Below are 123,695 nucleotides of genomic sequence, written 5' to 3'. Positions count from 1 at the left end.
ATATAAATTCAAAGCTAAATTAAAAATTCAAGAATTTTTAAAATTATGATTGGACCACGATATTAAATAAAGCATCTTAATGATGCTATTGAGATTGAAATTACCATATTAGCATGTCTAGAAAATACCCTTATTAGCCAATAAAAAAAAACCCATCTTCGGATTTTAGAAATTCCGGGGGTGGTGATTGGAAAGTCAATTTTCACCATGCTTGAATGGGAGAATCATGAGATGCTTGTAAACGTGGGCTCTCTTATGTTATTTTATGTATATTTTGACCCTCTCTTTCTTCACAAGCATGAGCTTGTAATTGTAGAGATCTAAAGGTTAGGTTTAGTTGCAAAGAATTAGTAGAACATTTGGTAGTGCGTAAATAACCCTATCCAACCAGAGCAAAAGCATGTTTTAGATTTAAGATTACTAAGGTGTTTGAAAACTGAATGTTTTTTAAAGTAATTTTTATTTAAAAATATATTAATATAATAATTTTTTAATTTTTAAAAATTATTCTTAATATTAATACATCAAAATAATCTAAAAATACTATAAAATATTAATTTAAAAAAATAAAAAAAATATTTAATTTTTTTAAAAAATATTTTTAAAATATAAAAACAAAACTGTAGACGGTATGGGATGGTCAAATGTCAGGGATTGAGTCTGGTACATGGGCTGTCATTCGCAGAATATTTGGTGGGTGGCTAAGGGGTTCTGAGGCGGAATTAACGAGTACTTTGATTAGTAGAAGTGGGTACAATATCATTTTCCTGCTTCTGCGTAAGGTTCCATATGAATATGTTTGGCTACGCATTAGAGTTTGCGTTTTGTCAAAAACGCACGAAACAAACGTTTGATTAACAAAAACAAAATGATTTATTGTGGATGGTCCCACCATAAATTGCATGCGAAACGCAAGCAGATGAAAAGTAGAAAAATACTGCTTTCTTGCGCGGCTCTCAATTCAGAGGTTGGTACACTATTCAGTGAATAGTGTAGCATGATACACTGTTCAATGAACAGTATATCATGTGTCTACTGTTCAGTGAACAGTGGAGGCATACTCCACTGTTCACTGAACAGTGGAGCATGTGAACAGTGCAAGAATTGCACTGTTCACGTGAATTTTATTTTATTTTATTTTTCAGTATGTTAATTTTTTAAAAAAAAAACACTAGTATAAAGTGAATTAACCTGATAATATTTTATCTACACTCAAAAAATTATGAAAATTGTAGTTCTTATCAGATGAATTTTGTATGTAATGACATTATAAATAGTTTAATGGAATAATAAAAAGTATTTTTTATAAAGTATTTTTTATTTCATGATGTAATAGGAGTAATTAATTCTACAATATTTAAATTTAAAACCATTAATATTAATATATATTTTTAAATTATTTTATAACCTCAATTTCAAAAGCATTCTTAACCAAACACATTATTTTTTCAAACCAACCTCAACTAAAAGTACTTTTTATAAAAACAACTTTTTTTAAACCACAACCACAACAGCTATCGCAATACCAAACACACTCAATATCTCACTGGACTTGGCGGAGTTGTTTGGAATTATTATAATAGTTGTTTTTGCTATGTGAGGTTTATTTGAAAATATATTAATATATATATATATATATATATTTTAAAAAAATTATTTTTTGATATTAACATATTAAAATGATAAAACATAAAAAAATATTTCTAAGCAAGATAAATAAATAAATTTTCATGAAATATCATTTGAAATGCAATTCCAAACCACCCCGGAATATCACTGCTCTCTAAATCTGATTTAAGAGAGTTGTTTGAGAATATGATAACAGTTGATTTTCAAAATGATTTTTGCTCGGAAATGTATCAAGATTTTGTTTTTTTTCATTGTTTTAAAATTATTTTTGATATCAGCACATCAAAACGATCAAAAAACATAAAAAAATTATGTTTAAGCAAAAAAATTAAATTTCTTCAAACGCTATTTGAAACGCAATTCCAAACGGCATCGAAGTACCTTTTCTCTCTTCATATGATTAATGGGGTATTTGAGAGTGTAATAGCAGTTGCTTTTCAAAGTGTTTTTCGCTCGAAAATGCATCAAAATAATATTTTTTATTTTAAAAAAATTATTTTTAATATCATCACATCAAAACAATCAAAAAAAAAATTTAATTTTTTTTTAAGAAAATACAATTTTTTAATTTTTTTAGAAACGCTGTTTGGAACGCAATTCCAAACGACCCTAAGAATGTGTTGTTTTGCGGTTAAAAAACGCTTCTGAAAATAAAAAAAAAAATTGCTTCAAATTAATTTTTATGTTTTTGAATCATTTTAATATGTCAATGTGAAAAATAAATTTTTAAAAATAATATTATTTTAATATATTTTCAAATAAAAAATACTTTACAAAATAATGCCTCTACCATCTCAAACAATGCCTAATTCTTTCTTTAAACAAGCCTGGGATATCACATGGAGAAAGATGGGAAATTAATTAATTCATTAAACCAAGAAAGATGTGCAAAACTATAATTTACTGAATTTATCAGTGCATTTGGGAGTGCATAAATAACTCCTATCCAACCAAAGCAAAAACATGTTTTAGATTTAAGGTTAAGGTTGTATGGCATGGTCAAATGTCAGGGATAGAGTCTGGTACATGGCATGTCAGTCGCAGAATATTTGGTGGATGACTAAGGGGTTTTGAGTCAGAATAAACGGACACTTTGATTAGTAGAAGTCGGTAAAACATCATTTTCCTGCTTCTGTTCATTTATTTTGTTTGCGCAAGCTTCATCATAACTGGACTTGACAGAGGTTTTGGAAGTATGATAGTTGTTTTGTAGGGTTTAAAAATATATTAGAATAATATTTTTTAATATTAATATATTAAAATAATTTTAAATAAGATAAATAAATAAATTTTTATGAAACGCTGTTTGGAATGTAATTTCAAGCAATGTTAAAATATCATTGCTCTCTGAATCTGATCAAGGGAATGTTTAGAAGTATGATAACGCTTGCTTTTTAAAGTTTTTTTTGTTCGAAAATACATTAAAATATTGTTTTTAAAACATTATTTTTGACATCAGCATATTAAAACGATTCGAAAATATAAAAGAAATATTTTTTTAAGCAAAAAAATTAAATTTCTTCAAACGCTTTTTGGAACGCAATTCCAGATGACACCGAAGTACCTTTGCTCTTTGAATCTAGGGTGTTTGAGAGTGTGATAGCGGTTGTTTTTCAAAGTGTTATTCGTTTGAAAATGCATCAAAATAATATTTTTTATTTTAAAAAAAATATTTTAAATACCAGCACATCAAAACGATAAAAAAAACATAATTTTAAGCAAAAATAATTTTTAAAATTTTTTAAAAACATCGTTTAGAACGCAATTCCAAATAACCTCTAAGAATGTGTTTGTTTTTTAAGTCAAAAGGCCTTCAACAAAATTTTTTTAAAAAATTACATTAAATTATTTTTTTTATGTTTTTTTTTCATTTTAATAAGTAAATATCAAAAATAATTTTTAAAAAAAAACCATTATTAGAATCTTACTATGCCTATATGCCTAATTCTTTAAACAAGCCTGGGAAATCACACGGAGAAAGATGAGAAATTAATTAATTCATTTAACCAAGAAAGATGTGCAAAACTGTAATTTACTGAATTTATCAGTGCGCAGTACACATTCACATGGATCCTAACTCATACCGATCTATTTTCAAATGGTTCCTTTCTAAAATACAACAAATAGCTGTACCGATGAAGAAAAGTCTAATTTAATCCAAGAGTGCATTTTCATAATATTGCTTAATTTCATCGAGACAAGCTCTAAGACTTTCGGATAAAAAACATATATACATGAAAATGTACTCTTTACTTTTATAAAGTATAAAAATTTCTCAACATAATATTGGTTGTTTTTTTAAATATTTTTTATTTAAAAATATATTTTTTATTTCTTAAAATTTAATTTTTATATCAACATATTAAAATATCTGAAAATATATAAAAAAAATATTGAAACAAAGAAAAAAACTTAAATTCTTTTAAAAACACTTTTAAAACATCTATCCCAGGTAATTGAAAGAATTAAAATAACAATATAGTAACTTGGTCGTATTAGGTTTCCATAAAGGGCCTGGCATCCGGCAGGAATGCACGATATCCTTGGCGGCGAACTTGGTCTTATTGACCCGTCATGGTAATGGATGCTCGAAGAAGCGCACATATTCAAATCTAATGACAACGACGACGACGACCACCGTCGTTTTACTTCCACGCAATCCATTACAGAAAACATCTTATAATTTGCAGCATATCATTGTTTTTTAATCAGCAGACAGGACAAAAATCGAAGTTCGTAGAAAAAACAAAAATACTAATACAGATCAAGGAAATGAATTGAATTGAAGGACATGGTGACAAGCGTTATAACTCAAGTATAATATAAGAGGGCAGAAGCTAGAGATGTGGCAAGGGCCTCTTACGACTTTTGGATGACATGGACACCACTACATATTACATAAAAGGATAGGGTTAAATTTTTTTTTTAATATAAAAAATATTTAAATATTACTAATATTTTTTTAATAAAATTTTTTTGAAACCGTATAAGAGTTAGCTTGATTGATTTTGTAGGTTTAAAAACAACTCAGATGACTCATAAAAACGTAATTTGACTTAGAAAAGAATTCAAGATAATATTTTTTTTAATATTAAGATAACAACATATTGGATTGACTTATGTTAACATGAGTTAACATGTCAAATCCATTACCTGAGTTATGAGACTATGATAACCATATAGAAAGTAAATAAAAACAAATTATGAAGTCTAATTCATAATCAACTCAATATTGAAGTATGAAATTGAAAAAAAATCAATTAAAAGAGAACCTAAAAAGACAATCTGATTCACAAGATCGAGATAACCTTAAAGAAAACAAATCGAAACAAATAACAAAATTTAATTTTCAATCAACCCAATATTAAAAAATAAGATTAAAAAAAGAACATGAAAACGACATGAGTCAATTCGTCAACCCCATGGTCCAGGTCCTAACTTCACATAAAGAAAATTAAAAAAAAATTGACTTGATTTAACCCAAGTTAACTTGTCAAATCCGCGACTCTAGTAATGAGACTGAGATAACCTCATAAAAAGCAAAATAAAAATTTATAAAACTCAATTCTCAATCGACCTTGTCAGACTCAATGTTGAATGATGAAATTCGTAAAAAAAATTAAATTAAAAATGACACAAAAAATGAGCAGAGTCAAATCGGTTTAACTCGTTAAGTATTATTCATGGGTTATGAAGCCGACATAACCTAATAAAAAACAAATCAAAATAAATTATGAAACTCAATTCTCAATCAAACACAATTTTAATTGATGAAATTGAGGAAAAAATCAATTAAAAAAAGAAAAAAAAATTGAGTGAATTGAGTTAAACTGTCAAACCTGTGAATCGGGTTATGAGATGAGGCGAACCTAGTAAAAAACAAATATAATGTTGAATGACCTGTGTCTTGACTCATGAGACCGATATAACCTTTTAGAAGAAAAAAAACAACCTGATTCAACTCAGGTTAAAATACCAAAACTCGCGAACTTGATTATGAGACCAAGATATTCCCATAAAAAGTAAATCAAAACATATTATGAAGCTCAATTCCCAACTAATCCAATATTGAATGATAAAATTGAAAAAAAATCAATTAAAAAATAGAGATAAAAAACAACCCGAGTCAACCCGGGTTAACCCGTTATGCATTATTCCTGGGTAATGAGACAGAAATAATCTAACACAAAGCAAAGAAAACAAATCATAAAACCTAATTCTTAATCATTCCGATATTAAAAGATAAAATTAAAAAAAGAATAATTAAAAAGAACAAATCAACCGGATTAACCTGCAATTCATATCATAAAAGGAGTTAGATAACCCAATAAAAAACAAACATAATATTAAAAATTAAAATTAAAAAAATAAGAAATTTCTAGTTGATTTTTTTTATTATTAATGATTGTCTGTATAAATGGCCAACAGAGAAATATATGGTTAGACAATAAACTGAAGTAGTTTTAGAAAAAAACAAAAATAAACAACCTGATTCAACCCTGGTTAAAATACCGAAACTCACGAACCTGATTATGAGACCAAGATATCCCCATAAAAAGTAAATCAAAACATATTATGAAACTCAATTCCCAACCAATCTAATATTGAATGATAAAATTAAAAAAAATTCAATTAAAAAAGAGAGACAAAAAAAAAAAAAAACTAGAATCAACCCGGTTAACCCGTTATGTATTATTCCCAGGTAATAATACCAAAATAATATAATATAAAGCAGATAAAACAAATTATAAAACCTAATTCTCAATCATTCCGATATTAAAAAATAAAATTAAAAAAATAATAATTAAAAAGAATAAATCAACCGGATTAACCAGCAATCCGTATCATAAAAGGAGTTAGATAACTTGATAAAAAACAAATATAATATTAAAAAATAAAATTAAAAAAATAAAAGCATTGGTCGAAAAAGAAATCAAAGTAAATTTTTTTGTCAATAAATAAGTAATTTCTCGTTCATTTTTTTTTATTGTTAATGATTGTCTGTATAAATGGCCAACAGAGAAATATATGATTAGACAATAAGCTGAAGTAGATTTGGTTGACAAAATATAAAGATAATAGTGATAGATAACATAGAGAAAAGGGATGGCGATGAAAATGTCAATCTTGCGTGTGTGCGTGCCACAACCTGTGGCGTTCAACTGGACAGCTTGTCCACTCCTGCCTGCATTTCACTCGTTTTTGACCTTGTTAACGTTATCCAGGAGTCATGTCGGCTGTCGGTGACATTGTCTTTCCTTTTCCAATCTCTCTCGCTGATGAACTGGCATTTGCTCCCTCAATAACAAATAATAGTTGTAATCCGGGCATGTTTTGGACAAAAGGGACCCAGGCCCAAAAATATCGAGCCCAGGATGAATGCTCCCCCAGTCTTCCTACTTGCCTAATTGTTTGTGCATTATTGTTCGTGAAGCTTCACTTAGAAGAAAAAATAAAAAAAACCAACAATAGTGTGATCATCTAGCAAACATAGCAAATAGATGGTGGATTAATGCTTTATAAACGCTAGCAGTGGCTTGAAAACTGTTAATAAAGAGGTAGATTTTACATCCTTGAGGTCTTCGAATGGCTGATTATTAGTTACTGTACATCTTCAAACAACAATATAGTCCCTCATAGTCAAGAATACAGAGCAAATAACACTATATTAGTTTATAGAGCCACGCTTTCTAACAAAAAAAAAAAACTTTAAATGTAAAAAAATATCTATACCATGAGGAATTTTTTAATATTATTATTAAATTTAAAAACTTTAAAAGTAAAAAATATTTAAAAAATACGTCAATTTTAAAATATTTTGACCAAGTTTAAAATTAAATTAAGTAGGTGTATGAGTCTGAAAATAGCTTTAATGACCGGTAAAAAACATGATTTAGTTACAAAAATATCAAGATTATCTTTTTTTTTATTTATAATGAGACATCAACAAAATGGATTGACTTGAGCTTCATGACTTAACCCTTTAAATTTGTGAACCGGGTGATGGATTCCATTGAGTTTAAGAGCTTTGTTTTTTTAAAATGATTTTTTACTTCATTATACAATAACAAAAATAAATGTTTGTAAAATTAAGTACAAATCAAATATCAGGATGTTTATTTGAGACTCTGATAACCTTATAAAAAAATAAATCAAAACTATTTATAAAAATGAATTTAAAATTAACTAAATATTAAAGAATAAAATTTAAAAAAATAATAAAAATAAAAAAAGAGAGAGAGAGAGGGAAAATGAAAAAAAAAATTAATTAGTCAGAGTACCCACGTTGTGGACCATAACAAAAGTTTTTTTTTTTAACGTTATAAAGGATCATTTCAACACATTTTTCAGCATAAAAAAATTTAATTGTAAATTGAGAGGTTAATTGTATATTTAATAAAATAAATTAAAAATTATATGCAATAATAAATATTAAAAAAATTATTATTAACACTAACTAAAAACTGAATCAAAAAATTAAGAGATAAATATATATTAATATATTTAATCTCGTGTTGTGGAGAGCTCTTTAATTTTTTTATTTAATTATATGATAATAAAATTATTTTTTTGTAAGAAAAATAATAATTTAAACAAAATAAATTTATAGTATAATTTTTTCTTTTCTTATTAATATATTGTTTTAACAAAAAATATTATTTTTTAAGGTACGTTGTTTATTCAATACGAGATGATATGCTCGCGCGCTGCCGCGAGCTTATAAAACAAATGCACTTGACAGTGTTATAATTGTGAACCGGCGCTAGATAAGTAATAGAAACTAAAAGTATGATGGAGCAAATATTTCATGACGGAAAAAAAAGTTGTGCTCGTGATCAAAAACTTAGAGACTGAACAAAATGATTTGTAGCAATCAACAGTGTTTTGTGAGGAAAGATACAGTGCTTTCGCCACATGATTTAACTTTTCTGTTAATAAAAAGAAAAAAAAATTACAAAGCTAAATTCTCTACCAACTTAATATTTTTTTAAAAAACCAACAAAGATAATTTTGGAAGGAAAAAACCCATGAGAAAAAATGTTGTAGCAATTGACAATGTTTTGTGAGGAAAACTATAGTGTTTTCCCCAATAAAATAAAATAAAAAACAATTTACAGAAATATTGTAGCAATCCATAGTGTTTTGTGAGAAAAACTACAACGCTTTCCTCATATGATTTAGCTTTATTGTAATTATAATTCTTAACTAACCCAATATTAAAAAAAAAAATCGACAAAGATAATTTTAGAAAAAAATCATATGGAAAAACACTGCAACAATTTACAGTACTGTTTTAAAGAAAAAAAATTACAAAGCTAAATTCTTAATCAGCTCAATATTAAAAACAAAATTGACAGAGATAATTTTAAAAAAAAAATAACAAAACGAACACCAAAAAAGGGAAAAAAATCATGTTGGAAACACTGTAGCAATTCACAGTGTTTTGTGATGAAAGCTACAGTGCTTCCCCACATGATTTTGCCTTATTTGTAACGACTTGTAATTGTAACTCTCAAACAACTCAATATTAAAAAAAATAAAATTGACAAAGATAATTTGAAAAAAATTATAAGAAAAAAAATCATGCGGAGAGATACTATAGCAATCCACAATGTTTTGTGAGGAAAGCTACAGTACTTTCCCCACATTATTAAGCTTTATTACAAAGTTAAATTCTAACCAACTCAATATTAAAAAAAAATCAAATCGACGAAGATAATTTTGGAAAAAAATATTACAAAAAAAAAACACAAAAGAAACTGGAAAAAAACCTTGTGAGGAAAAACTGTATTAATCCATAGTGTTCTGTGAGGAAAAACTTGTATTTACTTGTAATTGCAATTTTTAACCAGCTTAATATTTAAAAAATAAAATTGACAAAGATAATTTTAGGGAAAAACATAACAAAAACAGAAAAAAACCATGTGGGAAAAAACACTGTAGCAATCAATAGTAATTTCGAGGAAAGTTACAGTGCTTTCCTCACATATTGTAACTGTAAATTTTAACCAGCTCAATATTAAAAAATAAAATAAAAGAAGATAATTTCGGAGAAAATCATAAAAAAAAACAATGCGGAGAAACACTGTAGCAATCAACAATGTTTTAAAGAAAAAATATTACAAAACTAAATTCTCAATCAGCTCAATATTAAAAAACAATCGACAAATATAATTTTGAAAAATAAAAAAATAAAATAGAAAAACTATATGGGAAAACACCGCAACAATCCATAGTATTTTAAAGAAAAAAAATTACAAAGTGAAATTTTTAACCAGGTTAATATTTAAAAAGTAAAATCAACAAAAATAATTTTGTAAAAAAAAATAAATGCAAAAAAAAATAAAAATAGAAAAGTTGAAAAAAAAAGTAATTTTGAAAAAAAAAAGAAAGGGAAAAGTTGAAAAAAAATGCAAAAGAAGAAGAAGGAAAAATGCACTGTTGATTACTGTTGTAATTCACGGTGCTTTTGGATGTAAAGAAACAAGGATTTCCCCACACCTTTTAGAGTATTGTTAATAATAAGCTAAAAGTAATTGGAATAAATAGTAAATTTGTTTTTTTGAACAATTTGAAAAAAAAAACTATTAAAGGGTTGAGGCCGATGGATTTGGGGGGTCCTGCTTGACTTGGCTGATCTAAAGTGTGATTTTCGTACCCTGCAGATTATTATTTTTCAAGAAATATTGAAAACAAAAAACGAAAGTGATATCAAAATGCCCTTCAATTAACTACAAGTATTCATATTGCTATCTGGCTACTATCATCAAAGAGGCGAGGTAGCAGTAGCCACACTTTTCAGTTTCAAGTGCTGTCGCTTTTTAATTTCAACCACCAACGTAAGATTATTCCTTTGCACAGTTGTACCAGGTTGCTGCCTGAATCTTACAAGTGCTAGAATGTTGCGTGGAGTTGCAAAAAGAAATTGAGTGCGTATAAGCAAACTCTGCTGGACGTCCTGCTAATGTTTGTTAACCCAAAAGGACAAAGTTGATTGCTAACAGCCGTAATTTGACGTAGTTCTTTCCAAAACGAGAAAGCAAGAATTGCATGTTGAAATCTCTGTTTGCATCGCCATATCTCCATTTTTTTTAATCAAGAAATATATAGGATAAGAATGTCATGGAAAACATCCTGTATCATGCCAAGATTATTAAATTATACGCCAAGAAACTATCACATGCATGTAACAGAGAACTTCAGCTGTGAAAACCCAAGAGTAGTTATTGCATTGCCAACAATCAAAAGTAAAATTTTCTATTAGAAACTGACATGGTTATCCATCTGGGCAACTTGATCTTATCATGATGATAATGGTTTCAGTTCTGGAAATTGAGAATAGCCCATGGCCTGAACTGTGCATTCTGCCTTCTATTCTATCTTCAGCCTGTATTAGAAAAAGATTCTTCAATATGGGTGGACAGTTGAAGGGTTGAGGCCCAGAATTGGCATGTCGCTAAATGAGAAACGAGTCACAAAGACAAGTGTTACCATGAGGTCTCAACGGCATTTGGTTATTGTTTTTTTTTTTGCTTCGGTGCCCATTCCATGGTTGCACTCGTGGGCCGTGACGTGACTTAGCCTTCATTTATATCCAAAAATGTCATCAAGTGAAAAGGTATAAATACGGTGAGAGATTCTAATCAGATCATATCCACTGTGTCAGTTTGTTTCAAGTGATAGACATGATCTCTACCATCTTTACCAAACCATCATTAATAGAGTTTTTGTTCTCTTCTTTAATTCTCCTAAGTACTCCATCTTGAACACCTACCAAAACACTCAATCTTGAATCTTGAATGTCCACCAAAAAGATAGGAGGGACTGTATTCATGGCGGCTGCGACTAGTACTGCTACAAAATTTGAAAACAACACCGATGATCAAGAGAAGAGTGAAGAAAGCATTACCAACTATCTGATAGTGAGGCCAGAAAAGGGAGGAATGTTGGACTTGTTGAGGTACTTGGCATGGGCCGACATAGGAAGTGGTGTGAGATTCTTAGAGAGCTCAGAAGAGGGAATTATGGGTGAGGAGGCAGCTGATCATAGGTGGATTATATTGGTGTCTATTATTGCTCGGAAGATCATCTCCTTATTTGGCAAGCCCTTGGAGTACACTGGTTTTGTGGTTGATTTCTTTCTCAATCTCTTGTTTCAGAATGGTGGCATCATGGGCTTATTTCTCAACTTTCTCCAAGGTATATCGCCAATCCTGCCTATACTCTTCGATTAATTCCCTTTCTTTCTGTTTCTATTTTGAATAAGATACATGCTTGTATATGTCTGTACTGATTACAGTAGCTAGAATTGGTGCTTGATTTCCTTTACATGTATAATATGGTTTCAGAAAGACTTGCAATGTTCTTGCTTGGTTATGAAAGATAAACAGCCTAGGTTCATGTCTGGCAGTTTATACATCAGTTTATAATGGCAAGTTTTGGATTTGTTGGTGGATGTATCGAAAAACCATCTTTTAAGGAACTGACTTAAATTGTCTTACTGGTAACGTGTAGACTTTGTTATGGTTACAGTACTACTGGTCTATTAAAAAGGTTATTCTGATTATCATGGAAATGCAGGAAAGGTGGTGACACCGCAGAGAGACACCGAGACTTTTATAAGTAGCATCGGGCATTTGGATGGGCGAATAGACCTATACAGAGCTGAAAACTTGCTGGAACAAATAGATCATTCGGTTTCCGCAGAGAAAACAATCACAGAAGAAATAGGGAACCGCGCTCATATGGACCTCTGTATCATGGCATCCAAATTAGCTTATGAGAACGCTAAAGTTGTTCGAAGTATTGTTGTTCATCACTGGAAGGCAAGCAACCCTAACTTCTGCGTCTCCCTCAATTTTTCTGCTTGTTTTTCTTGCATTCAATTAATTTCATTGAATGATGTAATTTTGATTGACTGGTAACATATGTATTTCTGATAGCAACTAATATAATAATATGAACTTCTGACAAAACAACAGATGCATTTTGTGGACTTCTACAACTGCTGGAATGGTAAGCATGCAACAAATTTTGGATAGAGTTGTATTAAGTGGAAGATTTCGAACTTTCCAACCTTTCTCTCATTGTCTATAAAATAGTATTCCTGTACTTGGTTATCAGCAAATAATTACTTTGATCTTCTGATCAAGTGTTTGGTGCTTTTCCCTCTTTTTCTTGGTTAATGATGCCTTGATAGATTTTCAAAAGGAATTTTCCACTCAAGTGTTCATTCTTTGTGACAAGCCCAAGGATGCAAACTTAATATTGATCAGCTTTCGGGGCACGGAACCTTTTGACTCTTATGATTGGGATACTGATTTTGATTACTCTTGGTATGAGATTCCAAAACTGGGAAAAGTCCACATGGGATTCTTAGAAGCATTAGGTTTGGGCAACAGAGATGATACTACCACCTTCCAATATCTCCTTCAGATGAAGAACACAAATTTCAATCACGATTATGAAGGTTCTGGATCACTATTATCAAATACTGATTCTGACATGGAACAAAATGAATTGGACCGTTCTTCTGATTCTGACAGAGCCACTGCAGTAGGTCATAAGAAGTTCCCGCCAGAAATGGTGAAGAAGACTGCATACTATACAGTGAGAAAGAAGCTCAAGAGCTTACTCGTGGAGCACAAGAATGCGAAATTTATAGTCACTGGGCATAGCTTAGGTGGTGCACTTGCTATTTTGTTCCCATCTGTGTTGGTGCTGCACCAACAGATGGATGTCATGAAAAGGTTGCTTGGGGTTTACACATTTGGGCAGCCAAGGATTGGGAACCGGCAGCTAGCAAAGTTCATGGAAGCCCATTTGGAGTATCCTGTTCCTAAATACTTCAGGGTGGTTTACAGCTATGATCTTGTCCCTAGATTGCCTTACGATGACAAAACCTTCTTGTATAAACATTTCGGAGTGTGCCTTTATTATAACAGCCTCTATATTGAACAAGTACGTACATTCTGCCTCCAATTGATCTTTTTCTTACTATCTGCGTAAAATGCTGCGCTTTTTCTTCATTGAAATGTTCCCTTTTAAAGAATATGAAACATCTCAACCCTTTGCCAATTCTGAGGCATCTGTCTCTGCTCCTTCTCACAATTCTAATGGCAGAAAGGAAGAAGTCATCTGATTGAATCGGAGTGCACTTTTTATTTGTTATGCTGTAGAAATACTGGTACTTCTAATCCATTACGAAATTTTTAACGAAAAATAAACCACTTCCACTACACATGTGATCATTGTTATCTTAAAACGGCTTTCTAATCTTTTTTTTTCTTAGTAAGTGGTTCCTGATGATTTTGTTTCTTCCTTTTGGTTTGCATATTTGAAGAAAGTGGATGAGGAGCCAGACCCCAACCTCTATGGGTTGAGAAATGTTATTTCGGCACATCTGAATGCTATATGGGAGTTAATAAGAAGTTTCATAATCGGCTACACCCACGGGCGAGAGTACAAAGAAAGTTGGTTCATGGTGTTGGTCAGGATAATGGGACTGGCTCTCCCTGGGATTGCTGCACATTGCCCCACAGATTATGTTAACTCGGTAAGACTGGGAAAAGAGCGAGTTGTTCAAATGTCTTCTTTCTGATAGGCTTCTGTTGCAAATAATGTTGGTGGTGGTGCCAAGATGAAATGCTTGCTTTATCATGGATAGAATGTCTAGTTGTCTACATTATTTCTTACGCTTTTGGGTTCTGGTTTCCATTTTGATGTCAAAGCACCTTTCTTTCATGCCCTTTGGATTATGTAGTACTTACCAGTGTCTGTCTGTCCAAAATATTTGAGTTTCTATTGCAGAAAAAAATTGCGCTGTTCAGTTTATATTCCTGGGTTTGTAATGCCTGTCAGGCAGAGGATCTAATTGTGAAATTTTTGATAAACTGGGATGAAATCTGCTAAGTAGTAGCTTGCCAATTTGCTAGGTATCTTTTTGCTGTGGGGGTATTAGGTTGTATAGGTTTTGTGCCTGTGATTGGTTTCGTGTCATTCCTTTGACTAAAATTTTGTGTTTCTATAAGAACTAGGGCTGAGCATTTTCGGTTCGGTTCGGTTTTGGACCAAAATAAACAACCAAATCAAAATTGTTTTTTAAAAGTTTTTGAACCGAATTGAACCGAAAACCGATTCAAACCGATTAATTTCGGTTCGGTTCGGTTCTGTTTTTTTCCCTTCCAAACCAATCAGTTCGGTTCGCTAGCTTGGAAATCTAGGAAATGATGCAATTTCTGTACAAGTCAAAACAGAGGTTTGCTTTTAGCAATCCAATTCTTATCAAGAATCTATACAAGCCAAAACAGAGGTTTGAATCCTTATCAAGAATATGTACAAGATAAAACAGGGGTTTGCTTTTAGCAACCCAATTCTTATCAAGAACATGTACATCAGCCATGGCATAACCTTTTGCATGTAGAGGACTGCCTCGTTTTTTTGTTGTTGTTGCATGAAAGCTTCAATAGCAACTGAAGAAGCTCCCTATGAGTGAGTCATAGCTAGTGTGTTCGAGTTCGATGAAGAAGAAGAAAAAGTGGAGGAGTCGTCTGTGAGGTTTATCGAGTAGGTGTTTGTGTGTGTGCCTGTATGAGGGGGGCTTGTTGGTTAAGATCTAGAGAAGGAGAGAATTGAGAGATGCAGGGAGCAAAGGGAGGGGAGAGATACAGAGAGCAGCGACTGGTTTTGTATTTAGGAATGCTACTTTAGGTTTAGGGTTAAAAAACATCCTATTAATTTATACTTGTTTTTTTTTTAAGTGTTGGCCTGGTTGAACCGGTTCAGTTTGATTCGGTTCAATCAATTTCAGATTTTGGAAACCGAAACCGAACTGAACCAGAATTTTTTTGTGATTTTTTAATCGGTTAACTCGGTTTTTTTTTTTCGGTTTGGTTTTTTCAGTTATTTTGTTTTTGTTTTTTCAGTTTAATCAGTTTATCAGTTTTTTTGCTCACCCCTAATAAGAACTCGTTGGAATGTCTGTAGCCTAACTCCAGTGAAACCCTCATTTTCTCATAGCATGCAGTCTTTGAAGCTTAATGAAGTCGCTGTGATAATGCAGCTAGTGCCATCAAGCTTATTGGCTCATAATATGCAAGTACCTGCAACTGGAGTGTTTTTTACTATATTGCGAAGAATCCACCTTCATACCATCTATTCAATATTCATAATTCCTGAATCAAATAATGTGAAAATTCCACTCTGTCGAGTAGCTTTTATTACTGTAAACTGCTTAAATATGACAGTAAAAACTCTGCAAACAAATACAAGAATTCCCAAACCTCAACACAAATAGCGTGTCAAAAGAATCGCAATACATACTAGGAAATGGCATCAGTTACTCTCTGAAGATACCTTCTTAAGATGTGCTCTGGACAAAAACATCTGGAGATTATATCTTGTAGGAGTTACAGGTGCGTTCTGAACGACTCCTATAACAAATGTCAATTCCTCTAGCAGATCATGCTCCACAGTAGTTATGTGAGCAACTTCTGTCAAGTTTTCTTCACAGGAAAATTGAAAGATACATTGTTTATATCATGTCTTCAAACCGTATGAGCTGTTTGAATTAAATTTAAGTCCAGATTTTTGAGCCTGACTACCGATTCTACATGTCCTCTCAAGGTGTGGATCTCCCCCAGTCTGCAAAGTTCAAAAGTTATTCAGCAAGTTCATTCAACTTAAAAGTATATTAGCTTTTGGGAATGAAATTTGGACATGAATATCACCGAAGGCATAAATTGGTAGCTGCAAGCTAAGATATATACACTTAGCATGTAACTGGGAGACAAATATTGCTTGAAACTGACCAAAGCTCAAGGTAATCATGCAATAGGTCTCAACAAGAAGCGATTAAAGTCTAAAAGAGTACCTAGCTATTTCTGCACGCCGTCTGGCCTGTTCGGCAATCAAAGTTGATCTCCTGCCATTGAAATCTTGGTCTGTTGCCATCAACCCTTGTAGACTCCTCTGGGAAAGTATCCACTTAGCTTCCCTATCTTCCTTTCCATAATCTTTCTTTGTAGAAAAAGCAGTCTGTTGAAAAAAAAAAAGAACAGAAAGAAAAAAAGCGTATAGAGACATTTCAAGCCATGGCACATTCCTTAAGCGATGAATGACAAAACCCAACTTCACTAACCTTTCTATCAAATAAGAGATTCCATGCTTCTCCACTCAAGGCATAACGAATTGTGAACTTGATAATATCCAGTGGTACGTAGAAGACCAAACTATACAACCATATGACACCAGCCCATCCCCATCCAATGCCTCTAATATAAGCAAAGCTAATATGTGCATAGACAGCAATTATAGTGGCCACCTAAACATCAAGAAACGACAGTCAGAAATGTATTATAACTCCAACAGGTCTCATTTTGTTCCGAAGTGAAGTTTGTGAAAGAACACATAAGAATTTGGCCCAAATGGCCAATATCAATTAAAAAATTAAGGCTCTGGTTAGGCATTTTCAAACAGGATTTCCTGAATGTTGAATATGCGAGAATGATTGAAAGATAGAGCCCATTTAGGAGCTTTCCTTGGGTACAAGCTTACCAGTTGAGCCACCACAAATGCACACATCAAGAGAATTCCAGGCCTCTCAAGGAACGACCAACTTTGACTACGCGTAACAAATATTAAAGCCTGGCTGATGATGCTGACTTGTAGATACACGGCCGAAGAGACTTCCTCAGTGTTGCTGGAGATAGACCTCACATGGAAGTGTGTCTGCACACAGACATGATTAATAGCCACCAATATCAATATGGGGAAAACACAGCCAATATTCACCACAAAATGTCACTATATTAAAACCAGCACAAAGGAACTACCATATGTCTGATACCTCGAAGAAATTTGTATCGATCACAATCCAGTAAAACAGGACAGTGACCAAAGCAAGATATGTGCCGATGACAATGCCTGTCGCAAATATCTCTTCAAGCTTCCAACTGTCAGGCCTTGGAGATGGCTTAACTCGATCTTGCGAGATAGTCATTATGGTCCCTAAAATAAAATAGCACAATAACCTTCTTAAATATCATGCAAAGCTGTTTATAATGCTATCCTTCTGTTACAAGAATCCTTCTTTCATAATTTCTGTATAATACGTATGCATGCTTCAGGATACTGTTACATTATAGTTAATCAGATAATGCAGTGTCCTCATCAATCCATTTGGTAAACAAGTTCTGTGTTTGAAATAAACTTCTTATGCCAGAGAGAGGCACTGTGGATGACAACTACAGAAGACGCTGCTTCCGAATCCATTTATTTCCCGCAGTCATTTGCATAGAGCTAGCACTGCAAACTGGGTTTGGAAATATTCTTTCCGTACTCTATTGTATTTTTATTTTAGTCTGTTTTGTGTCTGAACACCAATCAATACCATTTAGTTCACTCTGTTATCAGATTTTTAGAAAAAATGTAAAGGATCAGTAAGTCACCCAGAGGGAAGAAAAGAAATAGGAAAAGCTTTTATGTTTTGATATACATTACCATCATTGAGTATTGCTATTATCAGAACCATGAAAGGTGGGAAGTCATATTCCCATATCAAAGCTAGAAGCGCAAAACCAAGCTGCAAAGCAATTGAATTTAAAACATTAACTGAAAACTGAAGCAAAATGCAAGAGCTTTTAAGGCAGATGTTCAGGAAATTGAACAGTGGCTAAACAAGTACAAAAAAATCCAGCTTACCACAATCCTAATGGTTATGGAGACGGCATATATCTGCAAATGCATGCAGGATAATCAGTTTTCTCATTAAATTAATTCAGAAGCAAGACATGAAAGAAACACAACTGGTAACGTTAAAAAACACGATAAGCTATTGCATCGGCAATCCTACAGACTCTATGATGTACTTTGCATGCTTATTTATATTGGCCAACAAAAATTACTTCCACTCAGATTTATCTCCTGCTTTAAAATAATTATCTAGTGATCTTGTATAATTAAAACAGTGACTGGTTCATTCAATTCGATTCATAAATGTACCCTGCATCTGTGGCTAGCATTTTTCTTTTCTACATTAAATAAGACTATAGATCAAAGTAAAACAAAAGTAGGACAGTAAAAATGACATATTTAGAAGAAAGGATTGACACTAAACTGTATAGTTCTTCATTCTTTGGAATATAGCTCTGCTAGTTAAGACAGCACTGATAATCACACTTAGACCAGGCTCGGTCAAGACAATATCAGAAGCACTTCTCGCAGCATCTGTAGAATCTGCCACTGCTATTCCAATATCTGCTTTCTTCAAAGCAGGTGCATCATTCACACCATCTCCAGTCATTCCAACCACATGCTTCTTTTCTTGTAAAATTTTAACAATTTCGTATTTGTGCTCTGGAAGTTGCATAGCAATCAGAAAAAAGAAATCAGATGTAAGAATTGCATCAAAGTTTACGAACATAAATGCATACATAAAAGTAAAAAGTCACAAGTAGTCAGCATTAACTTCTTTGAAATAATAATAATAAAAAAAGATGATGAGTTAAATACCTGGAAATACACCAGCAAAGCCATCTGCCTTTTCAATGAGCTCGTCGACAGGAAGAGCTTCATTTTCATCCCTGTCCCGTCCTAACAGTGTTGAAGAGGGGTACATGTTCGTTCCCATGCCAAGTCGTCTTCCTGTCTCCTTTGCAATTGCCAGTTGATCACCTTCATTAGCATATTTACAAATTAGTTTTCTTCAACATTTCTGCAAAAGCCACTCATTGGGGCATCAAGATGCATTGGTTGTCTAAATTGTGTGGACAGCCGTAATGAAGTATTGGTGATAAATTGATACGCTTGATTGTAATTGAAAGAAATTAAACATACTGAAAATCCGATCCAATGTAATGACAACAGCCACATTTTTTTTTTTAATAGGATCATTTCAAGACATCATGCTCCCAGTCTCTCAGAAGAAGAAAAATTCTGTTCAAGTTTTCACAGATATGAACATTCTTACCCAAACTAGCAAAGTACTCATTGTATACAAGCTCTTAAATATCACAAGAAATTTGCATGTACCTGTAATCATCTTGACATTAACTCCAAGGTTTAGTGCTCTGCGGATGGTCTCAGCACTATCATGCCTAGGAGGATCAAACAAGGGCAACAACCCACAAAACGTCCAAGGACCTCCAGGACTTTCCCTAGTTTTTTCAGGAACTTCCTGCATCAGAAAGGGGTATGTTTATGATGAATGAGAATTCAAGGGCATCACAAAGTGTAATTTGCTAGAAATACTTCGTTCTCAATGAGACAAATCATTTTCATGAAATTATATATCATTATCTTTATCATAGAACAACCAGTTTCTTGATATATATGGTATGTAAAAGGTCAATACATACACCAAACATCAATGAGAAAAGAGAGAGATGCAATCTGTGTACCTGAAATGCAACTCCAAGTGATCGCAAGCCTCTTTCGGCAAATTTTTCAATGATGGCATGCACTTTTCCAGAGATCTCGTCCTTCTCTTTGCTCATATTTAGAATCTGAAATTATAGAAAATACGAAACAGTTTCATGCTCTGCTACAAAATACGTGAAAGCTAAATTGTTTTTTATACATGAACTAAGAAATGATTTTTTATCAATAAAAAACTAATTTTCCAAATCAACTTATACTTCTAGGTCTGTTAGTTTAATCATAAAGTCAAGAGGCAGCCAGAGTTTCTCGCAACTCAGAACGCAATAATGAAATTTGTGAAGGGTGAGTATAGAGATAGCTGAAAGTTGATATTCAATAAGGAGAGCGATAAATGTATTTTTTTAACAATGTTATCGAAGGCCACAACTAAATTTTGTAGACAACAGACATTAAAGAATATCAAATTGGAAATGGGATATTATCGATCATTGCAACCTCAAACTTGATTCAGTTTAGCAGTTTAGAAATCTTATAGCAATTTTGAAATTGAACATATTGAAGGCGATACCTGCTCAGGAGCTCCTTTGCTAGCTCGATACCAATTACCATCAGAATCAATGTATGTAATTGCAGTACGTTTGTCCACCGGATTGAAGGGTAAAAAATGCACTTCTCTGATGTTTTCACGTGCCTGCAGACAGAAAGGTAAAATCATTCTTTTTCACACACACATATATATAGTCAAACAGAAGAATCCTGAGCTAATAGTTATCCAGTCTCTACCTCCTTTGGATCAGCAAGCATGTTAACTATGGCTGCATCAATAGCATCCTGATTCTCCAATCTGGATGCTCTGGCTGCAAGCAAGACAATCATATCTTTGTCCATATCTTTGTTGAAAACCTGCAGAAGATAAAAGTCCTTTTGTTAGGCTTGTCTAGATAAATGAAGCATATAAAAGCCCGATTGTGTTCAATATTTGAGACTGATAAATCCAGTACAGAAGATGTATCACTTCAACAGGTGAGAATAATAGGAGCATTATATTCCTGCGATGTAGAAGAAATAGATGTAGCTCCCTGGAAATAAAAATAAGCTTTCTGTACCTCGATAAGGTTTCGATCAACTGTCAGGCGATTGAGGGTAAGAGTTCCAGTTTTGTCACTGCAGAGGACATCCATTCCTGCCATTTCTTCTATCGCTGTCATCCTCTTTGTAATGGCACCCTTAACAAATGAAGGTGAAAACGAGTCATATGATGATGAAGTTCATCATTTGGGCTGGACGAGTTTCTTACTGTCTGAATTACTCTATGATATCTTAAAGACATCTGAAATCATTTGACAACGACTGAGCTATATATAAGATTACTGTCATAATGTACATTTGTTTTTTTTTTTTAAGATTCGCACCTGTTGAGATAGCCGATGAGAACCAATTGCTAGTGTGACAGACAAGACTGTTGGCATAGCTATTGGTATTCCTCCGATTAAGAGAACCAGAAGGTTGTTGATTCCATCCCTGTATGAACGGTGCTGTACTGGGAACATGATAATGATTTCAAGAATCATTCCAACAGCTATAGAGCAAATGCAGAAGTTCCCAATGGCGGTAAGGACCTGCCACAGACATTTTAACCATGTCATATTATAATTAATGTCTCACGGCCTGCAATTTTAATTAATGCTGCTCAGAATTTATGAAAATTATATGATGATACTTCGGAACTCTCAGAACTTGTCAACTTGCAATCACCTGGTCCTGGACTTATTTGACATGTTCCAATATGTGCTCCTTTCCTCATCATTTGACATATTTTCAAATATGCAACTGTTTCCAGTTGCAATTTCTATCCATGAAGTTCAAATTAAATGCCAGAGAATTTAAGCAGAACTAGTTATTTTTGCACATGCCTTGCGTTGTTTTTCTTTTTGAAGACAATAAAATTCAATGAAACTTGTATATAACATAATATTAAGTTATGTATATTTCAATATTTTTATACCAATTGTTTTTTTTTTCTCTCTTGAATATATCATCCTTACCTTCTGGAAATGTCCAACGACTTCAGTGGAGTCAACTAGATGTGCTGCTTTTCCAAAGAAACTGTTTACTCCTGTCGCAATAACCACAGCTTCAATTTCACCTTGCTTACATGTTGAGCCAGAATAAACTTCATCGCCTGTTCTCTTGGTAACAGGAAGAGATTCTCCAGTAAGAGCTGACTGCACAAACAGATTCTTCCTATGATTCCATAAATCTTGTGCTCATGTTTATTTAACTGTAACATAAAATCACCTGACAAAAGGTAAATTAGCTAAGAGATAATATAAAGCTGTAAGAAGCACTTGCCTGGTCAATTTTTAATGAATCTCCTTCGAGTAATCTAGAATCCGCAGGGATGATATCCCCAAGCTTAATGCTAACTATATCTCCTGGCACCAAAATAGCAGCATCTTGCTCTTTCCACTGCCCATCTCTCAGGACCTGCATCAACATGTGGTGATTACTGATTAGAGCAACAATTCAGGCACTCGAAAGAAACCTGACAGATAGGCAAAATTGTTGATTAACATCAAAACCTCCATCATCAAGATGGTGTTCACAACTGAATCCATGTTTTGAGGATTATGTCTGAACAAACTTAGTGCAAGATAACGTTGATTTCATCATAATACCTAGAATTCTAAAAAAATAGCATGTGAAAGAGAACTAACTTAAACAAAGATGTTGATCACTCATTTCAAATACATTTGTATCCGTTATATTAAGCGGAAGGGCATGGCTCAAGGGATATATACCTTCGTTTTGGGAGCTAAACGAGCCATAAGAGCGGATGCAGCATTCCCAGCATTGTTCTCCTCTATAAAACTAATTGTTGAATTGATTATCAACAGGCAAATAATCCCTACAAAATCCTGCCAGTCAGGACCTTGCCCCTGAAATATCATTTCCGACAATGGAGTTATAAAGCGGAAAAACACCATCAGAATCTGTTGCAAACAGAACCCAGAAAAAGAGCTGGAAAAGAAAACCATACTAAATTAATAATGGAATCAAAGTTGAACTACTCACTCCACCATTAGCAAGGGCAATTGCCATTATTGCTGCCGCTTCCATAACCCATGACAGAGGATTCCACATAAAACCAAGGAATTTCAAAAACTTATTTTCCTGCGAAGTAGCAATTGAGATTCTATGAATTGAAGTTTACATTCGTTTCTTCTTGAATTTTAAATCATCTTTCCAGTTAAGGTGATTTATGGTAAAAATTGAGTTTTCTAATTGCATCAAAAACTAATGGAAATGGAATTAGTGGTTACTGGCTTCTCTTCAAGTTTGTTTGGACCAAAAATCATCAATCTGGCTTCAGCATCTTCAGACGAGAGTCCTCTGTGTGATGTTCTCAGTTGCTCAAAGACCTCCTCTAGTGGCAAACGCTCCTGTCAAATAAACAGTTTTGAAAATGTTTAGTACTAGGAAATGCGTATTCCAAAAAGTGGCATTTCTGCAGAACTTACCAAGTCAATCCCCTCTCGGTTGAAGCTCTCGGGATTCAACAGTGGTTTCTCCAGATCCTCAGCCATGATTCAGGCCTCACAACCTGGAAATTACAACAGATTTTTCACATAATCATCAATATGGACTTTCTGTAACCTAAAGCATCATAAATGGTGCTACATCACAGCCATGGATACTACTTGCCTACTCCATTGAAATATATAACTAGCAAAAGTAAAGTTCAACTTGACCATTTTAGTTGCATGAAAACACACATGTATGAATCTGCAGAATGACATGCTTGCAAGAGATTCGATTATAAACCCTATCTATGTACATTGATGTTGAATAGAATGTATCCAAATCGAAGCATACAATTCAGTTTCAGCTGAACAAGTCCAGTCAACAAGTCGGGCTCAACACTGAGATGTTTCAATGTTTTCCCCTTCCAGCATTTACACCTGGGCGAAGTTCTAAGAGCCACGAAAGCAAACAACCCGATCCTTGAAGTTGAAAGGATATTTCTTGATCTGTGATGTACTAATTACTTGGTATTTCAAAATCCGCAGAAACTATAAATAGTAATAGTCATAATATCAAAACCAGTAGTACCTACCATAGGTAATTAAAGTCAGGAACTAAATTATGCTCCTCTATTGATCATGCACTAAACTATGCCTGTGCATTCACCACTGTAAACTTAAAATGGCCAGGCTCAACCACTGTGACTTGAATTGAACGTTAATCCAGCACCCCACATGAAAAATTAAGGTCACATTGCAAATCCAACAAAAAAGGAAGACACTGAAATCCCACATAACTGAGAAGCAAAACAAACCTAATTCAACACCCCATATTTAGCTGAGTAAACACACACATTCATCGATCAACTAACCTTTGTCAAATCGGGGAAAGCTTGGAAAACTGAAGAAACACTAGTCGTGAAAGGATTGAGGAGGGTTCTGTTTCATGAGTGTTAAGAGAGCTGAGAAAGAGAGGAGTGAAGTATGAGAAGTTTAAAAAGGAACGCAAATATATATTATCATTAGATAATCATGATTTGGAAGCTGACTGTTGGTTGGGGATTCATGAAGAGCAGATGATCCTAATATATAATCCTACAATGTCTCCATCTGTGCTTAGCCATTAATTCCTTCAAGAGCTAGAAGACGACTAAATTCTTATGCTTGTTTGAAACAAGACTCTCCACTACCCTGTCAAGTAGCAAGGAAAGACCGTTGCCCAGCTACCTTTCAAAACTTGCAGTTCTAACCTAACTGTCCCTTCCCATTTCCCTCCAAAATAGGCACTAACCTTTTATGGCCGTGGGTGTCCAAATGCGCAAGCAAAACATGGAACGTCGGAGGCTACCACATGCACCAAACTAGTTAAGTAGGCTGATTGGTTGGTGTTCCAAACCTTCATGGGATTTGATTATTTCTTTTATAATCCTTGCATGTAAAGTAGTGTTAGGTAGAAATACTTTACTATTTCCAACTTCGACAATGATTTGGATCATGCATATTAATCTCCAACTTCTACAATTTGTTCCCCACGTTCTCAATAATTCATGACACTAGGATTGGAATTGGGTTCGCAATATTTCAAAGAATTTTCTTCTTAAAGGACATAGAAAAAATTAAAATGAATTTATATTAGTCAAATTAAAAGAACTCACCCAACCCTTAATATGTGGGATCAGGTATTATTTTTTTTTACGGTTAAATTTATGTTTTGTAATTATTTAAAGTTTTTTAATATTTTTTTATGGTTTTGATGTATTGATATTAAAAATAATTTTTTAAATAAAAAAATATTATTTTTATATTTTTCAAATAAAAAATACTTTAAAAAACAAAAAACATCATAAATAAATAAAAAATATAAGGAAAGGATCCAGTATGAGTAATTTATGTATATTGTATGAGACTATACAAATTGTTGTCTGATGCCTATTTCCTGATATGGAGTCTTGACCATCAGGTGCAAGTGTTCATTACTGGTAACCTACCGCACCAACCAAAATAAGAGTGACGTGTAATCTGAAGAGATCCCTTTGACATGGAACCTTCGATTTTCTCCAACAACCAAAATAGCTAATTCTTAGACACGAATGGGCCACTGCTGGGCTAAGAGCCTGACATTTCAATCGTTGTTGGGCCGGCCCAAATCGAGCCGCTTCAAATGTCTTAAATATGTTTTATATTTATAACTTTCACTTCAATGTGACAATTTAACCCCAACTTCATATATATTGACCCGAGCGATTCGAATGGGTAATTTCTCTGGGTAATTATCTTCTTCATAGATAATAGATACATACGAGATGCATGCCCTGCGGGCTTATAAAACAAATATATTTAATAGTGTTATAATTGTGAACCAGCGCTAGATAAGTAATAGAAACTAAAGATATGATGGAGCTAATATTTCATGACGGAAAAAAAAAGTTGTGTTGGTGATCAAAACTTAGAAACTGAACAAAATAATTTGTAGCAATCCACAGTGTTTTGGGAGGAAAGATACAGTGCTTTCGCCACATGATTTAACTTTTCTGTTAATAAAAAGCAAAAAAAAATTATAAAGCTAAATTCTTTACCAACTTAATATTAAAAAAAAAACCAACAAAGATAATTTTGGAAGGAAAAAAACCCATGAGAAAAAAAGTTGTAGCAATTGACAATGTTTTGTGAGGAAAACTACATTGCTTTCCCCCAATAAAATAAAATAAAAAACTATTTAGAGAAATACTGTAGCAATCCATAATGTTTTGTGAGAAAAACTACAACGCTTTCCCCATATGATTTAGCTTTATTGTAATTATAATTCTTAACCAATTTAATATTAAAAGAAAATGGACAAAGATAATTTTGGAAAAAATAATAATAAAATCTTATGGGAAAACACTGCAATAATTCACAGTGTTTTAAAGAAAAAAAATTATAAAGCTAAATTCTTAATCAGCTTAATATTAAAAAAATCAAATCGACAGAGACAATTTAGAAAAAAAAAACATAAAAAAAAGAAAAAAAATCATGTTGGAAACACTGTAGCAATTCATAGTGTTTTGTGATGAAAACTACAGTGCTTCCCCACATTATTTAACCTTATTTGTAATGACTTGTAATTGTAATTTTCAACAATGTTTCGTGAGGAAAGCTACAGTGCTTTCCCCACATGATTAAATTTTATTATAAAGTTAAATTCTAACCAACTCAATATTAAAAAAAAAAATCGACGAAGATAATTTTGGAAAAAAATATTACAAAAAAAGAAAACACAAAAAAAAACTAGAAAAAAACCATGTGAGGAAAAACTTGTATTTACTTGTAATTGCAATTCTTAACTAGCTTAATATTTAAAAAATAAAATTGACAAAGACAATTTTAGGGAAAAACATAACAAAATAGAAAAAAACCATATGAGAAAAAACACTGTAGCAATCCACAATAATTTGCGAGGAAAGTTACAGTGCTTTCCTCACATATTGTAACTGTAATTTTTAATCGGTTCAATATTAAAAAATAAAATAAAAAAAGATAATTTCAGAGAAAATTATATAAAAAAAAAACATGCGGAGAAGCACTGTAGCAATAAATAATGTTTTAAAGAAAAACATTACAAAACTAAATTCTCAATCAGCTTAATATAAAAAAATCGACAAATATAATTTTGAAAAATAAAAAAATAAAATAGAAAAACTATGTGGAAAACACAAGCAATCCAAAGTATTTTAAAGAAAAAAAATTACAAAGCAGAATTTTTAACCAGCTCAATATTTAAAAATAAAAATCAACGAAGATAATTTAAAAAAAAAAAAAAAGCAAAGTTGGAAAAAAAAAATAATTTTGGAAAAAAACGAAAAAAAAAGGGAAAGTTGGAAAAAAAAATGAAAAAATACCAAAAAAAAAAAGAAAAGAACAGTAATCCATAGTGATTTAGGTGCGGGAGTGAACAATGATTCCCCAACACCATTTAGATATTGTTATAATAGATATCTTGATCCAACAAATATAATTTGTATTATATGCTATTAGTCTAATATAATATAATATATACATATCCTATAATTGATATAATATACGGATACACATATAATATTTATACATATATCAAATATATATATATATATATATATATATATATATTATGTTGAATAATATAAATATTAACGAATACCTAAATATATATACTTGAAACTTAATAAATAATATTTAAATTTTATCTGATATAAATATAATAAAAATATCATCTTTCCTGCCTTGACTAAAAGAAAGAAATACCCCATGGATGAAATTGGACACTTGAAACGAGGCAACCTTGCCTGACTTAGATTTTAAATTAAATAATATAAGAATTGTTTTAATATAATCTAATTGATTTAACAAGTTCAAAAAAAATAAATCAAAGAATAAAATAAATAAAATAACCGAAAAAATATGGTTTAACTTAAAAAAAAATCTTAAAATGAGATTTTTTAAAAACATTAAGATGATAGCATATTAAATTGATCTAGGTAACCCGGGTTAACTTGTTATACATGTTATGGACTTCACTAGGTTTAATAATATTTTTGTTATTTAATTATATGAAAAAAATACGAAGAACAATTTAAAATATGAAGAATAATTTAAAATTAATTAAATATTAATGGATAATATTGAAAAAAAATATTTCAACAAAAATTCAATGTAAAAAAATACCAAACCAAGTGTGGGAGTATGGGTGGCCCAACGTGTATCAACCTTAAAAAAAACCCAGAGGAGCGGTCTTGTAACATGTGTACTTGTCCGTGCCATTTGTTTTTAGGGGTAGTTGATTAAAAAAAAAACATATCATCTCATAATTCAATTATCACTATTGTGCCCGGAAGATTTGGGGTATATTTTTTATATTAAAATTTTATTTTTAAATTTATTTTCATTCAGAAATACTAATTTTTTTTTTGTACTTCTCTAACATTTAATTGGATAAATTCTATACCTAATTTCATCTGATTAAACTTGAGGATGAAAGCCAGAAAACTAAAACAGAGAGAGAGAGAGAGAGAGAGAGGGGGGGGGGGGGGGGGGGGGGGACTATATTTATTCATCCAATACACAACGCAGGAACACAATGATTGAGTAATTCAGTCATAATATATCTCGCATGATTCTGAGCAACCAAAAATTTGTGTAACGATTATTATTTGCAACATTGTCATGAACAAAATCCCTCAAGAACCTGCGACAAGCATCCGAAGGAGGGAAGTTTTAATTGTCATTTCTCGCTGTTTGCATTGGTTGCCTCACCATTTCCAAACTGACTGGCAAAACTATGAAAGAGCTAGCTGGGTAAGACCTGCGACAGCAACACTGTGAATATTAATTAAGGAGTTCAATCTTTTCTTCTTCTGTGAATTTTCTAGGTTATCATTTACTTGATTCTTTATAACATCCTGATCAAAAGTCATAGATCCGTAGTTTTGTTTAGGTGATTAATTATGGTATTTCTGTCAGGAGTGTCAAAGAACCATCTCAACTCAATAGCTTAAACTGTTAGGTGAGGTCCCAAGATATGATTTATATTATTCTCTAACACATCCCCTCAAGTGAAAGCCCTTTGGGCTTGAAAATTGCACAGATCCACATTATCTTGTGCTTGATTTTTATCAAATAATGGAGATGGTGAGATTCGAACTTGTGACCGCTTGGTCATCAAGGCTCTGATACCATGTCAAAGAACCATCTCAACTCAAGAGTTTAAACTGTTAGGTGAGGTCCCAAGATATAATTTATATTATTATCTAACAAGAAGGAAGGACACAATTTAGTATCATTGTTTAATATTTATCTTAAAGCTTGAGATAGTGACATAAATGATGGAGTTTGATATCATGGTTGATTTCAATTATGAATCAGAGGTATCTAATGTGATCCTCCACCCACCAGCCAGGCTGTTGATCAAGGCCCTTTTTGTTGATGACGCCCAGAGCCTTGCGCGCCACAGGCTATTAAAAGTATTGTCACTCTTGAAGGAGACGGGGAGCCTGGAACTGTCAAGCAAACTAACTTTGGTGATGGTCAGAGCTGCAAATGGTGGTGCTAGTAGGTATATATGAAGCATCTGGTTGTTGCAAGGAGCTGCAAGAAGATGAGAATGGCCCGAAGAGGAGTTATTTGGAAAACAAACCTCAAATTAATGACCATGCAAGGAGGGAATGATTAATCTTATGATATTCCCATGCACAGATATATCAGCAAATAAAAAGTGAAAACTGCAGAAAAATATCATTCTAAACCTTTCATCGTTTCATCCATGCATGTCAGTTAACCAAATTATAGGGAAATGTGGATTTTTCCTATTTAATTTGTAAGGTAAATGAAAAAATATAACAAATTATAGGGAAAATTTTATGATATTTAAGGAGTAATTAATAACACTTAATGATGCTTGGATGGAAAGACAACATTTAGAACAGAGGATATAATTAAAATAAATGAATTTTTTCTTTTCATGGGATGAGATTGAGAAATTTGAAACACATTTTTTAAGATGATTTTTGTAATTTAAGGTGAGATTCCTTGCACTTTCATTTCACTATTTATTTACTAATTCATTTTCTACTTCCTAAATGGCTGCAAGTTGACTTGGTTAGAGATAGTGTTTGCAAATGTGGTTCATGTGTTTTTTTAAAATTTAAAATTTATTTTTATTTAAAATTAAAATTTTTTATGTTCTTAAATCTTTTTAAAAATAATTTTTTTTAAAATAAAAAATATTATTTTAATAGATTTTCAATTTAAACTCCAACCGCCAACACAAATATAAATACCGTAAAAATAATACGAGATGCCATAGTTTGTACGTTGCAATCTGCACGACAAAATGGGCGTCGCAGAAGCCTGCAATTGGCATTTCTCTGTGGTTCTGGTTGCCGGAATTGCTGCAAAAACTCCATTAAAGATCTTGCACATGGTTTTCAGTTTTCAATACAAAAGAAATAATGTCACTCTTTATGGAGCTGGTGGAGGGTTTGGAACCTTCAAACAAATTAACTGTAGCAATGTCCAGTTACATTAATCAGCTAATACTGGCAGAGAATATTTGGATTGCCAAATAGACTGTGAAAAAAAGATATAAATGGATTATACATTAAATTAATGAATCATAAATTAATCACGAGCCCTATAGTACTATCGAGACTTTTTTTTTGCATGTAATTATAGGTGCCTTAAAAAATATTTTAATCACACCCTTTAAATTCATTGATCTACATAATCAACAATTAATTTGTGACGTTGAGACTTTTGAGATTATCACATGTGCTTATAAATATGGAATTTTTTATATATATATTAACAAAAAAAATAAAAGAGGGGTGAACTCTTCTCAAATCTTCTTTAGTTTTAATTGAGAATTTATTTTTATAATTTATTTTGATTTACTTTCTATGAAGTTATTATAATTTTATAACTCAGATCACAGATTTGGTGGTTAACCTGAATTGACTTGAATTTTTTTGTGTTTTTTTTAATTAATTTTTTTTTCAATTTCACCATTCAACATTAGTTTGATTGAAAATTGAGTTTCATAATTTCTTTAGATTTTCTTTCTTTGGGGTTATTATAGTCTCATGACCAAAATTACAGATTTAGAAGATTAATCTGAGCTGATTCAATAGATTGTCGTTTCTATATTTCTAAAAAAATATCTTAAATTTTTTTTTAAAGCAAACTATATTTTTTATTATTAAGAAAACACATTAGAAACTCTTAAACATTTTTTTTATGTTCAAAAAAACTTTGACCCGACTCACATCATAGTGTGTAAATGATCTAGTTATATATCTAAAATAAATTAGCTATATATATATATATATATATATATATATATATATATATATATATTTGTTAAAAAACTGACTTTCCCACCATAAAAACCACGATAAAAATATGGAAAAACCCCTAACAATAAGTTTAATATTTTTTGGTTTTAAAGGGTAATTTATTCTTTTAATTATTAAAAAAAATAAAAAGAAAAAGAACCTAAGAAACTGATGTCTTTCGGTTAAAGGGTAATTATCTAAAATAAATTAGCGGCTACATAAGCAAGTAATTTAAGGCCGAAGAAGCTGACATCTTCGAATTCACTCATCCACGAAAATACATTGCATTTTGATTAACTTAGAGGCTAAGCCATTAATAGCGTACGGACTTGATGATGTTTTGAAATCCGATAAGCTTAGTAATAAAATATTTTAGTGATTGAATTATTAAATTCTTATTTAAATAATTATTTTCTCTAAAGTAAAGAAAACTATGCATTTAAAAACTTATAATTATTGTTAGGGGATTTAAAGACCTTTACATAATAAAATCAATAAATTTTATAAGAAAAACAAATATACTGAAAAATATTAAATTTCAAGAATAAAATTGTTTTTATGTTAAATATATACGTGTTTTTAAATATAAAATCTTATCTGAATAGTTTAAAAAGTATTTATAATTTATAAATCTTGTTTTTTTTTTAAATAAAATAACTGAAGAGTCATTCAGTCCATCTTCTCTTTATTACTATTTAATTAAATTCTTAAGTACCTATTTGTCATCTTTCTTTCTGTAATTATTATCAATATTGTATACATGTAATGATTAACTGGGAAGGAAGTCAGAATTGCAAACTCTATTGTCAATATTTAGCACCTAAACTCTAACTTCTTTTCAATTACGCCCTTGACGTTCAAAAAGTTTTTATATTTTATTAAATTTAGTCCAAATTTGCCTTTCTATATACACTTCTTGGTAAGTGAGAGTGGAAAAATTGACTAAAAATTAAGATAATTTAAGTAAAAACAAATAACTTACCATGGAAAACTAATGGATTGGACTAAGTTGCAAATAAATAAATAAAAAATACAAGCAGCAATATCGGGCTGTATGGAGTGTTACCAAAGAATGCTATACTGCTAGTTTATCAAACCACAAATAATTAGTTGATTTTTTTTTTGGTCGGAGGGGCGCCAGCAGACTTTGAGTTACAGAAATGCTACTAAAATTACTTCTAATCTAAAACGCGTGGGCATTTTATTATAAACTCGGTATCATGTATCCTTTTATAATTGATTGTGGATGACGTTCTGTATTTTTTAAGAATTTATTTTGATCATCTAAGTTGTATTTTGTATGATTTCCTCTTAATTGAAGGTAAATAGCTGCTAATTTCTTAGTTAACGGTGAAATTAAAATAAAAAAGACTGAGATGTAAGAGGCGCCAAACATGGATGGTGTGTTAAAATTTTTAAAAAGATATATTTTGGTCTTCAAACTTTAAAAATTATGCAAATTATATAATTTCAGTAACTCAATATTTTTTCAATTCAATTTTGGTATAAAATTTATTTTTGTTATTTTTTAGTTCTTGATTAAGAGAGAAGAGAGAGAAGCCACCGGATTCCAGTGTTAGAGAGAGAAAAGTATTGTTATTTGTGTAAATGATGTAGCTCAATTCTCGATATATTAAGAGTGTTTGAGAATATTATGCTACTATTCAGTTTAGTAATGAAAGAGAGTTTATAGTTATTTGTGCACATGAGTTTTTTTGTTATATATTTTTTGTTCTTTGATTTTTTTTTTCAATTTCATAAATTAATGTTGAGTTTTTATTAAAAAAAATTATTGTTTTTTTTTAATTTTACCCTTCAATGTTTAATTGATTTTTAATTGGTCTTCATCATTTGTTTTGATTTACTATTTATTGGATTATCACGGTCTCAAATAAACATCCCAATATTTTGATGGTATCCGATTTTGAAAGCGTCTATTTTTGTTATCTTTTAATTAGATAAACACCAAGTTGAGTCTACGATCTGAGTCATGAGTTTAGAAAGTTAACCTGAATTAATCCGAGTCGATCCAATATATTATTATCTCAATATTTAAAAAAATATTATTTATATTTTTTTAAAAAAAAGTTTTAACCGCTTGTCAAAATTGTATTTTCACTAATGTACCTGCGATTTTTTTTTTGTTATTGTTTTTCATTGAGCATTCCAAATTAACACTGTTATTTTGAGACAACCCTCCTATAATTTTTTTTTTTATGTTAAAAATGTTTTGATACAAAATTATAAGGCAAAGGCAACCTAGTAACAACCAAAAAAACATTGTAGTCGGGACTTTGAGTTGCATAACAAAGGCCAAGTCCCTTCCCCACTACAAAACAACGAAAACAAATTGTAGACAGTAAGACTTGGATTTGATTCATTAAAAAAAACTATAAAATATAAAAAATTTGCGTGTATTAATGAAATTATGTTACACATCGCATATTAACAACCATATCTAAGGAGAGCAGTTGTCTGGGTTGACCTATCTGATCAAACAAGACATTTGGAGAGTTATAACCATTGAAAACCAGATCTCTAAGATCCATCGGGCACATTTTCCCTTCTTACACAAGAACTACGTACACTGTGTGTGTGTGTGTGTGTGGTGTTGCTATGTAAAGAAACATTAATTTTATTTTCTCCAATAAATTGAGATTATGTAACAAATATAAGAATCAGATTTGATTTCAATTGCTTTTTCTGTTTTCTGACAAAGAAAATAATTTAAAAAAGGTGAGAAACTAAGAACCGGTTGTCAAACCTTTTCAAAATCAAAATAACTGGTTTTCCAAAAATTGTGACATGATTGTTAGTTCTGCTTTCCTCAATAAAAAAAATTAAAAAAAGTGGGTTTTTTTTTATAAATATTTGTGTTTTCAAAAATTCAAAAACAAATACTTCTAGAATCCGTAGTTTTTCTTTTGTTGAAGATAGCAACAATCACTAGTGTGTTGGGACTGTGAACCATATTGGTAGAGTTAGAGAATCCAACAAAACCAACTCCCTACCTCAAAATTGAGGTCAGATTGCCGGGGCCATGTTCCCAGAAGCCTAAGCCTATGTCTTGTCTTCATCGAACAGACCTCCACCTTTCATGCACACCTTTGCCATTTCTCCAATCAAACATTTACGCTTAATCTATTGACTAATCCCAGCTAATAACACAACAATACAAGGTTCTTGATAGTAATGCGAGGAGTTAAAAACATTATTTTGCACGCACCATTGATATTAAAAGCTCAAACCCCACGTTCACTCCCCCTGCTGTCTAACATCTACACAGAAGGAAAAAGAATACCATCTACTAATTACTATGCACGTCTTCCCGTGCAAATCCCTCAGTTTTCGAACCTGACCATGTTCACTCCTCCTGTTGCTTTCCTTCAAAATACAGCCAGCTTTTCTTAACTGGCTTTTCATCTCTATAGGTTATTGTGTTTTGTATATATACATTCCCTTGCCCCTCCCCCAGACATCTCCAAGCTCTTGGCGAGCTTTTTTTGGGGACACCTCTCATAGCTTACACAAAATCTACTAGATATGGGTGAGATTAAGTTCCAAGTATACAACAAGTGCAGTACCGGGGCCAAGACGGCCCCTGCTACAAGGAGATCTAAGCATAGCTTCACCAACAAGTGTGCGGCCTTGGTTAAGGAGCAACGTGCTCGTATCTACATCCTACGCCGTTGCGCCACCATGCTTCTTTGCTGGTATATTCAGGGTGATGATTAGCCATCTAGCTATAGCATATATATACTACTACTCTAGCTATAGCTGTGACGTATATTTCTTGATTTCTTTCCTTGCCCTCATATAAATTAATCTCTTACATCATGCACAATAAGAGCTCCATATATCTGGTCCAGTACGGTTTGGTTTCATGGGGTAAGGGTGTGGTTGCATATCCGTTTTCTCAAGCTACACAGAATTTTCTCCTTGTAAGTGCAACAGTTCCCTCTTTTTTTTACCTGATTGGAAAGCAATCCATATCGGGTTTCTGGGGGCACAGACCATAGGAGATCGGTTAATTTTTACTGCTGCACTCTTTCCTTTTTCACCACCCAACTGGTTCATCGAGTATATATGAAGATCAATGGAGCTGATTAGGAGATCAATTAATATAATATGGGGGGACACGTCTCTCAATCTTTTTTTTATGACTGTCAAAGGTTGTTTGTTTGCCTGTTGATGGAAGCCTTAATTACTGTAACCTGTACTGCTGTTCTTTTTTACCTGGTGTCTCCCTCTGAATTAATCAATCTTTTTTGGGAAGTAACATGCTCTAAGTTTGTAACAACCAGCAAAGAATATGAGGGATGATTGTAAGTTGTAATTGCTGAGTTGAGTTTGTAACCCTGGATCATCTGTACTATTTTCTATCATGTTCACTTTGAACTGAGTCTCTGTGATGTGATCTTTGTACAGAGCTCAGTTCACACGCCACCTACTTCTTTGTACGTGAACATGGAAACTGTTGGCAACTAATAAGATTTGTGATCAAATACATATTGAATGTGTTTAATTTCTATACTTTACTTCCTAGTTCTAAGTTTAATGAGCACCTTGTTAAAAATTTAGCTTGCTTCCTCCCTAATTACAGATACCTAGCCACCCATGTTTGTCATTTATATTAGCTTAAGAAAATAATGTTTATCATATTCATTTCTTTACCTAGTAAATTAAAGATGCTAGTTGTAATTAGCACTTATTCATTAGTATGTTTTATACATGTTATTTTTATTTAAAATCTATGTTTAAAAAGGGTTAAAGAAAGGATGATATCCAATATCTCTAGGCTCGGCTACGTGTTTAAGTCTAAATACATATGGGTCTGACAATATGTCAGATCTAACATTTCTGGGCTCAGCTATGCGCCGAGCACAAGTATACGGGGATCTGACAAGCTGTCAGACCTAAATTCTTAGGCTCGGCTATGCGTCGAGCCTAGATGGATGTAGAACTAATGATCTTTCTAAGCCTCATATTGGGTCACAAGACTTCGTTTGTTTTTTCTTGTAACCCTTAACATAAAATATTAAGGTCAGGGGTACTCATATCTCTACACCCTCCTAGGTGTATAAAATTCTTTAAAAGAACTTGTCATTTATCCCTCATTAATGATGTTTAAAGGATATTTATCTCATTAATGATATGTACGTGATATTTATCTCTTTTTAATGCATGTTTCAAAGATATTTTTTCTCGTTAATGTTATCAGAGCAAGATGACACTTTAACCCCTCATCTTCATAAAAGGACAAGACTCGTAGGTTATAAAGATCCTATGAATCCTTCAATAAAAAATAGGTTCACGATCTTCATTCTTTACAACATATTTATTTTCATAGTTTCTCCATAAAATATCATTGTATTTTCTCTAAAAAAAATACACACTTAAGCATTCGAGAGTCTCCAAATCCACCAAAAAGGATCTTTAACAGGTATCGACTATTAGTCATTATGGTCAAGAAGAATGAATAAGGTTGTTAGAACCAAGAGATTAATTGATTATCCAAGACATAAGTTTGCCCCTAAGATACTTGGGTTTTTTGGGACATTATCAATGGCGTTGTCTGTGGGAATTGATAAAAAAACCATTAATTGTTTTTTCTAAACTGGTTTTGACATCCCTTATCGCTATTAATGACAAATAATCAAGACACACCTGGAATGAGATGGGTCACAGACCTCCTAGTGATTGCTGGCATAACTACTCTGTCGGAACATCCATAACTTTTCAATCAAGTCCAACTCCTCATTGAGGTGGTGCTAGTCAGTCAAGGAAATCATCAGGTTGATGAGCCGAATACAGTAACCGGGAACCAACCTCTATCATGGTTTTTAGTGGCCTCTGTGTAAAATTTGTATCACTTCTGAGCACCAATATACTAGCAAAAAAAAAACTCTGCAGACCTATAATGTCACTCAACTAGGAGGATGATGTTCATTATTATAATCCTATTGATGGTACCAATAAATTTTATCAATAAGAGAGACTACTTTAATGATTAAGAATGTTATAAATCAGCTTGGGAGGCATGATCTACCACGAATACTAGGTGTGTATTGTTTACAAGGGAGTCAGAAGGCTATGCAACATTTTATTGCTTAAGCTAGAAAGTGATTTCTCCTATTTTGCCCAGGGACTTAGTGAGACAAGCAAATTTGAGCTATATATTTTTGTCAACTTCATGAATAACATTGGAACCTCGAGAGCTTAAAAGCTTTCCACAGGTGAAAATAGAGTTGGTTCAAATCGTAAAACTTGTGAAGTCTCTTTGAAAACTATCTAAGGAAAAGTGAGTCAACTACCTAAAAGACATATACTAGAGAAAACTCTATTCTCTCATCACATATGGAACTCAAACCACAATCTCAGTAGAAACTAGATACCCAAGCCATCGAGTTGATTATACCTTAAAGGGTAATAAAATGCACCATAGTCAATGACTAAGAATGTAAGTTTCTTGTATATGGATTAACTTGTTCAAAGTAATGATATTTATTTTCTCCAGGTGATGCTTAAGGAAAATGACCCCACAACCTTTCAATGATGGGATGGACTCAACCTCTCTAGTGCAATTGCATAATTTACATTGAAATGGATTAACTTAGTCTCCCTAGAGCGATTGCATAATTTATCTTGGAAGGGATTGATATAGTGTTCCTAGTATGATTGCACAATTCTCTAAGGATGAAATAAACATTGTCTCAGCAATGAGAATTGACACGATCTCCCTAAAAATACAACCCACAGCCTTCTAATGATGGAATGAACTCAATCTCCCTAATTCAATTGCATTATTTACCTTGGAATGAATCAACTCAGTCTTCCTAGTGCGATTGCATAATTTACCTCGGAAGGGATTGATATGATCTTCCTAGTGCAATTGCACAATTCTCCAAGGATGGGATAAACACTGTCTCAGCAACAAAGATTGACATGATCTTTCTAGGGCAACAACCCATAGTCTTACAAGGATGGGATGAACTCAATCTCTCTAGTGCAATTGCACAATTTACCTTGGAAGGGATCAACTATGTCTCCCTAGTGCAATTGTGCAGTTTACCTCGGGAAAGGATTGACATGGTCTTCCCAGTACAATTGCACACTTTTCAAGGATGAGATTGACAAGACCTCAATAACCCTAAAGGATTTTACTTCATCTTAAAAAAAATAGCACAAATCTTCATGTGATGTTAGAAACATCTCAATGATCTGTTGGGAATATAAGGATATACTTGCAACCCAGATCTTTTCTCTGCTTCAAGTAGGGGGCAAATCCTACTAAGATTAGGCAAAATTCAAAGCTCGATTCCTGCCAAAATTTGATAAATATTTTTCTAAATATGGACATTAAACCTATATGAAGTTTTCAATAATTTCTTAAAGGTTTTTGGACCCTGTACAATTTTTTTTATTGTGGGTGTATGACCCATACAAATTGTCTAGAGAATTGCTTTAATATTTTCTAAGTATAAGTGTTGGATCCATATAAAATTATAAAACTTTTTTGACAAGCCAAAGAAACTTATTGAAGGCGGATAAAATTATCTCCCAGTTAGGGTGCAACTGGCCTAGACCCAACTAGAGTATATAAAAACTTCCCTTATGAATCCTTAGATAAGGAAAGTGTACCCTAATGCATACATGCAAAAGAGGGCTGCAATTTCAAAATGACCATGGGCAGGGCTCAAGGTTGGTTGACTAATATGCTCATTCTCGGCAAATATTTGAACTATGTACTCTCCTGTCTACCGATCGTTAACAAACTTTATTTCCTTCACCTCTATAGTGATAAGGGCATCATCGTCGGGGGTCTAAGGTAGCCCTTCTCTCTCCTGAGGTTCTCTAATAGCAACGGGGTAAGAACTTATATAGGGAGAACTACTTTCCCCCTACTAGAGATTGATGTTGGGGTTCTACCCCCTCTAGTTCTCGGGCCTAGTATAATGGACTCATGTCCCATGTATTTTCTCCTAGTCTTAGGTTGAAACCTGAACTCCTCTTCATAGGTAACAACGTCCATGTTTCCAAGGACAAATATGACTCTTTTTAGGTCCATTTTTATTCAGAGTAAAAAAGAAAAAAAAGATTAAGGTTTTGGTGGGAAATACCTAGAATGACAGTTTTTTTTCCCATATTAAAACAAAACTGGCTTAGAGTTTTTCAACAAAGCTGATTTTCAAAAATTATAAAAAGTGAAAGTAAAAGAAAAGATAGAAGCAAGAATGACTATGGTTATAAAGAAAATAATTTTTCACCCTCACCTTTGGATGAATGACCGTTCATATCATCTCAAATCTTCAGAAGTCTATTCAATTGTTGCAATGAATGTACACTGTCGTTTCGTTTCCTAATGAACACCTCCTTTTAATGAAGATAGGCCACCTGGTAATCTATTTCAAATAAAGACGAGATATGTAGCCATAAAAAATCTCAACAATTCTGCAAAGACACATGTCATGGGAAAGGTAAAAAGTCTCTAATTAATGGGACATACAACTCAGGTAAAAAGACTTTCATTAAACCTAATAACCTTTTAGAATATATGTATTAAATACGCAAAGACTTGAGGGGTTATTGATGGATTAACGTGTTATATACATGTTATTTTTGCCTAAAATCTATGTTTAAAAAGGCTAAAGGTAGGGTGATGGCCCAACATCCCTAAGCTCGGTTACGTGCTGAGCCCAAGTGCATGTGGGTCTGGCAAGCTGCCAGACCTAACATCCTTAGGCTCGGCTATGTGCTAAGCCCAAGTATATAAGGATCTGAAAAGCTACCAGACCCAATATCCATGGGCTCGGGTACACGTCGATCCTAGATGTATGTAGAGATGATGATCTTTTTAGGCCCCATATTGAGTCACAAGAATCTATTTATTTTTTCTCGTAACTCTTAACATAATATGTTAAGGTTAAATGTACTTATTTCTCTACACCTTTAGGTATATAAAAGTCTTCAAAAGAACTTGTCATTTATCCCTCATTAATAATGTGTGAGGGATATTTATCCCTCTTTAATGCATGTGTAAGGGATATTTTTTCTTATTAATGCTATCAGGACAAGATGACACTCTAACCCCTCCTTTTTAAAGAATGACAAAATTCATGGGCTATAAACCCTTATAAATCCTTCAATGAAAAACAATTGTACAATCTATATTTTTTAGTCATATTTATTTTTAGAGTCTCTCAAAAAAATATTTATTTAAATATTTGAGAGTTCTTATATCCATAAAAAAAAATATTTTTCAGGTATCAACTATCAATTATCATGGTTAAGGAAAATAAATCAAATTATTAAAACCAAGAAATTAACTGATTATTCAAAAAAATAAACATTATTTCTAAGCTACTTAAATTTTTTTTGAAACAGCTTCAACAATGCCAGCTTATTGCTTCATTTGCAATTCCGTATCTGCTTCAGTTTGAATTAGCTTTTGAGTTCATTTTCCATCAAGAGGCACTTTTTAAGTTGCTTAGATATATCCTTATGATTAATGAAAGGCATAAATTAATTTTTTTTGCGATTAAAAATCCGAAACCACCTTGAATCGCCGGGCATGAGGCTATGACATGAAAATTGAACTGATGCATTGAAGCTTTCAATAATGGGTTTGAACTGCAAAACTTGATTGATGCATTCAAACACCACCACCACCCACTCCAGAAACAAAAAAAAACAAAACAGATGCAAACAAGATGCTGATGCAAGTGGAAACACATGGACCGAGTCTGAACTGCGCTTCGGCCAAACCAGCACAAAATGAAGAATTTTCTACTCTCTGAAGATAATACTGAAAAAATTGTACAGGTGTTTTGCTGGAGGCCCCACACTAGAGGTCTTCTCAACCCTCCCTAAGCTCGTCGTTGTGAGGGACTCATCCTATTATCAGCTATGACAAAATCTAGAAACATCAAAACGTATCAGATCAGTGCACTGGGTAAAACCAACTTATAGTAGGAGCTAACTTCGGCAATTTCATCCCTCCTCATATGCAAGGAGTAACAACTGAAATAAATTTAATCTTTCCATGAATATGTTCTTGTCTATCATCACTTGTCGATCCAATCCTTGAAGAGTAACATCATGTAGAGAGGTACATTTACAGTAGCAATGACTGTGACCATTTGGAATGTCCTCACTAGTCTGTGGATAATGATTTTTGTCTTTGATTTGCTGGTTCTATGTGATAGTTTATCAAATCCAGTATCTGCATTTATGTCTATGTTCATAGAAACTTCCATGTTCCGAGGAGCATTTTTTCTTGCAGTTGGGCGCATCACAGCATTACCCCTGCATCATAGAGAGAATGAGAGACATAAATCATATAAAAAAACAGTAATTTCAATTAACATCTGCATATAACAAGTGCACAGGAGACTGCAAGTGCTATTCGTATTTAGTGCTATAAATAATTGAGATGATGTAGCAGTGAAAAACCTTTCCACTGAAGCTTTATCGCTTGGATGTAGAAGAGGGGTGTCGCGTGCTTTCTTTACAAGGTGCATCGATCCTTCTGCATCCCACATCATCTCATATTCACAATCCTCATCTTCAGTTTTCTCTTTGGTCCCTTTGAACATGCTGCTATATAGTCTGATAGATGCCATTAAATCACTTAAGTGATGCCCAAAATCCACGCCACTTGTTGGCCACAAGAGGAGAGTAAGAAGGGTCAGAGCAAAGAGGGAAAGATACCTGACAATTCAGCAAGTAAACAAAAGGGGACAAATAAATTTCTTGGTAGTAACCTTTTTGTTCTTTGCTTTTTGCATGGATAAACATTATTTCTGATAACACTATCTACCTCCCCAATCTATGCTAACTATGACTATTATGATCAGGAGGGAGGGTTACCATATGTAGATGTGTGTTTGCATTGGAAGAAAGCACAGCTGAGTCATCACTGCTGCTTCTGGGGCGGATATATTGGAACTTGCAGAGTTAGTAGCAGATAACAGCATGAAAGAGGGATACAAATTTCCCATCTGCCAACTTAATGTCCCTACAGTGTGCTGCATATTTTCATTAATCAAATATATTATCAGCAGAAGCGTATTTTCATAAATCTGTCATATTATCAGAAAATTTATATATTCAAAAACATCAGGTGCTTACCTCCTTTACTGGCCCAAATTTTGACTCATGGGTCACTGAGCACTGGTCATGATCATGGCCAGATAAAACGAGTGCCTGCAGAAATCATACATATTATTCTGACATCTGCCCTTAACACATGCTATCAGTTTCAAACACATTTCTTCACTGGAGTTGAGGGAATTGTCGCAAACACAGAAACTTCTTTCAGGCCTCTTGGACAAAAGGCCATAACATAATGCCAAGGTAGGTATAAGATGGATCCAGGAGATGATGAATAACTTACAGGTTTGATCATTTCCAGCAATTGGTTTGAAGATTCCTCGGTAAGATAATTCTGATACCTGCATCATCAGACCACTTGTAAAACCATAGCCCAAAAACATAATCAAGTTCTACAATTTGATGCAACCATCTGTCCCCATTTCAACAAGACAAATGATAAGAAGCTTACACAATTTCATGATTGTGAGCAGAATGTGAGATCCGCTGAAAATGAAACAGAAACTCAGAAAGGTAAGTTTCCAAGAGTTCACAGGAGTGCAAGCATTCAGATCATTAACCCTTAAGAAACATGAGAATCTCTTCGATGAACATGGAAAAAAAGGAGTATATAACACAAAACAGAGGATTTTTTTTTTACTTCACAAAAATTAACAAAAACAAATACCTGATTGATGATCGGGGAACTACGATGAGGACCACAATAAGTATAATCCCGCCGATACAGGGGAATATGGCTCAACAATACCCTTGGAAGTAATTGAACATCTAAAGAAATGTTGGGAAAGAAAAACATGTGAATTGCTTTTAAGGGCAAGCACTTACTTATCAGTACAAATAATAGAACGGAAAATCTTCTGGAAAATATCAAATACCGATGGAGGCATTTTTTATGAACTCCCAAGACATTGATGCCAGATTCCCTTGCGGCTGCCCTGGAGATTACACAAAATAGAATTGCACAATGACTACTTTCCCTACAACCTTCAGTCCCAATTCTAATTCTATTGAAATATTTGTCTATACTTGCATGCTTAGAATAAAAATAATAGCCACTGTCATACATAAGCCATTCAATGCAGCCTCCAAGTAAAATTATCTCATGCATGATAATGCAAATAATGAGACATTATATGCTCCCACATCATAACTCATGATATTCCTGAAAGTTCAGTGAGTATTAGTCTGCAAGGGTCAGGTTTTAATGTTTCCTAGCATTGAACAGGGTTGTACAATTTTCATTCTCAGATAATACAATATCATCAGTAAATGTCAGTGGTTTCTTGTCAAAATGGTTTCTCTAACTGATTAGGCCAAAACCCACAATAAAATAATTGAGCATGAAGATTGGCATATTGCTTGCTCCACAAAAACTTCACTAATACAATTTACTACAATCAATTAAATAACTTCTCACTTACAATGCCAAACCTCAACTACACCTAAGAAAGTCTCAAAAACGCTAATAGAGTTTCTTTCAAAAACCTAAAAAAAACTCTTAAAAAGTACTCACTACTGTAAACTACAGCTGCTACTGCCTTCTCACGTTTATTATTCTGCCACAATAGAAATATGTATATGCTAGAGGTGGGTCAGTTGGCTACAAAATCTAAACAAAAAAAGACAGTCTTCTTTCATCACCAGATAGTACACATAAGAGGGTTTTGGATGTGAGAAGATTTCTGTAAACCCATGCACCTATAACCAATTCAAGACAAATTTTCAATAATCGTCACCTTTTCTTGAATTGTGTCATATCAACTTGCACCAGATTAAACTGACAAAAAACATTTCACCTAGCTAACTTGACTTGCATGGTTGTAGGTATTGAGCAAGAGTGGAATTACAGAATTTAGTAGAGATACTTTGGTGGTGAAGAAATGAAGAATCGATTGTCAAGAATTCGTACAAGTTGATGAGAAGCACAATAGATATGGAATTTGGGGTGAGTCTTACAATAAGCAAAAGACAGTGAAGCGTTATTCCCATCCACGAAAAAGATTGAACATGGCAAAGTTAAGAAAGATATCCATGTTAATGAACATGGTAAGAAAGGTATCCATGTTAATGAATGTGGAGAAGTTAAGAAAGTGTAGGTCAAAAAAGGATATAGGAAATAAATTCATGTAAACAAACTCGAGGAAGTTATCCAAATCCAATTCAAGCCAAGATGGAGATTGTTAAAAGTATGGCTTCATTTGATTGGTGGTTGCATGAACTTATCATTCATTTCACTACACACCAATACCTCTCGCATATAAGTGCCTAATTTAACCATCATCTGTTGTTTTGCTTTATTTAGCAAAGTATCAAAGAACTGTCTTTCATTTGTAGGTTCTGTAGCCATCTGACCCACTACTAGTATATTATATGTTTGGACAAAATGCAAAAGTTTTTTCATGGTGAAGAGTAAATGGCTTCTTTATTTTACCATCTAGAGTTTGGGAATCAACCGCAACAAACTCCACTTTTCCAATTGTAAACCGGTGGTTTCTGATCCCAAATTCTCCCTCATAGCGCTCAACCACCTGTACAAATGTTAAGAGTATAGAGTGATACTCAAAGAGCAAACCAAAAGGCAAATTAAAGAACATAACTAAGCCATTATCACGAAGTCTGTGATAATCTTTGACCAAATTGCAAATAAATCATCAATCAATTAAATAACATACGACACAGGACTTTACTTAACACGGAAAATAAAGGAGAAGAACCAGAATTGATTAGAACAGATGCATCACAATAAAAGTCAGGGCAGTATAATGGTAATGAAATCGTGCCAAATTACCTTTGGGTTATGAGAGCTGATACTTGCATAGCCGATATCATGGTTTCCAGGAATGAAGTAAACCTTGATGTTTCTAAGTATTCCATCGTCATTCAGCCCAAAAATGTGTTTAAATCGATGTAAAGATTCCTGCCATCTTATCAGTTAAAAAATGTCAAGGGCATTCCTCACCAGAAAACATACCGAAGACAAGAATAAAAAGTGAATATTGGAATAAAGATGAAGGGGAAAAGCCACTAACATAAAAGTCATGCATTAACATGTTTTTGATGGAAATATCCAAAATCAAGTTTAAATGCACACATAATCTACAACAACGAAGAGAAATAGAGATTTGGTGGCCTTACTCTTCATCTGATAAAAAAGGCCCCCCATCAAAGGAATCGCCGAGAAACAAGACGACATTGGGTTTGAAAGGGAGGATAGATGCAAAGAATGCGCGGCGCATGTATAAATCAGCATAGAACTTCACAGTCTCCAAAAGAAATGATTTTGGAGGTAGACCAATGGAGGTTTTGTCCATTAGCTGTCAAGGATTGAAATCTTAGCCTCTAAAACCCCAGCAAAAATAAAATAAAAATACATGTTTGATAATCTAATTCAAGAAGAAAACTCACCTGTTGGTCTGTTACGACAGCAACCTTAACATAATCCGAGGGAGATTGAACCCCATTTATCTGAAACATAATATCAATTTTACATGATATTGTCAATGCAGCTAATGAGAGTTTTGCATTTAAAATAATGATCACACGAATTCAGATTTTGAGACCCAGACTTTATTTCGTACTGTTAAAAAAGAATCAAAAGGAAAATCGAAATTCTAAAGAAAGAAATTATAATTGACTAGAGATCTAACAAGCCCGTCATCATCAATTATTTATGGAGAGAAGCAAAAATAAAATAATAACAGGAAATAAATGATTGTTGAAAGTAAAAGGAAAGAATTACGGTAGAAGTAGGAGGAGAGGAAAGATGAGGCCAGGAACAAGAGGATTGAAATGGAAGCCAGAAGGCAAACATCTCGCCGTAGAGCAGAGTGAAAACCCATATCCCGCACAGTACCAGCGTCAATTTGTGATGCTGCTTCATTTTTCTATCTACTTCCTTCCTTCCTTCCTGGTAGAATTGTCTGCTACTGAACAGTTGACTTGTGCGACACCTAAAAGGGAAGGACTCCAGAAACCAGAGGGGTCATCACTCATCAAGCAGATCGTTGGTTGTAGCTGGTAACTTGTAACACAATGAAAAAAAAAAAAAAGTTGTTCTGATCGGTCGAAAGACCCCCTTCACTTTCGGTCAAACATAAAAGCCCCTAATCTTTCAATTCTCTAATTTTAATTCCTCAAACTATTAGTTCGGGGGAATGCTATATTTGACATTACGGTATAATTATGTTTTTAAGTTTTTAATTATTATTTTTAAATATATTTTTAAATCGTTTTAATATATTAATTTTTAAAATAATTTTTAAAAAATAAAAAAATATATTTTTTTAATATATTTTTAAATAAAAACACTTTAAAAAAATAATTTCTATCATATTTCCAAACAAGTTCTAAGAAAATAAAATAAAATAAAATAAATTAAAAATAAAATGTTCCAAAGGATATTGAAAATGTATGAATAATTCTAATATAGTTATCAGATTTGGGCCCGGCACGATAAATTGACTAGTGATCTGCATGACTTGGGGTCCTAGTCAAGTCTGAATAAAAAAAAAAACTTGAGCTTGCAATTGACTCAAAGGAAATTATGCTAGATCAATCTAGAATCCGAGTGGGCTGAATAAACCTGGAAAATACCAGTTTTTTTTTTTTTCAATGTTTTATTTTTTTCAAGGCAGAGACCCTTTCCCTTTTTTTCACATGTTCAGATCTCAAGATGCAAGTAGTCTGATTCCCCTTTTTTACATGTTTTTTCACTTCTTCCAGTCCCGGGAATGGGCAACATTTTTCTATAACAAGCTGGAAAACTAAATCTATGGGATGGCAATGCAGGATAAGCATGTGGTTTTGGTCAAAGGAGGGGCAACAATTAAAAAAAATAGTGATCGAAGTTAATGGAGGGACAATAACAATTTTTCACATCTGGATAAGCATAGGTGTTGCCTCACGCGCATGGGGAAATTAGGGTTTTTCTCTTGCTCGATCTAACCTTAAGCATGCGAGTCTATCATTCTTTCCTCGTTAGTTACTAACTTATATCAAAATTCACTATATAAATATTAGAAAAATATTTTATTTTTTTAATGTGAGATTAAAAGCCCATTAGTGTGTGTGTGTGTGTGTGTGTGTGTATGATGTTCACAAGAATAAAGTTGTGTTTTTTCAATGTGAGATAATAAACTTGTTTGATTTAAATACTTCAACTTAAAATGATAAAATAATATCTTTTTAATGTGGGATAAAAAACCCTTTTGAAATAATTTTTTAAACTTCATTATTTATAACACGTATAGCCTACATCCATATGGATTGTTTCTTAACCTTTTCATGTGGGATATTAAAACCTTAAATATATATTTTTTTATTTTTCAGGTTAACTCGGGTTAACCCATGTGACTTGGGACCCAACTCCTTGGTCTAGTCGATCCTCGGGCCAGGTTTAATAACTATGAATTCTAGTTAATTTCCATATCAAGTTACACCAGAAGCCTAGAGATTTACCTAAAACAAAATTTCATCTCTCTTTTTTATAAGAGAAGTCGTCGGCCATGAGAAAGAAGAAAAAACTTTCTTCTTCTTCTTCTTCTTCTTTTGTTCTTACATCAAAAATCCTTTAAGAAAACTAATTTTTTGGATAACATAAGTGGGTTATTGGGTTTTAAATACATAAACATAAGATTTGTGAGAGAATTAAGTGAGAGAAAAGTTGAGCTAGAGTGAGAAAGTAAGGGTTTCAAAATGAAGAATGAGAAGGGTTAGCGGGAACTAAACCGAGAGGCATTCAAAGTTCAAATAATTAATAATTAAAGTGTTTTAAACTCATCTATCTAGGTTTAGGTGAAGTTTAGATGATTTTGACCAAATTCTTAAATCTTTGAGTTAGGGTTCATTGTTAAAATTTGAGGAATTGTAAAATTGGTAATCATTAAAGTGATTAGGGTGGAATAAGTTCTGATAGATACAAAATCATAGAGAAATGAATAAGGAATCATGGTAGCAAAGGGTTCTTATGGCCAACCAAATTGTGTTGTATTAGGGAATTTATGTAATTGGGCAAATGCTTATTAATTGTATATAATTAATATATATTATTACAATGATTATACTTGGGGATGAATGAGTTTATTTCATCTAATTTTATTTGAGTTTTTAGAGTGTGTTTGGCATTGCGGTAGCTGTTGTGATTGTGGTTTGAAAAAAGTTATTTTATAAAAAGTACTTTTAGTTGAGGTTGGTTTAAAAAAATAGGTGTTTGGTTAAAACTGTGGTTGAAATTGAGGTTGAAGAAAAAGTAGTTTTAATGTGTTTGGTTAAGAATGCTTTTGAAATTGAGGTTATAAAATAATTTTAAAAAATATATATTAATATTGATGGTTTTTAATTTAAATTTTATGGATTTAACTATTGCTATTACATCATGAAATAGATCACACTTAAAAAAATTACTTTAACAAAAAACTATCTACAATTCCATTACGTACAAAATTCATCCGACAAGAACTATAAAATTAGATAAAATATTATCTAGAATAAAATTAAGATTACAATACAAGTAAATTTAATTCACCTTAAACTAATTTAAAAAAAAACAAAAAAAAAATTATTGTTCACGTTCACGTGAACAGTGCGAGTGAAATCAATTAACTACACTGATTTTAAAAAAAAAAACCTATTCAGCGAACAGTAGAGGCATGCCTCCACTGTTTAAAAAAAAAAAAACTGTTTAGTGAATAGTGGAGGCATGCTCCACTGTTCACTGAACAATAGCCTCAGTTTGGCCGCGCAGAAAGCAGCAAATTGTTGCTTTCCATTTCCTTGCGTCTCGCACGCAATAAATTGGGGGATCCATGCACAGTAAACAACTTTTTTTCTTAACTAAACATTTGCTCAGTGTGTTTTTGAAAAAACACAACCTCTACCTCGTAGCCAAACGGGCTCTTAGCATACTTTGAATTTGTTTGTGGTGATTGTTATTAGTTAAAATCATGGAAGAAAAGAGGCTTTAAGGGTAGCCATGTATATGGTTTTGGGAGAATTGAATAATTGATGATAAATCTTTATAAATTATGATAAATCTTGTATGTATCAATGAGATGGTGATGATTGTAAAAGAATGATTGGCATGGAGAAGAGGTACGATAGAATTCAATTGATATGACATATTATTATATTAATGAAATGGATAAAAGGATAATAATACATAGTAGAAATAAAAAAGAAAGAGGGGTTGTACATTTCTATGTCAAACTAAATGGCTAAAGTGGTTAGATTTGTAATGTGGTCAATGAAAATATCATTGAAATTTAAATGAAATTATGTTGGAAATATATAACACACACACACACACATATATATATATATATATATATATATATATAAAGTTAAAAGAAAATAATTATAATGATGAATTATGTAGATGAGATTAAAATAATATAAATATTAATGTATATGATGAAAGTAATGAGATATTGATAATAGCTTTTAAATAAGAAGAGGCACATGAACAACATTATTTATGGTTAGAGGAGCTCATGTAGCTATAGAAGTAGGTAGATGCGTGACTCTTTATTCTTTTAAATAATAGTAGATATAAAATAATATAACTATTTTATTTTTTATTGATTAATAAATAATAGTAGATAATGAATACTCATTGGATACCCGAAACCCGATGAATAATTTATAGATATCTAAATTTCTTACCTAATGAATAATGGGTAAAGCAGAGTTTTGAAACCCGACCCGGTGGTCGACCCGGGTCATAGGTTTTCCGGGTCACCTAGGTTAACCCTATTTTTTTTTATAAATCAAAACAACATCGTTTTAATAACAAATAAAAAAATAGTCAACGAGTTACAACCGGGTCAGCGGGTCATCCCAGGTTGTGACTTCCCCTATTTTTTTTAAACTTGGCATGGTTTCAACTTCAGGTTAGGTGGGTCCCGGGTCAACCCATCAGGTCAGGTCATGTTTCAAAACTTTAAGGTAAAGTATGAATATTAAAAAATCTGATCCGATCCGCTGGTAATCATTGTTATCCCTAGTTAAATCCTTGTTGGTTGGTATAATAGTTAAGAATTTGTTTTTCTTGATTATTTGAATTCAAATGTTAGATAAACAACTAAAAATTTATTAAATATCTATTAATGCAACTGATTGGTAATAAGAGGTGTGTTTTTAAGATTGTTTTTTAAAAAAACGTAGTTGAGATTGAGATGGAAACTAACTTAAAGATACATTTTATTGGGAGGAGGGGGAATATGATATTATAATCTTAAGTGGTTGGCTGATAGCGAAGAAAGTTTATTTTATTTTTTTGTCTTGAGTTCAACACTTAAAAAAAATATATGAATGCTTTACAATAATATATATTTTTAAGATTGTTCGAAATTGACTATCGACTAATAAAATTCGAAGACACCTTTTATTAAAAAAATAAAAATAAATGTGATATCATGGGAAACGTGGCATTCGCTATCTGACTTTTTTGCAACTACCTTTTTTCTTCTACAAAGACAGTGTTCAGTATTAAAATAATATTTTATCATTATTTTTTAAAATTTATTTTTTTAATATTAGTATATCAAAACAATTTAAAAATATAAAAAAATTAATTTAAAAAAAAACCCGCTTAAACAAACAAACAGGATGAAAGATCCTGTTTACACCTTAAAAAACATAAAACAAAGAATAAATTCTTCTTCAGCTAGCAATCTGCCTATATATATATATATGGAAACATGAGATTGAGATGGCTGTCTTTGTCATTGCATTACAACATTAATGCTATAAATATATATGGCCCCTCAAAGTTGCAACAACAATGGTAGACCAATCAAGAACAGACTCTCCCACGACCTAAACACTTGACTTTCATCGTTAACCAATCAACACTTTTTTCTCTCCTTTTCTCCTGCTCTCGAGCACCACATTGCATTATTTACTTCTTTCTCTTGCAAACTTGTATCCATGTAATGCTCCTGGCTGGAGGCCGGGTGGTATTTCCTAAGCAGGTGACCTGCTTGTTTTAATGCCTACTTCGCAAATGTTTGACGAGGGCATAAGCAGCAATGAGTCTGTTTCATTAAGGTAAGTGATTATGCTTCCCCTTTTCTCCCTCTTTTTGTGAGTAACGTGTCAGAGCCAACATAACTTCCTGAACTTAATAGATTTTTCCTCCTCTACATTGTTTACAAGATGGGTTCCTCCCAATCTGTCATTTGTGCACTGGACTAATTCTCCTCCAGGCATGCGTTATATCTCGTCAGATATGTTATTGGAGTGCCCCTCTTGCCTCCATGGTTGTTGTTAATATATCTGTTGTACTGGAAAAAAAAACTAATATTGACAACATTTTTCAAATGACTATGGCCAGTGGCAAATAGAAGGCAAATGAATCTAGATTGTTTCAGTAATAAACAATGCAGTGATACGGGTAAAGAATGAGCATAAGTAGTTTGCAGTGTTTTAGGCTAGAAGTTTCTGATTTATGGGCTAGGTGATAGGTTGCTTGTATTGGAGATGAAATTACAGTCATATGACTACATCTTTAACTTAACTTGTAGATTCCTCTGCTAACAACTTATCATTAATTGCAATTGCTTTTTCTATCTGTACGTCTATAAACCTATATGATAGGGGGCAGATATCCATTTACATCAGAAAACAATGGAAAAAAAAAAACCTCATATTATGTGCAAGTGTACATTTTGGTTTAATTTATGTTGAAGAGCATTTTCCACTAACCCTTATTTTCATTTCTGTGTGAGCCAACATTCTTGAGCCAATCAACAACTTCCTTGATGGTTGGTCTCTTGAAAGGATTCTGGCTAACGCACATGCAGGCCACATCTAGTATTTGCAGCATCTCGTCATCAAAACCCTTTCCTCTCAGGAGAGGATCAAAGATCTCTTCTTGTTTACCCTCATTTCTCATTTGCTGCACCCAGCCAACCAGTTCTCTTGACATCTTTGGCTTGAATACCTCCATAGGTCTCTTTCCAGTCAGCAGTTCAAGCATAACAACTCCAAAACTGTATATATCTCCCCTCAAAGTGGCTACCCATGCTTGCCCATACTCAGGAGGAATATAACCCAGAGTTCCAACAAGCTCGGTTGTAACATGAGTTTGGTAAGGCAGAATCAACCGGGACAATCCAAAATCTGCTACGTGTGCTTCGAACTTCTCGTCAAGGAGGATGTTGCTGGATTTGATGTCACGATGCACAATATGAGGCTCACATATCTGGTGCATGTAAGCCAGACCACAACCTACTCCCCTTGCAATCTTAAGTCTAGTGGGCCAATCTAGTTGGGATGCACCATCGGTCTTCTCATGCAACCAGTAATCCAAACTCCCATTGTCCATGAACGAATATATAAGCAAGCGACATCCCTCATGCACACAATAGCCTTGCAGGGAAACCAGGTTTTCATGTTGGGCTGTGGAAAGTGCCTCTACCTCTGCTCTGAATTCTCTTTCCATCAGACCCAAGTCTCCCGAGAGTTTCTTGACAGCCAGCTTGCTCCCATCTCCTAATGTTGCCTTATACACCAAACCAAAACCCCCACAACCAACAATGTTTGCCTGATTAAAATTGTCAGTGGCTTTCAAGAGTTCAGAAATGGTTAGATCCTTGATCTCATTAGTATTACTTGGGAACAAAACAACTAAGCTGGCATCCTTGTCACCCTCTGGAGGAAATCCAGAGTTGATGGAAATTGTATCCAACTCAGTGTTGTCAGTGTCCCCTCCAGGAATGATCCTTCTCTTGGACAATATCCACAGCGCTAACACAGCAATAAATAAACCAGTGCCGAAACAGATACCAATGACAAGTCCGATGACAAGTTTTATGTTTGTGCTTTTATGAGGAGCTGAAGTATGGTTGGTTCCTGGTGAACTGGAACAAGATCGCTGCAAAACCTGACCACATAACCATTGATTCCCTGTAAAGCTGGAACTAGGGAAAGTATCAAACTGACCTCCAGATGGTATAGGTCCTTGAAGATCATTATTGGCAACACTGAACGAAGACAAGAAATGGAGACCTTTGAGTGAAGTAGGAATTTCTCCGGACAAAAGGTTTCCTGAGAGATCCAATTTCTCCAAGTTAGCGAGGTTTGATAATTCATCTGGAATGTTTCCAGAGAATCTGTTATCACTGAGATCCAACACATGAAGGAAATTCAGTTGGCCAATCTGTACAGGGATATTGCCACTGAGGTTGTTGTTTCCAAGGTATATAGCCGGTGGCAGGTTAGAGAGCTGATTGTACTGCAAATTGGTAGCATTTGTGGGCATGACAAACACGGGCAACTCTAGATAACTTCTGTCCAGTTGTTTAATAACTTCTTGCGATGTTAGTGTTCGCAATCCCGTGAGTTTCAAAGGAAATTCTCCTGAAAGAAGGTTATTAGACAAGTCTAAGTAGAAAAGGCTTGAAAGATTATCCAGCCAACCAGGAATTGAACCTCTGATTTGATTGTAAGACAGGTCTATGACCTGTAGGCTACTGATGTTGGCTAGCCAGGATGGCACTTGACCGGAGAGTTTGCAACGACCTAGGGCCAAAACCTGGAGATTTTGGAATCCAGTAGAGTCTAATGTATTTCCATCGTCTAGTATACCTTCACTCATAGTATTATTGGAGAGGATGAGAGTACTGAGGCTCTTGCAACCCATCAGAATTCGGATAGCCCCAGTAATGTTAGTTAAGTTGTTGGCGGAAATTGAGAGAAAAGATAGAGATCGTAGCGCTAGTATGTCAGGTAAGATCTGTCCCTCTATCTGATTACTGGCAAGTCTAACTGCAACTAGTGATGTGCATGAGTAGAGGCTAGTGGGAAAGGTACCTGTAAACTTGTTGTTACCAAGATCGAGGGTGCTAAGATTGCGGAGTGTGGAGAAATCGGAGTCAGAGAGATTTCCTGCCAAGAAATTGACCCGCAGATTCAATTTTACTAGATTAGTACAGTTCATCAGAGATGGAGGCAGAGGACCTGTGAGCGAGTTAATGTGAAGCAGCAACTGTTCCAACTTGGAGAGCTTGCCTATATCCCGGGGTATCCTGCCACCCAACTGATTGGAGTACAGCTCAAGAACCCTGAGACTAGTGAGATTGACCACAGCATCACTGATTTGACCAGAGAGCTGGTTGACAGGTAATGAGAAATGTACAAGTGAGGTTGCTTTGTAAAGATCATCAGGAATCATCCCCGAGAGATTATTGAAACCAGCACGGAATATCTCAAGTTTGGAACATTCCCCAAATCCAGGAGTGAGGTTCCCGCTGAAATCGTTGTTGGAGAAGTCAAGGAGGGTCGTGGAACCAGAAGAAATGTTGCAGATGTTGGAAGGAATTTGGCCTGCGAAGCTGTTGTTGCTAACATTGAGTCTAGTCAAATTACAAGCTGTCTGGAGGAATGAGTTGGATTGACTTAATTCCCCATAGAAGTGGTTGCTAGACAAGTCCACTATCTTGATAGGGATAAGGTTATTAGTATCAAGGGATGGTATTTCACCATCGAGACGGTTGTAGCTGAGATCAAGAACCTGGAGGCTTCTGAGCGAGGAAAAGAATCTAACTGGTAGAGAACCATACAGGCGATTATGTGAAAGATTGAGGTGAGTAAGACTCGTGAGATTGGCAAGAGATGGAGCGAGGGTGCCATTAAGGTCTCTGAAAGGTAGATAAAGACTGGTTACTCGACCATCTGCAGTTCCACCACAATCAACTCCTTCCCAGAGGCAGCAATCAGTGGAATGACCCCAATTCAAAGGAGAAGAAGATGATAAACAGGAGAAGAACAACAAGAGAGAGTCATGATCATCTTGATTGCAGACAGTTGTGGCATGGCAAGGGGGCAGTAGCAATAGTATTAAAATTAGAAGAAGAGATAAGAACATGACCGAGGAGGAGGAGGAAGGGGTTCTAGGTCTTTGAATTATGATGAGCGGATATGTCAAACCAGACAGGGAAGTAAAGCTGTCTTTCCTGACCATTATTATCACCATCATTTAAGTTGAAGGGACCGAAATAGTGGAGCAAGAAAAAGACATAAGGAGAAGAGGCAGGAGGTGGGGGTAGAGGAGATGATTGAAGAAGAAGAAGAAGAGGAGGAGATGGTCAAGTACATGATTATCGTCTATCTGGTAGACCTTGTAGGATATACAAAGATGTTAGATTGCAATCGAACTCCTCATTGACCCAACGAAAGAGAAAGAGAAAGAGAAGGGAAGAGAGTGCGGGGGTGACGTTAATTAGGTCAGTTGATATTTTAGTGGCAAGTACATAGTATAAATATTAATAAACAAAAAGGAGAGAAGAGAAGGCTGTATCATTACTATTATGAATCTCTAACATCGTTTACTTTTGGGGCGGCTGCTAGTGGCTGGCGGTGCTATTTGTGGTGATGATGATTGATTTATGACCATTGGCCACAAAGCGTGTTCAAAAACTCCATAATCTCAAGAGCTTATCATGCCTTCCAACTCCGCACAACTTCTATCGTCTCTCTTTTTTCTTCTTTTCTATGGCCCCAACCCCACTCTCTGCTCTAATATTGTATTGTGTTATGGGCACGGTTACCATTGCTGATCCTGTCAATGACCCTCAAGAATTCTAACAGCTTCTTTTTCCTAAAAAGAGAGAGAGAGAGGAGTTATAATAGCTAGCTCATATGTTAAAAGAAAAAAGCTCATCTCTACAGACCTTAATTAGTTCTAAACTAAGAACATAAGCCCTGTAATTATTTAGCAAGATGTTCGTCCATTATCATTTTATCAGCACAAACCTATGTTAGAAGTAGAAAACTGATTGCCCATCACCAGGCCCTAGCTAGCTCAACTCCAAGTCCGCAGGTGCTATGATTAGTTTGCCTTGGAGAACACACTATTCAGCCACCTCCAAGTTCATTGAACTAGTACATTACAATCTTTGTTCGCCCATCTCCTCTCCGCCTGAGTATCTTCCGGACGATGACTCTCTCCACCTTGCTTCCCTCCAAGTTGACATGACTTTTTAGAGGTATAATTCAAAAGCACAACTTATCATCAGAAAACTTTTGTCAATCTTGAGCTTCCACTGAAGTCCACATCCAAACTAGAATTGAGCCACTTTGATGAACCTGCAGATACATCATAATATGACCAACATATTGGCATGATGATAGAAACAATGGCAATCATCATCGTCATTGTTACAGGAACAGTGGAGCTTTTTTGAGCATCACGCAGCAGCAATGTCTCTATAGAAGAAAAAAGGAAAGAAATTCTTATCCACTACTTGCGTATAAACTGGCATACAACGAACACATCCATCATCCATATGATGATGAATTCAGAGACGCGAAATAAAAGTATCAAAGAACTAGACAGGATTCCTTTGGAGGTTTCCATGCCCGACACACAAGGTAAAATCAAATTCAATATGCCTCTTTCCCTAAAATAGGAAACCTTTTGTCCCACTAGCTTTCTCCGGTGCAAAATTCTGTATAAGCTAATTACAATTACACAATAAACTAAAACTTGGAACATGCACTCTCCCAAATGTTCCTATTCACGTCACGGTTGATGTCTTTTTTTTTTGTCCTTAATGTTTTTTTTTTTTTTTTTTGCTATTTGGTCATTAAGCTTTATTTCTTTGTTTTTTTTGTCCTCACATGTTATGTTGGAACATTTTTTATACGTTGAGGCTTGTTCCGCTTTGTGTACTCTCACTTGTGTGCTATAACAAAGATTATTTCTAATCTAAAAAAATTGCTATCATGGAATACATTTATAGGATTCAGTTAAAAACATTTGGATTATTTACCTTAGTTAGATGGTGCACTCTCTCACGTATCCTTGTTTTTTTTAGATTAACATGGATGTCCGAGTTAGCTTGCACGTACCTCGATTAATCTCACGAGCCCTAAAGTTAACGACCATGTAAGCCTCTAGTGACCATGAGGTTTGTGAGACTCAAATTAGTGACATTTAAAGAGCAAATCCAGAACCTGATCAGTTGAGTTATACCTCTTAGGGTTTCTCACATGTCCTTGTTCACATAATTGGTGGTGATTTTTTTTTTTCATTTTGATCCTTAAAGTTTTTATTTTGTAAATCGATCATTCAACTTTATTTCTTTGTTTTTTAGTCTTTCCATAAATGTATGTTATGTTGGAACATTTTTATATATCAGATTTTGTTTTTCTTCGCATGCTTTTGGTAGCATAAATGTGAAAGCATGCGAAGCAAAACAAAACCCAATATATAAAAATGTTCCAACATAATATTTATGGGAAGACTAAAAACACAAAAATAAAGTTGAATAACTGATTTATAAAATAAAAACTTTAAGGATCGAAAAGAAAAAGAAAATTAGTTCTATGTTATAAAAAGATTGCTATCATGGAATAAAGTTACAAGTTTCAATTTAAAAAAGAGGGACCAAAATTGGCAACATAAAAAAAAAGTTATATTTTCATTGTTTAAAAGGCATATTTTTCAACACTTTGGTCCTTGTATTTTTAAGTTTATATTTTAATCCCTAGAAGCTATTTTTTTTGTTGATCAGTACCTACCATATAAAAAATGAGAAAAAACCTCAGAATTGGGAAATGAGAGAAAAGTTTCACTTGATCACAAACTCAATCTTGTCGTCAATGGTTTAGTTTTGATGCGGAAATTTTAATAAAGGTGGTTCAGATTTCTAATAATATCAAAAATAGTAGACTGAAGTTTAAAAATGTTTGTTTGAATTGATTTTTAGTTTTAATGATCATTAAAATATATTTTAGCTTAAAAAATAAGATTTTTGAAGTTCTAATAATTTTTTTAGAGTAAAAAAACTTAGATTATTTTCAATCAAATAAAAATGCCCAAAAGTCATTACAACATATGACATGTAATTTATTCAAGCAGACAATGCGACGTTCACCACCTTTTTTAAAAAAAAGCATGTGGCTTAGCCTACTAGACTCAGGCACATAAGAATCGCATTGCAAGCCCAGGCGCGCACCTCTCGGCCATCCTCTGCCCTTGCATGGCTAAGCTTGATGATCTTGGCCCCCCTCTACTTTGTTTCTTAGTTAAATCATTTTTTTGATAAATAACTACAATGATATTTAAAACATATTCAATTATGTTTTTTTTTTTAAATAAGGTTTGATTTTTTATGGTAATATTTACATTTTTTTGAATAATTATATATAAAAAAGTGAACATTTTCTCGGAAACATTATACATGAATATTTGATGAGAATAAAATCTATATTTTGTTAGGTTTTTATCAACAATTTTTTTTATTTTCTAAAATTAATTAGTCTTTTATTATTTATATAACAACATAAAATAATCAAAATATATTTTTTTTTTTTTGGTTTGATAATTGCTTTACATATCATGGGCCAAGGTTTTACTTGAAAAACCATGATTCTGCTAAAAAAAAACATGTTTTTTTTGTCAAGAAGGAAAATAAATCAATGATTAATAAATGTGGAGTTTTTTTTCTTAAGATACACATTTAAAAAAAATCAAAATCATTTTATTTTTTAAAATATTTAATTTATTTACTTTAAGTTTTTGTTTTTCAAATAACCTAATTGTTAATAAAATAAAGTCATGTTATCGTCAAGAAAAAAGATGCAAAAAATAAAAAAATAATTTTAATAGAATAAATACAATTTTTAATCAATAATTTAAATTATTATAATTCTTACAGGTATTTATTATAATAACCAAAAAACTAAATTAAAATAGGTTTTCAAAATGACTTCCGACATCCCATGAGAAAAAAATAAATAAATAGTAAATGACTAACGGGGAAATGGAGGGAAAGAAATGCTACGCGAGGAAGAACTGTTGAGCTCAACTGGCCTTGGTAAAATATAATTTTAATTAGTGCATGCTTCTCGATTTATTATACTTGTTGTTAACTATTTTTTAGTTCCAGACAAAAATAAAAAAAAATATTAAAAAATATATTAAAAAAATATTCAGGAAAAATCCAAAATAAAAATAATAGAAACGAGAAAAGGATACTGGAATGCTGAAAAATGACTAAAATTAATTGAGGAAGTTCAAAAATAGCAAAGGGTGAAATTTGACAGTATATTTTTGACTGATAAGAGCCCTGTTGACAAAGAAAATTCAATTTTTAAAAAAATATATTCAAAATCAGATGTTTATAGACTCAATTAAATTTTATCTAAGGTTTAATTGAATTTATGAAGGGTTTGATTGCAAGAAAAATTGATTTAGACTTTTATTGGAAGAAATTAAAGTTCTATTGTCAAATTATAATTTTTAAGAATTGATTTAGTCAAATTATGAGCTTAATTGCATAATTTTTGAAGTTTGATGGCCAATTAGAGACTTGATTGAAACAATTCAAAACCAAGGACTAAACCAGAAAAGGTGCTAAAATCAAGAGATCCAATTACAATTCATCCGGGGGGCTTGATTACAAAATTGTCAAAACAACCAGGGACCGAATCAAAAATATTCATTTGAATTGTGAAACGGCGCCGTTTCCTTAGACACTATTCATCACCATCTTCAAAGCAGCCGTTTCAGCAGACAGGAATTGTTTCAGCAACAAATGCCACAGATTATGGGAACGTTTCATAGCTACTATTTCTGTACCGTTACCACTGCAATAATGGTCCTGAATGTTTTCATTATAAAAAACGCATGCAGTTTTGGCTATAAAAGGGAGAGCAGGGAGGAGCTGGAGGGGGGGATAAGAAAACAGAGGGGGAAGATCAGGGCAGAAAGAAAAACGAGAAAAAAAACACAGGGGGGAACAGGGAGAATAAAAAAGAAACAAAGAGCGGCACTGCCAGCCAATGCACGAGCATCAGCTGCACCAGAGAGAAAAAAACAGAGAGGAGGGAACGACTGGAGAGAAAGATTACAGAGGACGAACATAAGGAATAGAAACACAGAAACGAGACCCACAAAAACAAAACACAGAAATAAAAAATAAACACAAGGGGACGAAGGGAAAGACGGAGAGGAGGAGAACACAGGGGCTTCGTCATTTCAAAAACCAGAGACGAAGAAGAAGAAAAAGAGTGCAGATAAGAATTTGTACTGAAAGGGAGAATCAGAAACGAAAACAGCAGCAGAGGGAAAGAAAGAAACGTTGCCCGATCAGAGCACTGATCACCCTTATCTTCGTCTTCATCTTCAGGCAGCAGCTCCAGGTACGCTCTTCTTCCATTTCCCTCGCTTTGCAAATTCAGCTGTTACAAGGGCAAAATAATTACCCTGTCACTGAGCAAAGCATGCGTGAGCAATTCACGCATGCATGCACAGTGACCAGCCGGGTCACTGGTTTGAACCAGTGACCGGGCTGGGCTGCTGGGTCTAGCCCAGCCCATACGGGCTGAGTTAGACCCGGCCCAAAAAACAGGAAAGTTTCTTCAAAAAAAATTATTTCAAAAAAATTTGTGATTTTCCCATATATATAGAGATCGGGTACGGGGACTGATTGCGTAAAGGGAAAGTATTAACACCTCAAATACGCCCTACTTAAGATAAGCTGCATTGTTTTATTGTCTGATAAAATCTAAGGTCTTATTGTGTTTTCTAGTTGTTGGTCCGTCTACGGTGGAAGAAAAGTTCTCTTCAGTAAAGAGATCCTTATCTTATCGGGTAAAACCTAACCGTTCTAACGTCAACAAAACACTAGGTGACGACTCTCATTCCAATTTTCTATTGATAAGAGCCAAGAATTCCTAGATAGTAGATAAATTTTTGAGAGTGGATGTTTTCACCGCGACGCCGTACACGTACGACAATACTAATTAGTCAGTTGTTGGCGAATTATTGCAGAGAAATTTTCAATAATGTTATTACACCTAGTAAAAAATGCTATATTAATATAGTGATCCGTCAACCTCTTTTCTAAACTGAGTTGATCAGTGCCAAAATAAATGAGATAGGAGTTAATTTAATATTACCTAATCAACTTGAAGATATATTTACAATTTGATCTATTCAACTAAAATTTAATTTTACTTTTCTAAAAAAATAAAAAAGTGTCAATTTAATAATTTTTTAAAATAAATATTAGAACGGCAACATTTTGGATTAATCCAAATTAAATTAGGTTAACCCGTCAACTTGTGACTTAGATCATGACCCTAACAGGATTTAATAACCTTGCTTTTTAAAAGGAAATATTTTATTTAATTAAACGATCATAAAAATAAACATTTATAGAAAACACAATGAATAAGATTATCAGGGAAAAATATCTCGTCAATCTAATCCGTATTTCCTTATTAATACATATCTTTACTGTTTTAACAAAAACATGTTTATTTATTGAAATCACTATTTTTTAAATAAATTCCTTTCATGATTTTGAAAACAAGTTTTAAAAAATTGTAAAAATAATATCTCTCAATATTTTGCTTGCGATTGAAGGAAAGAAATTAAAGAAATGAAATTTGTTTTCATTGAATGTTCATCATCAATTTATTTATTTATTTATTTTTACATTTTAGATACATAATAATTGAGAAAATAAATCATTAACGTTCCCATAAAACCTATAATATTATTTAATTTTTTTATAATGTATTTCAATCAAAACCCAAAAAAATAAAAAAAATAAGAGAAAAAGGTCAGGCATTGGGCCAAAGAGATGGGGCCCGTGCACTTTGCTCAACAGAAAGAAGGCTCGTCTCGCGTGTGGGCCTTCAATACTGGGCTTGTGCACCTAGCTTTTTTTTTTCTTAAGGATAGACGATATTTCACCTGCTTATTTATTATTTTAAGAAGAAACAGACGACACATCATTTACTTGCCAAGATTTCAGCCATAAAAAAGGTGGCTGAAAAATTGAGTTGGGGTTTTCTAGACCAAAAAATCTATTTTAAAACCTATTTTCACCTAAAAACCCTAATAAATACCCTTAGAACTTTTTTCAACTAAAAACACATCTAAATCGGTTAAAAAATACGAAATAAAAATAAAAAATATTTTTCAACCTCAATATCAAAAACACTTTAATGACACTTTTTTCCATCCCTAGAATGCATTGACACCAAATTTAGCTTTTTTTGTTCACAGAATCTAGGCAATTGATTGCTTTCTCCCTTTTCTATTATTTCTCAACGACTCTCTCTCTCTCTCTATACTCTCAAACTCAAGGACTTAAAGGTAAAAAAGATGAAGTTTTGGACCAAAATATAAAAGTTTCAAACTATAAGAACCAAAAATGAAAGCAAAAAATCATGGAGAAGAAAATGTTAAAAAAAATCACCCTGTGAACATTTAAAAAAATTCAGTATTTTTATAAAATTGAGCATCAATCCAATGCTAGGACTTTTGACATGGTGACAAAAGGATAATTGAAATAAATTATTAACACCAAATCTGAGTAAACAAAATGTGTAAAGATGAAATTAAAAAAAAATAGAGACCAAAAGAAAATGCTACAAGGACCAATAAAAAACAAAACACAATTACAATCCACAACAGTTTTCTCTTAAAACTACAATGAGATCAATAACTCAAGTTTCTTTCAATTTGGTGAGGAAACATAATAATTAGGAAATCATAAGACCGATTACAATTGCAGAATAAAAATGAATAAATGGTAAAATATAGTTACAAAATCTTTTAGATTACTAGGTTTGTTGTCTGCGCTCTGCCGCGAATATAAATTCAAGGTGAAAGCAACATTCTTGTGAGCATATTTTTTTTTAAACAACAGTTGTAAACTCATAAAGTACCAAGTTGAACCGGTCAAATCCATATTTGACTAAAACAATTATAAGATGATGTTGTCTAAACTTTGTTTTTTACAAGAAAAAATTAAGTTATATTTGTTTAAATGTAAAAAAAAAAACAGGTAAGCCGTGTGGAACTCTTTGACAATGTCATTAAACACAACCTAACGGGTAATATGAAAACCTCCCAAGCTGATTTTTTATCTATCCCAAGCTTCAAATTAAATTATATGGGAGTTGTCATGACGTGATCCGATCAATTTGGGGGATCTAAAGACAACTTTTATGAATAATAAAAACATGGTTTATCTTCTAAAAAAATTAGGATGACAACTTTTTTAATAATGAAACGACGACATATTGAATCGACCCTATTTAATATAGGTTAAACCATTAAATTTACAACATAAGTCATGAACGCAACTATAATGAGCTTACCCGGTTTACCATCTATCTCTTTCTTTTCCCTCCTCTTATTCTCCCCCTAGATAGGCCTTTATCGGGCTTGGTTGAGATAAAATTAAGAACTAAATTGTAGATTTATTATAGAATCAAACATTGAATTGAAAAGGGAGGGCATGGCATTAGATGGGTTGAAATTCAAGACTAAATTGAAAAGTTATTAGAGAATCAATGACTAAATTGAATGAAGGGGTCAAAAACGTTTATGGGCTTTCTTTCAAGTACACATGTCAGTGTGTGAGAGGAGCTCCCATATTGGGGAGTAACGTGTACCTTCCTCCGACATTGTATGACAATCTTCTTTGGTGTCATTTGAATTTTCTCGGCAGGGCTTTCTTTCAAGTTAACGCATGGCAGTGGTGGAGCTCTAGTGTAGGTACGACTGCCAATTTTTCTCTTCCTTTTTTATTTTTTTCTCTCTCCTCCCTCTTGGTTTCCATGCCTGGTTTCTTCTCTATCAAAGAATAGGGCTACTTTTCCCCTTAATTTCAATTATAGTCTCTCGATGTTAAGTCCTTTGTAAGACAAAAAAGTTGAATTATTTTTTGCAAAATCAAATGTCAACCTAACATTGGGATAATTTTTCAACAACACAATAATCTCATACCAAGCAAACTGAATCAAACCATAGAGCCCATTCTCAATTAAACGCATTGTGAAATGATCGAATCGAATATAAAAAAAACTATGTAATGAAAAAAAATGAAGGATAAAATTAACCAATAGGATGAAAAAATAGCAAACAATAAATGAACAATAAAAAAAACATAATGAAATACCTATGCCAAATAGGTTTTTTTTTGTAATCTAATTCTAATTATGCTATAGATTGACAAAATATTACATGTACATGGGAAATCCTTACACGGAAAAGAAAAAATAATAATTTTACAGCATTTTCATTCCACAAATCGACAAATAGAATAACACTAGGCCCCGTTCTTGTGTTTCAATATGAGCTGAATCGAAAGTCAATCATTGCATAAAAAAATATGTGGCCATTGAAAAATATGAAATGTGAATTGAAAACTTGACTTATGTGTCATATAAAATTAATCGATCACCATTTACGTTAATAAATGCAAAAAAAAGAAAGAGTCAGTGTGGCTCATTTAACCTCGCAGGCTTATAGGCGAACTAGTCTCCTCATTTAAATGGTGATTTGGTTCCAAAAATATTTTCATGCAGCCGTCATTTTAACTTTTGCCTAAACCTATCGGGCTTAAATGTGAAACAACAAACTGTACAATGATCAAATCGTAAAAACAAATAAAGAGTGCAATAAAAAGACAACGACATGTTGTATTAACTGTGGTTAACCTATGGAATTTACTACCCGGATAATAGATATGACCATAACAAGTTAACCTAGTTAGACAATATGGGTTTTTCTTTTTCTTCTTTCATTTTCTCCTTGGTTGGGCCTTAATTGACCTTGGGTTGGGTGAAATATGGGACTAAATCACTAAACTAAAGAATTATAAAATAATTAGGGAGGAAATTTTAAAAAATATATATATCTTATAGTATTGACCTCGGTCAATCTAGTTTAACCCGCGAATCTCACAACTCAGGTCATGGACACGACCATAATAAGATAACTCGGTTAAACAACATGTTTTCTTCTTTTCTCATTCCTTATTTTCTACCTCGTTAGGTCTTAATTGGGCCTTAATTAGCATCAGATAAGATGAAATTTGGGACTAAATTGAAAAGTTATCAAAGAATTTGAGACCAAATAAAAAACTATCCAAAATCTAGTACTAAATTGAAATGAAATAAAAGAATCAGGGAAAACAAATTATTTTATGCGTGTAGGCGTGTGAGGAAGTTGCCACGTTGAGGTGGCATATATGGCCTTTCCGAGCTCTAATAGTGGTCTTCCTTAGTGTTGTTGGAATCATTTTTTTGAGGTATTCTTCACATAGCAACATGTGTTGGCGGTGAAATCTCAATATGATTTCCATGATCTTTTCTTTCCTCCCATATTTTCATCTCGCTTCCCTTGATTTTCATGTAACAACCATATAAAAAAAAAAAACGTTCATGATACTATGTGAGTGTGTACAATACTTACACTGATTAAAACCATGTGTTTTAGTTTATATTATAATTATAATTGTAATGTAATATTTCATGTCAAACAACAAATAATTTCTAATTGGTAGCGAAAGTAACAACATCCCACACAACCTCCTGAGGGTTCTAATAAAAAGAAAATCACAACAAAGACATGATTGACAAAAGTCCTCTTTAATTCAAGAAAACTTCACCTGCTTTAGAGGAATTGTAGATATTGTAATGGGCCATATTGTATATTATAAATTATTTGCAAGCATCAGAATACTCATAGTTACTGTTTCAAACGAGCAATGACAGGGACGTAATACTGTTGTAATTCTTCTTTATAAGATTAGATGACTGAAACCAAACCTGGAATTTTTAAAAGAAGATTAAACCCGAAAATGTGATTAATAATTAAGGGAGTTTCTGACTATCTGTAAGCTTTGCATAGGATGCCTCACTGCTATCGTATTTGTCTGTAATTGTGCTTCTCTCCTCCTCCTTTCTCATGCGGGCTTTGGCTATGAGTCGTCTCAGGCTCAAACCCATTCTCATCGGCTTTTGGGTGCCTTTCATGTTTAAGACCCTATTTGTTTTGCCGGGTTCGAAAATCTAACATCGTGTTGATCGTATATACTACTAATTTAAATATCATATTTCTTAAACCTGAAAGTGTGAGTAGTGATACTAGATTGGGATGGATTTGTTATATTCGTAAAATTAAGTCTTCGTAAAATTAAGTCTTCGTATTAATAAAAATTTACAAGATAATTGTCTGTGATACGTTGCAGGTCGGATCAAATTTTTTTTTAACGTAAAAAAAATATTCAAGTGCTGTTAACTTGTTTTCTAGCAAAAATAAATAAACTATATAGAGATTGACCCGATGTGACCTAGTCATCTTTACAGGTCCAAAGACAACCTGAACGACTGGTAAAAATATAGTCTGACTAAAAAACCAAGAAGATATCTTTTTTTAAGTATTGAGATAACAACATATTATATCGATTTGGATTTATTTAGATCAACTCAGGTTAACCTGCCAAATCCCTGACCCAAGTCATGAGACCCCAATAACCTTGAAGGATAAAATTGATAATGAAATTCAATTAAAAAAATGAACCGAGTCAACCCGGATTAACTTCTCAAACTTGAGTCATGAGACTGGGATAACCCCATCAAAAAACATTATGAAGCTCAATTCTCAATCACTTTAATGCTGAATGATGAAATTGAAAAGAAAAATCACTTAAAAATTACACAAAAAACCACTCGAGTCAACCCAAGTCAACCAATCATACTTGTGACTCGAGTTATTAGATTGAGATAACCTCGTAGAAAAAAAACCAAAAATAATTATGAAGCCTAATTCTCAATCAACCTGGTATTAAACGATAAAATTGAAACACAAAATTCAATTAAAAAAATGGCAAAAAAAACCCTAGATAATCGAGCTAACCCATCACCTGGGTCATAAGACCGTAATAATCCTATAAAAAAACAAATAAAAAAAAGTTATGAATTCTAATTCTCAATCAACCCAGTGTTTAAAGATTAAATTGAACAAAAATAAATAAAATAAAAGTATCTAGAGTCAACTCAGGTTAACTTGTCAAACCTGAGTCATGAGATCAGGACAATTTCATAAAAAAAAACTGAAAAAAAAATTATGAAGTCAAAAATCTTAATCAACTCAATGTTGAAGTTGAAAAAAATTAATTGAAAAGAGGACAAAAAAACCCGAGTTAACTTGGTTATCCTGCAAAACTTGCGACTCGGGTCATGATAGCGTGATAACCCCATAAAAAGAAAATAAAAAAAATGAATTCCAATCCCCAATTAACCGAATATTAATAGATGAAGTTGAGAAAAAAATCAATTAAAAAAACTCGAGTTAACTCAGGTTAACTTGTCAAACTTAGGTTATGAGACTGAGATAAATTCATGAAAAATAAACTAAAACAAATTTTAAAGTTCAATATTCATTAAACCTATCGTTGAATGATGAAATTAAAAAAAAACCCTAAGGCTGAACTAAAAAACAAAAGAAACCTTGAGGATCAAATTAAAAATGGCAGAAACATTTTACTTTTCATTGTTATAGTGAAGTGTCAAAGCCTTTTAGTATATGTTAATTTGTGTTGTGAAGAGAGAGTGGTCGACTATTTATGTTGAATTTATGGGATTTGGGAACTTATGTTGTGTGTACAAATTCTTATGTTGTTTGAGTCTATGAAAGGTTAATTGATAATAATTAAGGTAAATTTTTTTACTACATGTATGGCATGAATGTTGATCTAATTTTTTTAATGTTATGATAATTGTAATATGTTTATTACTGGGTATAATTCACAAAAAAAAATGACTTGGGAATTATGTGTTAGGTGTTAAAGAAACTAGATGAGTTATTAGATTTTTAGTTCATAGGTTTTAAGTTTGATATGAAACTCGAGATTGTTTGTTTTAGGATGTGTATTCCATTATTTAACTGTAGATTGTATATTACTTGTGGGAAGAATAATCATAAGTTGTTGTTGTTATATAAATGTTAATTGATGATGAGATTGATTGTTTATTGTTTATTCTTTATATATTGTTATTAACTATAAGAGAAAAAAAAAGGCATGCATTTAGCAATTGCATATTATGGGATGCCATGTGAGTTTATTGTTTTGAAATTGAGAATTAACTTGTGTTATATTTTAGAGATGTCGAGAAAAAGCTCAACGAGAGCTATTACTAGTTTAACCAATAGTAGTCTTGATAATGTCGGTGGTCGTGATGTTAATTTAGGTGTCAGTCATGAAGAGGAACCTAATACACACAATACCAATTGAGGCTCATCCACTTTAAGCAGTAGAGGTGGAATCTCTTCTTCAAGAGATCCATATTCCAATGAAATTATTGCAGAATAAAAGGTCGACCACTTAATGTAACTTACGTATTGAAGCTATTTATTTTATTTTGATTAGGTTATTTTAAGATCAACATGAAATGAAATTGACTGACTTTGCACCAATATTGTTTTTAGGTTTATATTTATTAAAGTTGGGCATTTTATTACAAGCGTGATGAAATCATCGTTCGAGGAATTACTATTTCAATAAAGATGACTTTAAGATCATATTGAATTAATGAATATAATAGATGCTTGGTGAGGATTTTTTAAGGTAAGATAAAATATTTTTTAATTTAGTAATTTCAAAAAACTAATTAATGTACGAATTGATAATGCAGAGAAAATTTTGATGGGAAAAACCGAGGGGGTGGTCAGGAAAATATGGGAAAGCCATAGCGCAAATAGGTAAGTATAAAGCAATTAACAAATTTTATATTTGAAATTATAATCTTAAATCTCCAAATCTCATGTATATTTAACAAATTATTTTTGTAAGAAATTGCATGATTTGTGGTACGATGCCCATAAATATGCAAAATATAGAGTCATCTCTGATGACGTCGAGGTATGAAAAAAGTATAAATCGAGTCACATAATAGAGGATAATTAGGTGAAGTTTCAAGAATTTAAGACATCGAAAGAATTTAAAAGGCACTCACAATTCAGGTCGTAGAACCGAAACAAAATAACACATGGTTTGGTAAGTAAGCACACCGGTGGATTGCTCTCATTTGTCAACCATTTAAAGCGCCTAGTAAAATTTCTCATTTATTTTTTCTTCAATTCTTAATTTATTTTTTTTATAATTTATTTATTTTGCACAAACAACAGCTTGAGTGTGAGTCTACTCTGATATAGTTATATAAAGAAACTCATATAAGGAAGATGGATAGGAGAAAAGGGGTGAAGAAGTTTGTAGATAACAAATTTCAAGCATTTATTGAAGTTTTTTTTTAAATTCTCGTAATTTTTATAATTTTTTTTATTTATACTTGACCTTTTTTTTGTAGGAAACATATCATGTCGTAATGGTTGAAAAACATGAAGAAAATGCTTCCACCTATCCTCCTCATAATTTTTAGTTATGGTTAGAGGTTGAAGCAACTAATGGACCTGATAAAAATCATGTTTATAAGATGCTTATGGCATTGGTCAAAGATACAAGGTCATGTCATATTACTTCAATTCTAGGCACACAACAATCCGCCCCAAGCCAGTCAACACCATAATTTAAAGCGAGGATCCTATAACAGGTTGTGGAACAAGTAACCAAATTACATAAAGAAATGAAAGTCGGATTTAAAGAAGAAAATAGAAAGAATTAAGAGAAAATGATGGAATATATAGCTTTCCATTATCCAGATCTTCATTTTGGTTCTTTTGACTCAGAATCTCCCTTTCCATCTCTACCACCACCTTCATCTATGTAGCGATGTATTTATTGTTGTACAATTATTTTTGAGTGAATATTGAATTTAATAAAATCTTGATGTTCAATAAAATTCAAGTGTTTGGTTGTATTGTGATTTTTGTTGTTTTTTTTAATTAACAACTACATAACTAAAAAAAAAGTTACTTGACTTTTGATGGAATCACCAACAAGCTAAAGAAGTTTCTCGGTGATTCCGTCTGCAATATAAACGTCATTTGATCGAAAGTTACAAAATGATTTGAAGTTTTAGAATTTTTTGATGAGATTAGCAGTGAAAATTTTGTCGTTAATTTTATCGGTGATTCTGTCGATAATATTTAGATTTTTTCGATGAAACATTTCATTCATAATTTATTTATTAACAGAATGACAGATAGAAACTAGTCAATGCATTTATTTTTTTTTGCTCCAATATTCCTTTGGCATTTCCGTCAACATTACAAATTACTAACAGAAATGCCAACAGACATCAAATTCCTGATAAAATTTTGTCCGACAATGTGTTTTTTGCAAGAAATCCATCGACGATATAAATTGCTGTGAAATGATGTTTACTTGCCGATCAAATATTTCATACTTATTTTGCAATTTTTTATGGTGAATTTGCTTTGCAAATCATAATAAGTTTTTATTTGAAAAGAAAAAAAGCTTCGGATAGAAAAATAATTTTTTGTTAAAAAAATACATGAATTGAAGAAGGAATCTTGACTGAAAAAATATATTTTTTATTTAAATTATTGTAATTTTTATGAACTTTTATTTAAATTATCACAACATTAAATAAAAATATATTTCCAATATAGTCCTGCTGCATCAACGGAAAAAAAAAAAAAAAAAACTAGTGTATATACTAAATTATAAACACAATAATTATTTGTCTTGTCGAGCAATCAAACATAATTTTTAAATGTAGGATTTTCATAATTAATTCTAAATTGATCATTTTTTTCAAAAAATATACACCAAATCATTGTTCAAAAAACGAAAACAGAAAACAGAACTCAAATGGATGGCTAAACCCGTTGGTTCCTGCGGTAAACCACCAAGTACTCGAGCAAATTAAGCTGCTACAGCGGCTCTTGTCGTAGCAATCACGTCACTTGTAAAGTTATCGGCCATGCAACTTTCATAACACGTGGCTCCTCTTTCATCCCCACCACCTATTCGCTGTTTTTCTTTTTCTTTTTGCCACCTCAAATGGAACAAGCTTAGTTTGACTTTCGCATCATTTGTTTTTTAATTGTAAAAATATTTTAAAAAAATTTAAATTTTATTTTTGTTTTAAATTAAAAAAAAATTAGTATTTTTTTGTTATTTTAATATAAAATAATCATTATCACAACATAAAACTAAAACCAGCTCTTTATAAATCCTCAAACAATTTGTCTCAACAATGTTTGGCATTTAAATTTTTTTCCACAATGAAGAATTTGAACCTTTTCTTAGAGCAATTCTAAGGGGGTGAGCTAAATGAAAAATTTAAATTTAAAAAAATATTATTTTAACTCTTTTATACTTGTTTTATATACTTCAAAAAAAAATACTAAATAATTTTCAAATATTTTCTCTCCCCCAAATACTATTCTTACTTATCTCTTAAAAAAATCAAAACCAATAAAGTGAGGCCAACAAAAAAATAAATAAATTAAATATAGTTATTATAAAAAAAATTAACATCAAATTCATTAAAAAAATAAAACATTTATTTCTTTTATTTCAATACAATTAGCTTTTTAAATTGTTTTTTTTCATTGAAGTATACATGATAAAAAAGCTATATTTATACTATTTAAAATAATATTTTATTAATTTAGCTTTTTAAAAGCTGCTATTAGATAAGTTTTAGATAGATAGGCACATAACAAGATGGATGTCATCGACAGTTGAAACGAATATCTAACTAGTGATTTCCCTGCATATATATAAGATTTAAATCATGTTCTTGTAAGTTGAGAAGCAATTTGTGCTAGATTTTCTTCTCTTATAACTGCCAGAAGCAAAAAACACAAACAAATCTAATACATGTACTTCTACAAAGTGTTCCATTGAGCTAGCTGAGATGGAGTGAAATGAAATGTAAATGGATAGTGGTAATGGGCATCCATGAGAAGAGACGGATAAAATGTAAAAAAGAAGAAGAAAAGAACGATAGACATTGAAGGGGTTAGAGGACAAAGGAAGAAAAAAAAGCAAAAAGAAGAGACCCAGAGGTTTCTTGAAGGGAAACCCAGATTTCCAAATCCGATGAGTTATCTTATTTCCAAAAGGAGGAGATTTCTTGAAAGAAGCATAATTTTCCATATCTGATCACTCACATTTTGTGCATTTTTGAAATATAAATTCTGAGACAATGATGATAGCTTAGGATTGATGGAAACAAGACAGTGTGTTGATTTTAGTGGAAGTGAGAGTTCTGACTTCAAGATTTTTGCTTCTCTAAACAATAACCAAACAAAAGCCAAGTGTGCTCCATGAAGAGGATAATGAATGCTACTGCTGCTGCTGCTGCTGCTGCCAGCGATGCGTAGTGAACGAACATGAATCTTGTCAAAAGCTTTTTGTAGTTCACGCCGAACTGTGTCTAGAGCCCCCATAACACAGCGATGGGACTGGACATATGATCTGACAATCCCTTTAGTTTCAAGTACATTTGGTCACTGACAAGCTCTGTAGTTTTGGTCACTGTGTTTGGGATATGATGTCTCAACCTAGACCCAGATAATTAATAATGATGGAGACCGGGTCTAAGTACGTATTGGATTAATGATAACAGGCAACCAGCTCTGGCAGTAGTCTTGTGTTAATGCATATTTGGATCGAACAAACAAACTCAACAAGTTTTTATTTATTTTTTTACGTATTGGGTTAATGTATATTTATTTTTACATTTTAAAAATATTTTTAAAAAATTAAAAAATATATATATTTTTTTATTTTAAATTAATATATTTTTTTTTAGTATTTTCAAATCATTTTGATACGCTGATATTAAAAATAATTTTTTTAAAAATAAAAAAAATATTCTTACATTCATGCTATTAAATATAGATTTGTTCATAGATTTTTTAGGATTTGATATGTTTAGCAAATATAGATTTTTTTAGCATAATATAGATTCATACTATTGAGAAACAAGAACCCCTGAAGAAATTACATCTCAAACACACATACCTAAAGCAAAAATACTTGTAAACATATAGCTTTGTAGCCCCAAAACTACTTTATAGCCTCTTCACTCCAATCATCCCTCGTATACATATTGGTTCTAGTTATATAAAGCCCGACATTGTCGATTCATACTATAAAATATAGATTTGTTCTTAGATTTTTTAGAATTTAATATGTTTTTTTAATCTAATTATCATTATTAATAAACATAAATATAAAATAATTCTCTTCAAATATATATGATATAGGATTTTGTCTTTTTTTTTTTTTAAGAAAAAGTGCAATCATTCAATTTGTACACTTAATCTTTTAATATATATTGAATGATTGCACTTAAAAAAAAATCCTATATCATATATATTTGAAGAGAATTATTTTATATTTATGTCATACTTTAAATTAGTATTATTTTTTATTAATAATGATAATTAGATAAAAAAAAACATATCAAATCCTAAAAAATTTAAGAACAAATCTATATTTGATAGTATGAATCGACATTGTCGGGCTTTATATCACTAGAACCAATATGTATACGAGGGATGATTGGAGTGAAGAGGTTATAAAGCAGTTTTGGGGCTACAAAGCTATATGTTCACAAGTATTTTTGCTTAAGGTATGTGTGTTTGAGTGGTAATCTCTTCAGGGGTTTCTCGTTTCTCAATAATTTGTTATTGAGCCATATTTAATTATAATAAGTTAAAAATCAAGACATTATTTAATAGATCCATAAAAAATTATATTGAATTAAGCTTTTCACGATTGTTTTTTGGGTTGAAGGAGTGGTTGAACTTGACAAAGTGACTTCCACACTTACTTGCAAAAACAAGCCCCCTATCATACTAATAATTATCGAGATGAGTGCAGTGTTAAACTGACTTTCTTGGAACTTGTCACTTTGCATTGTGATGTGTGCTGCTCATAGGATTAGACAGAGTCCCAACTAGTGGCTTTCAAAAGGGATAAGATGTTGTAGACAGGGTTAGTCTGTTTGGGCTGGCTAAACAGATTTATGCATTGGCATACTTCAATGTAGTCCATTTTAAGCCTGGCTCGAACGGTCTGAAGGGAGCAAGCCATTTGATCCTAGCCCGAACGATCTTTTATTATTTTGTTGTTGTTATATTCTTCATATTGTTTCATATCACTTAAAACAGTTATTTCATGTAATTTAAAAGGGAAACTAGGAATAGAGAGTGCCCCATACATAATATGAAACATGATTAAAAAAAAAACTAAAAATTATATTATTAGATAATTATCTTGCATTTGATAATATTGAATAATGGTAAGATAATAAATACAAAGAAAAAAAAGCAAAAGTCACTTGTATATTTTTCAATGTTATGTAATTTTATTGAATTTTGTTAGATAAACATTTATAAATTTACAAAGACAAAGATTAGTAATAAAAATTGATGATGTTTCATAATTCAATATGTTAAAGAATGAGGTTTTTGAGTGTTTGGACAGTGGGTAATCACAATCACATGTTCACACCAATATTGCCTTATCTAGAGTTTACAAAATTTATGATTGGTGGTAAAAGGTGTAACACCTGCAAAATAGCTCCTTCTAAAAGGGTTTAGGGACCCTTTGATAATAAAGTCCATGACTTTTAGTAAGGGATTGCAACAAATAAGAGAATGAGTTTTAAATTCTAGTAACAAGAGTATTTATTCTTGTTTTTTGTATGATAAATGCTCTAATAATTAAAGTATAAATACTTAGAGAATACAAATTGTAAACTCTTTACCTGGATGATATAGGGGGGGTATATAGTTCTTGAGTCAAGTCATATTGCTTGAATGGAGGGGTTGAGCTGTCATTTCTGCTTGATAGCATTTATGAGGGATAAATCTTTTACACCATATTAATAAGGGACATATATCTCTTATTTAAAATTACTATTTGAAGGAAATATGGTAGACCCTTATAAAAATTTTATACACTTATGGGTGTAGGGAGATGATTATTTTTTGCTTTTAACATTTCATGTTTAAAAGCCATAAGAAAATAAAAAAAAATATGGAGCTTACAATGATCTTAATTCTCATATCCACTTGGACTTGGAATGATGCCAAGCCTAAAAGTGATAGGTCTAGCAACTTACCAGACTCATATGAACTTGGGCTTAGTACGTAGCTGAACTCAAGGATATTAGATCCGGCAACTCATTAGATCCATATATACTTGGGCTCGACGCTTAGCCGAACCCAATGATATTAGGTCTGACAACTCGTTAAGCCTACATATACTTGGGTTCGGTACGTAGTTAAATCTAAGGATATTGAGTTTGACAACTCATCAGACCCATATATACTTGGGCTCAGCTTGTAGCTAAACTCAAGGATATTGTGACTTGCTACTCGTCATTGGAATAAGTTTGTCCTAAAGATCATTCTCAAAAGAGCATTCTACTATAAAGTCTGTAAGGCTTGCCTATTAATAGCTGGTCTTGGATGATATATAATTTCATATTCTCTTAACTCAATTGCCCACCTCACTAGCCACCTAGACATGTCTGGCTCATAAAGAGTTTATCGTAGAGGTTGGTTTGTTAGTATTGTGACTTAGTGAGCTGGGAAGTACAGTTTTAGTTTTTTGAAGGCATCCACCAAAGTTAGGGCAATTATTTTTATTTTCAAGTATCTTGTCTCATCATCATAAAAAGTTCAACTAGAATAGTAAACTAAGCATTGTATGCCCTCTTTTTTTTTTTATCAACACGACACTAACTACTTGGTAAAAAACCCCAATTTAAAGGAACAGACTCTCATTTTCTCTTGGTTATGACAAGATTTTAGGATATGCGAGATAAACTTTGAGCTCTTCAAAAGCTTTTTGGCATTCTGGTGTTCACTCAAAGTTTATGATATTTTTTAAGGTCTTAAAGAATGGTAGGTTGTATTCCCCCAACTTGGATATGAATCTGTTCAAGGCATCTAGTCTTTAATTGAGACGTTGAACATCCTTGACCTTCTAAGGATGAGTCATATCTAGTATTGTCTGAATCTTCTCAGGGTTAGATTTTATGCCCTTGCTGCTTAATAGAAAAAAAATATGAGAACAAAAAAAATGTAAGCTTTTCAAATTTATTTTTTTAAAAAAAAATTCTAATTATAAATGAAAAAGGCTTATGAGAACTATTTGTGTTAATAAATGCAAAAAACAAAATAATAACGCATTTACTCAACTCGTTTAGTTGCAGGTCGCATAATTTTTTTCCAACACAAAAGAATTAATGTGTAGGTGTTATTAACACGTATTTTTACATCAAGTAAAAAATGTAACCTTGAATCACAAATTTTACGCTTACATATAATAAAACATAATAAAGATTATATGCATTAATAAAACTATATAAGATCTCAAGCTAATTTTTAACAAAGCTGAAAAATGAAACAATGTTGCAATTGCTATAATGAAACATCATTTCCTTGGTCTATGTAGAACAAATTTCCAGAAACAAAAGGTGTTAAGAAAAAAACATTAAAAAACAAATTACAAAAGAATAAGAAAATGAACAAAAAGAATGGTATAAATAGGCCAAGAGTAAAAAATAAAAAATAATATTTTTTTTTCCAAAAACAAAAGTGTAAAGAAAAGAAAAGGGAAAAACTAAAAAAACATTACAATCATGAATTTGGCATGCAAGTTATAAAAAAAAAACTACTAGGCATGCAGGTTGCTCCAATGTGTTTTTTTGCATAAAAAATTAAAAGTGTCATTTGAAATTCCTATAGAATCATCTAACTAAATAAATCGATAACCATTTATGTAAATAAAAAAAATCATTAACAATAACCAAGAAAGAAACTATAAAGATATTTATCCGATTATGTCTACTAAATTTTTTTATTTAAATAAATAAAAGAGAAATTCACCCTAAAAAACTCATGACTTAAATGATAAATACAAACAAAAATAATTGAATAAACCCACATCATAAAAAAGATATTACAAAAGGCCGAACACATCAGAAAAATATAAGGAATGAACACCTGTTAATGTGATGGAAACATATAAAAAAAAGATAAAAAAAAACCTAGAGTGATCCCGGTAGCTAACCTAGGTGAACAAATCAAACACATGACATAGGACATGAAATTAGGATGACCCTATAAATAGCAAAGCAAAAAAAATACCGGCAAAAAAAATATTTGAAAAAAAACTTTAAAAAAAGATCAAAGTCGACCCGAACTAATCTTTTAAATCTATGACCAAGGTCACGAGACCAAGGTGATCTCATTAAAGGCAAACTTGAAAAAAAAAAAAAAGCAAGATTCTTAACCAAACAAATATTGAGGGATGAAATTGAAAAAAAAAAGTCAATAAAAAAAACAATGCAAAACAAAACAAATAGCAATTAAAAGAATTAAGACTAAATTCAACATAAAAACCAATTGATATTAAATGTCAAGGGAAAATTTAAATTAAATTAAATTTTTAGGGATGAAATTGAAAAAAAAAAACAAATCAATTAAGAAAAATGATTAAAAAATAATAGTTATAAGAATTGGCACCAAACTTGACATAAAAATTCAATGAAAATAAATGTTCAATGATGAAATTGAAGAAAAACAAATAAATTAAGAAAATGATTGAAAACTAAAAAAATAACAATTAAAAGAATGAGGATCAAAAGACTGAATCAAAAGAAAAAAGAAATTGCAGGGCTGATATATTTTTTTGCATTGTCAGCATGCAATCCAATGAAGAAAGAGAAGGAACAAAAAGAAAAGAAAAGAAAGTCAATTGGCGTCAAACCAAACTTCACTACCATTCACATGTCACCCAAGAAGGAAGAGGATATTGAGACGCATCAAATGATGTGGCGAAAGCTTGGTTTCAACCACTATCTTTAGCCGCACACGCCGCTCGAAAGCACGCATCAGCATCTCTTTTTTTATGTGCACAAAACCAAAAATACCCCTGTAACTAAACAACAATAGCTAAAAGAAAAACATTTATGAAATTACAATTAATCCCTCGAAGCCAATGCTAAAAACTATGAATGGCTAGGGTAACGGAGTAATTCAGCTATTCATAAAAAAATAAAAAATAAAAATACCCTTAGGATTAAATAACAATACCAAAAAAACTATTAGAAAATGACAATCAAGCCCCTGAAACCATGGCTAACAAATTTGTATAGTAAGGGTAATTGCATAATTTAAGTGTTCATGGCAATATTGAAATTATCATACAACCCCTGGACCAAAGGTTCTAATTGTTTACTCTTTAAGGATAATAAGATGATTGCACTATTATTAAAAAAAATGAAAAGATAGTGTTGCCCCCAAACAAATCAAGAATGACAAATTGATTGTATGTAAAGACCATCATACCTTTCAAGTAAAGTTTTAAAAATTAAAGAATGAAAGATAAAAAAATAATTACTATAATCCTAGACACATTTCATTATGATTGACTACAATATAAAAAAACCCACACGATTTGTTATTTTACTTAATACTTCAAAATCCATGGAATTTCCACACAACGAAAACACGAGTGCGTAGTTGCGCGTTTTTATGAGAATTAATACAATTTAAAAAAAAAATAACAAACTAGCATAGACGAAATTTTTAAAAAAAAATAGCTCAGCAAAAAAAAAAAATACAGTCTCTATGTTTAAATTTTTAAAAAAACCACAGGTGAGAATGCGATTTTTTAAAAATAACACCCAATTTTTTTTTCTTTTAAATATTATAGCTGAGAACTATGGTTCATTCAGATACTATGGTTATCAACAGTGGTTTTTTTTAGTTGTGCTATTTTTTAATTTTTTTTATTTTCCGTAATTTGTTGATTTTTTAAAAAAACTTGTGCTAGATTTGAAAAACATCCTTAAGTTGCTTCGTTTTTATGGAAGTAATTAAGAATCCTTATTTTCATCAAAATAAATAAATAAATAAATAATGGACAGTGAATAATTACTGAAATTAGCAATCTCTCTCACTGGCACCATGTCCTTCCTACCTCGGCCTTGACATGAAAATACTGAATTGATAGAGGGAGGAAGGGAGAGAGGGAGATAAAACTATCAGAACCACTGCATTTTTTCACCAAAAGGTAAAAATACAAAGTGAAAAAGTGGCTGAGGTCTTAGCTTTCATTTCCTATTTAAACACTTCTGAAAAGGGCAAATTAATCCGTTCAAAACCCTAGCATGTTCTCGCTTCAGCTTCCTCTCTCCATATCCATTGAAGAAACAGAATAGATACCTTCCCAGATGATTGCTTGCAGTCTTACGCTGCTACCAAACCAAAAGACAGCCTTTTTGTTTGCTAGATAAGATGGCTTCTTGGAAGGTATACCGTGGATCTCAGCTTTCTTCTTTAGTTATTGGCTTCAAGGAACTTGAAACCACCACTGGCCTTTCTTTAATTTCTCCTTGAAAAGAGCGCTAAAAGCAAGACTTCAGTTAAGAAATTGAAGACCTCCCATACATACTTTTCCCTCTCTCTCTTGAGGCTACAAAACAAAAACCAGGCCCGATAGTTCTTTTAGATTAGCTGCTCATACATGGAAGGTGCTTTCAGCAATTCCATGCCCTCACACTTCTCCTACACTTTCACCCCTGGGACTAGTAGTGCTTATGTTACAGATACTGTCACCAATACTTGGATGGACACCAGGATATGGAGTAAGCTCCCGCAATCGCTGATTGATCGTGTAATCGCCTTTCTTCCACCTCCAGCCTTTTTTAGAGCTCGTTGTGTCTGCAAGAGATGGTATAGTCTCTTGTTCTCCAACAATTTTCTTGAACTCTATATCCAAATATCCCCACGCCGCCATTGGTTCTTATTCTTCAAGCACAAAAGCTTAAAAAGCTACATCTGTGGAAACAACAGTAACACCACTCGTGGCAGTGGCGGCCAAACTAGTACAACCAATATATTTGAAGGGTACCTCTTTGATCCTTACGATATTGCATGGTATAGAATTTCTTTTCCCTTGGTTCCATCTGGGTTCTCGCCTGCTGCTGCTTCTGGTGGCTTAATATGTTGGGTCTCAGATGAGGCTGGTGCAAAGAGTATCATTTTATGCAACCCACTTATTGGCTCTCTATCTCAGTTGCCGCCAACGTTAAGACCACGTCTCTTTCCTTCAACTGGCTTAAAAGTTGGGCCATCCTCAATTGATGTGGCTGTTGCAGGTGATGACTTGATTTCTCCATATGCAGTCAAGAATTTATCCACTGAAAGTTTTCATATTGATGCTGGTGGGTTTTACTCTCTATGGGGTACTACTTCTTCTCTTCCAAGGCTTTGTAGCCTTGAATCAGGTCAAATGGTTTGTGTTGATGACAGATTTTACTGCATGAATTACAACCCATTTAGCGTTTTGGCTTATGAAATAGCAGCAAACAGCTGGTGCAAGATTCAAGCTCCAATGAGGAGATTTCTGCGCTCGCCAAGCTTGGTTGAGAGCATGGAAAAACTCATTCTTGTTGCAGCAGTGGAGAAGAGCAAGCTCAACGTGCCAAAGAGCTTGAGACTTTGGAGTTTGCAAGCTTGTGGAACAACATGGGTAGAGATTGAAAGGATGCCCCAGCAACTTTACCAACAATTTGAGGAGATGGAAGCTGGTCACGGGTTTGATTGTGTTGGACATGGTGAGTTTATTGCTATCATTATCAGAGGATCGGACAAGGCTTTGCTGTTTGATATCTTAAGGAAGGCGTGGCAGTGGATTCCTCCATGTCCTTACATGAATCACGGAGGTGGAGGTGATGATGAATTGCATGGTTTTGCTTATGAGCCTACAGTCACTACTCCAGTTACAGGCCTCCTTGATCAGCTCACAATCCCATTTCAGTCATTCAGTGGGTTAATTGGCTAGTAATTAAAGCTTCGATAGAATCAAATTAGGGCGTAGCGGCAGTGGTTGACGGCGGTACCATAAAAATGTGATAGTATGGTGTGCTCTAGTAGGAAATCATGAGAGGGTACCTGAAGTACTTGTTTATTCGGGTGATTCTGTTGAGTCAATCTCCATGTCTAGCACGTATTATATCATATTGTATTGTTTAATTAATTAGTTAGTTAACCCTTTTATCTAATTTTGTTCTCTGCTACTGTAATCTCATGACTTTAATTTGCTTTGGCGTCTTACCAAAATAACTATCTTATCTATTTATTTTCAGCAAACCAGAAACAGGACCTGCCCATCTATGAAGGAGGCAAGTTTATTTTCACTTGGTGTTTTTGGTTAAATTTAAAAGCACTGAAATTATTTGCCTAATGTTTAGGGTAATGAGATCGTTTCGTGTTGATATGATTGAAAATCAACCTCTACCATATTATCCTCTATATATTTCCAGAAACAAGATTTTACAGTGATCTTAAACGAATATGTTTATATAAAGAAATAAGAGCAAAAAATGGATGATTTATCTAATTTAGGAAAAATGATAATACAGAAATGGGGACATCTTCCGCCCAAATTCTTTGAGGAAGAATAGGATTAGCTAATTTACCTAAAGCATGAGCCAGAATTTCCTTCTCTTTTCATTACATAATGAGACAGCAATAGCATTCACGGGAGAAGTGAGGACACTGACCACATTCGACAGTCCATCTCTAAAATGATCTTCTCGTACCCCATGTCTCTGAACTTGAAAGAAGGCCTGCACGGGCTGCTGTTGCTTCGCCAGCTTGTGGATCAAAGGTGGAGTTTTTATAAATGGATGCCGAGAGCATCACATGACCCGGATTGTTCCTTAAAACGACACCATAGGATGTGCCAGAATACATGGACATCTCCACTTTCTAAATACTGGACAAATAAAGACACGACTCCTCACCTTCAATTCTCGGGACTTTTCAACTCTAATTTATGTTTATGAACAGTACACTGTGTACTTTAATCACAGACCCTTGCGGTTTTAGTTTTTGAAGCGAATTTGCAGGTTGCTCAAGTATGGCACAAACGAAACAAATACACAACCACACGTGTTAGTGATAAAATATTGACACTATTTACCATCTTTAGGACCACCCTTCTACAGGCAGCTGGGCTTGTCAGCTTCAATCAGCCCACAGTAAGATGACAATGTGCAGTCCCTATAATTTGCATTTTTTTGGTTTCCCTTTTGTGTTTTTGGCATCACAGCCCCAATAATTTGCTCCATCACTTCATTCATCCATTGTGTTTTTGAGCTATGACGGTATAAACAGTTTTATCAAACAGTCCCAGCCCCACAACTGAGCAGAGATACGGCAGCATCACAAAATATGGCAGCTACTAACAAGTTGCACATTTCATATTCCAACGAATTATAGTGTTAGACTCCATAAAGTATTGCGGAAGTACAAAATCTCTGGATGCTCTCATCAGAATTACAATCCAAATAAGTGTTGGACATATCTATTCAAAATTTGCAAGACATAAACATGCTATGAAGTAAATCAGGAAAAACAAAAGATGGGAATATTTTCCACAGATACCAGCTCTTCATGCATTTCTGTTAACCCACTTCAGTCCTTAGATTGGAGCTGACGTATGATTGCCAGTCGAAGCTCACTTCTAAATAGCCTTCTTGAGGCTAAGAAACAAGGTAAATTACTGACCAAGCACGCCTTAATAAACCTTTGAATATACATTTCCCGAGGCTAAATTTGGTAGGGGTGCAATTTTTTTTTTCCCTTTCAAATTGGTTAACTGATCATTTAATTCGAACCTGGAGGATGAGGTGCACTTCCCTCTTGAATATGGACCTCAGCTCTTCATTAGCTTCAACACCGATCCTCCTGTGTGAATAACCAATACATGCTAATAAGAAAGCATGGTGATGACTCTTGGGGATGATGTCGTTCTTAATTCATGCGAGCCAAAACAGTAACAAGAAGTAAACGCACTAATACGAAACCCAAAGCCTACAGAAATGATAAATTTGTTTTTTTTGCATTCTTTCCTGAGTTTTACAAAACTTATTCTGAATGGACGCTACCTGAAGTTTCCTGGGTTGCTGTCATATCTATCTTAGTGCCTTGAAAAAACATCTTAAGAGCCACATCTCAGCTTCATTCATATTTTCTTTCCAAATATGCATGATGGTAGCCACCTTGATTGAAACTTGAAATAAAAGATGCAAAGGGAAAAAAAATAGCAGTAATCCTTGAGATGGAAGTTGCTTACCCAATTTTTGATCCCTTCTTCCCCACAAGAATCTTTCGCTGGCTTAGTTTAGGAGTGATGAAGTGCTGTTCAATCCTCAGAGAACCATCTCTTAATTCTTTCCAATCCATCAACCGATGGTCAATGCCATAAGGGATTTCCTGAAATGAATAAGGTTCATAGTTTTCACTCAGATCCTCTAAGTACATGTGGGAACAACACCCCCTCTAAGTAATAAAACATATAAAATATGCCACAAGTCAACGAAGTAAATAAAATGAAGATCCAAGTTTTACCTGATGAACATGGTCTAATAACCTTTCCCGAACAACTTCTAATGAAATATTCTTCATGACTTCTTCACTCATAGATAGTGGATCTTCATCCCATGGTCTTTTGACTGCCTAAGTACAAATACCATTGATGAGCCAAAATCAGATGCAAGTCCTAATTGAGATAGTCATGATTTTATTTTATTTTTTTTAAAAAAAGAGAATGGTAGAACCTGAATCTACCAGTAAAATGGCTGCCTTTTCCATTCAAATTGTGCAGAAAATAATTAATATATCAACAGATAAATTCGATATTATTTACAGAACTGGACATATTATGGTAAACTTTACTGACAAAATGAGCGTTGATAACAGGCATGCCATATTCAAGTAAATTTCTCCACCAGGAAATGACTTTCATCAGAGATAAAGAACATTATTATGGCAAGAATAAATAAAACCTATTGTATCATTGTATGAGTAAACTTTATTTCTTTAATGCAGAAGAGGCACTCATAATACTGCAGAAAAAAAAATGACAGAAAAAGGATTCAGGGCCAACACGAGTGGGGTAAGCAACAATTTCCCAAAGAAAATTTAATCTGATAATATAGAAGGAAATTGTAACTATTTAAACTGAATTTTAACTCAAGAATTCCAATAGATATGCCTTTTTGTATTTGACTAATAATGGGAGATATCTTCAGACTCCAGATAATTTTGTTCCAAGGGTGGAAAAAGTCTTCTTTCCCAAGGAATGAGTAAATATAAATCAATCAAAGAAATCAGGTTGCTATAAATCTAGAAACTATTTCTTCTAAAATCAAAAAGCAAGGAAAATACCTGCTCCATCAAATATTGATTAAGATGTTTTACTCCAGAGCCCTTCAGTCCTGAGATCATGAAGTGCCTAGAAAATAGATGAATAGGAAAAAAGTAATCACAGAATTTTTCAAGTATCCATAGACGACTATAAAAAAGCAGCAAGGGAAAGCAATGTGATTTCATTTTATATGAAAACCTACCTATCATATCCAGGAAGATCTTTGAATTCCTCAACAACCTTCAATAAGTCTTTCTTTTTCTCAACAAGGTCAATCTTATTCATACACAACACCCGCTTTTGTTTTGGGTTTGCTTGTGCTCCCATGCATTTTATCAATCCAACCACTCTTGAATCAGGTCTAAATAGATGAACAGCAGAAGGATCTTTTATCAGTGATCAACGTATAACAGGAAGCAACACAATATTACTATAATGGAGTGTATCACCCACTGCACTGGTGGAACAATGAAAAATAGTCAACAAGAAGAGGATGTTTATTAGGAGATTGAATAATCAGACAATAAGATCACAATTCTTCAATCACATTGAGCACAGTTCAAAGTCTATTTTAAATTGATTTCTGGGCAAAAAGTAACATAAAAAGTAGCTCCTCCACAACCCAGATAAAAACCCAGGCAAGACTTGCAGTGATGACACGTGACCTTATGCAAGCAGAATACTAATCAAAATGGAATTTTGACACTGAAAAGACATTACTACGCTTCTCTAGAAGTTCTTTGGCTAGACTTTATTTAGCAAACTCTTGATGTTTTCTAATAACAATAATTACAAACTAAAAATGTACTGATGAATCAATAATATGTTGAATACTAAGTTGACAGGAAGTGTAGTATTTTGGTAGATGGAATTCGAACAGATTCACAGTACACAACAAGAAGGATGGGCAGAGTGTTTCTTCAGCAGATCAAAAGATGCATCTTTACAATTTTGGCCTCACTTTCCCAAAAGCTTCGTATGTAGCAAGGACAGTTACACAAGAAAGCATTTTTATTCGGGGAAAAAAATCCAAGTGTTCAGAGTCAGATGTAAAATGTTATGATAGAGCAACATGTACTGACCCCAATAAATTCCAACATATATAGTCAATAACAGAAGTCTTGAAAACATACAAACCACACGAGCATGGCATCACCTAAAAATATTTGAAATTTGATAATGCAAGATCTTCTTTTGCTTCTTCCTACCCTTAATTCGGCTATCTGTAATTCAGTGCAGGGTTATTTTCCCCTAAACCTAACCTAGAGAGTTTTTTAATATTTTCCCTATGGGCTGGACCTTTGAAGGATTTGAAATTTCTTTTTGTCCATTTTATTTCACTCCAAAAGTACATGTTATGGTTATGGACCTAACTTGAGTAGCAGTTACCCATTACAAAGGCCCTACAGGTATATGTACAAGGAGAAACGTATCATAATCATGTGCAACATGTAATGAAGTCATACACTTTGAGGAACATTGTGATATTCTTCTTTAAAACTGTTTTTAAGCGCGGTGCTTTTGGTGATTCTATTGAAAACAAATGTATTGGTGAAACAATTCTTAGATCTGCTAATAGTTCAAGATCTTGATGGCAGATGTATGTTATATAAGGCCCAAAAACCCATGGTATTATGGCAACTGCACCTTACATCCATGGTTACAGTTATAGTTCTAAGGCTGATGTTCAACAAATGCTGCTGATATAATACTCCCATCATTCAATCTAAAGAGTGTAATAGTGAACAAAACAGTGATAAATGAGAATTTTTTTTGGCAAAATGTTTGACCAGAATAGCAAATGGAGAAAAAAAATGCTAATTGTTTAAGCACAGCTCCTAATGTGCAGATATTAAAAAGATTTGGAGAACAACATTTATCATATCAAAGCTAAGTCACAACACAAGATGTCATTGCACAGCATGTAGAACTTAGAACCCCCTCCTAAAATAGCTTTGCGAAGCAAAGTTGCCTAGGGAGATTATAGAAAGTAATAGGAAAACAAAAATGAGAGGTGAAGTCTATTCAGGGTCACATGCAACAGCTCACTAACCTGGTAAGATGCCTATGGACATCAAAAATAACCATAAGCACATCATATAAATCAACTGAACTCCAGGCACTTTCGACACGTGTCTTCATGTCTTTGTAAGGATAACCACGGTTATTTACCATGAGTCCAGGGGTGTCAAAGAAACACTGCATAAAATAAATGTTATTATTATATCTGCTGACAGCACACCAAAAGGAATGCACGATAGAACGTTTTGCTTGCAAATTACCTTTGTAATAAATATCCAAATAATTAAAAAACACCATATAATTAACATCATAGACTATCTACATTCTTTCAAGTGGGAAGAATAAGAGACCTAAAAGACGTCATTTACAACAAGAAACAACTTGATACAGAAAATAATAACGAGATTCCAAGGGAAAAATAAATTTCAATTCATCAAAATACAAAAGCATTTCAAAGAATACAATGAGGCATGATGACAATAGCTCAAAGTTTCCATTTTTTTAAATAAAAATTAAAAATAATTTCAATTCGATATATATTTTATTTCGTATGCATATTGAATTATATAAATAACTTCTCAGAGCCTTGTATTGGAAGGGGACAAAGAATTGTTACATAGCAAAATGTTAAAGTGACAGCCAACAACAAACGTACATAGAAGAAAATGATTGGCTCCTGACAAAACTTAAGCTCCATTTTTTTCCTGTCTAAAGAGAGGCTGATCATTTTCTTTTAAAGTACGCAAGCATCATAATCTGAGTATTCATGTGAAAGAATGCTTTAGGATTGTGTAATGCTACTGAAATAAGACCATGCAGAAACATCAGCTTAAAAGGAATCATTCACAAGAAGAAACAACTCAAAGTAGAAAATAATAAAGAGATTCGAACAGAAAAATATTTTTCAATTCATGAAAATACAGAAGTATTTCAAAGGATATAATAAGGAATGATGACAAAAGCACACAAAAGTTTCCATTTACATTATTTTGTTAAAATAATGCATTAATTTCGATCAATATAAATTTTATTTTTCCATGCATATATTTCTGATCTCAAAAGGCCTCATAAGGCTGTGGAAAACAAAGACAGCTATCTAGCAAAAAGTTAAGCTGCCAGCCAACCACAAAGGGCAGGATATATAGAAAGATGATTAGAACCGGACAAAGATTAAGCTCCAGTTCAGAATTCCTGGCTAATGAGAGGCCTTTTACTTTCCTTTTCAAAGTAAGTCAGTGCCACAATGAGAGTTCACGTGAAAGAATATGATTTATCAATGATGGCAGGTGCTCATGTAGAAACATCAACTTCTTTCTTTTTGAAGTGTGACATTCATAATTTTTTCATTTTTTAGCCACGGATTTAATCTGCATATGATGTTAGCATAATATTTGCTCTATCATGCAGATGAAACCATGCATAATTCAGTTATTAAATCCACAAAAGAAAAGAGAATGAAGTTGATAAATCAGAGCCATGGGATATACTATTTGAGTGTCTCCATCTGTCATCACTCCCAACACTTCATGAGTTGTGGTATTTGTCTTCCGTGACACAGCAGCAACCTTTGTCCCAACCTATGCATATGTGATAACAAAGAGCACATCCAAACGGTTGTCAGATGATGTTCATGTTGTAAGAGAATCAGTAACTTTGCAAATAGTACTGGATTATAATAAGATAAATTGAATATGCATACAAGTTCTAAAGAGAGAAGATACCCTCTTCCTCTCTAAAATATTTGCTTCATGGGAAGCCTCCTACACCTCTGACTATGCATTGAGGGGCAGCCTTGGCCATTTCATATCATTCCCCCCAACCCATCCTACCATTTGGAGTTGACACCTAAAGGTTAAAAGTCCCAAGTTTAACTATTGGGCTGTCCCTTAAGGATTATATATATATTCTAATGTATCCAAAATACATGACACCTCATGCTTTATGAAGGAGCAATACTGAGATCCCGCAAAATCATCCTTCACCATAAAAAAGCCACAACGTTAAAGGTGAGCAATTGCACTCCATAAATTAATTCAAAATTTTGGATTGTGATTCCATACATATCCTTGTAATTCAAACAACAACAAAGATATAAAATAAGAATTTGGTATTCCACAATTGGAGTCGGCATCCAGTGTCTAATATGTTGTGGTTCACAGTGTGGGTATAGAGTACGACTCTTTTACTTGTGGGTGGCACAGAATAGGAAGTTAGTGAGATTGCAACTTCAGGTCTCACAAAACACAGAAGCATCTGCTCTATCTACTTGATAGAGATGCGTGCAGACATACATAAGCCTATTGCTTCTTTCAAATTCATATAAACACGGTAGAGTTCCCTCAGAAGTATGGTTTCTTAACTTTTTGGAGAAAGTTTTCCTTTTGCTATACTCCTATTGTTTATTCATTACTCTTCTGATGTTTTGTCTGGGGTAGCCCTTTTCAAGGATCCACATCACAAAGGGAGATCCTTCCCATAAGATGCAATTTGATTGGTCCCAGCATTCTCATGACAAGCCAATCTCCAACAAGACAGTCAATTTCTCAAATTAAGCACAACCCACAAAACCCCCTAAGAAGTTATCTTGCGAGATTAAACAAGAGAAACAGCTATTACTTAATGAAGGTTCTTCGTGCTCAAGATATGTTCTTACAGGGTACCACTCCAGAACAAAAGTTAAGGTACCAATTTGTCCATCTTTCGCACTTCAGAATCCTTGAGCTATAAACCATCAATGATAGCATCAATCTTTTGCGTATCAACTATCCTACACGATTCCCAAGGAAAACTAAAAATCGAGCAAGACCCCAATATCAACAAGACAATACAAGCTATTCTCTGGGAGTTTAACACTAGAAAAACATAGTCAACAAATCAAAGACCCCCCATTTCTATATAATAACAAAAATTCAATAGACCACCAATATTCAAAACAACAGCAGAAACATCCAAAACACAAAACCATATTAAAAAAAAACGAAACCAGACCATGAAATTAGTCAAGGCAGACTTCCCAGCATTTGGAGCACCAATAATCCCGACCGAAAGCGACTTCTGATCTTCCTCTCTGACCTCCTCACCCTCCTCCTCATCAGGCCTCTCTAATGCTGCCTCCAGCAAAGCTTTAGCCAAAAGTCTCCTCCTTTGCTCCTCCACTTGCTCTTCTTGTTCCTCCAAAATTTGCAGTTTCCCTTTTTGGGTTTCTTTTTTAAAAACTAATTTATCAACTCTCTCTCTGTATCTCTCATCCCAGGTGGGTTCCTTATGAGTGGCGCTAGTTGTGTTGCTGTTATTGTTAAAAGAAGAATCAATTGTGTAGTGGGTGCTGTCAAAGACAGAGTCACTATTGTCATTTTCACTCTCGTTTTGGTCAGGTTGGGCTGAGAAGAAATGAGAGAGGAGGTTTTGGTTAGTGTAGACAAAGGGAGGTGGCTTTGAAGCAAGGGTGCTGGCGATTCTCAGTGCTCTCAATGATTTCATTTCAAGATTGTGGTGAACTATTGCATAAGCATAGACACATACATGAATGAATATATGGAGAGGGAGTGAGATAGAGGGAGGGATTTTGTGGTTTTCTTTGGGAGAATTATTGAGCTGCTCGGGGGTTTTAGGGGTTTTGAGGTTTTTCTTTTTCTCCCGGCTTGTTTATTTTCTTTTTCTAAATGCGACACAAATATTCATGCCATGACAAAGAAATATAGTTAATTCTGTGCCTGTTTGATACCTTAGGTCACTTTTCAATTTTTTTATTTACTTTTAAAATGGTAATTATTTAAATTTAATAGAAAAATGTATTTTTTTAGCTAAGTTTTTTATTTATGTGTTTTTTATTGAAAAAAAAGTTCTTTTGTTAGCAATATAATTTTTAAAATAAAAACTAAATACAATTAAAATAAATATTTGCAAAAACTTTCTGCAAAATTAAATTAAGGAGAAGAAATTATCTCTTTAATCAAATTCTTTTGTATTTCTTAAAAACATTTTTTTTAAATAAAAATATATCATAATTTGAATAGCAAGTTTCAATCAAAAACAAGAAAAATAATGGCTTGATAATTTTATGTGAATGTACAAGAGTAATTAATTTGATAAATTATATAAAAATTAATATAAAAAAATATTTATTTTTATAGAATATTCATGAGAAATTTAATATATATATATTAGATTCATATATAATTATTAATAAAATAATTGTTAATGTTGCCATCAAGATCTCCAAAAACAATGTCATAATTTAATAATTTTTTGGATATCATTTTAATAGTTTTATTTTTAAAAAATTATTCTAAAATTAGAAGGAAAAAAAAGCTAAAAAAACATTTAAAAAAGGCTAATTTCGCCTAAGCCTAGACTGACAGACCCATATGTCTGGCTTAAAAAAATCTAGGCACATCTAGTTTTTAGACCTTTAAAACTTAATTTTTAACATGTTATTATCTAAAAAAAAAATCACATGAACCTTAATAATTTTATTTTCAACGCAAAATCACGTTTTAATTAATCTAAAATTCCAAAATAAAATAAAAGATATTTTGATTTTAATTTGTTTTTTTTTTACTTAGTTGAAGCCCAAAACCACTTAAATTGAACTTCCCTCTCTAAGATGAATTTAATAACGAGAATATCAATTATTTTGATAGTTAGATTGTAATTGATTTGAAGTTTTCTCTATCCTTATCTTTTTCAATGATTTTCTCACTCATCTCTCTACTTATAGAGGATGAATTGTGAAAAAAATTAAGTTTAAGACTAACATGTAAATATCAAAAACTATAAGGAATAATTCTAAAAAAATAAAAATTAAAAGACCAAAATGAACTCTATTTTAAATATAAAAAAAAGGACCAAACATGGAAATATTAAAATTTAAAGGGCCAAAATGGACTTTCACTTAAAATTATAAGGACCATTTTGAAAAAATATAAAAATTTTAAGAGACCAAAATGAACTTTCTCTAAAACTACAAGAACCAAATCTAAAGAATAAAAAAAATTATATTGTTCCAAATGGAATTTCACTTCTATGAAATATATTAATAATTTAAAAAATGAAAAGAAAGAAATGGAAATTTAATTAATTATAATTTAATCTTTAAAACTTAATGGAACCAATCAAATTATTCATCATGGTTTATGGTTATCAAACTCGGTTTAATGTTCGTGTTATGGGTTTGTTTGATTAACCTTCGAGTCATAAGTCAACATGAGTCAATCATAAAATAACGTTGCTTTAGACAAAATAAAATATATATAAAAAAATGAACCAACATCTTTTTAAATAAAAATTAAACAAATCATTTCAATTTGACCCGACCAAGTCAATTAAATCACTAGAGTCAACTTTCAAAAAAGTTTAAAAGGAAAGTCATGTTAGATTTTGGGTTACTGAATCACTACTTTGACTTGTTAGGCCAATTTTCATAACTATATCATGATTTCAAAAAATAAATATATCATTTCAATTTGACCCGACCAAGTCAATTAAATCACTAGAGTCAACTTTCAAAAAAGTTTAAAAGGAAAGTCATGTTAGATTTTGGGTTACTGAATCACTACTTTGACTTGTTAGGCCAATTTTCATAACTATATCATGATTTCAAAAAATAAATATACATTCAATTTTTATATTTTAAATATGATTATAATGATTTTTTTATCAATTTTGATTAAAATATAAGATAGTGTTTTTAAAAAAATCCTACTACATGGAGGATGGTCAACGCCATTAACTAATTTGTTTTGACATGTGATGAAGTAATGAAAAAATTTCACATAGAAAAAATAATTTCCTTAACTGGAGAACCGGGATAATGAGTGGTTCCGATAAAACTAGTCTCCTGTTGGGATAAGAGACACACCGATACATAAATTAGGTACTTGTACGCGTAGAGAAAATATATAAAAGATGCAAAGAATTGTATCTAGACATTGCAAGATTGTGGACTTAGTACGCTAGAAAAATTATCATACCCTAACTTTTTTTTCTCGGTCTAGTTACTAGGTGTATTTATACAATCAAGCTTATAATCTCTTCATGGAGGAAGGAATCGTGTTATTGGTTAACTAAAGTGGCTCATTGGTTGGTGTGATGTTGTGTCATGAGTTTTGTGCCTAGTATGCAACTAATGAAGAAATCGGTGTGCCACGTCTGTGTGACAGAGTATATTTATTTTCATTGGTGTTCATGTGGGCTAATGAGTGTAGCGAAAATATAGCTATTAGTGATAGAGAATGATGTGTGTCATGTAAAAAGTTTTTATGGACAAGAAAAAAAATATGTGTAATACACATTAAAATTGCTAGTACCGAGAAAAATAAATGTGAGAGAAAAAGACAATGATAAAATAAAGATGTAGAGATAGAAAAAAAAAATTGTAATGGTTGTTAGGCCAAGCCTAAGCGATTAGGCTTGGTCGCCTAAGCTTGGTCTAGACGACCAAAGCTATTTGGGCTGAGGCCCAAACAACCCAAATATTTTTTTTCTTGCATAATCATTTTTCTCTTGATTATTTTAAATAGATGTGTTTGAGGCTAATAGAATTGGGAGAAGAAAACAAACTTGTTTTAAATAGATGTTACATGTTGTGACTACGAGAGGGTTATCATGGTCAAACGTTTGAACATTGGCTTTTTTATCTTGTAAGAAGTGTTTTTATGAGAGTTTTCTTTGTGGAAATTTTATCCATGTTTCTGTAATAGAGAAGAATTCAACAATGTTTCTTATGAAGAGAAACAATACAGTAATAGGAAATGAGTGTGAAAGTTATATGGTTGTGAATGTGTTTGGGAACATATTTTTAGAGAAAAATGTTTATGAGTAGTCATAAGAACTAATAAGGATCCACGATCCTTTCTTAAGACAAGTTGTCATAAATACTTGGAGAATTTATATGGGGACTTTGTCATGGAGACATCTCATTGGAGACATGAAGATTTTTATGGAGCCAAAGAGAAGCACTATTGTTTATTTGACAGATTCAAAAGACAATAAGGATACGATTTTTAAAAATTATGTTATCTTAGACAGTGCATCATGAGGATTTTTTTTCTTAATTTCTCAGGTTGCATCTTCTTCTTTATAAATTATTAAAGGTATCATCTGAAGATCAATCTCTCTACCTCTTTTCTTAAAAATGTATGACACTTTTTTGTGTCATATTAATGATGATGATGAAATATATAGAACTTGTTGGGTTTTCTCGTGTTTGAACCACTTTTCACTTGAGGTAGGTATTGCAAGAAGTTTATATTTTTTATGACGGTCAACTCCTCAACATGTGTAACGATGAGAGGTGTGGTCAGGAGTTTAAAGAATATTAGACGATCACGAATATGCTTTTTGGTCTTCCTTTTTTGATATTTTGGTAGGAGACTAGTGATGTTATAAAGATTATGCCTTTTGAAAGTGACGGTGACTTTGCCTAGTCACGTTGACTTCCTATACTTTAATATAGTTCTTCATTACTTATTTCACATTGATAAGAGTTTTGTCATAGAGAGTGTACAAGCATTCCTATAATGAGTAATTACAAACTCCACTAATCAAGGCTTCAGTAGTGATAAGTTCAAGCAGATTCTTCATGCTTAGCATATCCTTGTTGAATCTTTAAAGATATACCATAATGTTTTCATCTTATCATTAGGTGATGGAAAATAGCTTAGTTGTGCTCTTTTTAGTTGGGATATCAATATTAAAATAGAGGTAAGGTTAACACAAAGGTCATAAAGGCCAAAGATACAATCAGATTTAAGGATATGATACTACACCCTGGTAGATTCATAAAAAAATTATATGGAAAATATTGCATATGGCGTCACTCTTTTGGATGCGCTCTTTTATGATCTGCAAAGCCATCATAGTTATCTAAGTTGGCATTTATGGTGACACATTCTTTAAGGAGGTAAGTGTGCAACACTCTGTAACAAAGTGGAGAGTCTCCCAACTCGTGGGACTAGTGTTCATTCCTAAAAGCTTATCTTATCTCGCTTCTAGACCTTTTTTAATTTGGGATCATGAAAGTGAGATTTAAATGAAGATTGATGTAGTAGTCACACTTGTGACTAGGTTGTATTAAGAAGTGTTATCTCATTTGAAAAGTGTATGCCTCCTTGGCACGAAATTTTATCTTGTTCCTTCATGAAACTAGAGTTATCTCTGTGCACTTGTGTATATGATAGAGTTGTATGTTGAATGCCATATTAATGTTAATGAAATGGAGACGTATGAAGTTGTTTTTGAATGACTAGAACAAAGTTGTTGAACATTTGCACTTGATAAAAGAGTTATTAGAGATTTGGGGGAGTTGGAGTCTCTGTAGGAAGACTGGTTACTCTCCCTTGTCCTAGGATTTCATCAGCCATAAAAAAAGTTTTGGCTAATAGTTAGAGGGGATGAATTGGCTTTTCATTCAATTTCTCACAAACAGCGTCACTAATAAAGTCATAAAAAAAACTTCACATATAAAAATTAATTTCTTTAATTCGAAAACCGAGTTGATAATTGGTTCTTGTAAAATCGATCCCCTATTCGCCTGTTGAGATAAAGGACACTCCAATAATTAAGTTAGTATTTGTACATTTGAAGAAAATAATGGACAAGGAGAAAACATATGGAAGGTGCAAGGAAGCATATTTGGACATTGCAGGATTATGGACTTGGTATGCTAGAAAAATTATCCTGCCCCAACCTTTTTTTTCCTAGTCAATGACTGGATGTATTTATACACATAAGCTTGTAATTTTCTCATAGAGGAAGGAATCATATTATTGGCTAACCAAAGTGACTCATCGATTAGTTTAATGTTGTTATGCCCTAGGTTCTATGTCTGATATGTGATTATAGGAGAAGTCGGTGTATCACGTCTGTGTGACGATTATTTTTATTTTTATTGGTGTTCGTGTAGGTTGGTAGGCATAGCAAAAATATAGCTATTGGTGATAGAAAACAGTGTTTATCATGCAAAAATTTTATGTGCACGAGACAAAAAAAACCTATAAGATGCCTCCACACACAAAACATAATGGATTGGAACATTTTTTTTACTCCTTTTTTTTCAGTTATTAAAATTTAATTTTTTTATTTTATCATTTGATATTGTGTTAATTGGAATCTGGAGTTAATTGTTAGTTTCAATTTGCTTTTTTTTTTTTTGTGATTATCAGGGTTAAAAAAAAAATCTCAACATCAGTTTGAAACTCAATTTCACATAACAAAATTTACTTTTATTGTTTGAAAAATATTGAAAATGAGGGGACCAAGATTAAAACAAAGAAAAAATAAAAGCCCTTTTGTATTTTTTTATATAAAAAAAACTATTGTGTCAATTTTAGTCCTCTTTCTTTCTTTCTTTTCTTTTCTTTTCTTTTTGCTTTCACTCATCAAATTCTTATTTTTTCAATTCATCCTTCAATGTTGTGTTGATTGTGATTAATGGTTGATAATTTGTTTTGATCTACTTTTTATGTAGTTATCTTGATATCAAAAAAAATCTTAGCATTAGGTTGGTGCTCAAATTTATATAAAAAAAAAAGTTCAATTTTATTGTTTGATAAAAAATAAAACTAGGAGTATCAAAATTGAAATAAAGAAAAAATGGAAGCCCTTTATAAAAATATTGGTGTCAAAGCCTTTTTGTTCAAATTTTGCCTTGATTTTTTTTCAAAAATCCTTCTTGGTCTCTTTAGTTTAACAATTAAGCAGTTTAGTCCACAACTTTATTTTCTTTATATTTTAGTCCCTTGGCTCGAGAGAGGAGAGAGTTGTAAAAAAAAGGCAAAAGAAAAAAAGAGGTCGGTTGATCCAATTTCTTTGGTAAAAATGGTCAACCTTGGTGTCAAAGTATTTCTTTTAATGATATGAGTGCCATTAAAGCGTTTTTGGGCTTTCATATCACCTAAAATGTTAGGTCGGAGTCGAGAGAGGTTTTTTTTGTTATACTTTTGAGTTTTTTAAACCAATTTAGAGGTCTTTTGAGTTGGAAAGTTAGTTTCAAGAGATTATAGGAGTGTTTTTAAATAAAAATTGGTTGAAATCTAAGTTTTTTTATAAAATAAAATACATTGCCATAATTTTTTTTATCACCTTTGTGATAGCAAAACATTGTGTTTATAGACGACACATCATCTGTTTTTTTTTTTTTTTAAAGGGACTACCCATGCATCATCCAATCATTTAAATAATTAAAAAAATTCAAGTGTATGCATGCGGGTCTATGTTGCTACTAGGTCTATGTATAGGGCATGAATTTCAGTTGATAGGGAGTGTTAGGGCAGGACGACTGGCCTTTTTTTTTTTTTTTCTTTTTTTAATATATTTTTCTCCATTATATATTCATTTAATTTGAAATCAAATAACTAATTACATGTTAGATATATCACTTTATTAATTTTTAAAAGTAATTAAAAATACATTTGAGTTATTATTTTTTAAATTGCATTAAAATTTTAGTTTGTTTTTCAATAAAATTATAATTCTCTTTTTAATTTTAGCTATGTGTTTTTTTTTTTTGGAAAGCCCATCAATTTGTTTAAAAAAGCAAAGATTTAATGGTTGTTATAGGAGTATCTACCTTTATTATTATATAATTAAATAAAATATAATTTAAAAAAAATACAAGGCAATAAATCAAGTCAAGTAAAAAAAAATTCAAGTTGACCAGAGTAAAATCTTTTATATTTAAAAAACAAAAACATGTGTATTTTTTTTTCTCACTGCTTAAAAACTAGTCAACACCTACAACTGCTTTGCTTTGACAACTTTTCTTGCGTGTTGAAAAATAACCTGGACAGCCTATCTAGTATTTTCCTATAAAATCCTATGCAAAGCACCCCTGGTGATTCAATTTTTTTTACCTTATTATTCCCATAACTAAGAAGACAAAATACCTCTCTAAAAATATGGAGGAAAAAAAGGACTTCTACCTGACCTCTAGATGGAGGAACAGCAGCGCTACACCCGGGCAGCAGACAAACAGACTATGATGCCCCTTTATACTCGAACACCTACGAACCAAACACCCTTTTGTGGAGGTGGGATGATTTTAAAAAAATAAAAAAATTCCAGCCTACAAACACAACCTAGTTTATGCATCTGAATCGGGCTGATATTGTCACTGATCATGGACTAATAGCCGCCACCGAAACAACCCCCCATCCTCCTTTCCAAAAGCTACTTATTTCTCTGCATCTCACCACCACTTGGGCAGCACTGCCCCGTCGCATCTCCTTCTCCAGTCTTTAATGAAATACAATTTGTTAGTTATACACCATCTCCTCAAAAACACTGCATCAAATGAAAACCACAAAACCACATTGTGATTCAATGAATAATGTAACTTAAACTCCGTAATTTATTCAATCGAAACAAGTAAATAAATAATGCCCCATAAGGCAATTCCAAGTTTCACACGGTACCTCTACAAACTGATGGCGGGAGATTTCAGCAGACATTAAAAAGCAAACTCAAATCTATAACCTAAAAGGTTTACAATTTTTCTTTCCCAACGTAAAGAAAGGAAAGAGAGAAGAAACAAAAGACAGAAATAATGTTGCCGCCATCTCTCAAGAGTTGACCTACACGCTAAAGAACGAGGGCTGTTGTATCTCACTTGTATGGAATACAGCACACGCATGATCCTAAAGGATGCAAAGAACGAGAGCCAGGGATCCCCGTGCAGTTTATATGAATTTTGCAGCAGTCATAGGGGCTTTGAATCCACAAAAATATTCCAATGGTCTTTAGTTATCTAAAATGCCATTCGACCAGCAAGCCTGCTTTCCAATATCCTTTTGTCAATAGCTGCATCAACTGAGCTCATCTGCAACAAGCAACAACAATGAGAAGATCAAGAGATGAACCGTGACAAGAAATCAGTTGGATAAACCAGATATTTGAAAGCTTGGTCCTATGGTGAAAGATGCCAAACTTTGCGAAAGAAGCTGACCTGGGCCAAGTCTGACTTCACTGTTCGACGATAAAAATAAATTGTAATCATGCTAGGAATGAGCAAAAATCTGTTGGGTATCATCTTGTTCCACCCAGACCCCAAATATCGTAGTCAAGCATATGGAGAAGAATAACAACAAATAAATTCAAATTTTAAATAAGCAATACATACGCTTTTTGTTAACTGAGAATGATGCTAGGAAGGAGAATCCTCGATTTGATTCCAGCAAGCTTTGTCAAAATGGTAATAACTAACTACCAGCATGAATAACAAAAACAACTACTTGAATCAACTGCCATCATGGCATTGGCATGCAAACCACAGAATTGTGGGAAAAAAAAACACAAACAGCATGACCACCAGGAAGTGGACATTGAAGTCTAGAGACGCTTGACTAAACACATAGCTATAACTGTGGGTTTGTTGATGAGTTAAGAAAAATAAAAATTGAAAATTCATACAGAAATACCTCTCTAAATAGGTAACAATGCATAAACAACTGTATCTGAAAACAAAAAGCATAAAGCCTACCCATCTGGTTAGATGTGCAAACCAACTCCAAATACTAAAGAGGTAGTCATAACTTACCTGGCTAGTTTCATCATGCACCTGATACTTTGGTAAGGACATTCTTCTTTCCTCCTGCAAATATTCAAACCATTAGCAGGTCTAACAACTGAAAATTTAATAGGCAATGCTGAAAGAAAGAATTCTTAACCTAAAAACAACTTACCATGGACATTGCCTCATCATCCCAAACTAGATAGACTTCGTTAACAGCTGTCTGCGTGGCAGGAGCCTTGTTTGCAATTACAGGGGGCGGTCCAATAGAAGGGCCGCCGGTATTTGGACCAGAGGCATAAGAATGTGTGTTGCCTAATGTCCCAGCTACAGTAAACAAATTGAGAATAAGACATTATCATTCAGTGAGCAAATTGAGAATAAGACATTATCATTCAGTGTGCAAAATGAAAATTTTGATGATACGACCAATCCTAAAAAAAAATCATAAGAGTATGATCCTGTGCCAGAATAAATGTGCTACTAATGTTATCATTACAAACACTAAAATGAACACTTTTTTAAATCAACAATGTCAAAAATTGACACAAAAGAGGGTCTATTATATTACTAATAACAAGGGACCATTATCAAACCTGGAAGGTAGCCAGTTGTCATGGAACTATTGACTCCCGAATGCACATTCACTGAACCTTTAACTTCTCCAGGAGAGCTCGAAGAAATACTTGTTGGAGGCAAAGGAGCAGAAAATGGTGAACTTTGAGGCAAATTATTGTTGACAACAGGGAACAATGGTTGTGATACAGGTGGTGTGGATGAGGGCAGTCCAGGAGGGGGTGTTTGTGAAGGTGGGAGTGCAATTGATGTAGTTGATGGCACAGGAGGCCTCATATTTTGCACAGGAAACAGTGGCTGCTGGGCATATGCAATTGGGGCAGAAGGAGAGATTGAAACAGCAGGATGCGTTGGGAACCAAGGCTGTGGACGGGGAGGAACTGGCCAACCAGCAGGAGGAACTGGAACAGCAGAATTATACCTGTAGCCAAAACCAACAAAGATATAATGAGAAGCTAATCCCAATATTTTCCATATACTTACAGCTTAATACTGCCACAGAGGATGAATCAGTTGTTTACTGTATGGGGACCCCAAAATGTCAGACAGGGGCAAGATTCACTTGGTTTTGAAAACTAAACACACAGTTAGTCAGAAGTTTCACTTTCATTCTTAGTGGGGGTATATGCTACAGATTTTAAATATTTGAAACAGAATCACGAGAAAATTCTGCACAAGCAGATACTTCAAAAGATTAACTTGGACCTAGAGTACAAGAGCCTTTACCTGGGATCAAAGTTGGCCCTCTACTCTTTACCAGATGGTTTCAATAACAGTCAAAGTTCAAACCTAATCATAATTAATATAAACATGAACCCCAGTATATATTTTTTGCATGAAACTCATTAGATTATTATCAATATTCAAAGTTCATTTTCCATTATTTACAAGACGGTGTTCATGACAGTCAAAGTTCAAATAGCTAGGCTTTGTGCCATATAAATGCATTGATGTTTCTGACAGGCATTGAAGGATCTTCCTTCCAACTAAGAAGGCACTATGAGGGGAATCAGAACGGAATACATATAGATATATATGTTATAGTATAAATCTCCTTATTCAACCAGTAGCTGCATCTTCAATTAAAACAGCAAGGCATGAAAGGGATCTAATTCCAGTGCCAGTGAGTGAGAAAGTGGGTGAGCTCTCAGGTCAGGAAGTTAAGGGCTAGCAGCACTACCTGTAAACAGTAAGGGCCAACTAAGATAGTTCAGCTAGAAAACCCCATTATGTTATTATGAACAGTCAAAGTTGATCTTCCATTCTTTACTAGATGGTTTTAATAACAGTCAAAGTTCGAATAGTAACCATATTTTGATAAGCATGAAATCCAGTTTGTTAGAATCCTGGAGTACTTGGTTTAATAAAGGCATAAGACCAAGATTGGTAGAATCCTTGAGTACTTGGTTTAATGAAGGCATATTACACTTATCATGAAAGGAAAACAAGAAAAGAAAATTGATGATGAGGGCTGCTTTTTTTTTTCATCCCTTGCTGCCTTATGCTCACATAAACAAAACTAAATGACAATATCCTTATTCGGGCAGGGTAGTCTACACAAATCCTTCTCAACCAACCACTTCCATTAAGAAAAAAGAAAAAACCTTTTGTGATATAAAAAAAGCAAGCAGAAATTGCTTCAAAATCGCTGTCTTCCACAGCTCTAATTACTGTGATGATGAAGAAAGAATTGAAATATTGCAAAATGGAGATATAGATATAAAGTATGTGGTAGTCTCTGCTAATAGTAGAGAACAGAGAAGAAAAATGAAAAAACATACATTGGCTGCATTGCACCAAGAGGTTGTGGAGGATATCCAGTGCTCAATGGTCCTGGCATCATACCACCAATACGCTGAGCTGATGGAATATCCCCTTTAGCAGCTTTTGATGGAGTCTCATCTTCTACAAGAAAATAAATATCCGTGAGAAATATGCCTAATTTGTGATAAATACCACGACTTCTACATATTAAACTTTTTGTACAGTTACAGAAACTATGAGAGGACTCAGAACTGATACATGTATCGCTTGAATATCATAAAAGAGGCTGACTGTATTACAATAAACTAGAATTCAACAGTACTTTAACTCTACCTGAAATTGCAAAAATTAAAAAAAAAATGGTACAAACTGGTTTATACTGAATAAAACTTTACCAACTCACAAGTCAAGGGAATAAAATAACTAAACAAATAAAAAGGTCTAAAATCCCAAGTTTCAATTCCAGCAACAACAACAGACCTCTAAGATGAAAAGATAGAAAAATATAACAAATTTCTCGATCAACTGAAAACTAATGATGACAAGCAAGCACATAGAATCATTCACACAAATTATTACAGGAAGTAACTAATTGAAAACAGCAACAGTCAACCTCCTTACCGTCATCTCCATAGTGAGACGCCAAGACATCAGGTGGGATTCCTTGCATTCCATATATTTCAATATCAGTTGATTCTCTTCCAGGTTTTGCATTGGGAACCCTGAACCAAAGCCATCATATAATTAGCTAAATCAATGTAAACCTCATTGACAACATAAACAGCACAAAATCCTGTAAAAGAAACCTAAAATCCAAAAAATAATATAACTTTTTATTTTACAGAAAAGGACCTCCTCCTCTAGTCAGTTATTAGTGAATCCCACATTAAAGCATCAGGAAAAAAAAAACTTAAAACAACATGTATTGTTAGCAGTTGAATTTATCATTCCAATGAACAACTAATTATTGCCAAACAGATCATGATTTTGAAAATATATCCAAATAATGTAAATCCCAAATCAATTAATGAAAACCTAATTAATCAAAAGTAATGATCAACGGTTCTATTTTATCTCATTCTCCGTCTAAGAAATAAAATTAAATAAAAGGCAAGACATTATTTAAAAAAAAACAGAGAGAAATAAAGATGGGTAGCGGTAGTAGATTTTACTTGGTGACGGACTCTTTGTGGACCTGGAGAACGTGAATGGCCATGCCACCAGCAGTGGATAGCTTTTTGTGGCAGACATGGCACTTAAAGTGCTTCGCTTTTTGGTGCTGTACTAGAATCTTCTCGTCATCGAATTCCCTATCGCAGTAATAGCACCAAACTTTTGACGATACTCTCTTCTTCTTCTTTCCCATTCTCTCGCGATCTCTATTTAAATCTCGCTTTTTTCTGCAGGAGCAGCTGATTCTTCTTCTACTACAATTTGGGGTTCTTTCCTATTTTTAGGGTTTGTTGGTTTTCCAGCCTTTCGCCTTCTGGTTGTGTATGAATCTGTGTTTTTTATCGGGTCGGATCTCCTGCCTTGATTTAAATTAGGAATCTCCAGGAGACTGGTTGCCACATCAGCTTAGAGGTTTTTCACACTTTTGTAATTATAGTCCTAAGTAAATATCGATCCGTTGTTTTAAAAAAGATACATATAAATTAAAGAGAGAAAATTTAGACAAAGTTATTTTTATTACTTTTAGTGTTCATGAGATTTTTTAATATATATCTATTTTTTATTAAAATAAACTTAAAAAATAATTAATAAAATATTATTAATTCCTCCTTAATCACTATAAAAAATTTCCTTCCGTATGCTGCCTCCAGCTCATAAGTGAGTCTTATTTTCTACACTACGAGACCGTTATATTTTTTCTAATATAAAAAAATATTCATCCAATGATAGCATTTTTAAATAAGCAAGAAAGATCTCGGACTCAGGTTAGATTAAGATATTTTTATTACTCTCAATGAATTATGAATTTTATTTTCTTTCTTCTCTTTATATCTGTTTTTTCATTAAAATAATCTCACAAAATAATTAATAAAATATCACTAGTTGCTCCTTGAATACCATAAAAATTTCCCTTTCCCATACGGTCTCTCACCAATAAGTGGGTCTCATCTTACTTATGTACTATATACTTAGATATGGCATGCGCTACGCTGCAAGCCGGGTCATATTTTTCCTAACATAAAAAAAATATTCATGTAATGCTAGCATTTTTAAATAAGTAAGAAAGATCTCGGACTCGGGTTATTGACTTGATTTGGTGCAATAAGCCCAATTAATTTAACAACACAATTAAAAAAAAAAAGATGTCGATCATAAATAAAGCAAACAAAAAAAACAATAATAATTAACCATAAAAAAATAAGTCATCAATACTATACTCGGGAATAGATGAAAGAAAAACTCATTGGATACTTATCGTTGATTTGTCATGAATATCGCTCCACCACAAGAAAAGGCTCACCAAGATGGTTTTAACACCACAACGAAACACTTCATGACGACACTGAAAGAGGCCATACACATCGTCAAAGCAATAACCCAAAAGGCAAACCCAATAAATTGTTGTGAAGTTAGCATGTCATTTTTATATTTAATCAATTAATTTAATTTAATTTAAAAATATATTTTAAAAAAAAACTAAAATTAACAAAAAAAAAAGTAAAAACACCCTAGATAACACGGGTCATTCTCAAAATTAGTGAAAACCCCTATAAAAAGCAAACAAACAAAAATAATAGAGCCCAATCTTTAATTGAGTAAATGTTAAGGGATAAAACCGAAAAAAAACATGAGTTTAAAAATAAAAAAAAACTCAAGCAAACTTGGGCGAATCTTCTAAACCTGAGTTAATCTCTAAAAATCGCAACTCGTGAATCTGGACCCAGGATCAATTAAGAAGCTCAATTCCTAATAAATTTAATGCTGAAGTATGAAATTAAAAAAATCAATTTAAAAAATTTTCTCAAGCAAAAATAAAACAACCAGAAGAATAAAGATTAAATTCAATATGGAAGAAAAATGAAAGAGGATGAAATCGCAAAAAATCCAATTTTAAAAATCATCCTAAATAAAAAAAAATAACAATCAAAATAATGAGGACTAAATTTGACTATTGAAAAAAATAAAAAGGAATGAAATTGAAAAAAAATTGTTAATTTCATAAATCATTCAAAATAAAACAAATAATAATTAAAATAACATAAATCAAATGTGAAGAAAAAATAAATTGAAGGGTTGATTAAGAAAGTTCAAGGTAGACATGGAAATCGAGGAGTATGGAGAGAAAAAGGGGGGAAATGTCATTGACGCCAAATCGGAGCCCTTCCAACCACACACACTGCTCAAACATGCAGAGGAAGCCACAATGAATCGAATGTCGCGTGTGGAAAGTAATGTTCGGCGACCAGATGACAGCTTACACGTTAGTCGAAGGCAATATATATATATATATATAAACAAATGGAAATGATAAAAAAGCCCTTGAAAGCTAGCTTTACAAATTTTTTCTTTAAGAGCATTAAGGTCAATTCACTGTTTTTTTATTAAAAAAAATGATGTTAAAGCCCCTCCAACCTGTTAATTTTTTTTAAAAGATAATTATGTCATTTTGTTGTGTAAAAATAAAATGAACGGACTGTTATAACCTTAATCAATTTTATAATAACAAATGTATCATGTGGAAAATACTTTTTTGCCTCCAAAGGCTAGTGCATTTGGTTTTTGTTTTGAAGAGAAAAGATGTCATTATACTATTTCAATCTATAGTGCAATGAGTTTGTATCTACGCTATTTTTACAACAACTCTTAGTTTTTTTCTGTATTGACCTATTTAAAGAATCCTTGTTAAAGTTAAAATTAAAAAAAAAACTAAAATAGCTTTAACAATCCACTGTAGGTAGGTTATGATACGATTCACTATGAATTGCAATAGTGTTTTATTTTACTTTTTATTATTAATTTTTTTTTCAATTTAATTCTTTGATATTGTATTGATTTTAATTTTAAATTGATAATTATTTTTTAATTGCCTTTTATAATGCTTTTGATATTGTGTTGATTGAGATTTTAAATTGATAATTAGTTTTTATTGCCATTTATATGATTATTGAGGTTTCCAAAAGCAACTCGTCATCAAAATGATGCTCGGTTTATTAAAAAAAAATCAATCTATTTGATTGCAAGGAGTTAAAAGTGGAAACCAAAATTGAAGGGAATGAAAAATGGCTTTTATTTTATTTTATTTAGAAAAAGTGTCAATACTGGCCCTTTTTGTTTTTTACACCCTTAAGTGATTGATTTTCTTTTCTTTTCAATTAAATCCTTTAATGTTGTGTTGATTGGGATTTGAAGTTGATGGTTTGTTTTAATCTGTTTTTTTTTATGGTTATCTCGATTATGAAAACCCATATCGATATTTTTCTTGTGCCTAATATCACAAAAAAATAATATGACTTTATTGTATGACAATGATTGAAAATGAGAGGACCAAAATTATATTAGTTAAATTTATGAAGGTCCTTTTTAAAAAAACAAATTAATGTGTCAACACTTTTTTCTATTTGTTTGCCTTTGGGTTTTGTCAAAAATTATTGTTGGTCCCTTTTGTTTTGATATTACATTGTTAGATCCAAAACTTCATTTTCTTTCATTTGAGTCCCTGATTTTGAGAGAAAAAAGGGAGAGAGTTGTCATATTACAGCGAATGATAGAGAAAATTGAAAAATACCTATTTTTTGAAGACGAAACTCGTCGTTCTTGATGTCAATGAGTTCTATTTTCTTGGGGGTTGCATTTAGGTCCTTTTTTCCATTTATTTTGTCCAAAAAATTGATCGGGTTCAAAATTTTATTATAATTAAGTTCTTTTGTCTTTTTATTCACCTCTGGTGCCCGGAAACTATGACAGCAGATGAAGCATCATCGCCTGCTATTTTTTTAAAATGAGACAAGGCTAAAAGAGGTTAAAAAAAAAATTAACAATTTTTATTTGTTCTTTCATTTGGTTTTTCTACTTTTATTTAATTTTTGTTACCAAAATTTGGTTTTTTGAGGTCCTTGAGATGTTTCTTAGATGTTTTTTGGGCTTAAAAACCAAGTAAAATAGGTTTTGTACCCTAGAGGCGTGGCTGCCTATCCAAGAAAATAGTTGTTTATTTTTTTTTATATATATAATCCTCTAGAATTTTATTTGTTTTTAATTGGGCTACGTAATAATTTTTGGTTTGATATTTGTGGGTTTATTATGGTTTCAAACAAATACATTAATATTTAGTTGGTACTTAATTTTGCAAACGATTATTTTTTGTCATGTGATTAAACAAAAAAATAATTTCATAAATAACAAATTAATCAAGTCAAGTTCAGTCCACACCTAGATCACGTATTATATAATTATATGAAAAATAATTTTAAAAAATGATGCTAGAATTCATGACCCAAGTCATGAGTTCGATAGGTTAAGTAAAAACAACCGAGTCAATCCAGTATGTCATCGTCTCAATAGTTTTTTTAAAAAATATATCATCTTGAATTTTTTTTAGTTTTTTAAAAAATATAACCCACGATATAGAAAATGGATCATCTATTAGTTGTTACTAGTTAACCTCACTTTTAGTTATAATTGCTAATGGAAGTAATTTTTTTCAAAGCATTGCTACTCTCTTAAGGACTCTATTTTGTCAAAATTGATATTATTTTTGCTATATATAAATGCACTCTTTAACCATGGAATTATTCTTCTTAACTAATATGAGAGATAGTTAAGAAGAATAACCCATTTTTTGTGAAGCAATTTGGGAGGATTTGTGAAGCATCAACAACACCAAGAATCTTTTATTTGTTTCTTTTTTGCATCACTTTCTTTATAAGGTTAGATTATCTTTAGCTTTTTTAATTTTTTTTTACCTTTGAATAGCTAGAAGTTGCTTATAATTTGTCTTTGTAGTGTCAAGATTTTAACTTTTACCGAAAAAACCAATAAATACCAGAACTTTGAATTTTAATCACTTTTTTTCACAATACAAGTCTCCATGTCTTGACTGAAATCCTTTCAAAATTCTAAAGAGAATTTCTTGATGCTAAAGACATGCTGATTTATGAAAAAATTATTTCGTGAAGCGCGAGCAACATATTCCATTTCTATCCATGTATCGTTATGTTTGGTGTTGTTTATCATTTGAAAATATTTTATTTTTATTCTATTTACATTTCATTTAATTGGTCAAATACAAAAACAATAATTTTTTTTAACTTTTTATTTCCTTTCATTTTTAAATAATTGATCTAGACAAAAGTTTTCCAGACTTTTTTCAAATAATACCAATAATTCTTTAATAGATTTCAAAAATATTTCCTTCTTTCAATCTATTATTCAGCTTAGTAAAATAATTACTTTGTATTAATTAATATTAGATATTTATATATTTTAAGATTTTGTAGGCATAAATGGGTTTTTTGAACTTTATAAATAAGTTTAATTAGATATAACTAGCTTACAAGCTCGCACTACGTTACAAGTTGAATCAAGTTTTTTTTTTTAATTATGAAAAAAAACTAAATTGGAGAGAGCTATTCGACATTGTTATTAAACTCAGCCTAACAGATCAACCTTGAAACCTTTCAATTTGATTCCTTACTTAGCCTCAATTTTAAACTAAACTGTGTGAAAGTTGTCTTGATGTGACCATATCGACTTGGCCAGTTCAAAGATAATCAAGCAAAACGAAAAAAAAAAATTCGAGGACAAGATTTAGAAAAAAAGGGATAAATTTTAAAAGAAAAAAAACCTCTAGACTCAACTCCTTATCTAGTTTGGGTTTGAAATTAAACTGTATAGGAGTTGTCCTAATGATTTAGGCAATCCAAGGACAACTCAAACTACTGTTAAAAAAGTTTGAAGATGAAATTGAGAGAAAAATGAAATTGAAAAAAAAAAGAAAGGGGAAAATAGAAAAGGGGGAGGGGCAAAATTGAAAAAAAGAGAGAAGAAAGAGCCTAATTTAATCAAATTAGGTTGTAAAAGGGTCTAATTGGAAGAAAACAAAGTTTAAAAATTAATATAAAAAAATTGAGGTGCTCACTATTAATATAAACAATAAAGCACTATAATATTTTCCATATTTTTTACGTAGAATCTTTTTAAGGTCTTATATTTAAGTATTGTTAGAATTTTGTTCAAAGATAACTAAACTTGGTGCCTTACCTGGGTTATTAAGATTGGACCTCATATTCAAATGACACGTGGGCTGTTTTAGTAAAAATTAAAGATTTGAATTGGATAAAAGCAGAAGAAAGGGTGGTCCCATTCAACAAAAAATATGAATTACAGGGGTCAAATTAATAAATCACATCGATGAGGGGTTAAATTAACAAAATCAAAGTAGTACAGAGATCAACGAGGTTAACCTATTTGCTACTTGTCTTTTAAAAACGTTTCTCTTCCGCGTGTTTATTTTTATAGTTTGTAGTAAAAAAACGCGTTTTCTTCAGGCAATCAAATCATATCTGTTTTTCACTCCGAGAAGAAAATCAAGCAACGGAGAAGAGGACCCAAATCGAGATTTCTTTCTCACAGGTAAAATAAAATATCTCTCTAATCGACATTCACAAAATGGGTCTCAATTATCATTGCTCATTTCATTGTGAAGACTTCGTCTTGTTTTATTTCACTTTCCCAAGCAGTTCTTGATGTGGAAATCTGGTTTCACCTGGCATGAACTATTTTTTCTATGCAAATCATTGCAAAATAACAATCAACGTACCTGATTTTATCTCGTTTTTAGATGCTTTCGCATTGTTCACGTTCTCTAAACTATTCTCTGTTAGCAGTATTTTCTAACCATTTTCTAACAATATTTGTAAATTTTCTTTTATTGGAAATTGTAATGCAGTTTTGCACAGAAGGGAAATAGTGATCATGGTTTTTTTCTTCAGCAACTGAATTTTAAGAATTGATGTTTTTGAAACAAAAAATGATAATCTAGATGGACTTGAAAAAAGAGAGGGAGATATTCCGAAAACAAGAAAAATAAAAAAAGTAGATTAAGCTGTCGAAAGCATGAATTTAGTTAGTGATAAGCTATCTTCTTCTTGCATCTGGTCTATATTTCACAAGAAATGTGAAACAAAGCAAGGTAGCATATAAGTTTGTATTTACATATGGATTGAATTTCTCATAATTTGTATGTTAAGCTGATTGAAGCATTGTTAATGTGATAAACTCATCTGTGGTCTCGTGGTCAGGAGTAGCAATGGGAATTGTTTTTTTCACTAGCGTTACATTTCTTATGTATCCGTTTGCAAGTGCAGCCTTTTATATGTAGCTTGTCCTTGTTAGTTTATCTTTCTTTTCATTGATGTATAATGATTGTGATCTGTAGGTGTTTGAAATCACTTGCTGAACCTAAAAGCATCCAGACAGTCTGCAATGGGGTATTTTGCTTTTAGAAATCATCGTGTGACAGATTGGAAGACTGTTGCTGTCTTTCTTCATTCTAGATGAATAAGGGTTTTGTTTTTGCTGTTGTTTTGAAAGCAAGGGGTTGGATAAGCAATAGAGTTGTTGGTTCGCAATGGATAGCATCATCAGCGAGAGTCCGCTGCATCCCAAGTGGAGGAAAGTTGCTTATGGAGGAATGCAGCCTGAGTTTGATGACAATCACACTGATGAGTCTTTTCTTGAAGATATGGTCATGAATGCTAATGTTGTTAAGCGGGACATGCTAAAGGTGATGCAGGACTCAGTTTCTATCTCTCAGTATCTGTGCATTGTTGCTCTTGTCGGCTTGGTGTGGGCTCACACCCTTCAATCAACCCTTGATGAAAATTCGCTCTTGCTCCTAGATGCTAGCCTTTTCGGATCAGGTTTTTTAGTTCTGCTTTTAACCAAAGAAATGCGTTCCTTGAATCTTCTCTTCTATTATATCCTCAATATATCCTTTTTCACAACTGGGTTATATATGTTGGCTCCTATTTATCACACTCTCACAAGATCCATAAGCTCAGACTCCATTTGGGCAGTAACTGTTTCGCTTGTTGTACTTCATCTTTTCCTGCATGACTATTCAGGATCGACCATTAAAGCTCCTGTGGCCCTAAAAAATCCAAGCTTAACCAGCTGTGTCTCTTTAAATGCTTCTGTAGTTGCTTCAGTTTTTATTGCATCTCGCCTTCCATCAAGGCTGCATGTATTTGCCATCATGCTATTTTCCTTGCAAGTCTTCCTTTTTGCTCCATTTGTCACTTACTGTATCAAGAAATTCTCCTTCCACTTGCACCTTCTGTTTTCCTTTGGGTTGATGGTTGTGACCCTGGCTTTGGTTTATACACTGCACCACCTACTTTTCATGCTACTGTTTGGTTTATTGTTGTTTATAAGCATTATCTGTCCTTATTGGCTCATAAGAATTCAGGAATACAAGTTTGAGATCAATGGTCCTTGGGATGAGGCTAAGCTTTGTTTCAATGTAACAGATTGAGATCTTTTGGTTTCTGGACGGGATTGGTTGGAATTCAACGAGATTAAATTGTTTATGACCATTATGTATACGCTCTTCAGTTGCTGCAAGTAAAAATAAAAGTACTAGTAAGGAGTATCTTTCTCAAAAAATGGAACTGGCTCACTGTTTATTTTGCAGGAGGATTTGTTCATAATATGTAGTGGCAGTGTTGTGGAATTGCTAGGTGATGAAATGTTTGAGCTTGTTTGAATTGAAGTGGCTTAATCATGGTCATAGAAGCTCTCTTTGCGCTTGTTCAAATTGTTTCTAGCAGTCCATTTTCTAGTCGAGTCTCGTCAAGGGTGCCCGGAAGTGTTCTGCTTCTCAAATCACACAACCAACGTTGTCTGTTCTGCCAACATCTTTGATGGACTAAATCCTGACCCACCAAAGGAGCAGGCCCTTTAGCAAACGTAAACCTTAAGTTTTTGGTGTTTTTAGTTGTGATCAGAAAAAATACAGATATCATATTTTGCAACGTATGGAATGTATTTAGGTGAACGAAATTATTCCAGTTCTCGCTTCTTTAAAGTTAACTTGTGCTAGAACTTAGAGGCACGATGTCTGAGAACTAATATCCCTGCTATAGTCAGGATTGTGCCATAACCAGACATTATTCAAAACAACATAGTAAATGCCAATAGAGCTATTCATCCTCGCATAGTTAATTATAAATTATATCTCCACTAACAGTTAATAATTGCTAATATCTTATATCCAATTAATATGCCATGCAAAAATGAGATCAATATGAAAAGGCGAAAGGTTAAGTACATTCAGCTCCCTGTGGCCTGCGGCGGACTTGTGATAAAAACTTGGGTTTGAAAAAAACTACAATTTATAACTTTTTTTAAATTTGTTTTTCTCAAAACCACAACCGCAAAAATAACTACAATATCAAACACTAAGAATTAATGTGTCATGATATAAGAAAATTCTGACAACGGCGTCAAAACTCAGGCATCTATAACAAACGACGAAAGTTGCAAGCGCAGCTTCAAATTCAATTCCACGCCCTCCCCCCTCCAAGTGCCTCATCCGACCTACTCTTCTTTCTTTACCGACTGGGAGGAATCCCCAACTTTACCTGCAGACTGGCTTACACTAGCTTCGGCCTCAGCAAGAAATGCTGGATCTGGCTCATGTTTATCTGAGGGTTCCTTTATTGCCATATAAATGTAGAATGCGATGACTATATTGACGGAAATGACAGCAACAAATCCGCTCATCAGTGTCAAGGAATGGGGAGACAATTTGGTTATACCTGTTCCAAAATTTCAATCAAATTTAATTTAAGAACAAAATAACAGCCACTTATGAGGAGAGAAGTGCATGTTCCTAATATCACTAAACTTGCAGGTTCTATTTTCTCAAAACCTACCAGCAGAACAGAAACAAGAGAATTTGACAAAATTCATACTACTGGCTGAAACAGCCAAAGCACTTGAACAAAACTCTCACATAAGCATAAAAAAGTTCCCGATAATGCTTTTTTCTCAACTTGGTAACAGGTTAAGAAGAAGAAGCATTCGATGCATTTGCTGTAACATGTTTAGGTGGAACATATTGACTGATAAAAAAAATAGCAGAATTAAAACACAGGCGCTCATGAATACTAGTAACAAGCCAAATAACAAGTTGACATCAGAATCCAAAATTTCTTTCCCACAACTTACAAGTGAAAACTAAAGATTGTTAATAGGTATGAGAACTGGATCAAACACCAACAAGTTTCAAAAATTCTAAAAGACAGATACAGAAGCATTTGTTTGACAAATAACACAATTGGCATAGACATGATTCAGGCTAAATACACAAATTACCTTGAAGAAGAAAATCACGTATAAACAAACCAATCTTACCGGGTATCAAGTCATGGTTAAAAGCATATAGGATTGCGACAGGAGCCATCCACATAAGCATTGAGGTGACGAAAAACTTCATTATCACTCCAGCCATCTCTATTTCCTTCAATGAGAGAGAGAATCAAAGACTGTTGAGCGACAAGTAAAAAGAGAGTTCAGCTCCTCTTAGAAAATACCTCATAAAAAATCCATAACATAAGAAATGAAACAAGTATATATAAGAATCAGACCAAGTAACAGGAAAGAGTATTGGAGAACAAAGACAGGCTCGGATTCAGACATTTACCCGAAAACAAAAACTGAAAAATAATGGCTTCTATGTATCTTTCCATCTTGTCTTATTTTCCAAAAACTGATAATTTTTACTTTTAAAAACACACAAAGCCATGAATATCCAATTAATTAATACTTTTCTTTGTTAAATAAATGAGCTGATCCTAGTTAACTAATCAAATTAACATTTTGATACATACTCAAAAGTAATAAACCAAGTTAACAAAGAAATTTGAAAGGCACCTGACTTTAGTCTCTTAGTAACAAACAAATCAAGGGCTTTTTGGCTCTGAAAAAAAATACAGGAGCCCCAATGTTACTGCCTGCTAATTCCCGACTCCTCGGTCACAACTCACTGCACGAACAAGGGTCCGTTGATAAAGTAGAGAATTCGATGGTAAAATCTTCACCCCCACCAATCTGGAGATACACAACTGACAAGTAGACATTGAAAGGTACAAACAGATAAAACCATATAACTGCAAAAGGGAACCAAATCATGCAGCTTGACTCAATAACAGAAAAGAAACTACTGCAAAACTAAAACAATGGATCTAAATGGATAAGAAAAAAGAAATATATATAAAATCAAAGAAAAAATATACATGAATTTAATACTGAACCCTATAAAATTCTGAAACTGGGAAACAGAGACTATGAAATGCGAAATCTGAGAGCTTTACCTTTGAAAATCGGTGTGCCTGCTTACTTCCGCTGCTTTGATTTCTGCCTGAGACAAAAGACCTATAACACACAGATTTTATTCGGCCCAAAAAACAAGGCATATGTCCAGTTTCACTGAGGGCATAAAGCCCAGAGGAAAATCGACCTTTACAAAAAGGCTCACTGCCCTTCAAAGTTCTAACTCCACTCTTCACAGAGCCCCAGCCACTTGCGCCTGCAATTTATGCACTCATGAATTAAAAGAAAACTACCCATACACCTTTTATGAAAGTCAAGAGAAACAAAAGCAGAAGTTTTGATAATGATATATTGATAATCCCATTGCATTAAGGGTGGTAGAAAAATACTTTTTGATAAAAAAAAAAAAAAACTAAAATAATTGAGCTCAATGATCTTAATTTTTTTAGGTAACGAATTATTTTTCAACAAAACAAAAGGAATTAGATCTGAAGATTTCAAGGTTAACCTGCTAGATTAGACTTTTTTTCGTTTTCTTTTCTTTTTTTATAAATTCCATCTTTTTCTTCTTCTTTCTTTCTATTGAATTCTTTTTGGATTTTTTTTTGTTTCAATTTCATCATTTAACATTTGGTTAGTTTTGAATTGATCTTCATAATTTATTTCAGTTTGTTTTCTCTGAGGTTATCATAATTAGAAAAAAAAAATCCTTATATCTATTTTTGTTATAATATCATTAAGTAAAAAATAATTTTACAAAATAAAGTTATTAAATTCAATAAAGTCTTTAATTTGAGTTGTAAGTTTAACAGGTTCAGCCGTGAAGCTCGAGTTGATCATTTATGGCATCGTCTCAATATTAAAAAAAAATATCATCATTAATTTTTTTAAAGCCAACCACGCTTTTTTACCTGTCATCCGGGTTGCTTTTGGATTCGTCAAGTTGATTGGATCACGTTGAAACAATTTCCACGCAGGTTAATTTTAAACCTGAGCTAGACAACTTGCAAAGTTGAAAGATTTTATGGTTGACTCGCTAGGTCAAGTTTAATAACAATATCAAATAATTTTCTATAACCTGAATATAAATCTTACTCTAAATTGTAGCATAGCGTGAGCTAGCAAACTAGTATTATAGAAAACTAGTATTATAGAAAACTTTTAAAGTGTTTTAAGAATATCTCTCTTTGGTGGAATAAAAAAAAATGAACCAAGATGTATTATAAAATGAATTACAATATAAACATTTAAAAATCAACGAAATGTTTAAAATGTCTTCAAAACTCAAGTTTTTCTTGGAAAAAACATCCTTTATATTACCGTCTTAATATTAAAAAAAAAAAGATAACATCTTTAATTTTTTTAAAGCCAACTGTGTTTTCTTACCTATCATCCGAGTTGCTTTTGAATCCGCCAAGTTGATAGGATTGTGTTGAGGCAACTTCCACGCAGATTAATTCTTAACCTGGGCTATGCAATGCGTCAAATTAAGAGATTTCAAGGTTGACTTGCTAGGTCAATTTTAATAACAGTATCAAATAGTTTTCCGTGACCTGAATATTTTTTTCATGTTAAAAAAAATCTTACTCTAACTTTTAGCATAACATGAGCTAGCAAACTAGTATTATAGAAATTTGTTAAAGTGTTTTAAGAATATCTCTCTTTAGTGGAATAAAAAAAAAAGAACCAAGATGTAATAGAAAATGAATTGTAGTATAAACATTTAAAAATCAATGAAATGTCCAAAATGTCTTTAAAAGTCAAGTTTTTTTTCCGGAAAAAAACACCCTTTATGTCACTGTTTCAATATAAAAAAACATATTATCTTTAATTTTTTTTAAAGCAAACCACGCTTTTTTACCTGTCATTCGGGTAGCTTATGAATCTGCCAAGTTGATTGGATCACGTTGACACACTTTCCACACAGATTAATTTTAAATCTGGGCTAGGCAATATATCAAGTTGAGAGATTTCAAGATTGACTCACTAGATCAATTTTAATAATAGTATCAAATAGATTTCTGCGACCTAAATATTTTTTCATGTTAAAACAAATCTTACTCTAACTTGTAGCATAGCGTGAGCTAGCAAACTAGTATTATAGAAAACTTTTAAAGTGTTTTAAGAATATCTCTCTTTAGTGGAATAAAAAAAAATGAACCAAGACGTAATAGAAAATGGATTATAGTATAAACATTTAAAAATCAACCAAATGTCCAAAATGTCTTTAAAAGTAAAGTTTTTTTTTCGGAAAAAACACCATTTATATCACCGTTTTAATATTAAAAAAAATATAATCTCTATTTTTTAAAAAAAGCCAACCACACTTTTTTACTTGTCATTCGGGTTGTTTTTAGATTTGTCAAGTTGATTAGATCACGTTGAGGCAACTTCCACGCAAGTTAATTTTAAACCTAGGCTAAGCAATGCATCAAGTTGAAAAACTTCAAGGTTGACTCGCTAAGTCAATTTTAATAACAATATCAAATAGTTTCCTGTGACCTGAATTTTTTTTTTCATGTTAAAAAAATTCTTACTCTAACTTGTAGCGTAAAGTGTTTTAAGAATATCTCTCTTTAGTGGAATAAAAAAAAAAGAACCAAGACCTAACAGAAAATGAATTACAGTATAAACATTTAAAAATCAACTAAATGTCCAAAATATCTTCAAAAGTCAAGTTTTTCCCAGAAAAAAACATCTTTTATGTTACCGTCTCAATATTACAAAAAAAATATCATCTTTAATTTTTTTAAGTAAACCATGCTTTTTTACTTGTCATCCAGATTGCTTTGGATCTGTCAAGTTGATTGGATCATGTTGAGGTAATTTTCATACAGGTTAATTTTAAACTTTAGCCAGGCAATGCATCAAGCTAAAAGATTTCAAGATTGACTCACTAAATTAGTTTTAATAATAATAATATTAAATAGTTTCTTATGACTTAAATATTTTTTTTATATTAAATTTTTTTTTACTCTAACTTGTAGCATAACATTAGCTAACAAACTAGTATTATAGAAAACTTTTAAAGTGTTTTAAGAATATTTCTCTTTAGTGGAACAAAAAATGAACCAATAGAAAATGGTTGGCAGTATAAACATTTAAAAATCAATGAAATGTCCAAAATGTCTTCGTGAAGTTTTTTCCGGAAAAAACACCCTTAGGATAGAAATCCATCTAGATTTTAGTTTTATTTATGATTAGAATAATATGGTTGACATCTTACCCCCAGCAAAAAAGTTGCATATAGCCATATTATTAATTAATTAACACGTACTAAAAGGCATTGATGTTTTGCAGTGAAATATTTTGATCTTTTTTAATTTGGTTTTTAAGGTTTTATTTTTATTTTTCAATATTATATTTAATGGGTATTGGCTTTCTTAATATATATTGGTTTATTTTCCATGGAGTTATCATGATTTTATGTCTTGAGTTTTTTTTGTTATTTTTTAATTGATTTTTTTTTCTAAACCTCATCCTTCAACATTAGGTTAATTGAGAACTGAGTTTAATATTTTATTTATTTTATTTATGAGGTTATCACAGTCTCATAACTTGGGTTGTAAGTTTTGTGGGTTAGTTAGGTTTACTCGGGTTCTTTTTATCCTTTTTTTTAATTAAATATTTTTTTTTTCAATTTCATCTTTCAAAATTAGGCTAATTTTTTTTTGTTTTTTTTAATTTTTTTAATTTAATCATTCAATAATTTAATCATTGGTAATGAGACCGAAATAACCCCCATACAAAGAAAATCAAAATTAATTATGAAGCTCAATTCCTAATTAAACCAATGTTGAAGAAGAAAATTAAAAAAAAAAGACATAAAAAGCCATATGAGTCAACCGATCAAACTTGTAACTAGGATTATGAGATTATGATAATCTCATAGAATATAAAACAAAATAAATTATGAAACCTAATTTCTAATCAACCCAATATTAAATGATAAAATTGAAAAAACATCAACTAAAAATGACAAACCCCCTTGACTCAATCGGCCTAGCTCGCAACCTAGGTCATAAGACCATGATAACCCTATATAAAACTAATAAAAAACAATTTTAAATCCAAATTCCAAATAAAAAAAATATAAAAGGATTAAATTGAAAAAAATACAAAAAAATAACATAAGTCAATTATAGTTAATCTATTGAACCCGGGTCAAGAGATTGAAATAACTCTATAGAAAAAAATAAAAATAAAAAATTCTAATTCTCAATCAATTTAATATTAAAGGATGAAATTGAAAAAAAATATTCAATTAAAAAAGGATAAAAAAACCCAAAGTTGACATGGCTAATATGAAAAACTCGCGACCTGGGTCATAAGACCTTGATAATCCCTAGAAAGAATATAAAAAAAACAATTATGAAGCCCAATCCCTAATAAACTCAATGTTGAAGAATGAAGTTAAGAAAAAAAATAATTAAAAAAGAATAAAGATGACCCGAGTCAACTTGGCTAACCTGTAAAACTTGCAATCGGGGTCATAAGATTGAAAAACTTCATAGAAAGTAAAGCAAATAAATCATGGAGCCCAATACCTAGTAAAACTAATGTTGGAGGATGAGATTGAATAAAAAAAATTTGAAATAAAAAAAGTCCTATTTGTTTTTAAATTTCAAAGACCAAAATGAAAAAAGGCTTAGCTTTTCACTGTTCATTGCTACAGTAAAAAACCAAGATCTTTTAGTGTATGTTAACTAGTATAGTGCATTTATTCACTACATAAGCATATCCAGGTGATCATGAGAGGTCAAATTGAGAAAGACAATTCTAGTAAAAACACCATAATCATTAAATAAAATTAATAGATAAATTAAATTAAAAGAAACTAAAACATTTCTTGGTTTTACTGTAGACCAATATATAAAATACTATGGATTGTAATAGTTTTCTACAATGTTTGTTTTCATCACTTGACTATTTTTTTTAAAATTTAATCATTTCACATTGAGTTGATATAGAATTAGACTTATTAGTTTGTTTTAGTTGGCTTGATGTTGGGTTACTGCGATGTTGAGAAAAAATAATACAAAACTTGGTTAATACTTGATTTAGAAAAATAAAATAAAATTTAATTTATTTAAAATAAATGTACAAATTCCTTTCTTTGTTTTTTTTTTTTTGCCACATCAGAGACTAAATGTTCAACCTTTTTTTTTTGTCACGTAAACTTATATATATATATAATCCTTTCATATATTGTTGATGGACGATTGGAGTTTATTATTTATATTTTTGTATTGGTTTTGGTTTTTTTTTTTGGTGTTGAGAAAAAAATACGAGGCTTGATTAATACTTGGTGTGGCAAAATGAATGCAATTTTATTGATTTGAAACAATTGAATCTTTTGGGACCAAAATTGAAATTAAAACAAATTTGTCCTTTTTTTTTTGCCAAGCCAGTGAGTTAAGTGGAGAAGTGGCTGGCGCATGTACAATACACACCATCGTGTGAATGAGGTCATGACACTATGGTGGTGCATGCAAAATCCTTTATGATCCAATGATGGCCTTCATTGGTGATGTTGAGTGTCGCACGTGTGCGGCGTCGCGACGATCGTTCACCCTCTAGAAAAATGTAATGGTGTACTTGGCAAATGTGGAGAGACAAGGAATTTTTGTCTCTTATCATTAAAATGGAATGGGAGTCGCCACCTAGTATTTTGGTTACTAGGAACCCTAACTGGTCTCAGAGATCGAGTACGGAGACTTGTTGTATAAATGGAAGGTATTAACACCCCAAATACGCCCTATCTAAGGTAAGTTGCATTGTTTTTTTGTCAGATAAAAAACTATGGTCTTATTGCATTTTCTAATTGATGGTCTGTCTAAGGTTCAAGAAAAGCCCTCCTTAATAAGGAGGTTCTTATCTTAATGGGGTAAAACCTAACCGTTTTAATGATCGAAAAAAAGAATTTAATATCCGGAATACGTATTACGTGTAATGTCGTTTCCCAGATACGAAAAGACAAACAAAATAAAATTTTTGTTGTTTTTGCAATTTTGACTAATGTTCTCTTGACTTTAATAAAATGGTTATTAAAGCCAAAATGCATGCTAAAACATTGTTTTCGTTTTGTGTATGAAAAACACAATATGATTTTTTAGCTTTGAGACACTTGGTCATATGCACACAAAAAATTTTCGTTTTTTCAATTTTTTTTTGTATTTTTGGAAGTTTTTCATGAAAACCGGGTATTTTAATACCGGATTCGTATGACAAAAAAACAGATCGAGATTAAACAAAACATAATAAAAAAAGTGGAGAAATCACAAATATTGAACAATATATTTTTTTTTCTTTTAATTTTTTTTGGAAATGGGCTGGACCCGGCTCAAATGCATTGGCTGGGCCGAACCTGGCCCAACCACAGGGGTTGGGCTCAGCCCAGCCCGTGTGAACAGTGCCCTCCACTGTTCACATGATCCGTGAACAGTGAAGGCATGGCAGGGACGAAGTAGGAGAGAAAGAAGGGGAGAAGGGTTGACCTGCGGTGGCTGCAACCGTTGGTTGTGCTACTGGAGGCGACAGGCGGCAGTGCTGGTGGTTCACGGTGGCTGGCGGTGCTGTTTTTCTTCTCTCTCTCTCCTTTATTTTTCATTCTCTTCTCTGCTTCTTTTTTCTTCTTCTTTCGGCCTTCCCCTTCTCTTTTCTCTTCTTTCTCTTCTCTTCTCTGCCCTCTCTTTTCTGTTCCCCCCCATTTGTCTCGTGCTCTCCCCTGTATTTATAGGAAAAACAGGGGAGATAGAGGCAGGGGGCGACCCCTATGCAGCCACCCCAAAAACTGCCCGAGGAACACACCTCCTCCCTCTTCTCCAACACGTGGAAAGCTTCGGGCAAGTGGGGTTGGTCGACGTCTTTTTGAGAGAGAGTTGGCAGTGGAAAACAGGGGAAGAAAAAATCTTCTTCTTCCCCTGCTTCGCGCGTCCAGGGGAAGAAGAAAGGTTACAGTGCCGTTCAAAACGACACCGTTTTGGTCTTTTTTTTTTCTTTTTTTTAACAGTGCATGAAACGGCGTCGTTTTGGGCAAAACGCGCCGTTTCATTTAAAAGGAAAAGGCGGAAAAAATGTGTCAGAGTTCACATTGGTCCTCAATTTGTGATTTGTTCAATCGAGTCCTAAATTGCAATTTTAATTTAAAAATCAATGCAATTGCATCCCTGCCAAAAATCAAACAGCGGCCCTGAAGTTGGCTGCCTTTTTCACTTTGGTCCTTGGTCTTGAATTTATGCAATTTGGCCCTCAATTAAGCAATAAACTTCTAATTTCAACTTCTATTTCAAACATATTCCAGTCAGGTCGATCATATAACATTCTAAATAACTCATTAAGAGACATGTCTAATGTAACAATTAGGAACTCATAGATTCCTCCATTATAAGTGAGATCATTGCCGGTATTGATAACGATATCACCATGAAAGCATAGTATTCCTAAATTATCAGACATACTGTCAAACAACACAACAAAATACAAATCTAATTTATTAAGTGCATAATTTATCAACAGAATCATAACAGTAACATAATTGGTTCAAACCTAAATTCATCAAATTAATCGGCGAACACCTAAATTCATTAAATTTTGCTACCATAACAAAATTATCAATCCAATTCTTGCATTTCATAGCCAATTATCTTATTTTATATCTAATTCGATGTAATTAATATTTTAACCTAAATCAGCACTAACTTTAACAAAATAATTTTGTTTATTCACAATCAACAACAACCCAAAATCATTGATTATTTTACAAAATAAGCTAATTATCAAATATCTCGTTAACTAAATTATAAAAACCCTTTTTATATATAAAAAAAATCTCTAATTCAAAACCCTAACATTTTATAAAATCAAACTAACACACATTAGCATAAATTACATCAAATTGATAGAGAATAAGTGTTCAATATATCTATAAGTGTAGAGTATGGCTGGTGATGGTGACCGGTGATGTTTTTTTTTTTGCCGGAAATAGGTTGACATGTGATGGAAAGAGAGAGAGAGAGAGAGAGAGATGGGTGATTTTGTGGTGTTTTGGGTGTGTTTCGTAGTAAAGAGAGAGAGGAAGGTCACTGATCACAGAGAAAAAGAAGGGGCAGGAGGCTATAGAAAGAAAGAGAAGGGGAAATAAATGGATAAAAAGGAAAGAAAATGGCTCTAGGTATTAATTTCATATAAAGTCATATATATGATCCGCGACTCACATGTTAGGGATGACAAATGCGAAATAACAGTTATTATTCGATTGTAATAGTTACTCAATTCAAGTTGCATTCATTTTCATGGCAAATTTATTTTAAAAGAAACAAAAAAGACATTGGTACTATCACACATAAAAGATTCAAAAACTTATTGTAAGGTCTAACCCAATCAAATAATCTATCTATTTTTGTCTCTTTAACTAAAATTTTAAATTAACATAACCACTCACCAACAGGTTTAATGTAATTTACATTTGATTTTTTTAATATCATAAAAAAACACTAGACTCTTTTAAATACATGTTCAGTGATGAAGTGTGTAGATGTCAGAATAGCCTTATTTGCCTCTAATTTCTGACTTAGCAAGGGTAATTATAAACTAATAAATAATAAAATTATGGATTAACCTTTTTATGGAAAACCTCAATTTAGTTTTAAACCAAGGTTGTAAATTCTGTTCTAGTTGGCGTTCTATTTTCTCAATTGGAACAATATGTTTCCTGTTTCGGAGCATTGCAACATTCCATTCCGGGGATGTACTGTTCATACATACATACATACATACATACATATTAGTTTAACAAATATAATTTCAATTCAAATCCAAAGATAAATTAACTTGAAATTATGCAATTCAAATTTCAAACAAAAGTAAAAATATGAAAGTTGATCCGATGGGACACGATTGACTCGATGGGTTCAAAGACAATCTAGACGACTAGTGAAAATACAGTTTGACGTAGAAAACAATCAAGATGACATATTTTTAAAAAAAATATTAAGATGACAACATATTGAATTGACCTGGGTCATGGGACCATAAAACAACCTAAGTCTACTTTAGTTAACATGCAGAACTCATGACTCGGGTAATGAGATTGAGATAATTTTATAAAAACAAACCGAAACAAATAAAAAATCCTAATTTATAATCAACCAAATGTTGAAGATGTTAAATGATAAAATTGAAAAAAAAATCATTTAAAAAATAGACAAAAAAACTTGAGTCAACTAGGTTAACCTGTCAAACTCGTGATATGGGTCATGAAACTGAGATAACTACAAAAAACAAAACCACAATAAATTATGAAGTTCAATATTCAATAAACTTATTGAAGGATAAAATTAAAGAAAAAACATAGATTTTATTTTAAAAAAGAAAAAAAAACACTATTTGGCAAAAATAGAACGACCAAAATAGAATCAAAATGTTTTGGCTAAAATTTAGGAGGAATTTCTAAAATGGGCAAAGACTTTGAGTGGGATGGAACTTATTCCAATTTGTTTCGTTTCTTGAACTAGAACAAGATATATCAGTCATTCCAAACATAACATAACAGAATTAACAACCTTGTTTTAAACTAGTCATTTGCACACATTACACAACGTAAGTTAGGATTAATTTTTCTTATCAAGACTAAAAAATTATATAGGCATTTACAATTCATTTTACACCATTAAAAAAAATTAATTGAGAACCAAAAAGATGATGCATGCATTTAACAAAATAAATTAAGGATCGTATACATTAATAAATGTTAGAAGCATTATGGTGCTAACCAAAGATTAAGCTGGTAAAATAAGATAAAAATACATATCAATATACTTGATTGCGACATGTAAGGAGCTGTAATTGTTTTTAATTATACAAAATAAATTATTTTCTATAAGAAAACTCATTATTTCAACTCTTTTGAAAACAAAAAAAAAAAGAGAAAAAAAACAAGAATCTCATCCAAAAATAAAAATTTAATTGATTGATATCTAATAAAATAATATCTAAAACATAATTTTCTCATTCAATTATAATTAACTTACATCGAAGGGAAAAAAACAATTATGAGGGGCTATACAAAAACAATGCCTTATAATACTAGAAAAAAAAAATCATAATCTCATTTGAT

The 123,695-nt window shown here is 32.5% G+C and overlaps 10 protein-coding genes across 25 annotated transcripts; 4 read left to right on the top strand and 6 right to left on the bottom strand.

Moving 5' to 3' along the window:
• Positions 1 to 11,267: 11,267 nt before the first annotated feature.
• On the top strand, positions 11,268 to 14,556 carry LOC18094658 (triacylglycerol lipase OBL1). Its single transcript, XM_024605511.2, has 5 exons — positions 11,268 to 11,829; positions 12,211 to 12,455; positions 12,612 to 12,645; positions 12,830 to 13,590; positions 13,973 to 14,556. The coding sequence occupies exons 1-5, from the start codon at positions 11,430 to 11,432 to the stop codon at positions 14,228 to 14,230; spliced, it is 1,698 nt and encodes a 565-aa protein (XP_024461279.2). The 5' UTR covers positions 11,268 to 11,429; the 3' UTR covers positions 14,231 to 14,556.
• A 1,257-nt stretch (positions 14,557 to 15,813) lies between these two features.
• On the bottom strand, positions 15,814 to 24,681 carry LOC18094657 (ATPase 10, plasma membrane-type). The gene is made up of 22 exons (XM_052450086.1): positions 24,404 to 24,681; positions 23,529 to 23,611; positions 23,331 to 23,450; positions 23,083 to 23,181; positions 22,809 to 22,946; positions 22,356 to 22,494; positions 22,053 to 22,228; positions 21,420 to 21,626; positions 21,114 to 21,233; positions 20,791 to 20,910; positions 20,576 to 20,698; positions 20,028 to 20,132; positions 19,660 to 19,804; positions 19,141 to 19,302; positions 18,746 to 18,984; positions 18,331 to 18,363; positions 18,130 to 18,211; positions 17,477 to 17,637; positions 17,185 to 17,358; positions 16,769 to 16,951; positions 16,502 to 16,665; positions 15,814 to 16,272 (listed from the first exon to the last, which is right to left on the bottom strand). The coding sequence occupies exons 2-22, from the start codon at positions 23,592 to 23,594 to the stop codon at positions 16,176 to 16,178; spliced, it is 2,853 nt and encodes a 950-aa protein (XP_052306046.1). The 5' UTR covers positions 23,595 to 23,611; positions 24,404 to 24,681; the 3' UTR covers positions 15,814 to 16,175.
• Positions 24,682 to 34,624: 9,943 nt separating this feature from the next.
• On the top strand, positions 34,625 to 35,884 carry LOC18094655 (small polypeptide DEVIL 22). Its single transcript, XM_024581742.2, has one exon. The coding sequence runs from the start codon at positions 34,919 to 34,921 to the stop codon at positions 35,108 to 35,110; it is 192 nt and encodes a 63-aa protein (XP_024437510.2). The 5' UTR covers positions 34,625 to 34,918; the 3' UTR covers positions 35,111 to 35,884.
• A 5,266-nt stretch (positions 35,885 to 41,150) lies between these two features.
• LOC18094654 (uncharacterized protein C630.12) lies at positions 41,151 to 46,563 on the bottom strand. 3 transcript variants are annotated; one of them, XM_024593882.2, is made up of 13 exons: positions 46,227 to 46,563; positions 45,893 to 45,952; positions 45,623 to 45,801; positions 45,276 to 45,411; positions 44,919 to 45,015; positions 43,363 to 43,422; positions 43,155 to 43,255; positions 42,939 to 42,973; positions 42,771 to 42,828; positions 42,506 to 42,580; positions 42,245 to 42,402; positions 41,828 to 42,031; positions 41,151 to 41,680 (listed from the first exon to the last, which is right to left on the bottom strand). In XM_024593882.2, exons 1-13 carry the CDS (start codon positions 46,365 to 46,367, stop codon positions 41,440 to 41,442), a joined length of 1,545 nt encoding a protein of 514 aa, XP_024449650.2. In that variant the 5' UTR covers positions 46,368 to 46,563; the 3' UTR covers positions 41,151 to 41,439. The 3 variants fall into 3 exon arrangements, with proteins under 3 accessions (XP_024449650.2, XP_006369065.3, XP_024449651.2); XM_006369003.3 differs by having other exon boundaries at positions 41,828 to 42,085; positions 46,227 to 46,558; XM_024593883.2 differs by lacking the exon at positions 45,623 to 45,801 and having other exon boundaries at positions 41,828 to 42,085; positions 45,276 to 45,404; positions 46,227 to 46,559.
• Positions 46,564 to 51,189: 4,626 nt separating this feature from the next.
• Positions 51,190 to 55,722, bottom strand: LOC18094653 (tyrosine-sulfated glycopeptide receptor 1). 2 transcript variants are annotated; one of them, XM_052450085.1, is made up of 2 exons: positions 52,190 to 55,722; positions 51,190 to 51,781 (listed from the first exon to the last, which is right to left on the bottom strand). In XM_052450085.1, the coding sequence occupies exons 1-2, from the start codon at positions 55,461 to 55,463 to the stop codon at positions 51,717 to 51,719; spliced, it is 3,339 nt and encodes a 1,112-aa protein (XP_052306045.1). In that variant the 5' UTR covers positions 55,464 to 55,722; the 3' UTR covers positions 51,190 to 51,716. The 2 variants fall into 2 exon arrangements, with proteins under 2 accessions (XP_052306045.1, XP_024441886.2); XM_024586118.2 differs by having other exon boundaries at positions 51,190 to 51,768; positions 52,190 to 55,721.
• Positions 55,723 to 79,372: 23,650 nt separating this feature from the next.
• Positions 79,373 to 81,356, top strand: LOC18094652 (protein UNUSUAL FLORAL ORGANS). Its single transcript, XM_006369000.3, has one exon. The coding sequence runs from the start codon at positions 79,729 to 79,731 to the stop codon at positions 81,046 to 81,048; it is 1,320 nt and encodes a 439-aa protein (XP_006369062.1). The 5' UTR covers positions 79,373 to 79,728; the 3' UTR covers positions 81,049 to 81,356.
• A 1,094-nt stretch (positions 81,357 to 82,450) lies between these two features.
• On the bottom strand, positions 82,451 to 90,100 carry LOC18094651 (GTP-binding protein ERG). The gene is made up of 8 exons (XM_006368999.3): positions 89,431 to 90,100; positions 87,930 to 88,019; positions 86,474 to 86,619; positions 84,623 to 84,781; positions 84,441 to 84,507; positions 83,622 to 83,729; positions 83,347 to 83,486; positions 82,451 to 82,958 (listed from the first exon to the last, which is right to left on the bottom strand). Exons 1-8 carry the CDS (start codon positions 89,920 to 89,922, stop codon positions 82,874 to 82,876), a joined length of 1,287 nt encoding a protein of 428 aa, XP_006369061.2. The 5' UTR covers positions 89,923 to 90,100; the 3' UTR covers positions 82,451 to 82,873.
• Positions 90,101 to 97,774: 7,674 nt separating this feature from the next.
• Positions 97,775 to 102,865, bottom strand: LOC18094650 (protein SUPPRESSOR OF FRI 4). 3 transcript variants are annotated; one of them, XM_024588586.2, is made up of 7 exons: positions 102,463 to 102,857; positions 101,912 to 102,012; positions 101,308 to 101,431; positions 99,547 to 99,947; positions 99,123 to 99,277; positions 98,978 to 99,031; positions 97,775 to 98,260 (listed from the first exon to the last, which is right to left on the bottom strand). In XM_024588586.2, exons 1-7 carry the CDS (start codon positions 102,654 to 102,656, stop codon positions 98,189 to 98,191), a joined length of 1,101 nt encoding a protein of 366 aa, XP_024444354.1. In that variant the 5' UTR covers positions 102,657 to 102,857; the 3' UTR covers positions 97,775 to 98,188. The 3 variants fall into 3 exon arrangements, 2 of the variants coding, with proteins under 2 accessions (XP_024444354.1, XP_024444351.1); XR_002978645.2 differs by having other exon boundaries at positions 98,111 to 98,260; positions 98,387 to 99,031; positions 102,463 to 102,862; XM_024588583.2 differs by having other exon boundaries at positions 97,775 to 99,031; positions 101,308 to 101,428; positions 102,463 to 102,865.
• Positions 102,866 to 108,750: 5,885 nt separating this feature from the next.
• LOC18094649 (phosphatidylinositol N-acetylglucosaminyltransferase subunit C) lies at positions 108,751 to 110,838 on the top strand. 2 transcript variants are annotated; one of them, XM_052450082.1, is made up of 3 exons: positions 108,781 to 108,874; positions 109,680 to 109,731; positions 109,835 to 110,838. In XM_052450082.1, the coding sequence occupies exon 3, from the start codon at positions 109,872 to 109,874 to the stop codon at positions 110,775 to 110,777; it is 906 nt and encodes a 301-aa protein (XP_052306042.1). In that variant the 5' UTR covers positions 108,781 to 108,874; positions 109,680 to 109,731; positions 109,835 to 109,871; the 3' UTR covers positions 110,778 to 110,838. The 2 variants fall into 2 exon arrangements, with proteins under 2 accessions (XP_006369058.1, XP_052306042.1); XM_006368996.3 differs by having other exon boundaries at positions 108,751 to 108,874; positions 109,680 to 110,838.
• A 780-nt stretch (positions 110,839 to 111,618) lies between these two features.
• Positions 111,619 to 113,783, bottom strand: LOC18094648 (uncharacterized). 10 transcript variants are annotated; one of them, XM_024593870.2, is made up of 4 exons: positions 113,620 to 113,783; positions 113,180 to 113,370; positions 112,661 to 112,794; positions 111,619 to 112,062 (listed from the first exon to the last, which is right to left on the bottom strand). In XM_024593870.2, the coding sequence occupies exons 3-4, from the start codon at positions 112,755 to 112,757 to the stop codon at positions 111,842 to 111,844; spliced, it is 318 nt and encodes a 105-aa protein (XP_024449638.1). In that variant the 5' UTR covers positions 112,758 to 112,794; positions 113,180 to 113,370; positions 113,620 to 113,783; the 3' UTR covers positions 111,619 to 111,841. The 10 variants fall into 10 exon arrangements, with proteins under 10 accessions (XP_024449638.1, XP_024449635.1, XP_006369057.1 ...); XM_024593867.2 differs by having other exon boundaries at positions 112,661 to 112,791; XM_006368995.3 differs by having other exon boundaries at positions 112,661 to 112,766.
• Positions 113,784 to 123,695: the final 9,912 nt, after the last annotated feature.

The sequence above is a fragment of the Populus trichocarpa genome, chromosome 1, assembly GCF_000002775.5.
Source record: "Populus trichocarpa isolate Nisqually-1 chromosome 1, P.trichocarpa_v4.1, whole genome shotgun sequence".
In the NCBI taxonomy this organism is placed as follows: Eukaryota; Viridiplantae; Streptophyta; class Magnoliopsida; order Malpighiales; family Salicaceae; genus Populus; species Populus trichocarpa.
The sequence above is the reverse complement of the archived record's forward strand: the minus strand, read 5'-3'. Positions and strand labels throughout refer to the sequence as shown.

What these genes read in the sequence shown, in the direction of transcription:
- LOC18094652 (XM_006369000.3), top strand. Translation starts at nt 79,729, where the DNA reads ATGGAAGGTGCTTTCAGCAATTCCATGCCCTCACACTTCTCCTACACT.
- LOC18094658 (XM_024605511.2), top strand. Translation starts at nt 11,430, where the DNA reads ATGTCCACCAAAAAGATAGGAGGGACTGTATTCATGGCGGCTGCGACT. An exon ending in ATTTCTCAACTTTCTCCAAG is followed by an intron (nt 11,830 to 12,210) that starts GTATATCGCCAA and finishes ATGGAAATGCAG; the next exon opens with GAAAGGTGGTGACACCGCAG. An exon ending in ACAGCCTCTATATTGAACAA is followed by an intron (nt 13,591 to 13,972) that starts GTACGTACATTC and finishes GCATATTTGAAG; the next exon opens with AAAGTGGATGAGGAGCCAGA.
- LOC18094648 (XM_024593870.2), bottom strand. Translation starts at nt 112,757, where the DNA reads ATGGCTGGAGTGATAATGAAGTTTTTCGTCACCTCAATGCTTATGTGG. An exon ending in TAACCATGACTTGATACCCG is followed by an intron (nt 112,063 to 112,660) that starts GTAAGATTGGTT and finishes ATTTTGGAACAG; the next exon opens with GTATAACCAAATTGTCTCCC.
- LOC18094657 (XM_052450086.1), bottom strand. Translation starts at nt 23,594, where the DNA reads ATGGCTGAGGATCTGGAGAAACCACTGTTGAATCCCGAGAGCTTCAAC. An exon ending in CTCATCGGCTATCTCAACAG is followed by an intron (nt 21,234 to 21,419) that starts GTGCGAATCTTA and finishes TCATTTGTTAAG; the next exon opens with GGTGCCATTACAAAGAGGAT. An exon ending in AAAGAATGAAGAACTATACA is followed by an intron (nt 18,364 to 18,745) that starts GTTTAGTGTCAA and finishes ATGCATTTGCAG; the next exon opens with ATATATGCCGTCTCCATAAC.
- LOC18094651 (XM_006368999.3), bottom strand. Translation starts at nt 89,922, where the DNA reads ATGAAATCATTGAGAGCACTGAGAATCGCCAGCACCCTTGCTTCAAAG. An exon ending in ATCAATATTTGATGGAGCAG is followed by an intron (nt 83,730 to 84,440) that starts GTATTTTCCTTG and finishes ATTTGTACTTAG; the next exon opens with GCAGTCAAAAGACCATGGGA. An exon ending in AAGAAGGGATCAAAAATTGG is followed by an intron (nt 82,959 to 83,346) that starts GTAAGCAACTTC and finishes TTATTCACACAG; the next exon opens with GAGGATCGGTGTTGAAGCTA.
- LOC18094655 (XM_024581742.2), top strand. Translation starts at nt 34,919, where the DNA reads ATGGGTGAGATTAAGTTCCAAGTATACAACAAGTGCAGTACCGGGGCC.
- LOC18094650 (XM_024588583.2), bottom strand. Translation starts at nt 102,656, where the DNA reads ATGGGAAAGAAGAAGAAGAGAGTATCGTCAAAAGTTTGGTGCTATTAC. An exon ending in CACAAAGAGTCCGTCACCAA is followed by an intron (nt 102,013 to 102,462) that starts GTAAAATCTACT and finishes GCTTTGGTTCAG; the next exon opens with GGTTCCCAATGCAAAACCTG. An exon ending in CTTGGTGCAATGCAGCCAAT is followed by an intron (nt 99,948 to 101,307) that starts GTATGTTTTTTC and finishes TTTTGGCTACAG; the next exon opens with GTATAATTCTGCTGTTCCAG.
- LOC18094653 (XM_052450085.1), bottom strand. Translation starts at nt 55,463, where the DNA reads ATGATGGTGATAATAATGGTCAGGAAAGACAGCTTTACTTCCCTGTCT. An exon ending in ACACAGAAATGAAAATAAGG is followed by an intron (nt 51,782 to 52,189) that starts GTTAGTGGAAAA and finishes TGTCAATATTAG; the next exon opens with TTTTTTTTTCCAGTACAACA.
- LOC18094654 (XM_006369003.3), bottom strand. Translation starts at nt 46,367, where the DNA reads ATGAAGCAGCATCACAAATTGACGCTGGTACTGTGCGGGATATGGGTT. An exon ending in TCAGCTCTCATAACCCAAAG is followed by an intron (nt 45,016 to 45,275) that starts GTAATTTGGCAC and finishes ACATTTGTACAG; the next exon opens with GTGGTTGAGCGCTATGAGGG. An exon ending in GTTCCCCGATCATCAATCAG is followed by an intron (nt 42,974 to 43,154) that starts GTATTTGTTTTT and finishes TTTCATTTTCAG; the next exon opens with CGGATCTCACATTCTGCTCA.
- LOC18094649 (XM_006368996.3), top strand. Translation starts at nt 109,872, where the DNA reads ATGGATAGCATCATCAGCGAGAGTCCGCTGCATCCCAAGTGGAGGAAA.